Source organism: Lathamus discolor, chromosome 1, assembly GCF_037157495.1.
Source record: "Lathamus discolor isolate bLatDis1 chromosome 1, bLatDis1.hap1, whole genome shotgun sequence".
NCBI classification, from domain to species: Eukaryota; Metazoa; Chordata; class Aves; order Psittaciformes; family Psittacidae; genus Lathamus; species Lathamus discolor.
In genome coordinates, this window is record NC_088884.1 from 62,515,422 (window position 1) to 62,659,600 (window position 144,179).

Here is a 144,179-nt window from a genome sequence, read left to right on the forward strand (position 1 = left end):
GTGATCAAGCTCCTAATACTCTTCATGGGAATCAAGTCACTATTCCTGTAACATGTATTGTTTTCCTTTGAAAAAAGTCAGCATGAGCTCTCTCAGAAATCAATAGAAACTTTTCAAATAGGATGGACAACTCCTGCTCAGCTAATCTTGTTTTAATCTTTACTCAGGGAACAGCACTACTGCTCCTCCTTGCCTCCCTTCCTTGAAACACATCAGATTTACTCCTAAGCTCCTTGATAAGCCTTAGAATAAATGCATGAGTAAAACCTAACCATTTTTTTTTCTAAACCCCATTTTAGGTTCACATAAATATGCAAATACTTATCCATAGAAAATCTTTCTATGAAAAGGTGAATTTCAATTCCCTTTGTTATTTTGTGTGATTTGAAATCTAAGAAAAACATGCCAAAGAAATCTATTTCTAACAAAAGTACTTATCTATTCAAGTCTCCACATTGCCTCATACCTAAAATAAAATTGAATGAGCCTTAACAGAAAATTTCACCTACAAAACCTACATTTGAAAGAGAGTTATGGTGTTTAGACTGAAATCTGCTATAACGCAGCAATGTTTCTGATCCCAGATCTAGACCCCCTCTCTCAAAAAAAAAAAAAAAAAAGATAAAAACCCCCACCAATCATAAATTTGTTTAATTTTAAAAGCCATGATTTGGTAAGGAGGTGCATGATAATATCACTGGAGGAAAGAAACGAAGTTGCCTCTGTTAAGCAATTCGGTGATACATTTTGATTCCTTTTCACTTTGTACTTGACACCAAATATCCAACATCTGCAAATGTTTCTTTGGAGAAGAAAACTACAACCTAATATTTATATAAATATTCAATCATAAGAACAATTGGTTTTAATAAATTATTCCCTTACATAAGAATTTCAAAGGAGGGAAAACTTCAAAACCATTGACGTTCACTTTCCATTTTAGCAATTTGATCTGTGCATTTTAGTTCAATTTGGAGCAACTTTTCAATCCCCCAAGTAATGCAAAGAAGATTTCCAGACTGTTCCCTGGCCTTTAAGATTTCTAAATGTTGCACAGTTCTCCTATAACTGCCACATGCAACTTGATGCCAGCGAAAACAATAGCCGTATTTATGAAATACGTTATTGTAGTTTACAGCTACAATTCAGAGTCTTCATGGCTGGAATCTAAATTATGTGCCAGCATGCATTCAGTTGTTATTAATTCACAGTTTGAAATGCAAGCTAGTTTTTAGTATGATATATTCTTCTTTGTTAGCTGGTGAACTCTTTTAGTAGAGACAAGTTACCCTAATTTACCAATTCACCAATTTCCTTCGGCAAAAGAGTACTGATAAATTGTTTAGCCTTAAAGATTACTTCAGGTAAGTTTTTACCTGTCCGTGTGCATACTGGCCTCAGAAGTTCTTTTTTTCCTCTAACAATAAATCTCTCAGCAACATGTTGTCTTCCAAAATTTCCTCACCCTTACTAGGAAACAATTCTCAGCCTCTTGTCTTACAGGCTACAGCATTTCCTTCACTCACACACAGATTGCAGCTGTTTTCTGTTTAAAGATTATGATATAATTATACTGCTCAGTAAGCTGTCGTTTCTCTAGTGAGTGACAGCTTTCTGGCATGGGCTAGTACTATTCAGAAAGTGACACTTGCTCACTTAAAGTGGTGCTGACTGAACCCCACGACACAAACTGGGCAAAGAGAGCTTACAGGAACAGGAGAATGAGTATGAAGCCCCATCTCCAAGCAACCCTTCATCAGGTCAAAGACTTATAGAAATGCCACAGAATAATCTAGGCTGGAAGGGACTTCTGGAGGGGATTTGGTCAACCCTTCCTCTCTCATGTTTATGCAGCCAAAAAACCCCAGCCCAGGAGCATGATGTGTTGCTGCTGCCAGATGTGCTGACTCCTCAGATGTGCTTCTCAGGTGTCGTATGTGAGATACCTCAGGAGGAACAGCTTGAGAATATTCCAAGTTCAGAAGAGAAAAGCAAGGCTTGATGACATGAATAACCTGTTATCTTACCCCTCTGCTCCCAGTAAACCAGGCCATCCTGTGTCTTCTCTGCTGGTAAGGCCACCCAATCCTGAAAGGCTTCAGACCTGTTTCAAGACCCCAGACCCTTTCTCTGTGGGAACCATTGAAGTTAAGTGGTTCCTTCCAACCCAGCAATCACACACAGCCTAGCAAACATGAGGATGCTGATTTCTTGTCTGAAAAACCATTTCAGTAGTAACATCAACATACTTTGATGCCACTAGAAGAGGACCATCATTATACTCTTCACTATAAGGAGAACTGTCTAAGAAAAAGCCACTAAGTACTGCTTGTCTCTAAGATCTACCACACCAGTGGTTCACATCAAGAAAACCGAATTCCCTGAACATTGCTAATGACTGCTTTCTTTTTCCATCTCCTTATTATTATGGTACAAATCTCTGTAAGACAGCCTCAAGCTTGGTGAATGGAAAACTTAATTGGATATGCACTGCTGAATATTTCTATTTTTGATTGTCTAATTAGAGTGGCAAAAGACAAAACATTTTATATTCAGATGCCTTTATGGACTGTAGTGTTTTTCTTTTATTTCTCAAAATCATATGTGTCTATTTTAAGCTCTTTTTACTAAAATATTCTGTCCTGGAATCTGACAGAATCTTCCTGAAGAAAATGCATGAATGGTAATTGTAGAATTTGGGTCATTTATAAACAAGAATTCAAAGCAAGACACTGGAGACAGCTGAAACAATAGGCAGGAAAGAGTATTCCTGCTCAGATTTCAATTTCTGCATTCAAGATGGGTGTCCACAAATGTTGGTGGGCAGGAAATTTAGCACCTCCATCTCCGAGTCAAAATATACACACAGTATTCTCTTTTGCCAGTTGAAAACCAGATTTTCTCAACTAATCTGTGCATAAAGATAGCATCAGATAATTCTTGCTCTAGCATTTCCTGATGTGGGGCACAAAGATGCCACTTTAACATGTTAATGAAATCTTCATCCCATTATATGTAAACTGCAGGCAACAAGCAGATGCTGTCTTGCAATTTTTTGAGGTTATATCAGCCTACTGTAGTAGAAAATTTGACATGCTGCCTACTCCTTAAATGTGTGGATGTTTGCCATTTTTTGTTCCGGTAGGCCAAATACACACAGTGAATTTATTTTACTTCTTTCTTTCAACTAAGCTATAACTTTAAAAGTAAGCAGTTGTATTGTGAAAAGAGGAATTTGAGCCTGAAATTAATTTGTAATGAAATATCAAGAATAAGTTTTGAAAGAGTTTCTCCCAAAGAATCAAAAAAGAGTCTGTACGGGTTTTTTTAAGGAGTCATATCTCCTATAGAGCAAGAAAGACACCAATGGCTTTTGGAGTTTCTCTTTTTACATTGGATAACTAAAGATGAAATATTCATATTTTGAAAAAAAACAACATTAAAGAAAGAAAAAAAAAAAAAGACAAAGTAAATCCCCACCTTTGAATTTTTTACAAAAGTATTTGGAAGCATTTGTAGTTCTGACCAAAGCACTGCTAGAAGCTGAGCCCTCTGGCTGCAGTCAGGGCTTTCCTGCTCTCCCTTGGAGACTGAGGAGGGAAGCAGATATAGTCAGCTCCTGAGGGAACACAGCCAGCTCTGGTGCCTCCCTGGCATCCCTCTTTCAGGAGCTCCCATGCTTTCCTGAGGATGGAAGAAGGCAGAGGAGGTTTGGAGCCACCTTCAGAGGAGGAATTAGTGCCATCTCCATGCGAAAGCAATGCTAAAGGGGGAGCAGCTTAGAGTGTTTCAGCCCCAAAGGCCACCTGATCCTAATGAGCAATCCCAAACCTATTTGTTTTCTAGTGTTCCCTGTGCAGGCTAATTTGTCATTGCCCTTACTTACAAGCAGTCATTCGTATTTGCACAGGCAGCTCTGCCTCCATATGGCTGGTGGTCCTTTGAGAGGACAGGCTTGCATGCACAGCTACCAATGGCATATGAGAACATAGGAAGGAACGCAAATACAGCTTAGAGGAATACTATTTCTCTGCTAAGTCCTCACATCCCTGCTGGTGCCAGGATTTGGGCACAAAATACTGCATTTCCCCTGAGAAGCATCCTGATATCTCAGGCACTGAGAGCAAAGGCTGGATCTTTGTAACTCATGTGCCCATTGTGCTTCCAGCTGCTGCAGGAGGAACAAAGGATGAGGGAAGGTGAGATATTTGGGACCATGTTTTTGCCTTCCTCTGTTAAACTAATTGATACTTTAATACAACTGATGCTTCTTCAGATCTGATTTTAAGTTACTTGCTGTCGTGGTTTAAACCCAGTCAGCCACACAGTTTCTACTCCCCCCACCCTTTCTTTCCTCCACACACCCCCCCTGCCCCCCCACTCCTGGAGGGATGGGAAGGAGAATTGAAAGAATGTAGCTCCCATGGGCTGAGATAAGAACAGCCCAGCAACTAAGGTATAACACAAATCACTGCTGCTACCACCAATGATAATAATGATAAGGAAAACAACAAGGGAAGAGAATATGATACCACCTGCTGAAACGAGCCTGACCGAGCAGAGAGTGCCCTTCCGGGTAACTCCCAGTTACCTCCCTGGGCATGACGTGCTGTGGCATGGAATACCCCTTTGGCTAGTTTGGGTCAGGTGTCCTGTCTGTGCTTCCTCCTGGCTTCGCCTCCTCCCTGGCAGAGCATGAAGCTCACAAAGTCCTATGGCCAGTATAAACATTTGAGCAGTAACTAAAACCATCGGTGTTATCGGCGCTGTTCCCAGGCTGAAAGTCAAAAACACAGCACTGCACCAGCTACTGGGAAGGAGAAAAAATAACTGCTACTGCTGAACCCAGGACACTTGCCTATAGGGCGAGCTGCTTTAATAGATAAACAATGTAGGCCAACATGGATTCATTCATTTTTTATTTTGTGAAGCCCGTAGTCTCCGAAAAGCATTTTTGTATTTGAGCATCAATTCAGAGAAAATAAAAAGAATAACAAAAAACATTTGTCATATTTAATGAACCCCAAATTATTTTACGCCAGTAAAAGCATAAATTTGAGACACTGTTAAGAAAAATACTATCCTTGTCTGCCCCATTAATGGTTAGGTTTCCTTTGAAACATTCTGGGTGAAATTCTGTATTATCACACCCAGAGTGAGCCTGGAAAAGAACCAGGAATTTTTAAATGGCTGTAATAAAATATGATAGTATTCTTGGATGGGAAATTTTAGACAGATGGAAGGAATCCTGCTAATGCCCAACAATGCATCGAGCAATATAATTACATGCTGTAGCCAGGATCCAGTTACTAATGCTTTGCAAGGCCTAAAGGTATGTGGAATCAACTATTTTTACAGCTGCCATAAAATAGCATTCTTCTTAATATTCCTCTGCCTTTCTTGAGATGCTCTGTGCACTACAGCAAGTAAAAATTCTGGGTTGTGGCAAGGAAAAATCAGAAATTACAACAGGACAAAGCCTGTTTTAAACTCACAGCGCAACAGATTGCAATGTACTGGTGTGGTATGGTATAGACAGAATCCCCTGACCTAACCCAGTAAACTGTGTACTGCATAGACCTGAAACCACAGATATCTGTACATATCTATATGTAACCCTCTCTCTTTGTACTGCTTGTGTAAATAAAACTGGCATTTTCCAAAGAGGCTTTGCACTCCACTTGGATAAGGAATTCCAGCCTGCAGTCAGGCACTGCTGTCAAAGACCACGTGGGTCTTGCTGGCACACAGCAGCTCCAAACCAAGTCAGCCATTTACAGACACAATATTTGTCAGGAATAATACTTGATGCACACAGCCAGGAAAATTGAAACCAGATCTGGGGCTCATGTGCTAAAAAAAATAACTGTGATTACAGAAAGAATACTCTTACAGGCTACATCATTGACTTTGGATTATGGATAATGATTTGCTGTGCACAAAACTCCAGTGCTGGGATTGCTCAGTTATGGAAGTGAACTGAATAGTTGTACCTCCATATGCAAATACAAGCTTACTACAGCTGCATCTGTTTTACAAAGTGTACCGAATTACAGTTGTTCTACTTTTTTAATCTTTTAATATATCACATATAAAGAAATTACTTGAAAGAATATTTTCCCATGCAGTTCTCTTTTGCAGACCATTTTAATTTCATTAATTCACTTAGCAAAAGATCTGCCTCAGATATGAGGAGGCCAAGGAAGACATAAGAAGCTAAAGGCTTAGTACACTTTATTGCACGTGGTAGCATTATGTTCTGGAAGAGTTCACATTCTATTCTTAATAGTTTTTCCATTAATTTCAGTCTCGCTATGTCTAAGTTATAAACTGACACTTGCCAGAGTCTATCTTACTATCTATGGGAAGTATATAATGATTTATTATATAAATTTAACAAATCACTATGTATCTAATATACTATCAGCTTTTAAAATCATTGTAGCATTCCCATCTTTCAGTGTGCTGCTGTTCTAATTCGGCTCATAGTGATGTAAATGATACTGTCTAACAACTACCGCTAAGGAAATCATGGAACTTGCTCAAATAATTTTTCTTGGCTATGTAAATGAAAAACTTGAGTTCAGAGGTGAAAAAGACTCATTCCTAGCTTTGTTATTTTACATGTATTCTGGTTGGCATTGTCTTCCACCTTATTTACACAACAGTTTTCCTGATTCATGTTTTGCCTACATGTACTGCTAGAGTTTTTGTTTTGCGCGACCAAGAAGATACGATTGATGTGATTGTTATAGATGCTGTGATACTGAAAAGACACATCTGACTTTGTCAGGCTCCTCCTTGCACTGAACTCCAGCAATATTTTTATTAAATAATTTTCTAATAGAATCCATGAAGCATTTGTTCCTTTTTAAGAGAAGGGAAGATGGCAGCTAATTGTATGCTTCATACCAGGATGTGAGTGATTAGATAATGATATATTTTTAATAGCAGCCTCTTCTAGAGCAGTTGCTTCCTTGGGGGTACTTTATATGTTGTCCCTTTCTTTTCAGAGCTTTTGCTTGGTAGAAATATATCCTTGGGTTTTTCTTTCATAGCCTGCCTGAATATTGCTATTGAAGAGTTGTGCTCCACACATACCAAGGAGAAATTAAATACAAATAAAGCACTAAGAAGAAAGAATAGAAAAAGATGGCACATGATGATAAACCAGTGGCATTTTTGCATAGATAGTGCAAAGCACACCCTGAACTAATGCAAATGCCAAACAGAGTAATTTCTACAGTCCTTCAGGCATATTCATCACAGATTTTTTTGGACCCAGAATTAGCTTGGGGAGTAACAAAAATCAGAGGTTTTGAGTTGATTTTATTTGCAGAGATTAAAGCAAAAAAAAAAAAAAAAAAAAGAATAGTAAACGCTGCTTAAATTGAAGTTTGCGTATCAACATTGTCATTCTTGCAAACATTTCCAGTGCTATAAATCTTCCCACATTATGCTCAAAGATTTTTTTCTTTTTTTTTTTTTTTTTTGCAGTGGCTTGATGAAAGGTAGCAGCACTTTACAAATATTATACGTTGAGTAAAATAATTGCTAGCCTTGGGAGTTCTTTCTCTGAATTAGTTTTTAAATCTTTGAAATTTAATTTAAAATACATATATCATAATTGCTGTGCCTAATTTTCTCCAACACTTTGCTTTCACGTCTAAACCATCTCATTTTCTATTTTTCCTACACAATGGCTCTCTGCTGGCTGGCACAAACTATTATGTCTATGTCAAAAGTAGCTGGTACAATGTCAAAGCTTTTTCCCTCTGCTAAACCAAGTCACAAGCAGTTTAATGCAATACAACTGGGACCTCATAATCCCTAACACAGAGCACTGCAAGCATTAAGCTACTGACCAGAAGTCTCTTCAGAGATACTCAACTTGTATAATCCTGAAGATAGCTGAAACTTCATGGCTTTAAACCTATTTTCCTAGCACACTGGACATCCCTCTTGAAGCACGTCTATGAATGGTTTTTTTCCATCTGTTACTCATAACAATGTAGATCATATTTTAGAACCCCACAAGTGAAAATATTTTCTAAAAAAAACCGTGTTTTTGCACAAGCACATATCTACATTACAAGGATAAATGTGTTTTTGAGAAACCATGTGATATTAGCTCTTCTATTTTCCCATTCAGGGACTACTGTATGCAGAAATAGAGATTGTAATGTTGTTGAACAGCATAGACAAAATGCATCTGGATGTTCCACACCATAAATCCACATACTCCCTTGTTCTACACCCAGAAACCTTCCTAGCAGCAATAAATGTAACCCATTTTATTAGATTGCTATGAAATCTTTTGCTATGTTCCAGAATCTACGATAATCCTCACTGATATAACAAATCCATGGATGCAAAATAGGTGGAGAACACACTAATATCCTTTTCCTTGTATTGACTTGGTGAGAACATGGTCATTTCTTCTTACCTTAGCATCTGGACAAGATGATTTCAGTAGTACCATTAGTGCAGGGCAGCAACAGACCCACAGGTTTGCTGGTTTTGGCCTTTATACTTCTTTCCCAGCACAGGCGAGGGGAGGGAGTCTAGACCAGGATGCAGGAGGGTGTTTGCTCCTGGGTCCCTCAATGGTCACTGGGGCAATCTTGGGTATCTCACCTCCCTCCTCCGAACTTTGATTTTCCTCTCTGTAAAAGAAGAATCACAATACTGACCTCCTCTGTGGTTTGCGTTGAAATCCGTTGATGCAGCTATTGCTACCCTCAGAACCTCTTTAAAGCTGAAACTACTTTCTAATGTAGTTCATCTTTAAAAGACATTTTTTTTAATAAAATAATCTTTCCCTTTTATTTTTTAACAGTCCAATTAAATTCATATTTTATGAGTTCCTTTAGCTTAAATTGTCAGAGATATTGCTTCTCTTTTCTAGCAACTCTTGAAGTGGTAAAGATATAGGTTAAGTATTACAGAGTAACTAATTAGGCCTTCAATTACCATTAAAATTGTTTTTTTTAAACAGCTATCTACTGAAATGAGAAACTTTTGGCCCTGTGGTGGGGCATGAAGTACCTTACTGTTCAAAATACAAGATCAGTTTACTCTTACATTAAATGGCTCTATTTATATATAAACTACTTCTAACTAAACATTACAAAGGAGTCTGTATTATCACAAGCAATTATGTAAGAAATAATCAAAAGGCTTTTCCCCTTCTAAATGGAATTTGAGCCTAGCTATAATCAAAACACTTCCCAACTTTGTTTTTGTTACATTCGTAAAGACTTGTTCAGAAGCCACCTTCAATCAGATCTGTAAAATACCTTGTATATACTTAAAAGGAAGGTTATTTTCTTGAGGAAAAAAGCTCTGGGAGATGTCCTAATTAAGACTATCCTTTCTAAACTCAGCAAGGAGGACGAGGTCTTTTCTTTAAAAAGATACTGCTCTTAGTTGATTGCTGCTTCTTTCTTTTTTTTAAACCCAAATGGCTGCTTTAATTACAGTCTGCAGCAGCCTCTCCCCAAATTGAAGGTTATTGTCAAGCACTCTCTGCAAGACAATGCTAAAGCAAGCTGAAAGATATAAAAATACATCCTGAAGTTTAAGCAGTTGAGACCTGGAGGCAATAAGCCCAGTTTTATGGTGAAGAAAAAACAGCATCATTCTCATTAGCACTCATTGTGCCTGACACTTTCTGAATGGAGCCAGCAATTACCCAAGAGTCTGTATAATTAGTTGTAACCCTTTCTTTAATAAGACAAGGAATCAGAAGGATGTGAACTATCATCTCTAGGTCTTAGGCATGCAGGGAACCTCTAAATACACTCGAAAGAAGGACACATTTGTGTCCTTAATTAAATTACCATAACAAAGAATAGCAATGTCGTTAGCAGCCAGGTTCGTAGTGGTGGTGAAATGCTGGTCTCTCTGCACAAAGCTGGTGGTGAGCAACCCAGGCACACCAGCAGGGAGGAGGAAGCATGCCTTACCATTTCTGGGAGGCAGCACGGCAAACCCCCCGCTGCAGCTGGGGTTATGGAGCACCGCAGGCAGGTTTTCATTCCGCGGGCACTGGCAGCACTGAAGGACAATCTGCCCTGCCAGACAGGGACATGGAGCTGCTGCTTCTTCCCTTGGTTGCTTCCCTTGGTGTTGCAGAGCTGGCAGGAGCCAACTGCACTCCTGATCTCTCTGTTTCCAGCCTGTTCTTCTGGTTATTTTGTTGTATTTTTGGCCATAAGTCTGAAAAGACTCCAGCCAATAGCTCCTGCCTATGAGGAAGAGGGTCCCAGCTACAGTGGTAAAAGGTCATTAAAAAGACAGAAAAGAGAGGGAGCATTCCCTGCACCCTTCTTATTGCAGCTGTGCCGTGTGCAGAAAACGATTTCTCATCCATCTAGAGAGACCCTCAGGGAGAAGCATAACCATGTATCTGAGACCTGGATGCCTTTGCCTGCAGCAGTAGATGGATATTTTGAGGACTCCCATCCATACACAGATTTGGTGTGACTGTTTAACTTGTGAAATATGATCACAGCATAAGGTGATATGACTTAAGGCAGAGTCGTGGCTCTAAGTAAGAGAGAAAAATGATTGTACTACGGTAGATAACAGCACAAGAAGCTCTGTACAACATAACTTTCAGTCAGATTAAAGCTACGTCGGATTCCAGATTTGTATGATCTTCTATCAGTTACATTAACTGTTTGGAAGCTGCTGTGGATGGAGTCTTTAAGACAGAAGAATGTAACTCTTGAGTCACGTGTACTGAGATCATATACCAATTACTTATAGAATCATAGAATAGTTGGGGTTGGAAAGGACCTCAAGATCATCTACTTGGTCTCCTTCTGCAGTTAGCTCCAAATAGACTGCTGTTATTGTAAGAATGGATAATTATATTTATTTTAGAGGAACGAAGACATTATTTTCTGTTATCATAAATCAAGTCAGAAGAGCTCACTGTAACATTTTCCTAGAAATAGAGATTGCTTTTCTTTTCCTCACCCAATTATAAATGCTAATTCTAATCACTCATCAATCTAAAGTTAACTTCAATGAACTTAGTCCAGATGTACAGTAGTGTAATGGAAATCTGCTTATACTTGAGTACTCATACTGATGAGTTTTCTTGGCAATCTGAGATCTCCCCGTGTACTTCTGTCGCTAGACAAGGCGTCAGCCATTATACTCTCTCCCTGTTGGACATGCTGGGTTCCAGGTTTAGATATTTTTATGGCCATGAGTCTGTTTGCCCTCAGTTTGACCAAGAAAGATAGGAAATGCTCAAGTAAATATGAACTAATATATCCTGGGAAGATACATGTGCTGCAGTTTATTTATGCTGAGCAGAAGCTCTCCAACTTTATATATGAGCATGTATCATGCTCAGATTTTATATCTATAAGGTCCTTGGAATGATTAAATCAAGAGAAAAATATGCAAGAAGAGGAAATGTGTTTCCTCCCCACGCTCTTTGGTCCTGTCTCACTTGCTTCTGAAACCTCACCACTGCTTCCCATAAAGCCAAATTGTGGCTGTGCCTCTTTACTTCTCTGTAATGGACACCAGCCAAAGTCAGAGAGCAGAGCAATAAGGGGGTGGAATAAGCTTGTTCGTACTCCCCAGCAACCTGGACAAAAAAGCAAGCTAAAAGGAGGCAAGAATCTACACAGGAGAAAGCCTGGCACACCATCGATTGAGGAAGTCCATATGGGAAAAGACATGAAAATTAAAGTTGGGTGCAGATTAACCTTTTGGACTTTGAAGACTTTGGGATCAACATCTGAAAGCTATCCTGACCCAGAAATCTAGAGGAGGGAACTGCATCAGATCAGCTAAAAAATCCTGACCTCTTGTCTTAAGCTCTAGATTTTTATGCCTTTTACTTCTGGTTTTGCTATTAATTTTACTTTAGAAAAATGAAGTAACAAAACTAAAAAGTTCAATGATTTCAAATGTTTCAGGAAATTAAAACTGGATATCTCTCTGAATTTGTGCTTTCCACTGAACAGCTTCCATTTAGATGAATTACCGCTTCCAAGAGAACTGTGTAAACAAATCAGATCTTCCCTGGGTTTTCTAGGAACCCCAGTGTTTTTAGCAACAAAACCTCTCTGAGATATGCAGCTTTCCAAGACTTTCTGACTGAACTTGTATCAAGATAAAATTTAAGGAACTAATCGGTTTTACCCAGAGGCATCTGTTTAATTGTCAGGGTAACACTCTGTTACCTAAACGTAGTCTGTTGCTAGTCATAGTACTATTAAATAGACCAGGAGGAGAAATTACATCATTGCTGGTCCCAAATGCCTCCTCGGAGCAGTTAAGAAAGAAGCAATTTCTAGTTTGGAGGTAAGGATAGAGCAAAGGAAGCTTTACAGAGCTTTGCAGTGAGGCTGGTACCGCCTTTTGCAGCCAGCAGAGCAGAAGCAAGGACGGATTTGTACTGCAGAGCGTGCCAGGGACAGCACTGGATGCACACAGAGCTAATGGGGAACATGCTCAGAAATGAGCTTCCACCACAACAAAGAAATTAATCACAATTTGTTGGCATGAGTCTGAAAACAGTTTCTCTGGGTCTGTACTGACTTCGGTTATATTTGGCTCGAAGTCTCATCAGCATTTGTAGTTCTCGAAATACAGTAATATAAACATTATTTCATTGGGCCAATCTACTACTGGATTTAAGGTCTATGAGAAGAGAGCGTATTTGTCTTTGGAACAGAATCGAGATCAAAGCAGCAGCAGTTTGCCAGTGCAGGCTCCGAAGCTGTGTGGTGAAGAAAGCCTGCAAAGCTAGCAGAGCAAAACTAGCCTAAGAACAAGATGGAGCAAGGGCTCGGGGCTCTCTCTATAATCCCTCCTTGGGGTTGGGATACACCGCAGGTTTAGTGCTGTTCCGCAGCTGGGACTAACTAGTGATCACACTCTGAAAATACTTAACCTCTCAGGCACATGTATCGTTTCTTCTCATTGAACCCAGCTTGAGGACAGGATGGGCCAAACAGCACGAAAGGACAGCAGTGAGGGAGCCTGCAATCAGTTTTTCATCTGTCCCTTAGGATGAAAGAGGAATATATGAGTCATTTTCTTTTACAATGGAGAAGCCTGAATCCCACTGCATCTGGTTAATACCGAGGACTGTCCAAACAGTATTCCATTGTAATTTGTCACAGACTAAAATGCGACCATGAATGTTTCCTGGAGTACTTTTTTCATGGGTTTTGAACTCAGCAAGAAAATGCTGTTCTTTCAGTGGAATTTCAGTTACAGAACTCTTTTACTAATGCCTAGTAATAAACAAATTCCATCAATAAATGATAAATGATTGTCGTTGTTTCTGCACCTACACATTGAACAACAGAATACTGAAGCACAGTGAAACATGGGCTTGAGTTTATTGTTTTTTCTTCTTTTCAGAATCATGTTTTGCGTTTTTTTTACACTAATGTTTCATAAGCTGCTATTGTAGCAATAAAAACAAAGCAAGGGAAAACATTCAGGAGTTAAACCTGAGGTTTTACAAATGATACTGAATTGTTCTTTCTGAAATCTTTCTGAATCTCTTGTGAGACCTCACCTGGAGTATTGTGTGCACTTCTGGTGTCCTCAACATAAAAAGGACATGGAACTGCTGGAACAAGTCCGGAGGAGGGCCACGAGGATGATCAGGGGACTGGAGCACCTCCCATATGAAGACGGGCTGAGGAAGTTGGGGCTGTTCAGCCTGGAGAAGAGAAGGCTGCGTGGGGACCTCATAGCAGCCTTCCAGTATCTGAAGGGGGCCTATAGGGATGCTGGGGAGGGACTCTTTGTCAGGGACTGTAGTGACAGGACAAGGGGTAACGGGTTAAAACTTAAACAGGGGAAGTTTAGATTGGATATAAGGAGGAAATTCTTTCCTGTTAGGGTGGTGAGACACTGGAATGGGTTGCCCAGGGAGGTTGTGAGTGCTCCATCCCTGGCGGTGTTCAAGGCCAGGTTGGATGAAGCCTTGTGTGGGATGGTTTAGTGTGAGGTGTCCCTGCCCATGTCAGGGGGGTTGGAACTATGATTCTATGAAATGCATGCAGTCTCATGGGAGGGAAGGAGCTTTTTCTTTTTCCTTTTTTTGCTTTTCTTTCTTTTTTCCTTTTTTTTTTTCTTTCTTCTTTTCTTCCCTTTCTTTTTTCTTCCTTTTCTTTTAGTTTTTTTTTAAACCAATATGGAGATTCTTGCAGTGTGAAGCAGCTTTCCTTTTCAATCAGCCTGTTCCATGCTCATAAAGATCCTTTGCCCCCTGACAGCTGACGACTGGTTGGTGTATTAACCGTTAGCTAAGCAGTATTCCATCACATTCCATTTAGATTGCTTTAGAGTGATTCTCACTTCCAGTAAAAGTTAGTTTGAACAGATACCTGGGGATTCAAGTGTTGTGTAAAATGAGCAGATACGTTGCTCTGGCTTCTTCTGAACAACCTTATGATAGAGAGGAAGTTCTGCCAAGAAACTGGTAACTACCTACCTCAAAAAGAAAGTGGAAATGAGCGCCATGCTAAACATGGTACATACCTCCTGCTGGAAACTAATTTTATTTGTGAACCGCAAAAACATGGGTGGAACAGACAAAGAGACCCAGTGCAAAGCCTGCATGAGATGGTTCTTCGCCCTGCATCAGGCTACCAGTGTCTGAAGGGGCTCACCAGTGACTGGACCACCCTGGGCACCCCATGCTGCTCCACCTCCCTGAGATCAATGTAGCCAGGTCTCGCTGCTCAGACTCAGTCACATAAACCAGACTGGCAGGCATGGAGCTGGCACAGATGTGACCGGGCGTGTTGGCCCAGGCAAGGAGCTGCACCGACAGGTCTCCACTGCTTCAAAGGCCAGCTTGGGAGCATCGCCTGGCAGTTACTCCATCCAACAGCAGGCAGGATGTTTATCCATTTCAGGAGAGGGAGTGCAAGGGAGTGGCATAGAGAGAAGCGCCTGGGCTCCCATGGGCTCTTTAACCCTGGCCAGCTTGTGGCCTCATACTGCTGCCTCCCTACTTTCTCCACAGCACTTGTGGGAGATTCTTGGGTCTGGCGGGGGGGGGGGCGCTTCACTTGGTCCTCACAATGAGGATGCTGTGTAAGTTCAGGAGCACCTTTGGCCTCAGCTGCCTCCTCCTGCCTGCTTGGTGCCTGCACTAATCCACCCTGTAGGAGCCAGTGCAGGTCAGGAAAAGCTGGTGTTGCCTTGGGGTTAATAAACATGCTGACCTGTATGTTGATGTTCGCACACTGCATTCCCACACACATCCCACAGTATTAACGTCTGAGAGAGCATACCAGTAGAGTCATGGACTTTTATTAATCTTAACTAACAGGGAGCGAAGTGTGCCATAAGCTGGCTGCATTTCATATTTAGAAAGAGACTCAAGGTCTTAGAACAGCCCTGAATGACAGAACATATTCCCAGGAAGCCGACCCTTCCAGCAGCGGCGGTCCAGGCGGTGGGTACTTGCAGACATGCTGCCTACCTGGAAGGCTCCTGCCCTCCGGCAGCTGCCAGAACTCAACACAGTGACCAGGCTGCGGTCCCAGCCATGCTGCACACAACAAGCTATTGCTGGTCTTAACTGCACTACAGTTAGGCAAACATCCTCAAACAGAAGAACCCCACTTCAATAGCCTTATGTAATTTCAAACTAATGACACACAGATTAAAGTCCACATCCTAAGGGAGCGGTCACAATGTGCTGGCCTGGTTCCTACCTTAATTCTACCCTGATATATGCACAGTGTCCTCAGACCAGCCGTTTTGATATAGGTGGCATTTTTTCTAGTATGCCACCTTTCTCTGAATGTTAATAATTTCTCTGCCATATTAAAAATGAGCTATTTGTGTTTCTTTTTGAAGGCTTTATTCCCGCTCACACCTCTCATTTGTAATTAAAAGCTCAGCTCTCACTCTGGTCAGCCCGGGATGCCACTGCTGTGGCCCACCATGGACTGGGATGTTCACACAAGGCATTCTACAATCCCACCTGGACTATCCATGACAGGAATAAACACCCACACAAAGCCTCTCTCTTCCACATCCATTCTTAAAAACCTTTTGTACCTTGAAGCATTTGAAACTTCATCTGTTAGGAACAAAAATCAAACACAGTTATATCACTTCTGCTGCCTCCCTGTCTAGGCATGTTGCCTGAGGTTGGTACGTGCTGCTGCGGCAACAGGCAGCACACTGTTCTGTTGTCCACTCCACTCTCAGCAGCCCTTCACCCCCTAATTCAGATGCCTAAGTAAAGAACAAAGCAGGTTTAATTGAGATTGTGGTTTTGCTGTGTAAAGAATGGTGCTCACAACCTAGCGGTCCTGCTGTAATGGGAATGCAGGAGCCATGGAATACTTTGACCATGGTACTATCTAAATTTTGGTAACTTCCTTCCAAAGGAGTAGGTCTGGAGTGTGGGGAACATCAGGTTTAAAACAGCTTGACACTACTTGGCAACTTGGCTATTTCTAGTCATTGTCCATGTGACCTATGAAAGTCACAGAGTAAAACAAAACCAGCAGGGTAAGAGCTTGATCCTGGGAATAGAGGTTGGCAAACTGAGAGTTTAGGAAATGCAGGATTATTAAATCAGCAAGATTAATTTTCCTTTTCACTGTTGTGTTGCATGGCTGTCCTGAGACGTGTGATGGTAACACTCCCTTGCACCCTTGTTCCCCTCTGTGCACACTTTTAGTTTTGAAAACACTTGGTTTTCCGAATGCACATTCCTCGTTACTGACATTTGATGGCTTTGACTAATAGTTGAAGAGATGGGGAATCAATATTCAAGTTTGTTCATGTTGTTAACTGGTAATAAGGAAACAATAACTGTTAAAAATAATGTTTTCAAGTAATGGGATTGTCTTGTCTGTATGCAAAAAGATCTACTAGCTTCCCTATAAGGACCAGGGGCAGTGCATGTTTTTTCTTGCTTGTTGCAAAGCAGGTTTTTAGCAGATGTGAGGAAGTCCTTTTCTCTCAAGTAATATCTTTACTTTCTGCACTGTATATGTTAATATTAAGCGCTCCACATTTGTTCCATATAAAACAAGGAGATTTTGACGTACAGAGCTCTGGCATGGGGATTAAAATTTGTGTTCAGCAGCTGGTTGCTCCGTGGTCTTACACTAAAAGAACAATTATTAAATCATTTTTCAAAAATCACAATGTGCTTTTTCCATCTCAGCCACTTGTTCCTGGCTGATTTAGTTAATATTGACCAACATAAAAGATATTAAAGACAAAGACACCATCAAGGACTAGAACTCCTTGAACCACAAACTGCTGGAGAGCATTCAGAGGAAAAATCATCAAAAATTTATCCAGTTCTTATACTCTTCTATTCACATCTGATATTGGGTCATTGCTAATGACAGCTTGGGGGCTGGATGAATTTCTGATATGTCCTGAAATTGCTGTTCCTAAATTCATCATCCCATCACAGCAAAGGGGAAAGACTTACCCTTTTTAAAAGCAGGCTTCATGTGAACGAGCCATCAGCATGAGCCGAAAAGCATCATAATACCAACTTAGGAGCAGATTCTGCTGCCTTTCCTTCAAGCGAAGGGAACCGCAATCTTGAAGTACTGCTATGGAAATCAGTGTGACTACCCCAGGAGGGAGTCTCTGCCCCATGCAAATAAGAATGTCCCTGAATAATTTTGTTCATTAATTTCACATGTTGAAAAAGTAATTAACAAAATCATTTCAAGAACAACTTCATTCAGTCCCCTTGTGGGAAATCTCCAAAGACAAGCAGACTCAATTAACTATGGTGTTACCAGGGCAAACATTCCAACAGAGCCAGAAGGCACTTTTGCCTCCTCCCTGCTTTGCCATGAACACCTCCTGCAGCCAAATGAGGACCCTTGCTTTTAATTATGAACCCACCAATAACTTCAAGTTTTGTTCTACTGATAAAGTGTTTAGATGTGGCAATTAGGCATTAGGAAAAAACCTCACTATGAGGATGGTGAGGCCCTGGCACACGTTGCACAGAGAAGCTGTGGCTGCCCAATCTCTGGTAGTATTCAAGGCCAGGTTGGATGGGGCTGGGAGCAACTTGGTCTACTGGAAGGTGTCCCTGCCTGTGGAAAGGGGTTGGAACTGGATGAGCTTTAAGATCCCTTCCAAACAAAACCAGTCTGTGACTCTATGATCCTATGAATTCATGAATTGCACTTTGAAGACTTCCGAGATTACATGAACCTTTTCCCCCCCACTATGTTTTCTCTCACATAACCAAATCTTGTACATCAATGGTTGCAGAGCTTTTCTGCCTTTCAGAGAAGCATAACTGGAAAGATGCATATAGACAGCTTGATCATATCCAGCTTCTGAAAAATTTCTATGCTTTGAACAATGTGCCTGTAAAAACACCTCGTCTCTCAACACCATGCATACCATCAAATAAGCCTTCAGAAACAGACAGCCCCATTGTCAAAAACCTGACAGCTACCCAAGGCACAAGGAAGATGTTAAATGCTACCAGAGACAGAAGTATTCAAGTTGCTTTATCTTCCATTCAATTCAGAGTATTACATTCAGAGAAAATTGGCACCAGAACATGAAGGCATGCTCAGTATGGCTTCTCCCACAGTTTGAAAAACTTTGGAGTCTTTCCATAGCTGTCAGTCAGGTTCCTTGATAAGCCTATTTATCTATTTATTTATTTCAAGGGAAGCTTTTGAAAGAGCTGGTTGCAGTAGCAGCAATGAGCGTGACCAGCTCTCCCACATGCCTGGCCAGTAGAGCAGATGCAGGGCGCAGGGAGGTAGTCCTCTGCCCACCCATACAGACATCCTAGCCAAAGGGCCTCCAGAGTGGAGCAGACTCGTCTCCGCCAGCTCCAGCTTGAATAGCTGCCCATAGAGCTGGAGCTGGCGGCTCGCAGCTGCATGGATGGGCTCCAGCGAGGTCTGCTGCAAGTGCAGAAAGAGCAACTAAAAAAAGCAGTGGATGAGTTAATGCCAGACAACGGGTTATTCAAGGTGGGAGAATTGCCAAATGCTGGGAGAGACCCAGGGGCTTTTCCTGCCTTTGTTTTTGGCTTGTTAAGGCAAAACATTTATTTAACTCAATATTCCTCTTGTCTTTTCTGTGAAGAGGTTTTGTCGTTTTTTCAATTTTTTAAATTTATTTATTGGTAAAAAGTAATACCTCTGATAAGAGCAACATATAAACCAGAAATATAATTATTACATTACTATTATTATTGGCATTGCGTTTTGTCCACATATATTACTGAATAAGACTGGATTGTTTTGTACTTGGGGAAAATACAGTGGTAAACTGAATAGCCATTACAATGGAAGAAGACAGAATAGATCATAATAAAAGTCCAGTCCACCTTGTCATCCATGAATAAAGCTTTGAATTGTAAACAGTCTTCCTATGAGGTTACTTAATGCTTCCCAAGACATAGCAAGTACTCAGCAGCTGTGCTTACATCCTTAATTCATCGTGGGAAGAGAAGAATTCTATTACTTGCCTGATTTTAGTTTTTTAATAATTTATTTCCCTTTAGGAAATGCAGACTGAAAACAAGTTACATGAAATAAGTTAAACGGGAAAAAACCCAAACCCCGACCTGAAACCACAGCAGCTTATTCTGTTTTGCCCCCCCCAAACTCTCTTTAGAGTTTTGGTATTTTCAGAGTATCAGCTTCACCAAGAACTCTAATGTCATCAAGAACCAGGAGGCTCCTTTGCTGGCAACCTCCTTTATTAAAGGCACAAAACATCTTTCAAAAGGTTCTTAAAAAACTTCCTGCCCTCTCCGGCAGTTCCAAATAAAACAGACTGCCTTTCTGAGTACAGCTCTGGCAATGTACATTATCATCACCATCCCAGCAGTGAAAAATGGAAAATCTTTGACATGGTCAAACGAAATATTATGAATACCCACTTTAACTTCCCCTGGTTTGGCCTTTCCATTACACTCCTCGGCTGCTAATCTGACCACACTTTTCAGTGGACTTCCTTCTCTTTTGGGAATACTAGCTTTGCATGCAGAAAAAAACCCAACAACCAAATATACCAGCCTATGTAGAGGTGCTGTTCCCCAGCAAGAAGTGTTTATGATTTGCCCTTGGTCTGTAATGAACATCATTAGAACTGCAAGCATATTCTTAAATCACATTCCAACTGCTCAGCTTTGACTGGAGAAACTGCAATAGGTGCCTGGGACAGATTTCCATCCGTCTGCATTTTTATTTGCTCCCAAATCAACTTCTGAATCCAAAATCTCTAGCCTTAAACCCACTAAGTTATTTAGCTGAAACTTTGGAGTTGTGGGTTTTGGGGGTTTTGATTTGCAAATGCCTACGGCCCCCTTATGAATTCAAATTGTCTGATACTGGGTTTGCTTTTTTTTTGCCCCCCCTTTTTTTTTTTTGGTTAACTTTTTATGAAGCCATTAAAATTCGTTCATGAATCATGAGGGTTTTGCAGACCACAGCTGGAAAACCACTGTTACCGAAGGAGCAGCTTGACCACATTATGCGAGTCAGACTTCTCATCTTAACCCTGTGAAGGATCATCATTTAAAAAGACAAAAGAATAATAAAATTTAGGAATAGGAATCAGACTGGGATGAGGGTTTCTGGAACCTGGCCTATTTAACACAGGACAACAGCCAGTAAACCAGAAGTATTTCTGTAGCAGACTAACATGTAATAAGAACAACTCCAAACACGGCTGTAGACTTCGAAGTTAAAGATGCCACTCTCCCCAAACAGGCTAGGCAACTAGGCTGCACACTGCTTCTTCGTAAAACCATTTCCTTCAAAACGCTTCTCATGAAGAACTTATTTCTGCCCTCAGAAACAGCAGACTGTGTTCTGAATAAAGTCCTTCAAGCAAAGATTGACTCTTACTTGAAATGCACATCCGCGCGATACACCCAGAGGCACTGGATAGGGATACAGTGATTCAGACATAAATCCTGAATTAGTGCTTCAACTGAAAGAAACCGTTAAACCAGAGATGACTGCTTCAAACCTTCCAGATTGGAAGTGGCAGCAATTATTTTTCTGATTAGCTGTATCTGGCATGGCTGTCCCCTGAATCATCCTCCCAGTTCTTCAAGGATACACAAGAGCAATGGCAAAAAGCTACTGTAGCTCTGGCAGTCTCCTATGCAAACACTGGAGCATGCACCAAAAAGCAACTACAGACTGGGAAGTCCAAGATGAACTAATAAGGCACAGAGATGAAAAAGGTCCCAAACCAAACCACGAAATCCTTTACTGTGCTCTGAGTTCATCAGAAATGTTACAGGAAGCAAACTAAGTTCCTGCAGACACAAGATTTTGTCACAAGTCCATTACAAGTTACTTCTCTAGCTTAAAATCTACCTGTAATTGTAGTTCTGTGACTTGGCTGGTCTGCTACAAACTTGCAAGAATAGAATTGCAAACAGTAGGTCTTCCTGGGACACCAGCAAATTAGATTTTCGCTCTAAAGGTCAATTTGTTTATATGTTACCTATATATAAATTGGGAGACTTTAATAAAATGATCTGCCAAGTAGATTTTTCAGTCCCATACCCTTTTTCTGCGACTCTTTGTACCATAAAATGATTAGGATTTAGATCAATGCCAAATTCTCACTGCTGTCTCTCAAATGGCCTCCAACTGAAAAGTTTTAGTTCTCTGTGCCAACATTAGAAAATACATGTAATACACAAGCCAAATTGTTCTAAAGTTCCCACAGAAGATTTGAAGTGCTGTTCAACATGACTGTTTACATTCCATAGAATAAGAGATTAAAAACAGGTGCTGAATAATTTTATTTAAATATTATTACAGTGATTATCTGAAGAAAATGTATTTCTGGAATGTAATATAACTTACTCAAAGATTCAGTGAAAATGATTCTTTGCCTCAGTGAAAAGCAGCCACTGAACTAATGCATCACATACTCTGTTATTTCAGATATAAAGAACTTAACAAGAGGGTCAATAATTATAGTGAGAAACCACAGAAATACACAGAAAACAAGCCAAAAGGTACGAACAATTTGTCTTTCTGCTAATCTAGAAATCAGTTGATTAGTGAGCACCAACTGCTGGAAGCAGTGTGACCTGGACTATATGGAGGTAAACTTGAACTACGATGTGCAGAAGGGACAACCAAACTTTTCCTTCACACTCAACAACTCTGCAGAGAAATGACAATGGGTGTATCATCTAAAGCACAAGTGAAACAAGATCACAGAGGCAAATGGGATTATTGCAACAACTGGAAAACTTCTCTCTCCTTTTTTTAACAGCAAGTTCAAAGAAAATGAGCAGTTGCTATCAGTAAGTCAGCTTTTGTTTAAACTGGAAATACTATGGAGAAACACTGAAGAGGTAATTAACAAATATAATCCAAAAGGTAAAGAACTTAGCAGCAATTGAAATACTGAATTTATTTGCCCTCCTGGTATACACAGTATAAAAGGGTCATTTTAATCAAAAGAAGATGAAGTGAATTTTCTCTTGCAAATGTTCAGGATTGACTCAGATTACTATCAATAAGATCAGTTGACTAATAAGCAGGGTCATACAATCATAGAATCACAGAATGGTTTGGGTTGGCAAGAATCTTAAAGCTCATCCAGTTCCAACCCCCTGCCATGGGCAGGGACACCTTCCTGGTGTAGACCAGGTTGCTCCAAGCTCTGTTCAGCCTGGGTTATGTCAGGGTCTGAGGTTTGCTAGCGTAGACTGCCTACTGGATACATACATTGTGTTTCATTAAGTACTACACAAATGCTAATCAACCTTTAAGTTTAATAACCTTCTCCTGAGATGTCCCAGGAAACAAGGTAGTAAAATTAAAACAGCTAAGATGTCTGCTGAAAAGCAAATATATTTATTATGCACTTTCATATACACAGGGATTTTTGCTTAATATAATACAAGGAATAAAATAAAAATTTTACAATGTGAAATTCATTCAATGTACATTAAAGGCTATTTACAACCCACTCCAGGAAAAAACAGTCTATCTGCAAACCAAGTTAACAGAGGAGTTCAGATGGGGAATATTAAGCATAACAGACATTTGCATAGCAGAGTAACTGATGAGGGAAAACACCTTTTTATTTTTAAATAAATGGTAATGTTTTCAATACTGATCACAGAGAAGACAAAAATGCATCAATTGTGCCTCTGTACCTCTCAAAGCATTTCTCTTCTGAAGAGTTTTTCCATATGCATACTGTATTGGTACTGTTGTCCACAAACCAGTCCTTTTCCCTGCTTCTCCCATCAAGAATTTCAGATGTCTTGTGGAGATGACCTTGGAAGGGCCAGTGAAATGGGATGAAGAGAATCAGGATTTACATTTTAGTCAGGTATTTTAGGTTGTGAGAACTGTGACATTGCCAGAGGAAACCATGCTGAACCACGGCTATGCAATTCCATTTACCTCCCCTTGACTGTACAAATCTGAAAGAGCAGAACAGAGCAAACAGCTGGGGGAACAGCAAATTTCTTTGTATGCAACCCCCTCACAAATGATGATATCAAAAAATCACATGCAACAGCAATGTGGAATTACACAGACCTTCTGAGGAAGTAGGTGTTCTAAAGCAATTTATGCTCTGTTCCAATAGTCAAAAATCTCTAGGAATTGTCATTCTGAAAACATTTTCAACAGGTCTGATTTCTGCTGATTTGGACATGAGGTTTCTCCAACAAGTGTTTTAAATGTAAATATTATTCACACAAAACCCACCAGGCTATCTATAAGTTGCAGCCCCTTGTGAAACTGGACATACCTTTATGTCCTTTGTCCACAAGGTGCAATTACAATAAACACTATAAAATTAAATAAATATAACCTCAATGACAGTAAAGGTCAGTAGAAAAATGTCGGCATTCAGGGATCCCCTTCTACAGAACGAAACATATATCTAAAACTAAGAAAAGTTGTGTTCTTGCACCGCATTGCAAATGTACTAAAGGTTCAGAACAAGTTTGCTGAGAACAGTTTGGTACTTTCTCTTTACTGAGCCACCAACCCTCTCGAGGCCATTCTGACAGACTCCTGTTATGTTTGTTTGATAATTGTCCCACAGGGACAAGAAATTCAACACATGAAACATTCAGAATAATCAATATTGCCGTGTGTCAACCTTTAACATCTAATTTTGCTAGAGGCTGAATGCCTGACTATAAAAGATTTTTTTTTTTTTTTTTTTTTTTTTACATTTAGGAGCAAGGAAATAAGAATGGAGGCGCAAGACATCAAAAAGAAAAAATCTTCTGATGATTGATAATCGTAACAACATGACATGGAGCCCTTTAGTGCTTCAGAAGATGCAATGCATACACATCTGGGGCCACTTATTGATGTTTAGATTAGGATAGCCATACATCTAATTAATCCTCTATGAAAAATAACCTCAGTTTTTTATCATCTTATTTCTGGAATGATCAGAAATTTGAGTATGAAAAAGATGAAACCCAAGCCTTTAGAAGAAATACAAAAATAGGCTTATTTTCTAAAGAGCAAGGCTGAGTAATGGTGAATAGTATAATATACCTTGCATTTGTAGAAGAAAATAACCCACTTGTTTCATTTTACCACTCTGTGCAAGAGCTGTGCAAGTAAGATGTGCACATTCAAAGGAAAAATTCATACTGTTCACTTTCACAACAATGGCCTCGATTTTGCTGTCTTTCATATAAGCAAAATTCTGCTGTGAGAGTGGGAAACCAGCTTTCCATTATCCATATATGGACTATCCAGACTGCTGATCAACCATGCTCCAGGTACAGATACACTCACGCTGGCTCTACCTAAACCATCTGAAGCAGCAACAACATTCATACAAGTTTGTGCTTTAAAAGAGTTATTGTCTCAGGACAAGGCTAACTTAGTAATCTCTGTACTCCCCAGACAACACTATTACAAACCATTTGGCTCTTCCACTGTACTTTCACTGCATATTCTCTCAGCCTCAATAACAAAGTATTTGTATTCTCCATGGTTCATTTACTGACATTCTCAATACAATCCTTTACCTTGGAAAAAAGAAAGAGCTGTTTCTAATGTATAAAGATATAGATGAAAGCAGGATCAGACCTTTTACTTTAGCACCTAAAACATACCCATATTCGGTTACCTCACTACTGTAACAATAACAGAGGCTATTTAACATTAAGTGTCCAAGAGCAAATGTGCCTATTGCTTTCAGTGGTCACATCCATCCAGATTTGGAGCTGCAGTACCAGGTAGTGGATTTTGCCTCTTAAAAAATCACAAACATACTGCAGATGGTTGCAGTGTGACTCCTACCACTGAACAGCGATTACATAGACAGAACACACGAGTACAGTATTTATAAAATACTGTTACAAGAGTTGTATTTCTGGAGAGAACTTTTTGAAGAACACAGGGAACTGACCATACATTACAACAATGCAAATGTGACAAACTGTTTGCTTATTTTCTTTAGCCACAGGAAAATAAATACAAATAGCACTGCCTTTCCATACACAGTTCACTGTGGCACATGCACCTCTACTAAGCATTCTGGAATAGGAAATCAGAATTCCTTGTTCTTACCATTTTCAGCTGTTGTCAGAGAAACACAGCATATATCTTTCTGCAATTAAAAAAAAAAAAAAAGTGCTCATTCTGTGTATTAAATACAAAGTACACAAAATAAATTTTTGAAGCACAGAGGGTTATACTGAGAAGGCAGCCTGAAAATGTAGGCACGTTACAGTAATTAAGGTAACTGTACTGTATAATCACATTCTTGAATTTCTAGGTGGACTAAACAAGCATTGTATGCTTTCATCCCAGCCAGCTGATAAATCATTCGGAGCAGAAGCACTTCTGTTCGTAGCATCATGGAATTGGCCTGAAAGTACAAAATAAAAATACTAAGGTTTGAAAGACTTCATAATATGACCAGTGCTGTCAAAAAGACAGCTATATCATTTCCAATTGAAGTTAAAAGCACACAACAACACATCAATAACAAAAAGTATTTCCTGCCTAACTCAAATCCCGTGATTGATCCCCTGTGCTCTATCATCCAAAGTAGCTACAATGTCCCCACAGCAGGAGACCTTCCCGAATTGAGTTCGGAAGTGGCAGCCAAGGAAGGAAAGGCATTCCTGGAGTACTCCAGTGGAGTAGTTCCGATATGATTCTCCACAGGTGACTAATTTATTCACTGGTCAGGGAAATTACTGTTTTCGTGTTCGTGACTTGGCAATAAAGGAGGTAAATTATAGCCTGCACCAAGCAATTCATAATCCACACAAAACTGTTTTAAACTTCCATGTTTAAAATGAAGAGGTGAAAAATCATTAGAGAAAAAGCAGAAGGAACCATTTAGTTATCCATCACCTCATATGCTTAGCCACTTGCATAATCAAGTACTTGACAAAATTCAGTACTACTGAATTTTCAATAAAGCACTATTAGCTCTAGACACAGCAAAAGCCCAACTTGAGTTTTAAAATCATATGTGGAGTGTTCAAATTTTGTTTTTTCCTGCTTTGTTTATATTTTGAAACCAACAAAGATGGCAAATTCATTAAAACTAGTCTTTTGATGACAGGTCAGGTCAAAATCGATATATCCTAGGCCAGAACCATATGATTTATTTACAATACAGTGGAACATGAAAGCAAGCAATAAATATCAGGTACAGGTACATAAGAGTTAGGAAATAAAATTCTTGATTATGTGTTTTAATACGTTTTATGGAGCCAGGAAAAAAATACAAACAAATTTAAATCCTGTTTAGACATGATATAGAACTGTGGGAATCTGAAATCCTTTTGACTTTTATAAAAAGATTTAGGGCCCATGCTCTCTCACCTGCTCATTCCTTTCTGTGGCTGCTCCTGTTCTACTGCCTCTGCATTTTTGCCTGCCGCAGAGCTCATCTGACAACACCCCAATACTTGCATTTATTTTACTAATGCACAGGTTCTAGTATATAGTTTTTTAAAACATTGTATTGTTTCAAACATTTTAATTTAACCAAAATGCCAACACCAAGGAAACATCTTACAGTCCTGCACAATATTCTAACACTCTGCAGCTTGCAAGAGAACCCAGCTACATCTAGAGAAATGCAGTCCATTAAACTGAAAACAATTTCCAGGACATTTTGGGAAAAAAAAACTATGTGTTTTTACAGCTGAAAGCCTCCCATCTGTGGATTCTGCACCACCTGCAATTGTCCTAGAAACCTGCAGTCTGTGCTTACAGAACTGAGTCAGTTAGCAAGAACATTCCTGCTCTAAGGAGCAGCAATCTGAGCTGTCAAAAAAGCAGCATTTACACAAACAAAAAAATACGTTGTAAAAAAAAAAAAAAAAGCAAATAAGCAATAAGAGATGTGCATGCATTTCAAAGATGCTGCTTCTTTGAAATTCAAATAGAAAACATATTAATTAATACATTCCCAATACCCTCAAAAAGATAAACGTCAAAGACGGAGAAAATTAGTTCTATTTTAGCTGACTCACTGACACTTTACATCTGAAAAAGCTACACAAAATTCCCTTAAAATACAGTATGGGAGAGAAAGTATGAAATCTAAACGAACTCCAATGATTAAGAACTACAGAATGGTCAGGTAATTGGTACCATAACACAGATTCTAATCTTGCTCTGAAAAATGCCATCTCTCTTATAGGAAGGTTACCCTCACTGTTACAGAAACATAAATCCAAAGCTTTAGCTTAGTATTTTAACTTTTTAAATTTGTAGATAATTATGCTACTGAAATTTCACATTTAAAGTGAAAATCCACATAAGTGGTTGCTTGCAACTTACAAGAATCTTCAGAAGCTTCCTGAAAATCCATTTTTGTAAATTATATAATTACAGTATCTGAAAATTGCACGCGTTAAAATTCCCAGCTGTCAGTATGTTTGAAAATTCCAAATCAATGCTCTATGAAACTTGCTGGTTTATTCAGTCACGTATCAATGACAGGGGGGTATGATTAAAGCAATCAGAATGCAATAGAAAATACGATGGTGATCCAACTCCTCTACGGCTGATGCTTTTAAACAACAGCAAAACAAATATTTGCCAGGTTAAGATTTTAACATTCATGATTTTCATTAAGAAATCAAATATGATATAAGAGACAATGAAACGTGATTTTAGTGTATGTAAAATGCACATGATGAAATACATTTGCACATGATGAAAGCATTTGCTTCGTTTGTGCTTGGACAGGTTACCTTTTATAATGGTGTTTCTTTCTTGTAGTTGAAACTTGGATCACTACCTTCAATCTGAAGTTTTAAGGCTTGCTTAAGGCTGAGTTCTGTCTCTGCAGAAGGATAGCCTTCCAGAACTTCCTGATGCCCTCTATCCTGCACTGTTCGTGGGACAGAAACCCTACCGAGAAAAACCTGATTGCTCTGAAGATGGTAATTTGGATTTGTCATAATTCCATTTCTCTTCTTCTGCTCTCCACTGTGTTGGTGAATTAGGAACTGCTGCTGAGATCGACCAACTTCTTGCTGACCTGGAGGGACCAAAATTTTGCACTGTGTCTCTGTCGGCATTGATTTAAGCTGCACACTGGTCCCAGATTTGGCAATAGGTACTCGTTTATCAAACTGAGTCATTTCATACTCTAACACTTTTGGTTGGGAGGAACTACTTTGTTTTATTTTCTTTCCAGCTGACCCAGATTTACTGGAGTTGTCCGTTTTCCCCCCTCTGTTAGCTTTAGTTGATTTCAAACTAGGTTTTACTTGGCTCCATTCAAATTCACTACTTGGTGAGTTATGATTTTGGCTTAGGGAATGAGTTGTGGAAGAAGGAGAAACAATAGACTGCCTACTTCTGCTGCGTGGCAGGGAATGTTGTTGTATTTGCTCTGTAAATGACAGGCTGTGGAAACTATCGATGGGCACTGTCTGAGCAGTCGCAGTTGATGACGTGGTGCGGAGAGAAGAATTTTTGGAGCTTTTCAGGGAATTATTTGATAAAGATGACTTCTGACGGTCAACTGTAGAATCAGGTGACTCTGAAGGAGAACTGAAGGCATGAGCAGGTCCATTAGATAAGCCACGCATACTAGGCTGCATATCTCCACCAGTGCTCCCTGAACTATTTGACTTCATTGTTAAGGACTGCATTTTAGAAGAGACGGACTGTAAGGGTTTTTGCTCCATTGTGTGGACTGGAGATGGAGTGCAACCATTCAGAGTAGATGCACCATATTTTTCCAGTAATTTAATGATCTGAGAGTGTCCATTTTTAGCTGCAACACGCATTGCAGTGCGCCCAAATTGGTCAGCATGATTTGGATCAGCACCATGCTCCAGTAATATTTGTACAACATCAATGTGCCCTTCTTGGGCTGCAATGCAGAGTCCAGTAGCACCTTGATTACATGTATGGTCAACCAGAGCTCCATGCTCGATGAGAAGCTGCACTACCTTCACATGACCTTGCCATGCAGCAGACTGCAAAGCTGATCTCTTCTCATTATCTGCAGCATTCACATCTGCATGGTATGTTATCAGCACCTGTACCATCTCAAAATGGCCCTGCCAGCACGAAACATGGAGTGCTGTTCTTCCCTCAGCATCACTTGCTTCTACATTTGCACCATTTTCTAAAAAATACTCAGCCATTGTAAGCTGGTTTTCTAATGCTAAGATATAAAGTGTTGGCCGGCCATCAGCATCTTTGTAGTTTACATCTGCCCCATGGCTGAGCAGCAGTTCAACTATATCTCTGTGACCTTCTAAAGCAGCAACCCGGAGAGCATTTCTCCCATCATAGCCTCTCTGATCAATATTGGATTTATTTTCCAGTAATATCTGCACACAATCATAGTGGCCTTCTTGTGCAGCTAATATGAAAGGTATGCGTCCATCATTATCAATTTCATTTGTTCTAGCACCTTGTTCTATAAGAGCTTCACATATCAACCTGTGACCTTCAAAAGCTGCCATATGCAAAGGTGTCCAGCCTGCATCATCTCTGTGATTTTCATCTAGCCCCCTGTCCAGCAGAGTCCGAACTACTTCAACATTGCCTTGAGCAGATGCTATGCTCAGAACAGTTCTCCCTTCACTATCAATGCTATCAACAGCTGCACCCCAAAATAAGAGAGTATTTACAACTGACGCGTGGCCCATTGAGGCTGCTGCCAGAAGTGGTGTACGACCATTGTTGTCTGTGTGATCGACATCAGCTCCTCCTTCTAGAAGTAGATCGACAACATCTACATGTCCTTCATAAGCAGCTACTAGCAGTGGAGTCATGCCATCTTTATCACAATGATCAACTTCAGCACCGCGGTCAATTAGAAGGCTAACCACTGAGGCATGTCCTTTACTGGCTGGTACACAAAGGGCAGCAACAGACAATGCAGTCCTTCCGTCCACATCCTCGTGGTTTACCTCTGCACCATGATCCAGCAGGTGCTCCACGATCTCTTTATGGCCCATGTACGCGGCTGCAATCAAAGCTGTTCTGCCCTCATTATCAGCTTTATTAACTTCAGCACCATGTTGAAGCAGATTCAGCACAATATCTTCATGTCCTCCCCAGGCTGCTGCTCGCAGTGCTGTTCGGCTATCAGCATCTGCACAGTCCACTTTGACTCCAGCATAAAGGAGCGCAGAGACCACCTCTGTGTGCCCACCCCACGCTGCAGATCGCAGCGCTGTCCAGCCATCATGATCAGTGTGATTAACATTAGCCCCGCAACCAATCAAGCAATTGACAACCTTGGTATGTCCCTGCCGAGCAGCTAAGGTAAGTGCTGTTTGGCCATGAGTGTCTTCTATCTCTAAATCTGCTCCTCGTGAAACCAGTAAGTTAACGACATCGAGATTGCCGCTGTACGCTGCATTGGCCAAGAGCGTTCTCCCATTGGAATCACACTGGTTTACTGATGCTCCATTGTCTAACAAGGTGCGAATGGAATCTTCTCTCTCCAGAGCCTGCCGAACAATGCAAGATGTGCGGTCGTCTTCACTGTTGACGTGAGCACCAGCTTTCACCAGCAGCTGTAATACTTCTTGTTCTTTAGGAATTAGGGTTGACAGCGAGTCTTTGACAGGTGTGCCATTCCATATCATCCATAACGCCAGCTCTGAAGTCTCTAACTGTAAATTGGAATTGATTAAATGCAATGCAAACTCTTGAGCTTCTAACGGTGTTAAATCCTTTGCTCGGCAAGTGTAACTCATTGCCAGCATTCTGTGTCCCTCTGCTGCATTGCACAAATATTTTTGTGTACAGTGCTTTACGTCGAGCAACCATTCTGCAAAACTGTAATGAAACAAGATTTTTGTATTTCCAAGTCCGTCAACAAGGACTTTTGACAGGACATCCAATTTGCGTTGAAAGTCTTCCATGGTCAGCATCATATTTTTGGTCCACACTGCATGATACAGTTCCGTTGTGGTTAACGGTCTACAGGCTGCAAGAATGACGTTAAGAATAGGCTGGACCTTTGCAAATTGTTTTCTCACAAAAAGCCTCTGACAGAGCCAAAGATAGAGGCCATTTAACGTCCCTGGAATATCACGGATCTCTCGTAACATAATAAAATTCTCCACAACTCCATCTAGGACACGTTCCAGATACAAAAAGCAGCCGCTGCTTTTGATGTGAAGCTGATTCAGCATTTCTGCAGTTTCTTTCGTAAGATGTTGCCTCAGTGCTTCTTCCTGATCTAAACGATGAAGAATATATTGCTGCACATCTTTCACAATGTAAGCCTTTCGGAGATCATCCAGACTTATTTTTCGAAAGCCTATTAAAAAGGAAAGGATGTATTATTATTATTTCTAATCCAGTTTTGCTTAACTCAATGTTAAAATAAATAAATAAATGGCAGACATTTCTGAGTAGGGAACACCCACAATAATATATTTTGCGTGTACACATATTAAATGTAAATAAGAATAGCAAAGAACTTTGATTATAGATGCATTTTTATCATCATCTACTATATGAAGCAATACATGCTACTAATGAAGAAAATACGAAAAATCACATTGCACCTACTTTGGACAATATTAAATACATAGGCAAAACCACCAGAACTGCAACCAAAGTAAGTTTATTAAGTAGTATTATATCATTAAAGGACTAATCCCTTCTCCAATGTGGTTAACAATGGAATTCCAAATAATTTTCAGCTATTTAAATTTAGACAACTGTTTTATTTGTATTTTATAGAAAAAGTTATTCACACCTGGTGCATATGCATGATGCATGTGCTAAATGTGAATATGCTAAATATGCACATGTTAAAGTGATCTACATATATCAATCACTTTAACTTGATCACCTTAACTTCTCTTAAAAGACAGCTTTTACGATATAACAGAGGGACACCCTCAAAAGCAGCTTTTCAGTATGCACTGAAAATTACCTAGTTAAAGTAATAAGGGCTGAGTTTTAGATGAACACCCCAGTTCTTTGGTAAGTGACTCACTCTATAAGGAAATGGATTTTCTCACAGTCATGTGATCTCATTGTTCTTCCAACCTGTTTACACTTCATGGGAAACGGAGAAATTATTTCACACACACATACTGTGTACATCTCCTCCCTACCTGCGTGCATGTACATCTTCCCTGCACAAAGCAAAGGACACTGCTCTTAGCAGCAGATCCAAAGAAGTCCCTAGGCCAACCTCAGTGACCTTAAGGCTCTCAGGAATGAGGCAGAATGAAGATTTAGTTGTATGGTCTACACAGCTATTGCTGCCATTTAAAAGAATGCTTTGGTTGTGCCACGTTAAGCATTTGATGAAGAACTACCTTATTTGATTAATGACACATTGCACTGTCTGAACACTAGTTTTCTGGAAGCTATGGGAAAACCACAGAGGTCACAGGCACAGCAGTTTAAACTACTGTGGTTTAGGGCAGAACTGCACCTCACTTCTCCAGGAACAGGCTGTAATCTCTTTGCAGATTGCAAACATTTCCTTACAGTCAGCTCAGCTAGTCATAAAAACACCCAACTCTGCTTCTCAAACCAAAGCAGTTAGTAACCTCCAAACTATACTGGAGAAAATGCAACCATAGAGCAACACATTAAATTTTGGCCCCTTTACCATGGAACAAACAATTTTAAGCGAGACTCAGAAGAATGTTACTTTCAAATCTGTATTTTTCATTGTATTTAAACATTCAGCGGATCAAACTGCTTAGTTTGTGAGCTTGTTCTGACTGAAAATTACGCCTGGTAACAGACCTGTTTTGTTTGCTCCCGAGTGTCTTCAGCAGAGGTTCTGAATGTCACATTAAGCTCACTCTGTTAATTGTTTAGTCTACAGGAGTATTGTACAAACACAACAGATTAGAATTGAGAGATAAACTGTGGCATTACTAAAATATTTATTCTCCCCTTAATAATTATGGTAGCACTACAAATCTAGCAGGAGTGAATCAATAAAATACCTAAACCAAAATAGAATACCTAAACAAAAATCATGCTTTTCCCACAAATCAAATCACTTTTGTGCAGTCACTTCTCAGGCTAAGACTACACTGATAAGATTGTTTTCTTTAAGACTTGTGAATGAGAAGGCCATGAACTTTAAGTAATGTCCTAACCTGACCTGCAGAATGGCATAATTCATCAATTTACTATGTATTTGATTAAAATATTCTGCACATAACTTTGTAAAGCCCTAAATTCTTGCACATAAGCCAAATAAGAAACTTTACTGAATAAGAAGAGACAGCACCCTGTGATCCTGCAGATCCCAAGCTTCCACTTCAAGTGAATGTTTCTAGGTTAGGATCCTTCAGAAGATACAGAAGTGAAAACAGAGGCATTAAAACCAGGACATTGCTTGGTGCATGCCTTCACAGTTGTATACATACTCAGAACTGTAAACAGACACAAGTGTCCCTTTGGTTGTCTGGTGTGCAGGGAACAACTCTTTTGCTCAATTCACAGCAAATGCAACCACTGCATTCACTCACCTTCCAGCTCTCTGAACCTCTCTGTACCTGACACTTGGCTGAATGAGGACAGAGTGCTCTGCAAACTCCTCCTCAACGTGGTTAGTTGGAAGTGACTCTGCTCACAACATACACAATCTCTCCCATTAATCCCATGACCACATCCTTCCTTCCAATATATATATCTGTTTATGTAAGCTATTTTTATTTTAAAATTACTGGTTTGCTTTTTTTTTTTTTTTCTTTTCTTACAGGAATTAATTTCATTTCCCCACAAGAAAACTTCTGATTGACTCAAGGCAGCAATTCTGATATTTTTCAGCTAATGCTCAGTGTTGCCTGACAACTACACTTCATGTCCCTTAATACTCAGCCTTCATGTGAAAGCTTGTAGGGTGATAACTGTTTAAGCATCTTTGTCCCAGTATGTGTGCTTCAGAAGCAAAGAATCTCCTTATATTGTATGTTCTTTGAATACCAATTTTCATTTGCTTCCCAAAAAGTGAACAAAACTATTTTGGATGGGATACAAAAAAACTCCAAGCCCTCAAAAAAAAAAAAAAAAAAAAAAAAAAAAAAGTAAAAGGGTTAGTGTGTTTGGTTATTAAGTTCTTTCTTTTGGGGGGAGAGGGGGTTCCTTTATATGAGACTGTATCATTACTTTATTCTGTATTAGGGTTAAAATATTGCCCTACTCTCTACTTAAGATGTACCAAATGTCTAAGCACTTCAGCCAAACAAATAAATTTCAGAAGACTTCAGGACAGTGAGTACTCCAGAAGTCAGTAATTTAAACAATTTGACTGGCTCTATGTTCACAGCAGCTAAAAGTCAGTTTTTTTCTTTTGCAATATTTCCAAACATTCCTTGTTAATGAGATCCTCTATACTGAATCTGAAGACCAGTCTGTACAGCAAGCAGCACACTACACTCAGCTCTTCATACATCCCAGGCATGATCTGCTCTTTAAGGCCTAGGATTAACAAACTGCCATTGAAACAGACTTTTCAACAGAAATAGGTTAATTTTCACCACTGCACCATGCCATAATACAATAAACAAATAATTCAAAGAAGGCTTTACAGATAGAACTATTATTTAAAAAAATAATCTCAAATTCTTGTTGCTAGTTTGAAGGAAGAAAACAAAGCTGTTTTTTCCCCCCCAGCAAATGAGGTCATTTTACATTCTTAAACAAAGACCCTGCAAACTTGCTCTTCAACCCTACCAGATACAATAAGTCACTTTCATGAGCAAAAAGCACCAAAACATTAAGAGAAAGCTCATTTTGTTTCAGATGCGTTCCCATGAACTACTTAAGCTTAGCAGAACAGGAGACAGAAGTTGAAGTCCCACAACCCTGCTTTTTTGCATTGTTAAAATTCTTACAACACATCACGTTCAACCCAATGGGAGCTCCAATATGGATTTTCTTGATTTATTAAATTCCTGGCAGTTCTGTAAACAAATTAGTTCCAAATGTATTTCTTGGCAAGATCCAGGGTCATTCAAAGGGGGGGGGGGGGGGGAAAGTAGCATCATGGCTATATAAAGTTTTACAGTATGTCAGCCTTTTCAAAATTTAGTAATAAAAGTAAGCTATTACCTAGCAGGTTCCAAAAAACGCTTAAAATATCCTTCTACTTTCATATCTTTAAATACATCTACATAATTAAATTACAAAAGTTTTAAGTGCATTTTAATATATTTCATTTAACTACATTTTTAGCTTTAAAATAATCAAAATTATTAAAAACATGGCAATGGTTTGGAATTAATAGCTGACACTGCTAGTCTAAGCATATATTAAATTAGGTATTTCTATAACCATTTATGCACACCTGCTCAAATGAATAAGGTATCCAGCAGAGTAAGATGCACCTGAAAATTCAAGTAGAACACTTAGCTTTTAGTGCACTGGCACTATAGTATGCACAACAAATTTCACTGCATGTACCCCAGATGCTAAGAGACATCGACACTGAAATCTGCTGCTCTCACTGGTCCGTGTCATTGCACAGAAGTTTATTTCACTAGATTTACAGGTAACAGTCCATTCAAACCAGTCTAGTCTTCCCTCTTGAATTACAAAGCAAGTAAGTTCAAAATGTACACACAGCTTTTTATAAGGAAATATGAAATACCCTAGTATCATGTTTTCAAAGTGGCAAACAGACCACTTTGAAAAAGACCAAAAGTGGTAATGAGAAGAAAGGAAACAGTAATTAAAAGCTCACAGTTTCTTTCCCAAGCCTTCTAAATAATTTATTTTTTTCCTAAAACCCAAAGAACAGCAAATACACTTTTTCAAAGTTTTAATACTACAGAAGTAAATTTTACAACCACATAAATATATAAAAATGATCTTTTATAGTAAAAATCCAACTCCCATTAAAGACTTCAAAGTAACATGAAACCACCCAAATAAATTCCTACCTTCCAAAAATTAGACAACAATTTAGATTTTCTTTTCTGAAGCAGTCTCTCCTCAAGTGGTCTTATGCCATCTATTTTCTGGAATGGCAGCTAAGGTTCAATTCCAAACCAGGCCACTGATTTGATTTGGGGTTTCAGCAATATGACTAGCTGGGTAGCTTCAAATACCAAACAGTTTGAGTTTTCCAGGAAGCTGGACTGACTTTTACTCCATTTCTCTAAAGTTTTCACATTTTTAATTTTAGGAAAGGGTGCAACAAAAGAAATACTCCACATGTATTTAGACCAGAACCAGGAAATAGTAGACACATGAGAGAGACATGGTCCCAAGATTTCTAATCCAGAGTAAGTTTGGCTAAATATCAGCCTTAGTATCTGGCTGTCTGGAACTGAATGCCAGATGAAAGGAAGAGTGACAAATGAATGACAGATTGTCTACTTTTGCTTACGGGTAAGCGGGTGAACGAAGCTTAAGCTGCCTCTGAGGTTAAACCGAACCCTTTCATGTCCACTTTTGATTCTTCCTCTTGTAGTTTCCAGCATCTTTGTTATCTAACATTAATTTTATGAAAACTAGGGCTCCCTGAGGTGTGACATCTGTTGTACCACACCGGTGTACTCATGCATCTCACATTGGAAGGAATTCTTTGGATGACGAATGTCAGTGTGCAATTGAGGGGTATAATCAAGCCAGATGCCACAGATATTTGATTTATGTAGCAAAAGAAGAAATTAAGTAAATGCCTATTAAAAAAAAGCCTCTTTGAATCAATAAAAAGCACATTTGTACATATGAACTTTTCTCTATCAACATTTATGCTATTAAACAAATTAGCTGCTTTTCACTCAAACTTAGCTAAATAAAATAGCCTGATTCTAAATGCCGGAAGTTTTTAATTAATATGATGGATCTTTAAAAAAGGAATTTAGTTTTGTAAGAACAAGTGCTTTGCTTTCAAGATTTAGGGATGAAGTGGGAGATAATCTTGATAATTATGGGCACAAGACAGAGAACTGTTAAATTTAGGGAAAAAGTCTGAAAGAAAAACAAAGAGACATGATATGGCAGTTGGTGACAGTGCACATGAAGAGGAGGCAGGAGGACACCAGTATCTGTTCCCCTCCTTTTTTACTCAATTGGCTGGCTTCTTCTCACTGTGGAGGGTGACTGCAGGCTCACGCAGGAATCATTTTGCATTTGGTTCATATTTTTGAGGTTGTTTCCGCAGCCACAAAAGGCAAAACCTTTTTTTAATTTTTTTTTTTTTTCTAATTAATGAAAGCTGAGAATCTGAGTAAGGGAAAAGATCTGTAGCACAATGTGCTACTACAGAATCTGGGAATACAGAAGGGCCCAGAACACAAGCTGCAGCAGAGGCAGACATGCAGGAACAACTATTTAACTTTCTTAAGTAAATTGTCCACAAAAGAGACAGAGCAAAGAGGATCAGAACAAACACCCCTCCTTCTTTTCTCATTCTTAGAGAAGTAGAGATGATGAATTCACCACTGGCAGTGGCAAGATGCCACTGGATGAGAAAGACAGGACTCTTTTTCCATGTCACCACTATTTTGGCTAGGGAGATGCCTGCAGAGGCTTGTCTATACCGGACACCCAAAAAACATTGTCAGGACCAGGCCACTGCAGTAATCCTGCTCCTGTTCACTGATAAGACTTGCTGACAAATAGGTTTAGCTCTCATTTCAGCAGATACCTGGAGGAAGTTTTCACTGCATGAAAATTTAAAGTAAAAACTGACTGTAACCAAATTAATATTGGTTAACATATACTTCATATTGTACTCCAAAATTTTTTGCAGAAAAAACTACAGATGGGACATATTTTCCTAAAATAATCCTGAAAGGATTCCAATCTTCCTAAGTAAGAGTGAAACTGAGGGGTTTTTTGCTCCAAATTAAAGAAACAAATTTAATGAAAATTTACAGTGATTACATTATTATTATGGTTGCAAACATTTATTTTCTGTGAAATTGGAAGTACTAGAAATTCATTACAATAGCATTCCATTATATACCACTTATTTCTTCAGTCATGAGGGCAAAAAATACTTATCGCTGATCTTGAATTCTGTGTGTCCACCAATTAAATAGCTTTATAAACTGGCTCAGCTAAAAGTAAGCATTCGAATACCATAAAGGAGAAGAAAAATTCTCCCTAGTACAAGCTTTAGTGACAGTCTATCCTTGTCAAGCTAGAACGAGAAAAGAATCAACATTATCTCAAGTTTTGCAACACAAACTTGCAATGTGTCTGGATTTAACAAAAGCTTCAGCCATGCTCCTCACATTCTCACTATACCTTTCACAAACTTGAATACTGTCTGTAAACAGGAAAATCATCCAACAATGTATTAAGCAGGCAATGGTCACATTGGCTGTAATGTCACAATTTTCCTTAATAGCGGATAAAACTAATTCCTCCAAACAGACCCTAAAATTTCTTCTCAGTTTCTATCCAATTTGAGATTCACTCTTTTCCTGCTGTACCTTTTCCACAGTGAAGATGTGATTTTAATATTGTAAATCAACTTTATGTTATTCATCAAGTCATTCTCTGTGGAAAGGAGAAACTAACTCATTCAAATTACATTTATTTTAAAGGCATATCCATTAGTTCGGCTGATTTTTCCCATCAGGAATTCCATCTGGAAACACACTTAGAAGACAACAGCAATTTTTTAGGACTCGTCTAAAACATTATATGATTCAATGGAAAGGAAATGGAACTGCTCTGAAGGAAGTTTTGTCTGTTACTTTGGCAATGACAATTTATCTAATCAGCCAAGCTTTGACAAAACTATTCCCGTATGAACATCCAAAGGAGCCCTGTGAATCTTTCCCAACATTTCCTTTAGTTCTCACATGCTCCCAAATACCAGTCTTCATGTCTGCCACTGATTAATACAGTGCTTCATTCCAAAATGCAATTATCTCATTGACCTTTTGCCACTGTGGAAAAGAGCAAGCCTATGGGTCTATGCTCTATAATCACATTTTTGTCCTAATTGTGGCCTTAATACACACAGGCTTTATACATAGGCCTGGAATCCAGTCTAGATATTGCCCTTTATTAAATTTCAGAGAACTTCCAATAACAATGTCATTATAGTGAAGAAATATTCTCATGACACAGTAAAGCCTGGATGAAGAAGCTGTAAAGAATTTTTTACTGTGTAACCTTTGCCAAAAGTATACTCCAAGAATCCCCATCTACATTGTTCCGCTTTCAACTTCCATCTTCAAAGATTATTCCCTGCTTTCTGAAAATGAGTGGAGAGATTTTAATGGCAGATGAAAAAAAATATTCTTTTGAGGTTGTAAGGAATGGGTGTACACAGCCAACACACTTCCACATCACCACATTATTTCAAAGCTTTTTGAAACTAGCAAAGCACGAGGAAAAGTTAAAGCAGAAGCAGCATATTCTTTGCAGAAGTACTGAAAAGATGTAACTTACCTCTAAAGTGTTTGGCTGATTTAAGCTTTCTATAGTTCTTAGTGAATTGGAATGTGGTTTTTAGAATTGTTATTGTTATGATTGCCATTTTTTAGAACTAAGCATGCATCAGTATTTTCAGCAATGAGCAGGGGGCTTGTGAATACCACGTTCTAGTTACAGGCACAGGTAGCTAACATTTCATATGCTCTGTACTCACCCGTAAACATTTTTGTAACAGCTTTACTTTGCTTGCGGGCAGAACACAGGAGAAGCAGCCAGGGAGGGAAGAACTCAAAGTGACCAGCTAAAAGTTCTGCTATTGTTCCAGATAAACTCGTAGAAGTCTGTTCACCCTCAGAAACATTACAGCCCTCATCGACAGAATCCACAAGCATGAAGAGGCTCTGCTGAGGGGGCTTCATTCCCAAGAGAGGGAGCAGAATACACCTGCAAGGAATGTGAATCAAATCGGTATTTTAAATAAATTTAACAACACATTGACTATCATACAGTCATTCAAGTCGAAGTTATGATCAACTTAAAATGCAAAGTTACCTTTTTAAACAGTCTAAGGAGCTTTTTAAATAGTTACCACAGAAAATACCGAGGTGGACTGAACTAATAGAAAGAGAAATAGTTTGAACGGTCAGTGATGCAATTCTTGCCTAGACAATATTACTTTTTAATGAACTTATAACACTTTAAAATGATGTGATAGTGTTCAAGGCTGATTAGAAGACTTGCAAATGTGATGCTTCACTAAGAAAGAAGCCACTTGGCTTAAAGTTTAAGAACTTTAATTACAGCTGTCTCTGACAAAACTGTTGATATTGCTTATCAGAAACTAATAGCAAACAATAGTTGGTTGTAAAACAAAAGTCGAAATAAAAGACACAAAGTTCAAAGTGGAAGTCTGAATGAGTAACAGTCTTACAAAGAACAGAATTACTGCCACACCTTCACAAATGAAATGCAAATTAATTTACTAGCAGACTGAGTAGTTATTTTGATGTACTTATTTTGAAGGTGCCAAGTTCCTATTACCAGAAAAGGATTCTCTGCATCCTCAGGATTCTAGCATCTATACCAGTGCATCTGATCATGTAGCTAAAAGTCTCACATGGGCGTGTATGGTTGCCACCCTTAACGATACTCCTTAAAAATGTATTTAATTTTGCATTTATGTATCTTTACATAGCTACTATACAATGGCCATGTGTCTATCCAGTATTTCCAGGCTACAATACTGTTATATTTGGGAAACTTCATAATGATTTACGCCCATAAGTTTCACTTTGAACATATTTCACAAGCAAACTTTGACATTATAGTAAAAAGATTCAGAAAATTAAAGGAGGTGAGAAAAAAAAAAAGTGTGTAACAGTTTACTCTTTTTTTAAGATTTGTTTTTTGCATGTGTCCAGAAGGCATGCACACCAGAAATACTTTTTTCATTTACTCAAGACCATAATAATTTTTTAAGTTTTACTGAACAAATTTATCTTCAGAAGACTTTGGTTGACACATTTTTATGTACTAAGCATTCAAACTGAAATATAGACAAGTCTAGCCTGTTAATGGAATAACACTACTCATTTTAGAAAGGATTCATAAGCCCTGTTAGTAGAAGGTTTTTTCCTTGTTTTCTGACTGAGAAAAGTCAAAATGAAACAAGAGTAGTGCAACTTTCAACGTCTGACAGCAACACAGTAGAATCTAGCACAGGTAATCTATTACACTTGGAGAAACTTCCCCAAAGGTATAAACCAAAGCACAAAAGACCTGTGTTCTGAATGTATACAGTATTAGATGGATTTTAAATCCCTAGTACTGTCTCTTGTCCCTCCCCCTCTTTTGTTTCTGGTTTTTTTTTCAGATGCACAACACTACTAAGAACTTTTTGGTACTTCCACAGCTAGTTACTCTTTCAGAAGATGCCTGAAGTACAACTAAAATCACTGTTCACTAAGCTAGGAAGTTAAGCAGCTACCAATTTACAGAACAGGAAATTAAAGTAGCCATAAGGTTAAAATTACTTTCCTAAGTGATGCCAATCCCACAATGAAAGGAGGCAGTTGGAAATGATCACATTTTCCAGCCCTTCCCTCACCGGAATGGTGCCTTGCCCCCTCAGCTATATATCATGGCATTTTCCCTGCACTATTTCTTCTTCTATCAAAACCAATTTTCTTTTCACATAGTTCTTGATATGAAATTACTTTTCAAGTATTAATGTTACTGTGAGATATGAAGAAAGAGTAATGGTAGCTTAACTTAAAATTTCATTTAAAATCTGAGTGACTCTAAGAGAATGCCTATAGAATGCCTATCATAAAGGCATCTGACAGCATTTTTGCTTTGGTATTTACCTGTTGGGAACACACCAAGGAAGCTAACTGTCACATCTGCGAAATGTGAGCACTGGTCACGCACTAAACTGTATTTTCCCCAGAACTCTCAGGGACTGCAGCAAACAGTGCTCCTTGGACTTTCTGGACCAGAAATTTGGTCTTTGCATTTAACATCCCTTAACTGAGCATGCTTCCACAGGTTTGTACAAAATCTTCTACGAACTGATTTAAGTCTCTGCATCCACAACATTCTGTGGCAAGGCCTTCTGTAGCTTAGTTACACGCTGCATTTTAAAATTCTTCCTTTTCATAGTTTAAAATCTAATATGTCCTTGTTTCCTTTGATACCCTTCAGCTTTTGTACTGGATAGTGAGCAATTATGTCATATTCACCTTTTCTGTGCCATTTTTACCTTCTGACTTGTACCACAGCCCAGTGGTACTCCCAGTTTATAGCAATATTGCTATCATCATCAAGACTTAGATAAGGCTTTCTTCTAAAGTGCCTTTAGAAAGGTTTGATACATGTTTGATCTTCCTAGACATTTTGTATCTCTTGGGTTCAGAGTAGATACCAAGTAACATAACAGTGAAACTACCAGAGACTAGAAACTACTAGAGACAGTGCTATCTTGTGAGAAGCGTTGTCAGGTTAACCACCATACACGACTTAGTAATTCCACTCCCCTACAATTTCTTGCTTGCATAGGAAAATTACATAAATAATACAGAATTAGCAATGTCATGAAGTACTTCTGTAAATGGTGATTTATGTACAGATTGTTGTAACAGATTGCTTAATCTGCCAAGTGCCTCTCAGAAGATTAAGAGTTTTCTTTACCTTCTGAAAAGGTAACAGATTTGTATCTTTTCTACTCAATACAGACATAAAAGTGGTCATCATGACAGAAAATTTCTGAAATAGAAATAATGATTTGAAACAGCAGAATTAACTAGTCAGTAAAAATACAAAATCTCTCTAGAAAACAGCACAATTAAGTATTTTAAATGATGGCATTCATCTTAATGGCAGTGTAATGACTTATTTATGAAGAGCAAAGATGTTTTACATGCTCACTAGCAAATAAGGAGTTCTCAGAATGATGAACCATCCCACAGAATTCTTCAGGATTGCTACTGAGTTGACTTAACCCACGCAAACATGAATTTCCACATATGGAAGGAATATATACAGGCTTTGCTGAAGTTCTGCTTATGATTATCCTTGAGATATCCACAAACATACCAAGACAAAACAGAACAAAGTAGAAAGACAGTGGTGTTGTACACAAAGGCTGAAAAGAAAGGTACAGTGAAATGCACATACTTGCTAAAAAAAAAAGAAAAAAAAAAAAAAAAATAAAAAAAGGCAAACACACCCACCCCACAAATAATAACTGAGTGGTTCTAGGAGCAAAAGAAGTTATTAATCATAGTTTCCTACATGCTCCCCATATTTGATTGTCTCTGGTGTACAGGAAATTCAGTTACTTCCCCATTTAAATTGTTAGATATTACAGCATGAACATAACTTATCCATAAAAGGGGTCCTTTTTCCATGTCCAGCTGCTAGCATTCACGACTGACAACCACACAGAACAAGTGTATAAAACTCATCTCCTAAGCAAGCCAGAAGCAAGAAAATTAAACAATATCCAACACTTTAAATTTCATGATAGCAATGACTGATTTGGAAATGTACTTAACTACTGCTACAACTTAACTACTATTACAAAAAGTAGGTAGTATTTACTACTACAGCTACTACTACTACTACAATTCTTATGTCTCTTTTTTTACATCAGTACGACAATTCTTCAAACTGCCTTTTGAGTCACCTTCTCAACAATAGCTTATAGCTTAAGTCTTGTATTCAGTTACAGCTGCTGATCCCATTTGGAACCATCCCAGAGGCCTGCACTAGGAATTTACAAACTCTGTTCTTTTCAAAGCAAGATTGTAAAAAAACCAGAGAATATAATTATCCCACACATAGCCTTCTTTGTTTTTCTCCTCCTGCTTTTTTCCAAATGCTTTTACATCAGATTCCTTGAGCAAATTCACCAGCTATTTGTCATAGTCCTAGTCTCTGCATATTAAATTAGCCTTTCCCCACCCTGCTTCTTATTACTGAGAGATTAACTCTTCCTCCTAATTTTAAACTATTAGATGCCTCCAAACATTTTTCTTCAGAGGAAACATCTCTGTAAACTAGAGTTAGAGAGCCAGCTTAAGTTTTAATTCTGAAAGTGGGCACACACCCTGCCCTCTCACAAAGGTGGAATGAGAAACTGATTTTGCATCCACAGACCAAACCAGTAACATTTTCAACAGGGCTATGGAGTGAAGCCTACTGTCCTCTTCCAACCTTCACAGCTACTTTCACCAAGCCCACACTGAACCTCCAAAATGGTGTAAAGTTTTTCTTCTGTATCAAGAGAACAGCACTGCGCTGTGTGCTTGTCTTGTCTGGAGCATGAGCAATGTTACCACTCTGATTGTGGCTGGATCCACTGTTTGGGTTGTAATTTTTCACTGCTGCATGTTGTCAGATTGGAAAGAACAGTATCTCATTGCCAGTGCCGCAAGGTAAAACCACCATTACAGGACATAAGTACCAGGAAAGAAAGGCAAGCATCCCAAACTGATTTTTAAAAATGGTGCATTTAGCACCTGAGTGATGTTTTTGATGTCAGGTAAGGTTGTCCGTACCCTCTACTTCATCTCATCTGTCTGTCTCTGGTTTGGGGAGTTTTTAGGAAGTTGGCATTCTCCTGCTTGAGCTCACCAATACCTCCCTGACAAGATCCCCACAGAATACCTTCTTCCCTAAAGGCTATTTACATTTCAAAAAGCAAAACAATATTCATTGCTCGTGAAACAGTTCATATGTAATATTTACAACTAAGTTAATATTAATGCCCTATTCTGAGTCACAAGAAACAGTAGTAGGCAATCACATGGAATAACAGAAAGTAGCTGCAAACTCCAAAAGAACTGTAGCTCCTTAGAATTGGAGTAATTATTGAGGATAATAAACACATGCTGAAAAAACATATTCACAATACTTTGGATGAATAGCTTCAGCCATTACTAACAACATGATAGAGGTGATCAACAGCTATCAGCAACCAAGGTTATGCTGAACTTTACCTGAATTTATTATTTTATTGGCAAAAATTTGCAACAGTACTTTATGAAAAATTCACCTTACATAAAGAGGCAAAACAGAGCTGTCCCCTGTAAGAGATCTTGTAGAGGTTCTAAGGAAACTGCCCACTTGCACATTTGATCGAAAAAATTATTGAAGATTAAAGTAACAGAGGAATATGCCTATATATATTGGATAGATATTTGTGCATGTATATAGTATAGCAATAAATAGCGTATAACAAAATAGACAACTCTTCAAATATTAACCTCAATGTTCAGAAAAGCAAACAAGCATCTTCCTTCTTATGGGTGGTTTATAACATGATGTTTCTCAGAAGTTTACCCTGTGACTTTTAAGACACTCATTTCCATTTATGTTGTATCAGAAAATACAGAAAATGAAGTATATAGTGAAACTGTAAATAATCCAACTATATTTACATAATGTTGTATTAATTTTTGCCAGCAACATAGGAAGTTGTGGGATTTTTGCCTAATAATCACACACAGACCTAGCAAAAACCTTCACAATTCCTGCTGCTCAGGTGATGAACTATTACCCTCCTTCTGAGAAGACTCTTGGCAGCTGTATTCACACCAAAAGAAAAAACAGAGCATCTTTACAAATTACTTGCAATACTGTTTGTAGATTAGTGAGTTTTACTTTCTCCTGTCACAAGGCCTTTATGTCTTATGGATGACTGACAGTAAACAGTATATTTACCTGCCTTCTAATGCATTCTGGCTAATGATTAAAAGGGAAATTCTAATGGCCAAGTCCAATAGCTGCTTTCGGTATCATCACCCCAATTCTTGGCACTATATACACACATGATGCAGGCCTTTGCTTCTTACTTATCGCTTGTAGAAACATCCTGAAAAACATATACACAGGACCTTTAACTAATGGTGAAATAGGTGAATAGGCTGGGAAGCCTAGAACAGCTCTACACTTAAAAACCTGTAAGATAAAGCATACGGCTAAGAAGGTGAAGTGACCCAATTTGATGCCTGCACACCTGTGTATGCGCCAATGGCAGGTTATTGAGTATCCATTTTGTGATTTGTCAACATGATAAAGTATACTGCAACTGATTATGACTTTCTGACGAAGTGCAATACCGGAATTACACTCATGGACTGTAGTATAATATAGATTATTGTTTCTAGTAAATTATTTATTTACAGGCTGGACAGAAAGACAAACTGGCAAAAAGAAAAAAGGAGAGAAGGAAAAAATAACCCCAAACAATTTAAAGCCCTGAGAATCACCTATTGGGAAAGCTCGAGATACAGCACAGTGTTGTAAATCTAGGGTCTGGTCTTTTCAATGGCAGTGAATCAGAAACAGCAGGCAAGTCTTGTGCAATACAGTACCTGATTTTGCAATGTCTTGTAGCAACCTGACTTTGATCTGTAGACCTCCAGCCCCACAAGGAGGGCACAAAAGCAAGCTCTAGGGCATCAGGCCAGACAAAAGAAGAGTTTATCCTAGAACCAGCACCATCAGTCACATGCAAACAGAGCGTGCTGGACACTTGTGTATTGATTAGAGACCTCTTGCTGTCTCATACAAATATACAGGTGATTTTTGTCTATAAAAATTGTCAGCAGATCTACTAGTCTACTAGAAACCTTAAGAGCAAATATTTTGATGTAGTAGTTGGACTGACTAGAACAGTTTGCAAACAACTCAGCTGTTAAAAGGACAGACAACTGTATCTGAAACCCATTCACACCTGCTACCATGAGCAGGTTGACTCTGACTATGTATTTTTAAATGGAATGTATTTGTCATAGTGCTAACATACACAATATGTCCTAAACACTTAGTCTGACATTAAAAAAAAAAAAAAAAATTAAAAAAATCTGAGTCCCTATGTAAGGCAAAGAGTAGGAGAGTACAGGAAACAATGCAAATGTTTTCCTGAACATGCAATGTAAAGTAGTATTTTTTTCTACACACACTTTCCTAGTTCTGTTTTTTTAGTGAAGACATCATCTAGTCCACTTCCCTGCCTACAGCCAAACCAGTTCTACATCTGTCATCCCAGAGATACACTAGCACAGGCATTCCTAAAGACTTCTACTGATCAATACTCTGCCCAAGCAATGTATTCCAGGGCTTCAATACTCTCATAACTGGGAAGTCTTCCCCTTTCCCTATGTGCCTAACCTTACTTAACCTGTTTCCTAGCAAATTAAACTTCTTGTGTCACATGGATAACACAAGGGTCATAACAAGGAAGACAGCAGTATCCAAAATTTATAACCATTTGCCTCCATTCAAGTCAGCCAGACCCCTAAAAAAACACACTAAAAAGAAGCAGGGGCAAGACATACCTCTAAGAAACCCAGTGTACTATGTCAGTTTGAAAATGAACTACTGATAATTACTCTCCAAGTACAGTTAGTCAACCCTATCTGCACGTAGCCAAATATAGTTTACCTTGCACATTGTCTGTCTGCATGAGTCTCATGTAAGCATCAAAGCCTTCCTGGAGTCAAAATGACATTTATGATTATTCCCTATCCACTATTGCTCTGTCTCTTACAAAAACAAGTTGGAATAGATTTGTCAAAACCAAGCCATGACACGCCATGTTAGCTGTTTTTCAACTCTGTTACCTTCCAGCGGCTTGCAAATATTTTGTCTAATTATTTGTTCTGGCATTTTTTATTTCATTTGACACACTTCTAATTCCCCACACCTTTCTGTCCTTTTTTAAAGCAAAGCACTAAATATACATCTTTTTCTTTCAAGTCTGAATTTTCACCCATCCTGATAAAGCTAACCTGTTCTTTCAAGACAGTAACAGTTCATAGGCTGAACATTTTGAAAACATCTCATATACTCTATGTTGCTTGTTTTTCTGTTGGTTTTGTTTTGGTTTTGCTTGGGTGTTTTTTTGGGTTTTTTTTTGGCTAGGCTATGGCTTTCTGTAATCCTACATCTTCGTTGCTAGTTTTAATTTTGTTAGCTGACTGCAAAATGACTATTTTTAAGGGCAAATAATCAAGCATTACACGTTTTAGCTTTGCCAGTGCTATGAGTTTTTCCTCCCCAGTGACCAGCAGACCAACAGTTGGTGGATATTGTCTTCCTTCTGCTAATGTACATATGAAATTATTACCAAACATGAAAAATGCATCTTAACTTTCGGTTTGACCTTATTCACACATCACTCTTTCACTTTCACATTCAGTAGCTGATCTACTTTTTTTCTGCAGCCTTTCTCCTAGTGCTTAATACAAGCATGATGAATAGCTCAGTTTCACTATATTGGACATTTCATATATTGCTTTGAGACATCAGTGTTCTTTCCAGCTAATGTCATTATACTTGTCTTCATAAGATCTCAGCCACAAATAATCTGAGGTCACCAGTATCTCCAAAACCACTGCTTTTATTTTGCCCTTCTTTCTCCTCCTCTTCTGAACCTCAAGTATTTAAAATCATTTCACAGTCACTGTCCCCAAAAGTTGTCTTCGATTTTCTCAGCTGGTTCTTTCCAATTGGATTGAAGCAAATTCATGTCCTCCCACTAGCTATTTTGTTCTCTGATATTAGAAATAAAGTCATTGACAGAGTCTCACTTATATCATGCTTTCCCAGCTGATATTCATTTCCTGTTTGTTTTGTTCCAATTTTTCAGCTACATAGACATTATCATTCAAATTCAATGCTTTGAATAATTCCATTTGATATTTTAAAGAAGTTCAGCTTACTTGATCATGCTTGTTTGGTAGAGTAAAACACGTGTATTTAGGAAAGACACAGTTTAAAGGTATGGGAATCTCTCTTAGTTACCGACAACTACTATGCCAAAGCAGGTAAACTTTTACATAAACGTATGGTCTAATTAAGGTAGTCAGGAGGTAGTCTTACCTACAGTCCATAAAAGGTAACATTTTTAGCAACTTGCCTTTAGCAACAAGCCTTTAAATAGGTCCCACGTGTGGTGTATATCTTTAATTCACAGATTTTTCAATGGCTTTAACTTCTTTATTCTAGAACTACAAGCAGACAAAGCTACTCCCAACCAACCTGCTTTTTTTTTGGTTTTTTTTAGACATACCAGTTTTACAAGTTATCCTGACAGATCTTTTAGAGCATTTAAGTCAATCTTGACTCTGTACTAATATTTCCAGTTCTGCTTGCTTACCCCATACCTTTTTTTCCATTAGTAGAAAGATACCTAAGGCATTTGATTAGTACCTCACTTATCCTCCTCCTTGTCCATCCCATGACCCTATGTGAATAACCTTACTTCCTCTCCTCCTCCACCACCATTTTTTTTAAGCTGGTCTCTAAGTTGCTGTTATTTATATTAACTCCTGGAATCTATCAGCCACCAACTGTAGTTTAAAAGCTCTCTTTTATTAGGAAAAAAAAATAAATAAATCAAAACACTGCTTTTCTTTGTATTAAGAATCTATGAAATTCTTGTTGTTTCCATAACTCAATTTCTTTTTTAAGAAAAACAAAAGATCAAGTTAGGGGGTGCCAAAGAAAGTCCACTTCACATCAAAAGCATGAGATGAAAGCATCAAATCAGACCCACTGAAAACTATTACTAGATGAAATGAGAGAATTACCTATACTGCACCATATTCTCTATGCCTGTAAAGTTAACAACTTATTTTGTAAATATTCAGCAGTCTGTGGTTGAAATGCAACATGTAGGAGTGGAGTAAGACAATACGAAAACTAACAAGTTTATATACGCAACAGAGTATATCAAAGTTAGTTTTAAATAATTTACAGAACCAAAGTTACAGCAAGTGAAATACATAGTCTTTTCTGCTTTCCTTATTAACTACCTGGTTCCTCAGCCATATGAAAATTATTTGTTAGACAAAAATGTATCTTCTTCTACGAGCACTGTTCTCTGTACACACCAGTGTACACCTGAATTAAAATTCCTGTAGCTTTTACAGGCATTTGAATTCATTGGTACTATTTCACGTTCTGAAGATAGGCAAAACCCATTCCTTCTGCCTCCATTTATGAAGAGCATAAATATAACTGAAGTAACAGATACTGCTTTCTATGTATACAATTATATTGTTGACATGAGAAAAATGTTAGCCACAAAAACAAAACAAAAAATACCCCAAACGGATGAGACTGGTAGAAAACTGCACTGAATACATTTCATAATGTGTTTTTTGTCAGGGTATATTCCAGCCTACTGTCCAGCCAGTCCAATGTTCTATTATTCCATGACTGTGTAACAAAAGACAATAGCATAATGCACATGGTACAGTCACCGTTATTACTCAGTTCAGTCAATTCCCAAAATAATTAAATTTGTTGTATGCGTTTGATTCCAAAAGAAAAAAAAGAAACAAGAAAAAACAGCCAGAACTCAGCAAAAATCCAAGCACAAAGCACAAAGAAGAGCTGCTGCAGTGGTTATTTCAGCAGTAAGCCGTTTCTTTAGGAAACCAAGATAAACACTATACCTTTTGAAGTCTTGATCATACCCTAATCTAGTTATTCTCTATCTGCCTTTCTCATTTCTTGCACATCATCACAAAGCACTCCACACTTCAACTGTTGAACTAATTGCAGGATTATACTGTCCAACCTCATGTTTAGAAAATCCTCTGCACAAATAACAGAGGAAAAGCTGTTAAGATTCTACCTTACTAGTCAAGCACGTAAGATAGCTTTCCTCCTATGTTTGCATTGCCATGTATCTTTTTCAATCTTATTTTCTTGAGTAAAAGGGACTCTCCTAACCTTTCATTGCACTATCTTAGCTGAAGAGGCAACAGATGGAGCATCTTTCATGTGTCCCATTCAAAATTATTCTCCCAAACTCCCCAAAGAAGAATTCACAGCATATGTTCCTCATGCGTCACTCTTGGTCTGTATTAGTTACCTTCTGGTTTGTGGATTATTTTCCTCCCCCAGCCCCAAGCAGATACAGTTGCTCTTAATTTGACTGTAAATCTCCTGTTGATCCTTTCTGTATCTTCACTGTAATTTACTTTAAAACATTGTTAGGCTAGCACCACGTGAACCTATTCTATTATCTTACAGTAGTGGTGTGTTTCGCTTTGGAACGGATTCTATAGCTTTATATTTAGTAAGATTTATTTTTAGACATAACTACAACGGAAGAAGTAACAGAAGCTTCCTCCTCTCCCCCCAACATTTTACATATAATATGTTTATTGCAGATGGCAACTTTATCATAATTTAAAACAGAATGAGGTACCAAGGAAAACAAATATACCCGAAGTCATAAAAATCAAACTTATTGTGAACGTACAGTACCTGCTACAACCTTTTGGGGAAAAAAAAAATGGGTTTTTATTTCATTTTCTAAGAAAAAGTAACTAAATGAGACTGAAGCAAAGGAAGTGGCAACGCTCCAATACAGAATAAAGCAACTGGAACCAAACTGGTGCATGCATCTGTCAATGGAGTGAGAAAAAGTTTAGAAAGTTCACCAAAGTGTTTCTAGACTAATCAAAATTAATGTGTCGTGGTACCACTACCATCACATACACCACTGCAACAGCAAGGGAATACCAGAGAAGAGCTGGTAACATTCTTCCTACTTAAACTCACTTCATTATTGACTACTTAAGTTTCCACCTGTTAGAGAAGGCAGAGTTGATACTTCTTTGCTAATTTAGGGTAATTCAAATCATATATGATACAATTTTTCCTATAATGGATTAGACACACTTTACCTATAGGGCTTTTTTCCAATGTCCTGCTGAACTCTGCTTCATGCAAAGAAAGGACAGATAGCTCAGTGACTGTATCACGCTCACCATTGCCGCAGGAGAGCTAGTGTAGTTAAACCAAGACTTATTAATTAACTGCTTTAAGATATAAATCATGCTGTAATCCAATTCTTAATAGATTTTCCTCCTGAGGTTCAGAGTTGTCCATTACTGTTATCTCTATAATGCTGGGATTTTCCTTAACCAGCCTAGAGCTTCTGACCACTTTTCTGTTTCTTCCAGCCTATTCTTCAAATGACCTTAAATAGGATGCTGCCAGGCCCCCTTCCTCTTAATCTCTTTCACTGTGGTATCTACAAGATATCACAGATCTTTAGCATCCAAGCTTGCACCTGTGCAGACAGATGCTTCTCTCTCCTTTGCACAAGCACCAGTATTACTAACTCTTATAAGTACATAACAAAAAAAAAAAAAACCACCCCCCCCAAAAAAGCCCCCCCCAAAATCCAAAAACAAACTCACAAAAGGAAAAAAAAAATCCACAAAACAACAACAAACTACCCCCCCCCCCCCAAGAAAAAGAAAAAAAAGAGACACTGTTAATGGGCCATGAACTGTAAGACCACTCACGTATGATCCTTTGTTCCCATTCTTCCTCCCACTCCTGCCAATTTAATCAACAGCATCATCTTCTATCAACAACAAAGACTGCTTGGTCCTTGCTTTGTGTGAAGGTGTCTGCAAACGTGCAACATGACAAAGGACTTTGGTTGCAATTGTTTTGATCCTTTCACTTCATCAGCTACATAAATTTTCCCATTTACCTTCCCTTATTGATCTCATTATCAGTTCTTCTTTCATGCTATCCTATCACATTTTGATGTCATCAAGTGTACTAGGAACCTACGCACCTACTCATTCTTTGCAGCACCTCCTCTGCAATACCTTCGAATACCTATCTATGACTCAACCCTTACCTCAACATAATTAAGTGGGTTTTTGTCATCACAATTGCCTTTTTTCCAAATTGTTTCTTTTTGAGCAGCAATTCTTCTAGGACCAGTAAATGCTGCTCCTAGACAAAGACGGAAGATTTCTCACCATTCCTAGTGTATTGTACACATCATTAAGCAGAAGAAACTGAAACCTCTTCAATGCTTTGCTTCACTAACACTTTCATCAGGCAATATTTCAATCCTATCTTTCCCCACTATATTAGACACACTAAGTCCTTTCTACTTCACAATCCTCCAAATCCTTTTCATTTTTTTCATTAAAAAGGAAGAAAAGAAAAGAAACTTAAACCCTTACACAAGCTATGAACATGTGCATAGAAAACTGGAGGGAAGGGAAATAATTAACAAGTGAGAGTTGCCATGAAGCTACATCTAACTAAACAGCTTATAGGAAAACCTATAAGGTTTAAGACTGAGCCACATAGATTAAAGGCAAAATGTTAATGCCTATAGAAGTAGAAGACAAAAAGGTCTATGTAAGTTGACATTATTAAAATGCCTTAGGGAAACTTTCTTATGGTAATTTAAACTGAAAAGGTTAAAACCTTAAATGGTATTATGTTCAGTCTATATGCAGTGCTTCCATACAATGAAAGAAGAACATACAACTTGCTCTCGCAGAAACACTAACTGTTGCTATGTGACCCGTTAACTCTATAGATTTAAAGGAAAAGCCTAAAGAAAAACATACCACAAAGTACTTAAGCTTCAGGCAATGCTCAACTTTCTAATAATCTAGAGAGCACCAGAACATAATGTCCTCTATGAAACCTAACATCAGTTAAAAGTTTAAAGCATCAGTTACACATTACACATACATACTAGGAACCAGAAGCCCCATCAGAATCAAGATGCTCTCACGACAGCGAGTTTACGAAACACTAGTTTACATCCTGCAACTTCACTTTCACTGAGCTGGAAATACAAACTGAAGTGGCAGATTCTTTTTAATCTCTTGTACAAAACAAACACAGTTTCTCATCTCACTCATGAATTGGTCTGATTTTCAGTCAGGGTTCTGGCTCTACCACTTTTGAGTATAAAATAAATCATGTTACTGAATAATTAAAATGTAGACAAATGTATTTACTAGAAGTCTCTAGTATACATGAAAAATACATAAATACTTATAAATTAACAAACTCATATCACACAAAAGTGAAAGTCAGCACAGAAACAGTATTTATAATTACTTGAGCTGTGGTAACGAGTAAGCTACACTGAAGACAAGTAGCATTTTACCACACATTTAGCATCAACACACTTAGAATCATAGAATAGTTAGGGTTGGAAAGGACCTCAGGATCATCTAGTTCCAACCCCCCTGCCATGGACAGGGACTCCTCACACTAAACCATCCCACACAAGGCCTCATCCAACCTGGCCTTGAACACCGCCAGGGATGGAGCACTCACAACTTCCCTGGGCAACCCATTCCAGTGCCTCACCACCCTGACAGGAAAGAATTTCCTCCTTATATCCAATCTAAACTTCACCTGTTTAAGTTTTAACCCGTTACCCCTTGTCCTGTCACTACAGTCCCTGATGAAGAGTCCCTCCCCAGCATCCCTACAGGCCCTTCAGGTACTGGAAGGCTGCTATGAGGTCTCCACGCAGCCTTCTCTTCTCCAGGCTGAACAGCCCCAACTTCCTCAGCCCGTCTTCATATGGGAGGTGCTCCAGTCCCCTGATCATCCTCATGGCCCTCCTCTGGACTTGTTCCAGCAGTTCCATGTCCTTTTTATGTTGAGGACACCAGAACTGCACACAATACTCCAGGTGAGGTCTCACAAGAGCAAAGTAGAGGGGCGGGATCACCTCCTTCGACCTGCTGGTCACGCTCCTTTTGATGCAGCCCAGGGTACGGTTGGCTTTCTGGGCTGCAAGCGCACACTTGTAGTAGCACACATCATCACAGTACACTGCTTCAAGGGAAACAGTATTGGCATTCAACACAATATTTTTTCATTTTTTATGTTTACTGTTCTTGCTTCTTTCCTGCAGCCTGGCTTGGTCACCACTTTTCTTCATTAAATCTCAAGAGATCTTGTCATCTTGCAGCTATCAGATTACATGGAGCTTCTTCTTATAGAGCTGTAAAAGGCTTTGTGATGTATAGCCTGTCTGGTATTTTTAATATTTTATATCTCTCAATACACAACCACTAAGTGTAAGACTCCATGTGGGAGGATTAGTCTACAAGGGAGCTAAAGCCTGTAAAACTGGATGGAATCTGTAGGAATAGATTTTTTAAATTAAAAAATACCTCAGCCACTTCATGTTGAACGTACACATTATTTGACACAAACTTTCATCGCCAGAAATATGATACTAAAATCAAATTGTAATTATTCCATTATGATTGACTGCATAGTACCGACAGTGAAAAGAGAGGCATGTGCTCCTTATGTTTTGGCATGACTATGTTTGACAGCCTCAAGTTTTTCAAAAAGCAGAAAAATGTAAATCTTTTCATGAATCTAGCATTAAATCATGCAGAATCGAGAGCTTGTCATTCCAACACCCAATGTCAATCCAACACCCAATCTCGAAGTGAGCGCAGAAACAGGCAGAAGACTACATGGGAGAGACCATGGAGAACCTCCCTCACTAGAGCACTGCTTGCACTTCTCCTTTGGCATGCTGTAGTTGCTGAGATCTTGAACAACCCATCAATGCACCCCAGGAAGTCACCAAAAAAGCACCTAACATACACCAGCTTGCTGTTAGCTTAAATGAGCTTGGTTTTAGCTGAAAATGGCTGTGGTTCCTACTAAAAGCAAAATTCAGTCTTGTACCAGATCAAGCTCCTCTGGGCTAGGATCCAACTAGCTTCAGGATTCTAGTCAAGCATAAGTGAAAGATGTAGGAATGTACAAAATCCGGGGAAACTACAGAAGTACAATGTTGTATATTTACACATCTGAAGCGTTGCTAGGAAAAATTCCTTTTAGATTCAGAAAACTGTATTTAGCTAAAAGACTTTTTTAATGTCACATCTTAGGTGCAACCTCTGAGGAAAGTCTAGTAAGTCAGATTTAAAGATGAGACAAAAGAGAATAAAGCATTATTCAAATAAGTAAAAGGCTTTATCCAAAAGGAAAGCAAGCATCTAATCTCCAAGTCTCTGTAGTAACAAGCTTAAATTACAGCAAGAAAATAAACTTCAGGTTAGACATACGGAATTTTTTTTCCGATAAGAATTGTGAAGCATAAGAGGATGAAGCAAGCATCTCTAATCAACAGACTTGGCTTCTTCTGCGTGGTAAAGGTGATGGTGGACTTGATTTTCTGAGGTCCCCTTCCAATCTTCTCTTTCGAGGTCAAAATCAGTCACTTGCACATTTGAACTTATTATGTGGTAAATGAATAAACACACTGAAAATTTAAGAACTTTCTTCTTTAAAGGGTCTTGGAAATTAATTATTATGCATTCAGATCTTTCTTCACATGAAACAGGATACAGTTAGTCCTTGGCTTAGTTTCTGCCAACTGTAGCTCTATGAAATTATGGTGTCTGACAAGATCTATGTTCACATCCTCCTTGTTACCGTTGCAAAGCTACAGCTACCAAGACTGTAGTGGAACTGCAGAAGCAGGGGGAGATGCAGCCCTTTACAGAAGAAAGGAGATGTAGATAACTTCCAGACACTTCAGACTTGGATGAGAAAATTCAAGGTATTTCTTTTCTATGAAAAGGATTAATGCTTAATTACTAGTGTCATAAATTGAGAGAAATCCCAGCAGCTTACAAAGATTCCAGTAGTCCAAGCTCAGGCATCCATAAACGTTGCCCATGCATTGCCTCTCAGTGTATCTTTTATTTCAATTCCTCCTAAACTCATGGTAAACCCAGACTTATACTAAATGCATTTCATTAAAAAAAAAACCAAAAACCCACCAAGAAAGAAACAAAACAAAACAACAAAAACAAAAAACCCCAAACAAACAAACAAACAAAAAAACCCAAAAACCAAAACCCAACAAACCAGTAGCAGAAGTATGTACTGTGGCTAATTCACTAGCAAGGAAAACTCAAAGCTTGTAGTGTAAAGTATCAAAGGCTAAACATATGAAGTTAGGATACTCTAATTAATCTCTGGCCTCTAACTAGATCTCTTACCTCAGCCATTAAAGTTCATTTGAAACTTTGTTAGCTAAAGACGATGCAGTAAACAGTTAAAAGAGGGAAATAATAAAAAGAGAAAGGCATAAACTAAAGAGAACCTGGCCTTCAACGTCTCAGAATTACTTCAAAACTTACTTAAGTTATTGTGATTAAGAATGAACTATTCTGAAACAGTGAAAAGCTCACTAATTTATTGTTCAATGAAGCCTACACAATCTATGATAATTTTAATTATATTACTGGCTTCAAAGATCATACAAGGAGTTGTAAAAAGAACAGCTTCTTCACACTTCATCTGTTATTGCATACAACTCAATTTCTAAACCTGTTCCTTCATCTATGTTAACTAAATGGCAAGAAAAATGGCATTTCAGTACTGCAGACAACAGTCACAGAATATTTGCTAAACAAACTTGCATTTTTCTACATTGTCAGACAAACAATTCAAACTTGAAATAAGACTCGTTGCCCCCTACCATTTATGTAAGGGTAAAAGCTCTCTCAATCACCTAGTCTGCAACTTTCTGATGATACACTACTCTTTTTAGAAAAAGGGAAGAAGAAAAAAATCAGTTGCATGGAAAGCAAATACAGCTGAAGGGCTGGCCTGGGAATGGGGCAGTGAGGAGAGGAAATGCTTGTTAGCAGTGGTGGACAATCCTAGGTTTTTTTTTGCACTGAATTGTGGTGTTACTGAGATTTCTATCATACTGCCAAACACAAAACACTAGAGGCTCAATCCTTTGGAGCTTTCCTCCAAACAGGTAGCAGTATCATTACGCAGATAACAGCTATTGGCACAAGATCTGTTGTACTTTAACGCTGTCCAAATGAATGACTCATAGAAGGCAGCTTTCAATTCTAATCAACATGAACCCCTGCTTCAAACTCACAGTCAGCATAAAACTCTATATGACCTCTCACACTTTTTACATCAAGCCTACAGATATCTGCATATTCTAGAGAACTACAAAACTGCTTTACTTTATCTATCACTTAACATCATTGGTCACATTCCATTACAACGCAAATCTGTTCTGCACACAGACACACAGGAACTATATCACAGATACTTAGTACAGCCTTACAGAGCACTACCTGCAGAAGGAACAACACTGAATTCAGCACCAGTGCTCACAGAAAAAGAAATAAATCTGGTGTCCTTTTTGTACTTGGGTATCCTTTCTGTCAGGGTCATAGTTTCCTCTATATTCATCTTTGGTAGAGAAGATGCAACATCAGCTTGAGAGAAATTCTATGAAGTTCTATGCTGAAATTTGTTCAGCAGGTTTATTTTTTTAAATTGTTCTTTTTTTTGGCTCCCTACCAACCAGGGATGGCTACGTGCATAAAGATCCAATTTCAGCAATGCAAGTGGAAATCTGAATTCGTAACATCATTTTCTCCCCAGTAAAAGTCTCTTTGATCAGACCATCTTACATTAAAGTAATTGTATTAGAAATACTTAAGTAATAAAGTTCTAGGACACTTTGCAAGTAAATCACACTTGAACATCACTGACCCAAACGTGAGAAATAAGTATGTGAGAAGTCTTACAAGCTTTGAAGTTTCTTGAAAAGACATGCAGAAGACAGCAGGAAATTTCAGTTGTGACAGTAAACAGTTTCACTTGCATCAACCTGGGAGATGTGAAAATATATCATTTTGGGGGGATTTAAGTTTGTACAAGACCAATGAAAGCTAAAGGTGTTTAGTGTAAGCTGAAAAACATAATATTATTTAACAGACATGTTCTATCTCTGAATTCTCTGAAACTGGCTCAGGAGCTCTAGTTGTGAATGCCTTTGAAACTCAGAGTTGACTTCTTTCACAGCCATTAATCTGCAGGGTAAACTCAGGTCTACCCTTCCTCTAAAATCCACTTTCTGGGCTGTGAATTTACAAGCTCTGCCTTCTACCACTAATTCTAACTGCAGCACAACAGGAATTATGTGCCTTTCTCTGCTGTCTGAAGGTGTTTAATGGCATCTCCTTTGTCTGAAAAAGGTAAACCACAATCGTAAGGGTAAATGTCTTTTTACAGACTAGTTTGCACAAATTTCTTGTTTTATACCAGAGTTCCTCTATGTCCTCATGGCCTTGGATAACTAATAGCTGCCTGTACTTCTACTAACTGCTGGAGGTATAAACTTGCTGCAGCAAAACCAGTATCAACCCCATTCACAACCCTAGCAACAGTACTGCAAAATTTGGGTTATTTGGATTTTGACTCTTCTATTTAAATAGGGAAGAATAGCCTAATAAACCATTTTAATACAATTCTTCCAGTTTAACACATTTTTTTCTTACTTTTGGAGTTTGTAACACTGCAATTTCCTCAATGCTTTCTGCTTCACTTTCACCTAAAATTTGAATGTGAGGCTTCAGCATTCTCCCTTACATTTAAGATTGCTTTCTGCTCCAGTAATGCACATGTGAGAAGAAAAGTGCCTCAGAAGCCATGCTGGAAGTATTAGCTCTCCCTCTCAGCTGTCAAAGCAGCAACAAATGCTTGTTAAATCTGTTTGCACAGATCACCCCTTGCAGCTCTTCAAATCTGTAAGACCTGCCCCTGAAAGAATTTTTAGGGCATGTTAAGATTAAAAGTACAAAAGAAATTTTTAAGTGAAGACATCCAAACAGGAGAAAAGTCTTAACTCTACAGGTCATCACCTGCACATGTATCACCATGACTATCAGTTGCTGAAAGCTTGTTTAAAAAGCATTCTTCAGAAAAAGATTCACTAGTGAATTTTATGTTGTTTATAAGCTGGCATGTTACATGGCATTTGCAAGTTTTTCTTTCTGACTATTTCTAGGACAATTAGCACAAAAATAGAATGGTGTAATCTTGTTCAGCACTTTTGAAGAGAAGTCTTTCCATTTTAGGCCATGAATACAAGCTGGGCCCAGAGCAGTTGTGCAAAGCAGAGCAAAAATTTGACAGTGTCCTTAAAGAAAGATCTTTCCCTTCTACTGAGTAAGTTAAAATAAGGTAAAAATCAATGGAGCATTGAGATGAGAACTTTATGCTGTTTCAGTGCCTTTACACAATGTGAAAGGCAATCAGCTGACTGTTAAGTCTTCCTAGAACTCATTTCACATTACAACAGCTCTCACTGAACAGAAAGCATATATAAACACACCAGACAAGAATAGTGAAGCATTCAGCTCTAAGTCTTTGAAATCATGAAAAAATATTAAGTTGTATTTTTGTTAAACATTTCTCACATGCATTATATATGTTAAAAAAAAGTTCAATTAACACATGATAGAGGTTTTTGATGGTGGGAAGGGATTTCCTAAGTTCCTCTGGTTCGTGGACAGTGATTGTATCATACAGGCAGCAGAACAAGCCCACAGAACTGCTGTCGACAGCCACCTGGTCCCCTGCCACAGTGCTGAAAACTCATATTCCCAGTATAGCACCTTGTCTCTAACACCTCACCTCCCTCAAATCTGAAATGTGAGAATGAACACAATCTACCACAGCTGCTTTTGAGAGCAGGAGATCAGGGTAGGTGGGCAGCAAGGGAATACATGAAGAACCAAAAATAAAGAAAAATCTTCACTGAAGCTGTTGTGCTACAATGTAAGTAGTTTTAGCATAATAAGAGTTCACAGTCACTGCTGCAAAGTTTGAGAACGTAAAGACTAGCACCAGATGTTGTGTCATATTTTATTTTTCCAGTAGAAAAATCAAGAAAGCTGTATATTGACCCAAATACTCAACCAACCCATGATTAAACCCCGTGTTCATAAGAAATACTCAAAGGTTGACTGACTCCCAAATATCTTTCATATTTCTATATTGCATTTTGGTCTAAAGACATTTACCTAACTCCTGTTCATCACAGTAAGGAAATCACATTTAGGACAGAGAAAGGATTCCAGCTCTTGGAGAGAACCTGCCTGTACCAAATTAGTAAGATTTCCTTCTAATGGACTTTTAAACATAAACAGGCTCTTACCAGATTAATCCACTTCCATGATTTTCAAAGACTGCCTACAGCTAGATGGCCAGGCTCCTACTCAATTTATAGACCCTTAATTTCACCCAGTTTTAAGTCATTAGAAATTGAGAGGGTTTAATACTTCTGAAATTAGGACCTATATAGCTGCTACATGTTGCATCTCCACTTAGCAACAAACAAAAAACCTCCAGAATTAGCCTTGGTTTAGACTTTGTTTTAAGACACTACACTGAGAACAATGTAGACACACATCCTGTTTATTCAGTGAGCAAGGACATAACAGCCATCAGACCCAGAAGGCTCTTTACACCACCATGGCAATGTAATCAAGCACTACAGCTCAACCTCAGTAGTTGTTTACACACTGTTAGTAGTCAGGAAAAAAAAAAAAGTCAGGATATTTTTTATACTGCAAACACCACCCAGTAAACCCTTAAGTACTGCAAAAAGTTGTATCTCTACACAAAACTAAAGAACTTTAGTTTAACTAACATTGCAGTGAAATTGTATACTGGCAACACAATCAGTTGAAGCTCTGTTGCTAGAGACAAGCCTTCTCCTTTCTGAATTTTCCTCCATTGTGACCCAAAGGAATAAAGACCAAATAAGACACATGCTTGCAAAAGCTGCACTCAAGACAGCACACTGTTCTGAGCCATCTAGGGATATACATTCTTACAGACATATTAGTATCCTTACAGAAATGAAAATTCCCAGTGACACACTCAAGAGACTTTGGTTTGTTAGGGAACACCAATTAAAAAAAAAAAAAAAAAAGAAAAATTCATTCATCTTAGATAGCTGACAAACCTTCCAAGGGACAGGGTGAGCCCTCTTGATAAATGTCTGATCCTCTCAACACTTTGGGGTATTTATAAAATAAGTAGCAAGGCAGATTTGATGTAATCTGTGCATACTGAGAGAAGTAACACAAGGAGTTAATTGACAGTTTCCTACCACATATTTTTAGACAAGCATAAAACTGATGTGTTGGATCAGACCCAGAGATCAATTAGTCCAGTTTCCTCTTAGACAGAGCATGATGTTCGAAGCTTTTGCAAGGGCCCTGTAAGGTCTGTTTCAGGTCTAAGAAGAACAATTGGCCCACCTTTCGGCATGTGAAGACTACTAACTAGGTATCTTCCACTCTGAGGTCAACTACTTTAAAGTCTTTCTAAAACAACAATTGCAATTGAGGTTATTAATATAACACTTTAAATAAATTCACCCTTAATAATACCTTTTGCTTATAAAGCAAATATTTTGTCAGCTATAAGGACAAACTTAGTTTTTTCCATGGTAGGTCTGCAAGCTCTGACAGAGATAACAAACCATGAAACAAGTATGTTTTAAACCATCTGAACCACAGACTCTTTGGGTGGAAGACTTAAACAGAAGCCAGCATTTTTTTTACTTTGGGTTTTATTTTCAATAAGGGTTTTTTAAAATTTATTTAGTTTTTACCTTTTAAATGCTTCACCAGGGTTCCTCTCACATTCCCCAGGTTGCAAGAGACTTTGAATAGCAGGATCTCTTAGTTTGTCCTCATATCCCTGGATCAGTCCACTGCGGCAGATCTGTGTAACTAAGCCTCTAATAAAACCTCCAACACACAGTGTGTCAGAGTCTTGGGCCCTGCAGAAATGGAAGGCTAGAGCCTGACGATGTAAGCCTCTTTGTAGGTTTGCAGCTGAACTTGGCCAGAGTAACTCAGTACAGAGGGCCGTCTTCCCACTCCCGGGCCCTCCTACCAGCAATACACCCCAGGCAGCTCCTTTCCCAGAGAGAACACCAGTATTATTCCCAGAATTCGCTACAAGAGATGGCTTGTTGGCAACACTACTGCTGCAGTTAGCTTTCTCCTGGAGACAGTGCTGAAGCTTGTGGAAAACCCACTCCCTACAGTAAAAATGCTTTCCCTGCAGCAAGCTGGTTTGAGCCATTTTACAAAGCTTCTTCTCTTTGGTTTGTCATAAGCAGCAGTAGTACACCTTCAACATCTCAGAGCAGGGAGACACTCATCTGTCTTGCACAAAGAAGTCTTCTGCACACAACTTGACAGAGGTTCGGGTAATCAGTTCTCACAAAACTTAACAGCCTCTTCTCAGGATGGGGGTCACTCCATTTGTATGCTTCATTACAGTCAACATAACACCATCACAGCTCAGCTGACATCGTGAAGCAGCGTCTGATACCAACACTCAGCAATGCTTCTCACATGGCTCAGAAGTTCACACAGCTCCATGGCTGCATCTGTAGTTCACGCAGTTGTGTTTGTTCCCAGTATACAGGGGAGACAATACATCTGGAAAAATTGAGGGAAAGCCAACTTTTCAGTGTATACTAATGTCTTTCAGTTCTGGGCATTAATCTCTCTGCATATACATCCAGAAAAACCTGTCCATAACAAAATGTTCCTTCTGGGAATTTTATAGAGAACGCAATTTTTCTTCAGAGTACTATATACATCTCACAAATACGGATAAGTACCACTTACTAAAAAAGGGTCAGTCTGGACAGCAAGCTTTGCAGACTTCATACGTCTGGGTGAGGTTCCTTACACAGTACAGAGAACCGGAAAAAAAAGACGTTTACAGTTTCTCATTTCAATACATTCGTAATAGTCTTCTCCAGGAACTTGGATTCTTACTGAACCTGTTCTCAGGTATCTTAATCGCAAGATGTCAGAAGAGACAACATCTTCCCCTAGAGCTCTGAAATAAAGAAGACAGCACTTTTAACCGTGTATGCAAGTCATAATTCAGTCAATTTCAGATGCAGACAACAAAGCGTGAAACAAGGACTCATAATTTTTGCTACTAAATGAATCTAAAAAGCTGTTTTAAAGACAATTGTTGTGACAAGTTACGATGAGCCGCACATAAAAAACCCATAGCAATAAACAGCTATGACAGTGGATTCCAAACCACAGGAATCTTGCATTTTCTCCTGAGAAGAAGTGAATACACCCCTTCATCTCAGAAGCATTCTTCCTAACGAAGCTTCACCACCGAATTCTCTCTTCCCCTTATTTTTCTGCTGCCGGCTGACGGGTATTTTTGAAGTTTATTTTACAGGGGATCGCTGCCGCCGGCTCTTCGCACACTTCTTTGTTCCGGGCTCGCCGGCAGCAGGGCGCCCGGCAGCCCCAGGGTCGCGATTTAACACCCGCGCCGCCGGCACCTCCCTCCCCTGTCACCGCTCCGCTTCCCCCGGCCGAGCTCCGACCCCCAAAATCAACCCTTTTACCCAGGCTGGCCTTCACCCCCGAGCTCGGGCTCCTCTCAGCGAGGCACAGACACACACACCCGGCTCACAAGTCACTTCGGCAGCGCCCCGGCTGCCCCACTGCCTCCCCCTGAATCCCCTTCCCGAGCCAGGCGAGCAGCTGCGGGCTCCCCGCCCGCCCTTCCCCTGCTTCCCGTGCCCCCGGCGCGGAGCACACACGCCCTGTCCTCGCTCCCCACCCCCAGCGCACACACACGCCGGGCTCCACACAAAGATCCCGGGAACCGCACCCGCCGCCCCGCTACCAACGCCCCGCACCAGTGTCAGCCCCATGCTCACCTCAGCCGGCAGGTACAGCCCGCCCCACCCAAACGCCGGCCCCACCAGGCATGACCCGTGGCCAGGCGAGGGGCCTCTCCGCCGCTGCTCGCTCGCTCACCTCCGGCGTCGCCCCGGCGGCTGCTGCTCCTTGCGGGCTCTCCCCGCGGCGGCTCAAGCACGCTCCTCCTCTTCCTCTGGGCGCCCAGCGCCGCCGTTCCAGGCCCACAACCACCCCTCTACTCCTCCACCACCACCACCACCGCTCAGCCGCACCGGTGCTTTCCCCGGCGCCTCCCTGACCCCCCTCCGCCCGGCCTGGCCCCGCCCCGGCCCCTCCCCGGCCCCGCCCCCTTTCCTCTCCAGCGCGTGCGGCGGCGGATGAGCCAGATGCCGCCCAACATCTGGGGCGAAGTAGTCCGAGGCGGAGGGAGATGGGCGGCGGCAGCTGCACCATCCCCAGTCGCTTCACCGCCGTGGGCTTTGTCCCGGCCTCCGCGGGCCGTCCCGCCTCCGTCTGCCCCGCTTCAGCGCCCGCGGCGGCGGGGCCGTCCCGGCGCGGTCCTGAAGAGGGCGGTAGCGCGGCTCCGGCCGCCGACGGCAGGGTTGGTCACGCCCGCCTTGTGCTGTGGTGAGACTGCCCTGGCCCCGGTCGGGAGCGGCGGAACTTGGAAGAGGGAGGTTGCGGCTGGAGGAGCCCGGGCGTTAAACCAGCCGCGGGCCGCCTCGCCTCCCGGCCCAGCTGTGGTGTGGACACGGCAGCCCTTTTAAGGGCCGTGTTTCCTTTAAGCCAGCGCAGGCCTCGGCTTTTCTGCCCTTCCGCCGCACCAGCGCCTTTCCTCATTTAATCGTGAACCGTGCCGTATCAGGCAGAATTTCATGCTGCCGACAGCAGAAGCGTAGCCTCACTAAATACATGAGCAGTTTTGAACGGGGTTCACCCCCCTCATTGCTCCTGGCAATACACACTAGCAAAAATAAAACATCTCCACATTTTTCCACAGCACCAGGGCTCCACTACAGCCAATAGCGACGCTCAGGCTTTAAAAGTTGTAGATCCCTACAGACCCTTGGAAATGCAGACCTAATGTGATAAAAATGAGGGCAGAAGCTGCCTCTGCCCACCCATGACAAGGGATGAAGAGCTGTCCATTTTAGCTACGTGACAGCGAGCAAAGGAAAGGGTTTTCATTAAAATCTGCTCCCCTCAGAGCTGACTGCATTATTCACCATAAGGCACTTTGCCATTAACTGTTGGCTCAAGGTCTTTATGATTGCTAAACAGTACCTTCGTTTTAGCACCGCTCTGTATGGTTTCGTATACCCGTAATTAAAGTATTGTTGAGCACACACTGAATACACCCATAGGATACAACGGGATGATTTAGGGCCCTTCAAGGAGCATCCCGAGATTCTTTGTAGGAGCAAAGTGAAAAATTGCATTAAATTCAATTGGTATACTGAAGAGCTTAGGAAAACAAGTCTGCCTGCTTCTGAAAACCAGTAGAACAAGTTTGAAGAACCTTTGGAAGCAGTGAATTACGAACTTTGCAAAGCAATCGGGAGTGGGGGAAGAACAGAAATAAGATCAGTAGTAAGAAAAAGTTGTGTGGTTGTTTTGTTTTGGGGTTTTTTAACCATGCAGCTTAGGCAAATAGTCATCTCTAGGCTTTTTTTCTCCTTCTCCAGCTGCATCATCCGTCCATTTTGAAATACTGTGGAAACTCAAGACTATCAAAACTTATGCTAATGCAAGTTCTGAGAAACTCTAAACTGTAAAATCTATTCTTATTTTAACAATAAACAAATAAAGATACATAACATTTAGTGTGACAGATTGCTGGTCTGGTCAGCTGAGTTGGTTAGAGACAAAACAGAGGTTGACAGAGGGAAAGAAATTGTACAACACCCACAAGGAATAATTGTAGATTCAACACCTTAAGAGACAGATCTTGGGCCACAAACGTTAGACTGGTGGATGATTGAAGGGGGAGAAAAAAAATAGATTAAATAGGACAATGGTGAGGAAAGTACAGCTTCTGCTTTTTTATGACCAAGATGCAAATGAAAACCCAATGTACATGAAAAGGTGTTGTCAGATTTCACAAGATCCAATATAAATATGCTGCAGCAGGAGGAATAATAGCACAGTTTGCTAAAATCAGAAATATTTAAAGGTAATCACAATGGAGTTCTAGATAATAATTGTAAAAACACTAATCTTTCCACACCAATACACAATAAATTCTACAACCAAACTGATGGCAACATTTAAGTTTAGCATGGGACAGAGGACACAAAATAACTACCCCCAGAAAAGCTTCCCTTCAGGGTATCACTACTACACCTAGCAGGAGGAGCATTAAGTGCTTGTGGAAATGATGAGGGTAAGGAGAGGGAGGACGGGAATAGAAGTAGGAAAAAAGTAATGCAGCAGGCCCACAATGTAATTGCAGCCTTATTACTGATATGATTTGTAGTCTTCCATTCAAAAGAAGGCAAAATATTGCAAGATCTGAAGTGACCTGCACAGTTCTTCCCAAAAGAATGTATGTACAATCTAAAGGTGAAGGTTGGTAGTCGCCTTGTATTGACCCTCTGAATTACTATTAGGAATCAAAAGCACATACTTTTGATGATTAATCCTATTTATAAATAAAAATAAATAAAAAAATAAATCCTAGAATTTCAAAGGGTTTAAAAGAATGAGATTGTCATGAAGAGGCTCAGTCACTTAGGCTGGGATCTTTCATCTGTACACAAAAAACTAAGTCCCTGAAGTCAACCTTCAAAAGCAAGGAAGGCATTTTGTTATCAAGTTTATTTGCATAGCAGCTCCTATACATAATGTGACAGATGACATCATCCTAGTGAAGTATTATAGCTGAGGGTCAGATATTGCTGATACAATTGTGCAATGTTGTAGTTAATGAAACCGTATCAGGGTAAGAACCAAACTTTTTTTTGTGGTTTTGTGTAACTTAGTTTGACATCGCTAGCAATCCAATCATGATATAATTGGCTGCAACCTTGCAGGCTACAAGACTGACAGATAAGACCTAAAAGAGACATGAAGAAGATGAAACAGATCAAAATTTTCTATCAAAAAAATCCACTTCTCTTTCAGCTTCAGTGGTCTGAAGTTGTAGTAACCTTCTTAACCTGCCTGAGTTGCAGCACCTGGTTTTAAAATATGATGGGGGGTTTATGTCATACATGGGTTTAGGTACAGTTTTATACTTAAATATTAGTTAAGGTGAAGAAAATAAGAAACTTGTAGTAAAAAGATTGCACAAAAAGCTATAGCATTACAAAGTCTGTGCTGGCACTGAAAAACCTGAAGGGGTGGATTAAACAAGAATCTGTTACACTTTCTAAATGATTTGCTGCATCTTTTCCAGGCTATTAGAAAAGACTAGGACATGTTTTTCAATTATTTTAAAGTTTCCATACAATGTTATTTGGGTATGAAAGTAGTTAATCCTAACAGGCAAGAGAATGTAATTGATTACAATGAGAAAGGCAGCATGAGGCTGATCACGTCATCTAAATCTCAGCCTGCATATGTGAACTGTGAGTTGCTTTGTATATAGTTTGGAGCACTATTACCAGTTTGTCTCTTCTCTTTCATGCAAGACACTGTGTGTCCCAGGGTTCAGGAGCATGCCCATTCCAGCCAGTTGGGAGCTGGCTCTGCACGCAACGGGAGTTGAGCTTCAAATCCTTGTAAGCTTGAAATGTCTTTTGTAAAGCTTTTGGTAGGCAGTGATTCACATCCAAAAATAGAAGTTTTGCAAGGATGGGCCTGAGGCATGATTATCTACTTAAACATGTAGTAGTCATTTCAACTACTTTTCTAACTTTTAAGTTACTGGTTTTCATGCATCATTATGTATTTATTCAGATACTTTTACTCTATGACAGATAAAATTAGAGAAGTTGATGGTAAATAAAGATAGTTTAGACTTAGTATAATATAAGAACATTAATATTTTATAATATCCCTAGCAAATTCTGGAAGTCTTATCACATGAAATATTTAGGCAAAGGCATTTCTCCGATACTGATGTCTCAGTCCCAAAATCTGTCTAGGGTGAGGTGTGCTTTCATCTTGAACCTCTCAGAATAAGGTGTTTCAACAAAATCATCTGGAGGTCCTGTACTAGGGCAGCCCATGTTCATCCTGTCATACACCTCAGTGTTTGTGATCGCTTTTGTCCGAGCTGGTGCTCCACTGGTTGCTTTGCAGCCTTTGGAGATGTCTGGGCATGCTCTGTACCACAAACAGAGCTCTGCATCTCTCCTTATTGAACTTCATGAGGTTGCTACTGGTCCAGTTTTGAAACCCAGGAAGCTGCCTCTGGACTCAAGCTTGCTGTGTGCCATGGCAGCAATTTCTCCTGTGTACCACAATGCTCTCCACAAGTTGCGCTCCATGTCATCATCCAGGCTAGCAATGAATATGCTGGAAAACATCAGTCCCTGGCATTGATCTTAGAGTCCCTCGCTAGTCAGTGAGTGCCATGTGGATGTTGCACTGCTGGTTGCCATTCTCTGAAGCAATTCTCTGTGCACCAGTTTCCAACACACCAGTTGGAACCCATCCAGTCCTCCAGGCATAATTCCTCAGCTCCTGAATGAAAACACTGCATAATCTGGCAAGGGTCTGGTCAGATCACATTCACTATTTGCTGATCGGGTACAGAATCAGTCAGTCACTTGTGCTGGTAAAGCACAGTTTGCCTGGCTGCTTTGTCACACACATGGGAATGGACTCCAGGAGTCACTTTATGAGCTCCTCAGAAGCTCAGTCGAAGCTGACCACCCATAATGCTTGTTTTTCCTTTCCTCTCCCCCAGTCATCATGATTTTTATTAGATGAAGGCAATAGCATTCTTTTACATAAGAATATAGCCAGAAAGTGTAAAAGTTGCTTTCAGCTCCTTCCTCAAGCCTGCCTCATTACCCAGTAATCTGGGTAGGAGTACTATCTGTCTAGTGAAACTGGATCTCAGTGAACAAAGGATGCAAGAATGATTGAGCTGAAGCAAAGCTTATCAAAAGGTCCTGGATAGGATCATGCAGTGGCTGGAACATTTGACCAGGAGAGGAGGGAGCTGCGTTCTCATTCCCCCTGAAAAGGAAATTGCTCCCATTTCCAGGCTGACAGCATTAATTTCCAGGTCATTACAGAACTGCAACCACAACATATTCAAGTTGTACTTTGGTAGAAAAAAGGCTATTGTGCTTTGGGTTAGAAAAGTCAATTATCAGCTCCTTGATAAACAAGGGCAAGAATCTGTGCCCTCTTTCAAATAACAGTATCTGTTCTGTAGCCACAGAAGGGAGAGGGGAGGTGGTTTGTATCCACATATCCTCATCCTTTGTGCAAATACATATGTATATTGAATATCCCAGCAATGGCAGATGGTCATTTATGTAGCTTAAAATGTCCCATTCCCGGAAGTGTTCAAGGCCGGGTTGGACGGGACTTAGAGCAACCTGGTGTAGTGGAAGGTGTCCATGTCTGTGACAGGGTGGTTGGAAATAGATAATCTTTAAGGTCCCTTCCAACCCAAACCAGTCTGTGATTCTATGATCCTGAAAGCACAATTAAGACAAATTCAAGAGACGTGCTGCCCATGCCTGGAAAAGATCATGGGTGGGAAGAGAAAGCAGGCATGGGAGAGGCACCCATACCACCTGGCTGAAGGCTCTCACCAGCCAGCAGTTTAGTCTCCTGGGCAGCTCAGGCATAAAGAGGCAGGGTAGGTAGGTTTACCCAGGCTGGAGTATCAGCAAGTGATGAATCAAAGTACAGCCAAGCTGAGCTGCCAAGAACAGAGCAAAACACAGCAGCAACATTGCAGATACCATAATTATATGAATGCCTGATAGCTTGGATATCTTTTGTATCACATGTAGTTATAACTGATTATATCTACTACTATGTAATACTATCATTGTAGTAGTAGAATAGCTTATCACCGTTACACTGTCAAGAAAAATGCTTCTCCAGATGGCTATTAAAAAAACGGCCTGGTTTAAGTGCTTAGAATTGCTTTAGGAGTAGCCTTTTTCTTCCTTTCTGTTGACAGGAGAGCACCATCCTCCCAGTGTAGACACTAGGATTGCACACTAACTTTAGCCAGTTTAGCCTCTTGGGCAAAACCCTGGGCCTTGGCTTTCAAGATATGCTGCAGCATCGTTTTTTCCTTCCATACGTATATACAAAAATTTGCATCCTCACAGAACTAGAAAGATACTCAACCTCTGATACTCATTGGGCATGGGTTTAGCTGGGTGTCTGGAAGATGTGTTGCAGTTTTTAGGCAGCTAAACAAAACAAAAACAAAAACAAAAACAATAATAAAAAAAGAATCCCAAACCAACCGCTTTTAGCATCTATGAGTCACGTGTTGATGTAGTGCCCTGGAGTGCTATAGTCTGTCCAGCCTGTGTCAACCTAACCTTGAATGTTGCTGTGTATACAGGAACTACAGGAATATGGATATACTTCACCTTCCTCCTACCTTGAAGTAATAACATTTGACAATGCACAAGGCCAGACAAAATTAATAGTAAAATATGATATTCTAGAAAACAGGTGCTGCAGTAGATAACTAATTTTGTTGTATGAAAACATGTGAGGAACAGGAAAGAATTTAAATGTCATTAAATGATGGCATGAAAATGTGTATGGATTGGAAATAAAAAACCTGTAGCAGTAAGCCATAAAAAAAACCACCCAAAACCAAACCCTAAATCAAAGTGACTTTTTATGTGAGTTGGATATTCAGTATCATTCACAGACTGGGCATGAAAACAATGATCAGTTGCCTAAGAATACAATACTTACATGAATAATCAGAATCACTACAATAACTGAAGACTAAGGTAGCACAAGATTATGTGTAAGCTGTGATATCTAACAACCTGATTAATGTGAGCAATGAGTAAGCTGTAAACTGTGGGAAATTTTGTGTACGAATAGCTGAAATACATAGTATATATTCCTAATGTAATCTCATTGTTCTCATCAGCTTGCATTACAGTGTCTGAATGCTTGCCCTGACCTGCTCTGTGATCTTGAGCAAGTTGTATCACCTTACCTGCTTCTATTTCCCCATCAGTACAATAAAAATAGTAAATCTTTCCTATCTCCTGTCTTATGCCTGGTCAAACAGCAAGTCAAAGCCAGATTTGCCAAAATATTTTGTACCACACTTCAGTAGCTCAAGGTAGCCATAAACTTGCTCTTACTGGCTAAGTTTGACTGACATGTCATTTGATCAGCATAAATTATCTAGGATAAACCATAAGTAATAAATAACCAAAATACTTTCTGCATCTGCTTTTACAAACTTCTTCCCTAAGCCTATAAAAGCTTATAAGCTTTTATGCAAAAAGGCATGGTGATGTACTACAAAGAGTCAATTTAACTCATTTTCTGTCCATGCAGTTTACCCTGTCTCAACAGTTTCTTGTTATTTTTGAATTTATGCATTTTAAACAGTTGCATTGCAATCCCTACATAGGCAGGCCGCCCATTTGACAGAATCCCCTGGGTCAGTAAGCGCTTACTGTTGCATTTTTGCTGTTTTTCTGAATTTGTGGGTGATCTGTAAACCTTCTTTGGAAGTGAGAAAATGGCAGGATTTTATTTGGCCTGTCTTTTTAAACAAATTTCACCTTAGCAGGAAGGAGCCTGTTCCATCTGTAGCTGGGGAGGCATTCCACCATTCATTGCACTAGTTGCAAGACTACTACTTCTATCAAATGCAAGTTTGCTTTTATCTGTCAGCTAAACTCTCAGATTTATCAGCATTTTAGAAAATAATATGGAATGCAGTCGTGCCCATCTTTATTCCTTAAGATAAGGCACGCTTAAAATAACAAATACAGATCTTTTCTTACCAGATGTCTGAAGTTACACAAAGCACATACAACTTAGGGCTTGATGGGGCTTTGAGCAACCTGGTCTAGTGGAAGTTATCACTGCCTATGGCAGGGAGTTGGAACTGGATGATGCTTGAGGTCCCTTCCAACCCAAACCATTCCATGATTCTAGGAACAGCTCAGTGAGAGCACTGGAGGAGCCATAAAAGAGCAAGCTTGGAGCTGTCTTGGTGGCCCTTGCAGACAGCATCCGTTGGAGGGGTCACAGGGCTACTCTGGCTTTTGCACTCCAAAGGCTAAGGCAGGGTAAAGCACTGCTTCAGCATCTTCTGTTGCTGCATTGAATTCTACTTGAAAAGTCATACCCATCACTTGTAGAATTATCTTTATGCTTATAAAGTTAGTAAGTACAAATAATCAACATAATCCTAAAAATTTGTAATATAAACTATATTTTTTACAAGCTGGGGCCACTAAAATGTTATAGACATTCAAAATTAAATTAGTCATGACAAACTGTAATCAACAGGGAAACAGATAAAAGATTTTGTAATCTGTTTCACTGCATTTATGAAATCACTGATTAGTCCTTTTCTAACACATTTCTAAACAGAAAACACATGGTGAGAGGATGAATTTTTAGGGCATATTTTGCTTAGATTAATTGCAGATTGTCTGAATCTAGGAGAGGAAGCTAAAATACATTCCTATAAATGTCCTGTTAGACTTTGAAAGCAAAATGAAAAAGAAAAATTAATGTTGATTGAAAAACAGCATTTGCATTTTGTATGGAAATGAATTTACATTGATCATTGGTGTCATTTGGTAACCAGAATTATACTCAGTTCCCCTAAATTGTCTGTTATTTTCCAGATTATCTATTCTAACAGATTTTAAAGAACCCCAAATAATTCCTTCTGTAAAGTGAATATGCAACACAATAAAATAATTTAAAATTTTAAGCACATATTGGAAGAGAAGACTCATTTCAAAGCAACTAACTCACATTTGTGATTTTCCAGCATGAAAAAAATTGGTGGTTTATGGGCTAAAATTCAGTTCATCATATCACAGTATAGATTTTTTGGTACTTACAAAACACAGAAGTCACATTTTTTAGTTTTACTTTACAAGCTGAGGTAGCTTTGGAGAGTTTCAGAAAGTACAGAAAGCTGATCCTGGACAGATACTAAATTTGGGTATTAAAGAGTATTTGTAGAAATTCACAAAACCCAATCTTCTTCATAGGGCAACAGAGTGGGTCTTCACTGCCCTACAGAGAAGAGTGGGGTTTGTGCATTTCTACTTTATATGTATAGATGCATATAAAGTTGCACTAAACACTGCAGAATGAAATAGAAAATGCAGGTAACTGTCCTCCACAGAAACAGCAGAATATCCTTTCTGTATCTGGGACGCATGCAGTAAGCCACAGCAACCTGTATGGTAGTAGTGATACTGATAACAGCTTCCATAAATACCCTCTTTTACAGTAATTGGCAAAACCTTATCCTAATTTAAAGAAATAGACTTTTACAGAATAGCTTGGATTTCAGCAGCATTTGGTTTGGACCTGTTGGTGCACTGGGAACCTGGAAAAAGAATGTGATGATGGCTTTGAAACAGCTCTTCATCATACTCAATGCTGCTGATACATTGCTGAATATCTTGTTGATTAAGATTAACCATCTCCTGTTCAACTTGCATTACACCAAGTACCCTTTGTTTTCTGCATTGATTTAGCACACTGTAGAAGTTCAAATTGGAGTTAAAATCCAGGCCACATCTTTAGAGCTCTAAGGGTTTGAGTACAGGTTGTCTCCATGAGTGCCTCATCTTCGTAACATCCTGTTAACACTCTTACAAAGCAGACAATAAAATTGAAACCTGTGAGAAGAGGTGAAGATCTGGCTTATACAGCAGATGATTTATGACAGTGGTTTATGACTATATTTAGATGTAGAACAAGACTCGTTATTTTAGTTTCTCCTTTAAAGCAAGTCTCAAAAAAGTCCAAAAAACAAGAGTTGACATTAGAAGAGAAAAAAACATTAATTTGATGATACAATTCCTCTAAAAAAACTCCGAACAAACAAGTATGTGTTGAAAATGGCAAATAAAACTTAGCAGATTACCAGTCTCACCTATTCACCTCCTTATTGATGTGATCCTGAAACTACAGGAAGACTGGGAAAAAGCACAAAGTCCATTTTGTTACATAGGCTTAAGCAGCAGAAAAGGGGCAAAAAATAAGTTATCTTCAGTGGCTCTACTGAATCTTAGCAAGAACATTCCAGTACCTTAGTGTTGGATATACTTAGAAACATTAAGAGGTAGCACATAGGACCTTGAACCTGGGGATTTAGCAGAAGAAAAAAGAAGGATTTAAATGGCTTAAGTGATGGGACAGAGGCAGAAAGAAAGAGAGATAACTTTACCTGTCTAATAAATGAGAAAAGGGAGAGATGATAAACGGAGTCCTAAAGCTTCCACAGATTAAGTTATCTGGGTGAGTGGAAGGTGTGAATTACTGGGGAAGTGCAGGGACTAAAGGGATTTTTGTATTTGCTGGTGTGAAGTAAATTCTTCATGTCATGCATTCACAGTAGTGGAAGCGCTTGGAACTGGGTCCATCCATAAATATGTTAACTAAGGCCTTGGGGATAACTCTCAGCCTGAGAATGAACCTTCAGTGTCTTGCAAAGACTCTGTGAAGGGCAGAAGGGCAACAAAAGATCAATTTTGACATATGTCATTAGTCACCATGGCAAACACTATCTTATAATGGGGAGGACTGAAAGTAGTCTGGAAAAAACTGGGGAAGCTGCCTATGCAGAGGATTGATATGCTGCAAACGTTGCTAGAAATCAGTCACATACCCATGACAGCGACAGGTTTGCAATCTCATTGGCAAGAGTCTCATTTTAAAATACTTTTGCTACAGTTTTCAGATCAATCTGTATTTCTCAAGTGGTAAGAATCTGTTTGGTGGCCCCAAATCTGTTATCTCCCACAGTTTACTACAGTTTTTGGCCTATATTTATTTTCTCCTGTTTTGACCACTGATTGAAAGGGTCTGTTACCCTTACAATAAATCAAAATGAACAGATTAAAGACAGGTTTATCAGAAGTTATCAAGTTTTGTCAGAAAAGTAGAAATCAATTCAATGTCTTTCTAATTAAGAATGATAAATTATGTCCCTATATTAAGCAACTATATTAACTCCTCATGTTAAGCCACTATTTTGTGTCAGTGCCATAATAAAAAAGTACTTATTTTCCTCCTTTGACAAGTATTCTGTATTTTCAGAAATCACTGAAAGTCAGGTAGACGCTTGCTACTTTGCAACAGCTTTTAAGGAAAGTGAATAGTTAAGTGTCTGTTTTCAAGGAGTTTTAGACTCATCATGTTTTCTCTTGCCCTATATTCACAGCAATAAATTCATTGAAAGAGGACTGTTTTACTGCTAATTCAGTCTTTTTACTGGAGGCAGTAACATTCGTGTGTATCAACTGCTCTATAACCCTATTTACATAAACCAAAAATTCAGATGTGAATAGTACACAAGTACAGTGGTGACCACAGCAGTTGTCCCAGCTTTATCATTTTATAGCAAGACTCTATGCTCTCATTTAGTAGAATTTTTTTCCCCCATCATTTCATACTTACATTTTCTTCTCAAGCCATGCGCTTTAACCACGTGCATAGGCTGGTTATGTTGTTTAGCGTAAAGACTGCTTTCTCAGAGGGTTACAGCCATTAGATCCCCTACTAGCTTGTTAAGTAGCTAGCTTGATTTTCCTAAATGCTCCTTAAGATCCACCCACACCACAAAGAATAATTCCCTTCAAATGAAATCAAATTATATTTAATCAGGACATTTAATTATGCCATGGCAATAGGTATTTTTTGAATGCCACAGATGAGATGGATTAATCAGATGTTCAGGAGGTAGGCGGTTGATATTAATAAGGCAAAATTTGTTTGCACTGTATGTAACAGACAATTCTGAAACTGCCAGCCAGATAAGAAAAGAAGGATTTGTACTGGTACTTTTAATGAGAAGTAGATCAGGAGAAGTTGTGCAGTTGAAACAAAACCTAAAACAATCACTATTTTAAGCCATACAGAAGAGTGCAAAAACAGTTTAAGTTCTTAATTAATACAGAATCACTAGATGCTGACTGACAGCTTCAATATTATCTCACTACAAATGTATCATTAGTTGGGTAATTCAGTTTTCTGAGGAACATTATTAACTATATTAGAATTGCAATGAAGTCGGGAAATCAGATTCCTAAATACACTGAAACCAGTGCCTGTTTTATACACAGTGTCTGGGAGGGAAAAGGGTTAATGAGCACAGCTGCACTTAGGTCAATGCAACACAAATATTTTATGAACCTAGATCAGGATTTTCCTTGGCTTACATCTCAGCTGGAACTGTTTCCAGCTCCACGACAGGGTAAGACCCCAGTATAAAAGCAGTCCCTGCCCTGGAAGCAGCATGCAGCCAGAGCAGGGCAATGGCCTGAGATGCTGCAGGGAGAGTGCAGCAGCATCAGCAGCACTCATGGGTCAAGAGTGTGTGTGTATATAATTATATTCATGTTCTGATTATATAGCCAGATGACTCAAGCACATGTTACTGCTGCTCCTAGGAGCATAGAAAATTTGGACCACACCAGTCAACACAGAAGAAGTAAGTAATGGCTGTCATCACACTGGCTTGTAAGCAAGACACATTGTCACCTTTATGAAAATCTACTTCATTAAGAAGAGCATTAGCGTGACATTTTCATTTAATCCTAATGACTGCATAATTATTAATTACAGTAGCTACAGAAGCAAAATCCCAGGATAGTTGGAATGTCAGTCATGTCATATTCTTCACAGTTGCCAGGTACTTTTGGATTCGTTTACCCAGGAAAAAAGCTAGCCATTATTTTTTAGAAATGGTTATCATGAACGTAGGAGAGTCTTCAGTGACCAGCAGAATTCCTCTGTCAGACTTAAAAGAATCATAAACAACATTTATTTTAAAAAATTTTATAATTAAGATTAGGTATGAGGAAGGAATTCTTTATTGTGTGGTGAGGCACTGGCACAGGTTGCCCAGGGAATCTGTGGCTGCCTCATCCCTGGCAGTGCTCCAGACCAGGCTGAACAGGGAGCAACCAGGTCTAGTGGAAGGTGTCCCTGCCTGTGGCAGGGGTTGGAACTGAATGAGCTTTAGGATCCCTTCCAACACAAAACATTCTGTGATAAAAACCAAAGAAGTCAGAAAAAACAGAGAAGGGGAAAGTTAAGAAGCCTTGATAGGGAAATGTGAAGTCTATAATAAAGGATGAGTGGATTTACAAAGGTTTGTTGTAAAGGTGAGAAAACATGGTTAATAGTAAGAAGCGGGATCCTAGAATGGGGAAATTTAATTACAACACCAATTATACACTCTTTACGGAGTTCTAGAACATGGAAGACGGTATAGCAAAAAGAAGGACAGTGTATGCTTCAATTAAACACAGAATGTAGAATTGGCCCTCTAAATCCATCATTATTTCTAGGAGGAAAGGACAAGTGCAGAGCTGTGCAAATATGCGAACAGAATTTTGGGTGAATGCCCTGCAGATTTGTCTGAGGGTAATATTTTGACAGATGCTGAGTGGGACGACTTCTCCTTATGTTGAACCCAAAGGCAACAACAAAAAAATTAAATAAATTACTTTATGGCATCCAAGAACAATCTAAAAGAAATCTTGATCTGTAGGGCTAGGGGTTATTTTCTCCCTGGTCTGGAGTGAAATATTGGAAAGAACACAGATTAATAATCTGTTTCAGATAAAATTCAGACACTACTTTAGGCAATTCAGGGCAATTCCTTCCAGTGCAAAGACTTAATTCTTTTGCTCTTGTTAGATACTTAACTGCAATGAAAGCATTGATACAACTCTTCATGCAGTTCAAAAGTGCCTACATCTATAAATATGAGCAGGAATATGCTTAGCCTAGCCAAGGATCTGTCCACTGCTTTTAGTGATAAGTGCTCTGAAACGGCGGTCTGCCAGAAGATCAGAAAGTATTCTGTCTCTATGCAAAAACCACCTGAACAGACATCTTGGTGATAAACTATCTCTGAGTCTTTTCAGGTGACTTGAGAAAAACAGGTTTTTGGTGATGACATTTGAAAATGTCTATCACTTAAAGGGTGGGAAAGGAAACATGATAAGGGTTTGTTATTTGCTAGTCAACGCTTGACATCTCACTGTCTTGGAGTAATATTGCTATTCAGTATTTTTCATGAACCTTGTGTAATGTGATAACACCACAATCAGTTGCCAGCAGTCCATGGCTTAAGGACGCTAACCATGACAGGAGCAGAACAGGGAAACATATGAGACTGAGACAAGACTAAGCAGTTCTGGTGGTCACAGCAGAAGACTGGGCAGATCTCATGAGATACACACATCAGAGTAATGAGAAGAACACTGACTATCAGTGAAAGAAAAAACAAACTTGGACAAAAATATGCACAAGATTTCCTCAAGTCCACTGTGACTGGAACACAGTAATCTTTATACCTCTTTCTAGGTCTGCTCTGGAGCAAAACCACTCTTGCATGGTGTCAATGATAGTGCTGCCTAGAACAAAAATACTTATGAAATAAATAGATAATAAAATACTTGTGAAAGAACAGTTCCACCTCTGAACACATCCAGCATAATTTTTTTAAGAGAGTTGTCCTTGAACTTCTAGGATGCAATGAAAGTTGTTTGGCACTTCCTGAATAGATTGTAGGGGGTCAGAAGAATAAAACTATTTACACATGCACATTTCAGTGTGGAAAGCTTGTAAATATGTGCACATTTAAAGCTTTGCTAACTCTGTGTAAATTTAGGGTCAGTTATGAATAAAGTGCTTAGTCACATTCTCAAAAATATAGCTATTTGTAGTAAAACAAACCTTCTGTTTCTCATTGACTTGAGTTCTGTCCATTGCAAATGGCTGTGTCCAGGAAAAAGAGTAATCTCCATTTATATACATGTAGTTGAGAAGGTAACCTCTGTTTAAGGCTTTATATGTAGTATCTAACGTAAGACAGAAGCATGGCAATATTTGCTCACAACTTTGTTCACTCAAATATCTGTCTGCCCAATGTTGAAGTGTGTGTTTAATTCTTGGAAAGAAGGAATTATTTGAGACTGGGCATAGATTTAGGGTTAGAAGTCATCATGCTTTCCAAGAAAGCATTCTATAACCTATTTGACTGTAGAAAGAAATAATTGGGAAACCAGTCAAGTACTAAAAATCAACTGCTAGAAAGTCTTCTTTTAAGCCTCGTTAGGTATTACTAGTTACTAGGGGCAAAGGCTTTGAATCAAACACCTGGAAGCAAATCAGTCACAATATTCTTGCAGCCTTTGAAGCAAAATGCATAGTCAGAGTGGAAGGCAGGAGGCAAAAATGAACCCTCAGGGAATGAGTTACCTTCTTCCAGTCATCAAAACCTCATAAATTTAGTTCATCCTGGGTGTGCTGGTCTGTACATAGAGTAAGTAAAACACACTGCAGAATCCCCCCACAACTGATCACTACAGATATGATATAGTATTTATGCCATCTCAATTGTAATTTTTTATTTTTCAGATCTTTATTTCTACTCATCTGATGCCACAAATGTTCTTAAACCTGCCATCTCCCGCAGACATTTTTCATTCCCTTTAAAAGAAAGGACTTTCAAGGCTTTTTTTCACTGTAGGGGACAGAGCTGGAATGCAAAGCTTTCTCCTCTGGTAAGAGCAACAGCTAGCATGCACTGGGTTACTCTGAAGTGGCAGACACTTATGTCCTTTAGTAAATATGGAGTTTAATGTTTTAATCAAGAAGCATCTGAAGGAAAAAACATGCTTTTAGTATTTTTCTATTTCCATGGCTTTTCTTTCTAATAAAATGCAATAATCAAAGGTTTCCCATTCGCTAGATATTCAAGTTTCTCCCATGTGAACAGCACAGACACTAGCACTTCAGGTTGCTACTTCCACAGAACCTGCAAGAACTTTGCATTTTTAGGGCTATTCCTATTCTTTCAGATCTGACATAAAGCAGCAAATGGATTCACGAGTGATGAGGTGGGGACAGGCAGACATACATACATGAAGACTGCCCAATTTCATAGGACATACTTATTTTAAGAAGCCTCATGCTTTCATAAATACAGTTCCTCTTTTCAAGTCAAGCAGGAAAACATACTCCCCAATTCCAATGTAAATAAAGTATCTGAAGCTAAGGCTAAAGAAACATCTAATTACATGATATCAAACAACCAACTAGACACCTAACTTACAGCCATTGATAGAAGACTGATAGAAGCATTTGAAAGATCATTAGTTTAAAAACTAGTTAGTTTTCTCCATTTGAAAATTAAAATGTAAGGTAACTCATTTGCCCTGAAATATTAAATGAGGCATACTGGTTTCTCAAGGCTTCCTAAGATAAATATCCTTAGATCTTTACATTTCCAGGATTTGAATATGATACTTAAATCTTTCCATTACCTTTTCCCTGAAGAACTGAGTCCGCTTGTTATTGTGCAGCATGTGAATTAAGCCTCTATTATAACTATTAGATTTCTAACACCATTATTAGACATGCCATCTGTTTGTGAAATAATAACCAATCATATAATGGCATTACGTGAAATGAAATAACGAAATGAGCTTGCTAAATCATTTTATATATGGTAGCTGTTATAAGTCAGGTTTCACTAGTACATTTATACACAGCAGTTTTTAAGGGGTAAAGAATACTTTCTGCAAGGAAAAACCCTTTAATCCTAAGGAAACCCCCTGTACAGCTAAATGAGTAGGAATCCATAAAAATACACTTTCCTGCCTTGCATAACATAGGACAAAGTATTTCAGACAGAATATTTACAGCAATTTTGTTACCTTTAACTGAGTAATTTAACAAGAAATCTTTTCAATGTATTTTACTGTCTACAATCTCCATTACTAATAGCCAGGGTTTTATGAATTTACTCACAGGAGCAGGTGATTTAATGCTATTATATGGTGCAAATCCTTTTTCCAGGATGAAAAGCATGGCCAGGGAATAACAAAATTCCCTTCCTTCTTTCCATTTGTCCTGTCTTGTTCCTGCGGCAATATTAAGTTTCACTTTTCTAAAGTATGTTTGAATACCTCTGGTAACATAAGAAATTAATTAAGATTACATACTTATATATGCTTTAGGAATGATATATTTCCAGTACTTGAACTCTTTTATATTTTCCTGGGGCACACTGGAAAGTCCACTGGAAAAGTAATCCAGAAAGCATGTTGTGATTCAGATACCAGAGAAAGATTTTCTTCTCTATCTACAGAAGCAAGTCTTCAACATGACTAAGACATTTAAAGTTTGATTCTAATAATCTTTCTGGCAGTGAACTGCATTATATTCTACAGGTGATTCCATTGAAGTGAAGTATTACATACTCTGCGTCATAAGAAAGGCTGCTGGGCCTTACCCCTAACTCAAATTTAGAGTAACTTAAGAAAGAGCATGTTAAATATGAGACTTCGAAAAATCACAATAGAGTGCAAGCTAATCAGTTTGGCTTTTTCACTTACAGCATAAGTAATTAGGATAACAGATTTTCAGATGTAACCTTCTGAATGATTTCCAGCTTTAGAGATTATACTGAATGGCTCACATGAAAGGACCATATTAAACATCTGTTACAATATAGATTGGTCAGTCAATGTCAAACAAAATATTGCTCAAGTTTCAAAATGTGGAATTGAAAAAAAAAAAAGTACTGGAATAAACGTTGGAATTTTGCCATAGGTAATAATGTTTCAAGCAGTGCTTGAACATTACGTAGGTAACTGTTTCAAACAGTGTTGAGGTAGTTTGCGGGAACACATTAAAAGCAATGAAGACACTTGAATCTTTCTTTTCAAAGAACATTAAAAAGTTGCAAAATGTAAATAAAAATATTTCTAGAAAGATCTAAATAGTTTGCATTCCTGCATCCTATTGAGAAACTGCATGACAAATCACATTCTCAACCCATTTTCATATAATCAGTAGAAGGGTTAACTCATGAAAGTCATATCCTGTACATTATGTAAGCCAGGTGTAGGTATATTACTGGCTTATTTCAAAAGGAGAATTGGGGTTTTCATATTATCTAAAATTTCCTAAATATCATGTGATATTTAAAAGGTACAAGTGAATCCAAACTGGAACCAGTAAGATTTCTCCTGCTTGTCAGTTACGTGCTTGCTCTGCAGTTTTTGTGAATCCCATTGGACACTTGTTTAAACGTTCAGGTTCTCAAATTCTCTTACAAATGGGCTCTTTCATTTTCAGAACTGCCTGTCTGGAATATCAATTCCAGTTCTTTTTAAGTGAGCATTTGCTCTTTAACAAAATTACTGTATTCAGAAGACAGAAGTTATCCCTCAGTATGAAATTACTACCTTTTGATTAAAAAAATTGCTGATGTATCTCAAAAAACCACCCATCTCCACACAGTCACATTACTTTTTCAGAAGTTCTGTCTGGCAGGTTGAAGAGGACAGATTGTCATATGATATTGCTTCTGAATCTATCCCATGTAATCAGAAAATTATCAAGAATTACTATAATTACACCTCAGAGGTCAGCAGGAGGCATGATGTGCTCCTCTGAGCCTACTTGCAAGGGCTGTAGCAGAAGCAAGGCGATGTGCAAGGAGGCAAAGCACTCGTTTTTATCTCTTCTGTGCAATAACATATCTTGGGAAGGATGAGCCCTTGGGTTGCTGTAGCTCAGAGTAGCATAAAGAAGTCAATCCTTCCCTGGCAGTCACCAAAGGCATCAGTTCATCTCTTTCCTAATAGAAATATGCCAGGCAGGAAGAATACAATTAACTGAAGACAGGCTGGTTTAGTAGGTCCTCCAGGTTCAGACAGAGATGAGCATCTCAGTAGTCATTCCCTAAACTCCTGCTGTAGCCTCCCCCAACCCATGGTTTCCCCCTGCACTGGCTGCCTTGCAGCGTTTTATCTGGTGATAGCATGGCTGGTGCCTTTCCAGTCCTGCTGCAGAGGGGTGGCTCTCAACAGCATTTGAGTGGCTGAGTGCTGGTGGGAGGCACAGCTGGCTCCATATCTGCATCACAGGAGTCATCAGCCTGTACTGCCTGCTTCCAGCTTCCTTTGATTTCGTTACCTCAGACTCAAAAGTAGAACCAGTTTTCCATATGCTGACATTCCACATGGGGAACAAGATCTTCAAGGGGAAGGACTGGTGGCAAAGGCAAAGTGCAATCATAGTACACAAAACATGTGAAGAATGAAGTAATATGGGCTATTCCTCCCACTCCTTGCAAGCTTTCATCAGAACTGCAGCCAGATGAAGGCATTGATCTCAGGCTGCAGTCTTCTTGGAAGCTAGTCCAAAGAACAGGGTATTCATTTACAGAAGAATTAAAGCCTGTTTCAAACCTCAGCACTCTCCAGTCCAAATACTTTTTACTTTTTTTGGCAGCCTTTGCTTCCTAGAGCCACACAACTGAAATAAGCCCAGATATTTTTCGCTGATGATGATGCAGAGGGAGACACTCATTGCAGATATTATCATGCAGTTTTACCATCTACTGAAATATAATTTACCACAGGTATGGGTGTACAAGGAAGCGAATAAAATGGACATCCACTGGTTAACCACATAATGAATGAGGAAAGGATGAAGCCATGACTGAAAGTGCTACAGCAAAAAAGCACTATTTTACCCTTCCACTTAATAGAAAATTCAGTCAATGACAACTAATCATTCAGCATCATGCTTTATTGTTTACAACTGTGAACACAGGAGCTTTCAAAGTACTATCCTAAATATCAAGCATCCCCTATATGCCTTTTAGTCCATCTAACATTATAGAATCATAGAATGGTATGGGTTGGAAGGGACCTTAAAGCTTATTCCTTTCCACCCCACTGCCATGAGCAGGGACACCTTCCACTAGACCAGGTTGCTCCAAGCCCTGTTTCACCTGGCCTTGAGCACTGCCAGGAATGGGGCAGCCACAGCTTCTCTGGACAGTGCCAGCCAGCACCTCAACACCATCACAGGGAAGATCTTCCTAATGCCTAATCTAAATCTCCCTTCTGTCAGTTTAAAGCCATTCCCTTTGTCCTGTCACCACATGCCCTTGTCAAAAGCCTCTCTCCAGCTTTTTTGTCAGCCCCTTTAGGTACTCATGGCTCTTTTAAGGTCTCCCCTGAGCCTTCTTTCTCTTCTGTAGGCTAAACAATCCCACGCCTTTCAGCCTGTCCTCATACAGGAGGTGTTCCAGTACTCAAACACCTTCATGGCCATTTTCTGAACCTGCTCCAACAGGTCCATGATGTCTGACAACTACTTTTCAGTTATCCAATTTCAAAGGACAAGCATCACATAGATAGTTAAATGGGTGCATTCTTGTAAGTGTAACATCAAAAAATGCAGAATGTACAGCAACAAGATTGCTGCAGCAGTAAATAGGCAGCACAGCTATCTAGACTCCAACATTCTTTTTGATCCACCCCCCTCTTACTCTTACACAACATTGAGTCAGCTCTACTGAATGAAAGAGTTCACTTACTATTTATAGAAAGAACATCCCAAAATTTTATGAGTTTCAGGTTTAATATTCAGGTTTTAAAAACCACAAAATATTTTAATTCCTAAATCTCTAGGACTAACTCTCCTAAATCTTCACAAAGTGTTCCTGATGATATCCCATTTATAGTATTTTCTGTTACTAACATCTTGAAAGAGAACAATATTTGCAATACACTTTCTGCATGTTTTTGTCTTTGTACTACTCAACCATCTGCATTCGCAATCTAGATATTTTATCTCTCAAATTCTTTTATCATGTCTTATGGTTTATTCAGATGGGCAAATGATGACATTTCATCTCAGAAGCTCAGTTCTGTTTCGTGAGACCTAGCAAAGCATTGTACCTACATATAGTTTTAAATAATTATTAGAAAGATTCACCAGTTCATGGCATCGTTAGATCATTACTTCTTAAAGCAACTTATGGCAATAAGATGTTCCACATTAGCAAATGCAAGTCAAAAGAAAACAAAACACAGAATGAGAAAGAGCTTAAAGCTACATATTTCCCAGACTGAAGATTGGAAGATCTCCAATAGAATCTTGATTTAATTCAAGTGTGAGAGACTGCACAACTTGGGTTACTATTTCTTTCACAGAAAGTAAAGCCTTCAGCCTGACCTTGGAAAAAATATCTGAAGAGGCTTTTGTCCTCTAGAATATAAATAAGGTCTTAAGAGTTGTGATTATTTTTCTTATTAGTCAGTCCCGCATTTAACAACAATCAACAAAGCCGTAACTTTCCCTTTGATGCTTTGGAGTGAGAAGAGTAATGATACCAACAATAATTTGATCTTGTACTTGTCAACATTTGTCTTTGTGTGGTTTGAATTTGCCTTCAGCACACTCTAAGATGAGATCCAAAGAGTCACTGCTAGCAGCTGTAGAATTCAAACAATGTATGGATTTCTGAAAGCTCTTCCTCGTGCCAGTAAGTAAGTATTTTTTTCAAAGAAGCATACAGCTATTCACTTGGAATATCTGCCAGATTTCAAGGGGAGAAATTGGACTGTAGGTTTTAATACCTTGAACATCAGGAAAGATTATAAATAAGTGTCCATCAGAGCTAAAGTCTTTTTTAAGAAGCCACCCTAATTTAATAAGCCAGACATTAGTTTCTCAAAAAAGACTTCACAAAATAAGTTGTAATGGCACACTTCAAGCTAGAATTGTCTACAGTAAGGCCATATAAAAAAACATTCAAAAACAGTAATTTACCCACTGTCAGCATGTATGAGTCCTCCACAGCTTGATTAGCATTTGCCTTTACTATGTCTTCAACTGTCTTTGCTGAAGTCCTTATCCTGCAAAGTCTTGCAAGCCAATCTCATTCAAAGAGAAGAAATACAAAGAAATACTGGGTGCTTCAGATGTGTTGCCCTTTTAAGCCTGAAAGGCCTCTCAGTATCACACTGAGGCTGCATCAGGACCCAGAGCTTACCACTTGCTTTGAAAGAATAGCACATCTTAGGTTCAAACATTAAGTGCCTCCAGTTCCTCTAGCAATTTCAATTCCTAGGTCTTATCCACATAAGGGACAGCAATAGCAACAGGTTCCTTGTTTCCTGAAGGAGCTGAGAACAAACAGTGCACCACTCTTGTATCCAAAGGGCAAACCCAGGAGCTTCCAGAGATGAGATACTGAGCATGCTGCTCCAGGAGCACCAAGCAGCAGTTTAAGAAAAGCCCTGGAGACAGACAGCCCTGTGGTACCACTTAAACTTAGGGGAGGGCCAGGGCTGGGCTGAAATACCTCCAGGGGCAGGGGTGTGAATGGGGGTTCCAGCTGGGGATGCTTGGCCTATTAGTGATCTCAGGATCTGCACTTGGTGCTAAAGCCTCATAGGATGAGGAAGGTACACTTTTAATTCCATGTACTGCATAAGCTTGATGAAGTGATTTGTTCTATTTTAGTTTTTTTTAAGTTTTGGATCATTCTTTACAGTGCTTCACAGTGTGGTCTTTCCTGTGTCCTTTGGGTCTCCTCTGGCCCATTCAGGAGTCAACCACAATAGATAAACTATATTTCCCCTGGGTTGCTCATCAGCCTTAAGTGTGTAGAAGCTACAGCAAGAAGAGTGAAATACAAAGTGCACCTGTAAGGTGAATTTGGTGTCCTAGCCCTCATTCTGCCAGGCAAGCAGTGTCTCACCAAGGCTTCAAGGCAATCCCATGCATTCGTTTTTGCCCCTTCCAAGATTTTTCGGGACTTTTCTGACCATTCTCTTCTGGAAAGTGGTTTGACCCCTACATAGCAGAGCCACTGTGGAGTCTTGATAGGTGTAAGGCAGTTCAAAATAGAAGATACTACTTTAGTTGTTGTTACTTCTTAATTTATCATTAGTCTTTAGAAAAACTTCATGCTCCTGTGGATTAAGTAGAAGCATTCTTTGCTTTTGGCAAAATGTACAAGGAAATTCCCTTCCAAACTTTCCACAGGTCTAAGTGTCCCTCTTAAAACTGTCAGTAACTGAATTTTATTGCACAGCAGTAATGCTCTTAATCTCCCTCAATTTATAGCATTGTAATTAAACTTCGTGAAAGATCCCAAAACATGGCAAATGTGAACTTCTTGAATTTAAGTGGAATAAATGATGGATATATTTACATAAAACCTCTAAACTTCTGAATTATCTGAAGTAAGACGCTTTCTGTCTGTATAATCTTTGGGGTTTTTTTTGCTTCTTTTTTGGTAGTGGCTGTTTGTGTAGCAGTGTTAACTGAGACTTGATCATTCTTCTGATTTTAATTACTCTTGACATATTTTGTTTAAAATTCCACAGTGCTGTTGTAAGACAGTTTTACTGTAGACACTGCTTAGTGATATTTTTCCCTGATGGAAACATCACAGTTAGGGGTCTATTGAGGTCAAATATTTCCTGCTGCAGTTCTAGAAGTTCAGGAACTTCCCACCACATTTATTAGTATTTTGTTTTCAGATAGACTTCCCACACAAAAAAGAAAGTACAGTCCTTAAAAATTAACTCATGATATGTCATCGAACAAATCTTGAGGGATAATTTAAAGAGGAAAACTGGCAGTTTCATTTTACTTTTCTTCCTTGTTAGCAGAAGGCGTAATCGTTTTAGGTTAGTTTATTTCCATACTCCAGTTTCCTCTCCAGCTTCAGAGGTCTGTAGAGTAAATTAGCATGCAGCTGGAAGAGGTGATGTGAGTTACTGAATCAAGTATCATATTACAAATAATCCCATCATATATCTTGCATCCACTTTTACGTGGTGAGGTGTATTTAAGTGCGGATGCAAGAGTGCACAGAGGGATAGTTTTGTGTAGGCTTTGCAATATGAAATCTTTCAAGTTTCTCAGTATTTTCAACAGTCTTAAGAGCACCTGGGATCATTCATTTCATCTTGAGGTCCTATGAGGATACTTTATAGTATTTATAATACAGAAAGAACTTTGACTTTTGTTAAAGGAGCTCTTTGCTCCTCTGCTTTCCAAAGCAATTCTACTTTCATTACATTGGACATTCTGCATTTATATATATCTCACCACAGCCATGAAAGCCATTATCATAGCGCCTTGATAATGTTCCTAGATTTGGTTTAGTTTAGCTTTCCAACAAAAATATAAAAAGTAGAGTCAAAAGAAATACAGTAGCTTTTAAGAGTTGTATGTCTACTGTCTTATCTATTCAGCGCATATCTGTACCACTCATTGATGGTAAGGATCTGAAACAAACAACAGAAAAGACTGAAGATGTCCTAATAACTGTAAGAAACATTAAAAATATTTTTGTATTCCTGCCATGCAGAGATTACATTTTTTTTTCCTATTTGTTTGCTGTTGTGTGTGTGGGGTTTTTTTGTTTGGTTGGTTTTGTTGTTCTTTTCTTTCTTTTTTCCAAGTTTCTCTTTTTTTTGCATATTACTTACCTAGTTTGTGCAAAAATATTTGATCTGGTCATGTTGGATTTATCATATTTATGTTTGGTTTACTTTTGATTTCTTTGTTCTTATGGTTTCGTGGAGAGACTCAGGAGTGTGCCACTCCAGTTCTATGAGCACAGCTGTTTTTTTTCCATGAACTTTCCTCTGGACAGAACATCATTTAAGTGGGTAAAGCTCTGATTGCCAGAAAAGTGATTTTATTGCTAATAATGTAATTTTTTATAATTGAACAAGTAGTCTTGAACTGAAAATAGTGCACTAGTGAGATCACATCAGTGTTGTTTCCTGAGGAGTTTATAGACTGAGTGGGAGAATTCTTGTTTTAATCCTGTTCTTTCTTCCTTCTTTAGGCACATTGCAAAATAGTTTAGTGATGTAAACAGATTTTCTGCTATCGTGACCTAAAGCCTAGTTAAGTCAGTATTTGGATTTATTTCAATGGGTTTGGGATCAGGCTATGGTAAAGAAACCTCTGACAGATTGAGGATTATTTCTGCCATGTTTATATTGTTTACCATGTAGCATAATCCTCTGGGCTACACAGCAAGAGAAAATAGGAAGTATAATACATGTTTGCATTTACCATCTGCACTAGCTTTGTGACTTACTTAAAATTTGTTTACTGGGAAGTTGTACAGATTGGAAGTGTCTTTCCTTCTGCAGACTGCGATGACAGTATCTATTTTATCCTACTGCTGCATTATGTATTTGGTTTATGTATTCATATATTGAAGCAAAGGATGCTCAGAATCAAGTGCATTTTATGCTGTTAATTTTATGCACAGGACTACTCAGAGCTAAGTGCAGGATAAAAGCATCTACATTGCAAGTTCCCTTGTTTTGGAAGTGGAAAAGAACCTAACTTTCTCATTCTCATTCCATAAGAAATACTGCAGTATCAGAATTGGAAATCAAAGGGTATAAAGTCTGTAGATGTCAATTGAAAAAAGTATATGTTACTTATTTAAAGACTTATGTATGCTACTGTTCTATGTTTAGGTAAGCAACTGTTTACCTTTAAAAAATCAGGTAAGTACTCTGTCAAAGACTAAAGGAAAATTACCAAAGGCATTATTTTTAGAGTTTATTTTGACTTTTAATTTTGCCACCTTTCTTCTTTTTTTTTTTTTTTTTTTTCCCCTTTAATGTGCACAAGTGTGTCTGGAATGTTATATTTCTTTGCAGGTAGTTTTGCAAGTAGCTAACCAGGTATACTTTTCAATATTGTTTCATATTTATATGCTGTCTGCCCTCCCAAAAGATCCCAGACCTGTTTTGCAAACAGCAAAAGTGAACTGCATTGTCCCAGTATAAAATTGGCAGAGATAAAGCAGAAAGTGTAGTGCACAGCTGGGAAAGGAAGTAACAATTAATGCCATTTAGAAAAACACTGAGTCTTATAAAATGTTCTGCTGGATTGGAGACATTCTGCAGGTAGTCAAGAGACGGCAAAAACAGTTGCCAGATCCAGTCTTGTGTTATTTAATAAAGTACATAACTAGTCTCAAAAGCAGGTTTGAGGATGCACTGGAGGACTTGGGGATGGCAACTGGGAGCCTTGCTGCAGGAGGAAAGGTGTTAGGTTACTGGTTCCTGGGTTCAGAATACAGAGTGATGTGCTAAATTCTCTGTGTAATAACATATAGTGAGTCCTGCACAGTATACACAACAGCCTCGGTATCTCACAGAGAGAAAGTTGAACCAGTTTGATAGAAAATGCTGGAAAAAGAGGATAGCTAAAACCTCTCCTCATCTTGGGTATTTACCCGTAATTCTAACTTACACGCCTTTGGGAATTCTAGTTACAGTATAAAACAGCTTCATATCAGGAGTCACCTCTCTGGACTCTGAGAACTAACTCACTGTTTTCTTTGGAAAGGCTCTGGTGAGGTAGGGTCCACCTCCCACCCCACAGGAGAGTGCCATAGTGAGATGCAGCTTAGATTGTCTTGCAGGAGATGGGGAGCATTCTTTGTCCTTCAGCTTGAAAGTAGAAGACACTAGCTTCAGATTTGTGGGATAGAAGATGAAGGGAACCGTGGCTAAAGGCACACATCTGGAGGAGGAAAAGGACAGAGTCTGCTCTTTGCTTCCAAGATTATTTTATGCCTTTTTCAGTAGAAAAAAAAAGAAAGACCTCAGCTATAGGGATCCATATTTCTGGGTAGATAGATAGATCCTATCTCATAATTTTTTCATTTTATAGTCTGTCACTGAGAATGATATTCTTTTCCCTGTATCTTCATCCAGTTGAAAGGCAAGTCCCTCAGCCAAGCTGGTCATTTAGGATCTGTCTAAAACTGTTTGAGCTCCCTCAGTAAAGAGAAATGCCCAGGAGAGCTGTATTTCACTTACCTTAGGCAAAAAAAATCTCTGCATGCCCTTCTGTTACCTCTACAAAGGAGACATCTGTCAGGACCCCTGTGCCAGCTGATGGATCCCCTCTCTGGACAGCAGAGGAATCTCAGCTAATTCTCTGTGCTTTCATTTTACAAGTTATCTTTTTAGTTTTCTGCTTTTCAGAATGTATTACAAAACAATTTCCTAGCAGCATGACGTCTTTGTGGGACGTACGGTGATCTTCAGCAGTTTCCTTCCGCATTCAAAAGAGGCTGATGTGTAGCTGCTGGATCTGAAACTAGACCTAGGTAATGGTATTCTGTATAAAAGTCTGTTTTCTTATGGCTCATTTGTCTGTTCACATTTGGGTAAGCAAGTTTTATTTTCAGCTTAGGTTATGCAAAAATATTGTGATGAGAAATGCAATTTTGAAACAAAGACTTCACACCAGCAGCATTTCGACATTAGAAGTCCTCTTTGAATCTCATTTTTCCTTAAGTATACTCAAGTGATTTGAATAATTAAAACGCTTAGCTTAACTGAAATTCTACATACAAGAAGTCTTGAAGAAATTCGGTCAATCCAGTTGGTGAATAGAAACAACATCTTGTAAGTGACTTAGCCTATCTTATGGTGAAAATTATAATTTGGATAAATATACTAACCCATTATTTAAGTTAAACTGCATCCTTTGGATAATCATTGATCAATATAAAAATCACAGCTTTCTGCCGAAACAAAAAGGTTGATTTCGTCAGACAGTTACAATTGGACAACATGATCAGCTTTGAAAAGCTACATCTGCATGCTCTGTTAAATATGTTGTTATGTCTAAACTCCTTACTGACTGACTGCAATATTTGGCTGCACTTCTAAACATAGCACTATATAGCCAATATGTTTCTACTGCCCTGGAAAATTCTTCTAAAAGAAGGCAGTTGCTAAAAGTGAAAATAAAAAAAAATAATAAAAAAATCTCTGAACAACAAATCAATGACACTATAACTGTTAGTGTTAACAGTGAAAGGATTACAAAAGAGAGTTTAGTGTAATAATAATAATATGAACTGCAGTAGTAAGAGATTGCTATTTGCTTATGCAATTCCAATACTTATGTTTGCATACAATACTTTAACAATGTAAAATTCTCTGAGACGAGATGACAATTTAGTGATGATTTATCTGGTTCCTGGATACACAGTTATCAATAGACAGTTGTAAAAGCTTAACTAGTATATGTTTAAACAGAAGTCACAATAGTATCCTCAATTACATTTTATGAGTTCTAAATCATACTAACATTTTTCAGAAGACTGAGAATTTTAAGTTGATTTACTATGACAAGAAGAAGTTGGGTAAATATTTAATTTAGTGGATATAAACCTAATTGGCCTTCCTCTGATGGACAAGGTAGCCTCTGGGATGCCTTTCACTCCTAAAATGGTGTTCTATGGGAATTACATGTAGCTACTTTCTATCTGTAATGTTTAGCTCCATATGTGAATCCAGACCTGGAGGTAATCCAGTGGTTTAAAGATTTTCAGATATGTTAGGCAAAGTACCATCTCTGATAAAGACAGGTTGTTCCATGTTACAGACTGAATTTAAGTAGCTCTGATTTGGCCTTCCCATCAGTAGACTTAGTTTCAGTATTAAAAAAGAAAATGTGTATTAAGTTGGTTAAAATTGGCTTGAATTAGCTTACATTTGAAGTTCTCTGTTTTACTTACTATAATGAACTGATCAAAGGTACATATTGCTTTGAATTGTACCCATGAAATATGAGTCTCCATCTGGAAAGTTTAGAATCAGCCAAAATATGTGTGGTTGCATGCATCTTTGACTTCAGTTCAAAGCAAAAAGGCCTTTAAGAAAAGGCTGGGTGATTTCTGACATGAATTGGTAAGCTTCAGCTATAAAATGTACTGTAAAGAAATCTAGGTCTCAAAGCCATCATTCAACCGCTAGGTCCACTGAATTGAGTAAAAGTAGTTGTATGGAGAGTGCTTGCAGAGAGTAAGGATGGCAGAATGACGATCCCCAGCCTCATGTATTCATTTATTGGATATAAAACCGCACACTGCATGCATATGATAAATGAGTTGGAACTAATTAACAGGTGCCTAAATCTTCATCCAGGCATTGTGTCCATGTATCTATTCCAGAGAGACCAGTTACCCAACTAGCTAACCTCGAGATTGCTAAAACACCTTACTTGTTAGAAAGTAAGATTTGGGGTAATTTTTTAATTAATAAACTCAAAAGGCTACAGCACAGGTAAGTATTACCATAAGACATGCTGTAATTATCTTTCAAAGGAGAGTGGTAACTTATTTGAAGTAAACTGAGCAGAATGTCAGAGTGTTGTGGAAGCAGCAGCCGTCCATGGGTTGAATGGATTCCCAGAACAACTATGATTCCAGCACATCAGCCTGAGATTTAACTGGAGGTGGTTAGCCGGCCCACCACAATCCCTAACTGAGCTCATTGACCTCTTGGCACCTTGCCTAATTATGCTTTTGGTAACAAGCTGTAGATATAATTAGAAGTGTTAAGTGTAATCTAAAGAGATAGTAGGTTTGTTTCACATCCTCTAATAAATGTGAAAATAATCAGATTCAGGATGCTGTCGTGTACCATGCTGTGTGGCTGATTTCAAAAGCACTGCATCACAGGAAAGTTGTATTGTCTGACTGACTCTGGAAAACTCTATTCAGTCCCCAGGCGCTTGGAAATATAATTTCCTTTTTTTGTATGAGAAATTTTAGCAATAACTGTGGTGAATTTTCACCCATTTGGGGAATTATACCATTTTTACTTGGTGAAGAAATATGGGTGCCTTAGTATCTTAGAGGAAAATAATAGTAGGCTACAAAGAATGTGAGCAGCTTTAAGCATTCTGATGTTATGAAAAAGGGAGTCTAATCAATTAATATTTATTGATTCTTCAAACATGTCACACCAACTATCTGTCTAAGTCCTTATGGACTCACCCTTGGTTTTGCTATTGCACGTGACCAGTTTGAGACAGTGCTACGCTTCATTACTAAGCTGGGCAGCTTTGATATTCAAACAAATCTGCAGCTTAGGCACTTATTACTTACATGTACAGAGTGGGTATGAGCTGCCACTTCTCCTGGGGGAAGGAGAGTGGCAAGAGAAACTGCACTTTTAGTTTTTACAAAGCTAGCATGTTTAGATCTGCTCATGATAGCTTCTGAGATCTTTTTGTCTCCTTGATTATAGTGGGTCTGACTATGAAAATATCTGTGAAATTGCCCCCTGAAATTTGAAGTTAATGATTGTTTTTGGAGCAGGGGCTGGGAGGGGTCCTGTAATTTAAAAAAAAAAAGGGTTAAAAAAAAGAGGAAGAATGAAAAATTTACTAAAATCAAATATCCGCAGCCATTAATACCCTACTCCTAAAGTCAGAGTGACTTGTCCAGGGACTGTGACAATTTGCAGTTAGAGTATCCAGCCCCTGATCAGCTGAATTACACTGATAGAAACTGCCTAGATACCAATATGTAATAAGCCTTTTCAGCATAGAGATGGAGCCAGAAATGACAGCTTTCAAATGCTTATAGCATCATTATCTGTGCCAAGAAATAATCCTGGGAAAAAAAGCACATGAATGCCTACCAGAGGAATTTGAAAGCTAAAGAATTGAAAAGCAATTTTTGCATTGCTAAATTCTACAGAAAGATGCTTTACCATGCATTCTGCAACTATGTATGACCTGCACACATTGCATATGCAGTAGATACACTGGTCACAAGCAAATCTCCTCACTATCATGTTTTCTGCTGTATCAATAAAAAAAGATGTGAAGAACAGACAGGCTACTATAAACAAGTATTCTCCCGTGGAGTGTAAGAATGAATTATTTGGTGGAAAATTACAATAGGATCTATCCTCTAATATAAATTACTACCTAAATATATGTTTGTCCTGTTTAGGTCATTTAGTCCCATTCCATTTTTATATGTTTTAATAGTCTCTGAGTGTCTCTAACAGAAAGTGATTGCATGGCATGATAAAATTAAGGACAGCAAACCTGCTGTGCCTTGTAGCATCTTACATATGATATTACGGAATCCATCCACCTCAGAAATGAATTATTTATGATCATTTGCACTTCCTGTCTTTGTCACAATATTCAAAAAGATTCATAAACCAGACAGATGTGTCAGGGTGCCTTCATTATTTTTGGTACTGAACAGCAATAGAGCCCAGCTGTCAGAAAGCCTGCACCTTTCTTCTTGAACTGTCCCATCAAACTAGAAGCTTACTACGGTGTGCCTCTGCATCATAACAGAGCCCAGGTGTTTATCAGCCAGAGCTCAATATCAGGGAAAGACTTAGTGGTGTGGGATGGTGGTCCAATACCAAGGCACATGGCAGGGAGAGAGCCTTTGTATCCACAATACCAGTGGCATTTCTCTGTCTGGAAGAGCTTTGGGCTGGTTTTAATTGTTTGAAGTCATGGTATGGTGAGGTGGGGGGTCAAGAAGGGGAGTAATAAGTGCCTTGATGGTAGGCTGCAGCCCTGGCCTCATGTGTGGGACCTGCCACAGGCATACAGGTTGCTGCAGTTGGCCCCAGGGATCCTTGATATTCAACAACACTGGATTTCTGGTGTAGCGCTGAAGGCAGAGCCATACCACTATGATCACATGCAAAGTTTTGCACATGCAAAATTGCTCCCACATCTGTTGGAGCTCTTTCTGGGACTGTACAGGGATGGATCCTGCAGCAGTGGCAATATCGATGGCAGTGGGAAAATGAGAACTTGCAGTAGCAAAGAATATGCAAAACCACTCTGAAATCAATAACCATGCATTAGCTCTTCTAATGATATTTTCAGCTTGCATGGTCTTGCAATTTCTTATTTTCTCAGGACATCCGCATTATTACTCTTATCTCCAGAGAGGGGGTTAGCTAGCAAACTTCTACAATTTAAACCTTGCACTCAGCAAATCTTTAAGATCATTTTGATGGTGAATTATGTGCACAGGTTCCCTTTTATTTTTGAGTTGCTGGCTTCTGTGGGAATGCACAGCATTTTATTAAGAGATTAATGTCTTGGGACACTGTGTATGAGAACTCAAACTGGCAGATATTTAAATAAGTTAAGAGAAAAATAGGTTCAAAAATGCTGTGATAAAATACCCCTGCATTGCATATATTGATTTTATTTTGTTGGACTTTTTCTGGCCTGAATTCCAGAAGAATTCTGCTCCTCAAGTTACATTAGCCCTCCAGAGCTCCATGCTGTGGACCTCCATGTATACTTTTCCATTCACAGATCTCTTGTGATGGTGATCCAAAGAGCAATCACGAAACCAGTGGTTTGCTGAGATCACCCATCCCAGTTCTAGAAATCCTAACAGAGCTAAATATAGGATGAGCATTCATGCAAGAAAACCAAACCAGCAATATTTCCTGCTCTCCCTATCAATTATGCTATGAATTTCTGGATGCCTCCCACAGACATTTTGTAGTGACTCCCAATTTCTTATTCTTACCCAAATAAGACTCCCAAAGTCTTATTCTTACCTGGCAGAGCCAAGAAATAAATGCCCATAAATAGATAATATATATATTTATAAAAGGGTCTTTATCAAGATTAAGGAGCTGGTTGAGTGTATTAGAAGTTGCCTCACCATATCACTTCAGTAAAGCTGATGTCATTCTATTTTAATACTTGGGCTGAAATCTGACACTTGCTGTCTTGGAAGGGAAGATTTATTTTGTTTGCTTTTGTTACTGATGGCAATAGGTAATTTGGAAGCAGAGAGACTGCCATTCAGAATCAGCATATCAACCTACAGACAGATAGATGATAACATGTAGAAAACATCTCAGAGAGACTATGAGTGACTGGGATGCTCTCAGTCATTCTGCTATATGGAGGTTGCCATAAACTTTTAAGGACTTGTGCTTTTTCCAAGGCTTTAAAACCCCCAAATCTCTGCTATCAAAATTTCCAACATTTGTTTAACCTATGTCACTATCAGTTCCCCTTGCTAGGTTCAACTTTGCAATATACTCTTTTATGAAGTTTGAATTTCCTGCTTTCCATTTTCATCGTCATAAATTTTATAATCACAGGAAAAGTAGAAGTTTCTCACATACTTCTTTACCTACGACCCCTTACTTGAACTATTTCTATTATTGTGCGCCAGCATTGTTAGACTTCTTTAAGAGAAACAATCCCAAATGTTTTAGAGTCATTAAAGGTTTTTTCCGTGCTGTTGACCACTCTTCTCTCAACATCTTACATGTTTAATCTGCAACATCTGTTCTAAAATGACCTGGTGATTATTCTACTAATCTTTTTTAGCTGAAGCCTCACTCTGAATGCTGATATTATTTTTTCCCAGTGTAATTCATAATCTGATCTACTTGCTAAATTACTTCACATTTGAAGTGATATGTTCATATATATGTAAGAAAAGGCTTCTTCTGTGTCATTAACCACAGCAGCATAATTATTATCAGGTCCCTTTCTGAACCTGGACCTTAAGCAAATAAATATTTCCCTCTGGCACTGAACTTTGTTGCTTCTCATGTAATAACCTGCCATCACCAGCAAGTAGTCTTACTTCACTGCTCACCTTCCACTCAGATTATTAGTAAATATATTAAGGATTTAATCTAATGCAGAGCCTTGTAGTGCTTTTAAGTAAACCTAAACATAAGCCGCTACTCAATTTCCTACCAGGCTTCTGATTCATCACAGTGCTGTGTTCTGTATACCTCAAGGCTACCTGGATGGGTTTTAAAGCTCCCAGGGGACACTGAATGATATCAGGAGCCCAGAAGACCTGAGAGAGGATATTCAGAAGGCAACCCTGCGAAGAGTCTTGCTACTGGAGCTCTTATTTAAAATAAATAAAAAATAAGCAAGCATAGCATGTGAATGGCAAAAATGGAGAAAAATAATTCAAGAATGCAGAATTGTGCCTAAGATATACACTGTGCAAGGCAGTTCAAAAATTAAAAGCAACACCTAATTTAGTGGACCACAATTTTCTATCAGTACCTTTTTTTCCAGCAGAAAAACGATATAGTAATTTTCATTATTTCTGTTAAACGATAATTATTATTTTTTCTCAAAAATTATGCCAGGGAGAGCCTAGATATCCCCTTTGAGTAGGTCAGCATTAAACTGAAGAGATCATTGTTTCAGCTGCCTCCTGTTTTGGAGCAAACAAAATGTCAAAATATTAAAATTTCCTGAGGCTCCAAGTTTTAATTTCACTCTTTTCTTACAGGAAGCAGCTATATGCAGTCAAACAGATGTCTGCAGGCATCTGTGGTATGATCCCGTGGTGATTAGAAGGTCACATTTTTCTCATGTTTCCAAGGCAGAATATCCAAGTCTTTCATACGTCCGCACAGCTCCAAGAGCTCCTGGTTTAACCTGTAGATTATTTTGTGTCTACTATTCCATTTGGAAGAATGGATAATTCATTGCACTGCTTATATGTGAAGGAACTTTTTGGCCAAGCATCTGCACTTGAGGAGGAAACAGTCTTTTCATAGAATCATAGAATGGTTAGGGTTGGAAAGGACCTCAAGATCATCTAGTTCCAACCCCCTGCCATAGGCAGGGACACCTCTCATTAAACCATCCCACACAAGGCTTCATCCAACCTGGCCTTGAACACCGCCAGGGATGGAGCACTCACAACCTCCCTGGGCAACCCATTCCAGTGTCTCACCACCCTAACAGGAAAGAATTTCCTCCTTATATCCAATTTAAACTTCCCCTGTTTAAGTTTTAACCCGTTACCCCTTGTCCTGTCACTATATGTAGGGGATACGTTCAGGGGATGCATTGGAAAGATACAGTACAGCACACAGTGAGGAGCAGGCTGCGGCCTTGAGGATTTGGTGCCAAAAATATTGCAGTTTGTACAACAAGGTCAGTTCAAGGCTGAATTTAAGTGCTTTCTAAATGGAGACCATTTAAACAAAGCTGCTATGAAGCCCCACATTTCAGAACAGAAACAAAAAATTAGTAGATGAAGACCATTAGGTTTTCAACGCTTTGCAGTAAAGCTTGTGGGCTTTTTAGATAGAATACTTTACCAAATTTTAAGAGACTGGACCATACATAACGCGTTAAATTGAAATGGACAGGGAGATCTGCTGTCTTTACCTCCTCTGAATTAGAACTAATATTAATGATTGCAATAAATTACCTCTCAGTAAGTAGCTTTATTTCTGTTACCCTATGAACTGAAAAGCCAGACTCTTTTCTTGAGTAACCACAGAGCTTGTTTGTGCGTTTGCTGAGGGAATGGCAGGTCAGGGTGAAGCGCTGCATGACCTATTTCCCATCTAGCCCTGAAGTCTGTGATGAAAAGTTGAAAATCTTCAGAGAAATACTATTTCTTTTAGACAGCAGTTTATGAGGCCAAGGCTTAGCTAGGAGCCAGCAGCTACCCACACATCTAGCGATGGTGCTTTTCTTCCTAGTGCTGGTGTTGCTATATGACACTGACTGTGAGAGGCAGGAGCCCATTCCCATCCTGAGAAAACTCTGCAGTGAGCAGAGTATGGAAAATGCCTTCTTCTCCTGCATCTGGCTTCCTAACCTGAACTTCTTGCGGAGTGCTCCAGGGACTGAGCTACAAGGACTGTGCTTCACTGGGGTTGGGGCTGATGATGCCCTGTAGGGGTGATTTTCCTTCTTGCAAACTCAAGCTAGTAAAGAAGGGGTTAAGTCCATGTTTTATTTTGTTTTCTTAAAATGTAGCATATTTCAGCTTACCAGATTTCAATTTTTGATAGTGAAGTGCTTTTTCGAAATGCTTACTGTGGTGGCCTCCTGTCCTGCAGGAGAATGTGGCAGAAATGTAAACACTGAAGTATCTGATAATCTTCTGTCAGGGAATGTGTATTCTCTGGGACTCCATTGGCTTGGGTGGGATGGAGTTGACTGTGCCCACATGCTGTTCTGCCTGCAGCCCAAGCCGTAGCAGCAACAGTAAGCTTAAGGAAGGGAATCTGAGGAAAGCCACAGCAAGAAGTTTTCTAAGGCGTTCCAATTGTTTTCCTTATGCCAACTATCCCATACCCAAATTGGATGCAGATGTACAGTGTTTTCCAATATAAGGAGCTGAAAAAGGTGCATATCAAAATGGTCTTGATACTGAGATACTTGTACTTCAGTAAGGTTGCAACTCCTTCAGATGGGATTTCGAGAGCTTGATAGCAAGCACTATATACAGTCATGTTAAATGGGATTTTCAGCTAAGCAGACAAAAATAAAACTAAAAGAAAGATAAAAAATCAGGAAAAGAATATGCCTAGATTTTCAGAAAGCCTGTAGGAATGTGAGGGGGAAACCTGGGCTGCCCAGACTGGAGACAAAGGGACCTTATTTGGGGGGATGCTGATTTTCAACGTTTCCCAGAAAATCAAGGTCTGTTAAATGGTCTCAAATTGGGCAACCCCATCTGGAGGAAGCTGAAATCATTTGTTACTTCTGACAGCCTTGCCCTAAGTAATTTTTCTCATGGAAATACAAAACCCATTGCAATATTCAGGAACCGAACTTTAATCCTCTGAGTGTGCAGCCAGTTTCTTAACCACGGGCTATCCTTCATCCCTGCCATAAAGCAGTTCAGTGCAGGAAATCAAACAAAGTCTAGTTAATTTTTTTCCTTTAATTCCTGAGTGCCGAAAGTGTTGCTGTACAGCTGCATAAAACTAAAATTTGATCCTTGGCTGCCTTTTTCCTGTAACCACAGAACCACAAGATTGAAGACTTGCTCCTGAAGTCAGCCACAACATGGCTAGCTACCAAAGGAAACTAAAGAGTGTGAAAATATAACAATGCTTTAAATAGATTGTGCTTGCATTTTCAGGTTGGCACTCTATAATTGTCCTGGTAAGAAGTCATACTATCCTGGAGCACCACTGCTTTCTGCTTGTCTTGCCTGTGATGCCTTGAGACCTACAAAGTTTCAGTTTTAAAATTAAATGGTGCTTAAAGTGACTTGAAAAGAGATGAGTCATGAAAGCCGGATGCATTCATAAGAAAAAAAGTCTTTCCAGGGTATTTAACCATTTCTGTCATCTGGTTTCCCAGTATCCATTGGACTGGGGAGTTCTGCTAGAGGAAGGTGACAAAAATCTGTTTATGACTTCTGCAAGAATATTGTGGCACTAGACTGCACAAACAAGTCACAGGGAGTAAGCTTAGACCCCATGTGCAGCAAGGTGATGGTCTCATTTCAGAGTTTGCATCTCCTCAGGATTACTCCATTGCTGCCATTTGAGAGCAAGTAAGGGAATACAGAAAGGTCCTGGTTGTAGGATCTCATCCCTAGAGTTTACCATAGAAAATGACAACAGTGATTTTAATTGTGTTTTTTTGACTTCATCTTTGATTTTTGCTGAGCTATATGCACAAGCTTGGATTATCATTGTGTGTTATCATTGTGAGGGCTGTTTCTGTTTTGTTTGCATGCTTGTTCAATGTAGGTTGTAGTCTGTAGCAGTTAACAAGCCTATCAAAGGTGCCTTGGAGAACAAAGTTACCAGGCATTTCTATGGCGTTATGAATGCACTCAGTGTCTGAACAGGCTCCTTGGCTTCTGCATAATAAATCTGAACAAAAAGAAAAGCTCTGTCTTACTATACTAACTGATATTGATACATACTGGGTAGGTAGTTTCCTTTAGGAATGACAGATGCAGGACAGTGGCAGCTTAGCCTTGGTCATGCTGTCTGATTATGCATATGCCATACTGTATGTTTCTGTCAGCAGTACTTCACATTCAAAAAAAAAAAAAACAACAAACATATTTTAGGGCAATATGTCTGGTTTCTGGTTTTGTGGGGTTTTTTGGTTGGTAGTTTTTTTTGGGGGGGGTGTTGGGGAGGGGAGGTTTGCTTTTTTTTTTTTTGAGTTAACATAAGTCAAAGTGCTATTTAGAAAAGAAAACTAAGTGCAGTTTAGATTTACCCATGGTAACTAAAGCCAGCATATATATGTCTATTTTTAAACCTTAATGCTAAGCAGCCCTGCAACATATGCTTATCTGGTTAGACTCTGTAATAGCCATCTATGTGTTGCAACTGCCCTTTCACTCCTCCCTAGCCAAATGACATATGTGGTGTCATAATGTTTGCCCATGTGGCTGTGTAAATGAGAGGGACTGCAGGAGTGGGAGCTGGACCAACTCCAGCGATTATAGAATCATAGAACGGTTTGGGCTGGAAGAAATCTTAAAGCTCATCTAGCTCCGTCCGTCATGGGATGGGACCAAGTAACAACTGACACTGAATTGTGAAAAACATGTTTAACTACAAGAGCATCCTACTGTGGAAGGAGTCAAGGTTGAAGTGAAGGGAGGTCTCTAGAAACATGGAAATGAAGAAGCCCACTAACTTAGCTAGTATAGTTAGTGCTGCAGATTGTGTCAAAATAATCAGCTGTAATTAATGGAGGTTACAATATTCAGCAACATTAGGTACGAGTTGTTTGTTGCTTCCAGCTAACCTCTGGTTCATGCCATTGTTTCCCACAGTTACAGCACCCTTTTTCGATGTAAGGATGCTGAACAGAGAGCAAATACCTTTACTGAAAGTGAGCAGAAAACAGAAGTGTTTGGCTTTTATGAATGAAGCCCATGGATAAGCTGCGCTTCATTTGGGTTCTTGGCGTCCTTTATTTTAAAATTATATTTGAGAAATAAAAGTGAAAGGGAGTTCAGAGAGAAAACCACAACAGAAGGAACAGGTAAATAAATAAGAGCCTTGCTTAATTTAAGGCCCTGACTTTGTAATAGCATGACATCACATACCCCAGTATCCCACATCAGAGAACTTTCTTATGTATGTTTTTGGGGTACCTGTTTCAGTGTATATAACATGGAGCCAAGATAAGATTTTAAACAGCAATTTGTGTGTGTGTGTGTTTTATTTTGAGATTTTCTTGTATTTTAACATAGCTTTCCTATTTAGACTTTTTTCTAATTTGTTTTTCCATCAACTAGCATGAGATACCTTCTTGTCACAGTAAAGACATTCCAGGTATTTTCTTTTCTAAGCATAAAAAAGAAAGCAACAATTAGAATTTAATTATAATCAAGCAACATCCTTTTAAACTAGTATGTTAGGGCATAATGCAGATATTATTTTAGGTAATTAAAATTCCTGACATTTACAATGTCAGATTCAATTAAACTCACAGGAACACCAAAGTACAAGTTTGTTATACTGTATCAAAGACATTTGCATTACAAATTTTGCTATATACTTAAGCATGCATGATGAAAATTATTACTGTTGCTTACTTATGCTATGAAAAACAGTAATCCTTTCTCAAACACTTCTGAATTGTTTCTCCCCTTAGAAGAATACAATGAAGTCTTAGTGCTCTGTACTTAAGAAAGCTGATGCAAAATAAAACCTTGTTCTTATAAATGCATGAATGTTTAACATCATCCACATGAATGTACCCACAGGGTCTTAAGAAACTACTCATAAGTGTAAAACTGACCAGGGATAGATGAGTTTATAGGACAGGTTCTTGCCATTGAGATAAATTCAGTAATAAAAAAGATTGGTCAAAGAAGTTATTGTTAAAATCTCCTTAATCTGAAGCAGAAAAATGATAATGAAATTAAAAATAGATTATATTTTTAAAGAAGACTAAATAATTGGCTGTTATGAAAATATATGTGAGTGCATGCATACATATAAAAATACATATGTTTCTAGTGTAAGTCAAATAAATGGCTAGAAGGGTAAAAAGCATAATTCTAAAGAACGTTCAGAATTAATATTGACTGCATAACTCCTACCAAAGCTATAAACATAAGTAGAATGAATTCTGTCTGCACAGTTAATAGTTAAGGAGGAAAAATATAGTTTGTCTTCCTAGATGCTGAACTAGCAGTCTGTTTTCTATACCAATGCAAAGAAAATTGATAGGAGGAAGGGGAAGCACATTGCTTTTATATCACAATAATTTTTAATAATTGTTGTAATTTTCTGGCTGCCTTGCAAATGCCAACTGAAATCTGTACAGCACATGAAATGTAATGGAAGATAATTTAAAATGCAATGAGTGTCATAATCATTGTTGAAGTACGCAGTTAAAAAAACTACATGGGCAAGTATATATTTCATTGTAGCCTGTAATCTATCAAATGGAAGACAAGCTGTATAATAGAGGTGACTGCAGTTCTTTTCAAGAAATTGTTAAATACCTGAATGTTTTTCTACGGCAGCAATACCCAGTGTCTGAAGGGCTACACACATTGCGGAATACTTGCTAAGGAGTTTGAATTCCAGAGAGCATGATATAGTGCTGAACATCCTTGATGAGGAGCTTTAAATGTGCCTCATATCCAAGTGTTACATGTACGTAAGCCCCTACTTGAGCAAACTTCCAAAAGTTTGACTTTTCTGAACCAGGCAATGTACTACACTTACTCATCACTTCAGTGTGGCCAATGGCATTTCCCCTTTGCTTAAATGGCTCACTGGCCTGAATACGATAAGCTTTGCCATGCTCACTGTTTGATGTCAAATCCTCTGTAGAATGGAGGTGTCAAATAATACTTTATTGTTAAGTAACTATGAAATGTCGTATAGTAAGGGCAGTAGCCTGCACATAATGTGGAAACGCAGGGTATGAATGTCCATCAGGAGACTGCAGCTTTTGGCAGTGGCTGCTATTTTAGATGCTTGTATCAAAATTAAGATGACGAATAAGACAAAATTCCCATAATCACATGCAAAAATATTCAGCTGTGTTACACAAATTGTCATTATTCAAGCCATTACCAAACACTGTGCTTGTCAAAAATTCTTGTCAGGAGGTTTGGAGTTTCTATGCAGTAGTTGTTACTAAGAAAATGAGAATTTTTAATACTGAAAAGAGCAGAATTTGCTAAGTCATTTTCTCTAAAAGGGTTAGTTGTTACAAACTGTCATTTTTGGCAGTCTGTTTTTGCTCCAGACATAGTGATTGCCTGAAATGGAGTGCAAGAAGCTGATGGGAGAGTCTCAAGACAGAAATAATCAGTTCAAGTGTTCCTGCACCAATAAAACTTGCTGATTGTGTTTGAATTACTGAAAACAATATAAATTCTTTTTTGTTAGTGAATCAATGGTGCTATTAACTGTTGTATTGTTAAATGAACAAGTGCATTCCTGCAATAATTACTGCACTTTCTTCCCATGTAAAATAGTTTAAACCAGGTTGGCTTGAGGTACGCTCACCAGTACCATTGTGCTTACTTCTGGTGGTGTATCTGGTGATGTTTGAAGTCTCCATAATTTCATTAGTTTCTCAAAATGATAATACAAATGACAAGTATATCTCCAGCACACCAAACTCCGTAAGCGATTAGCAGAGAACAAATATTACTATAATTCTTTGTCTTTTCATATTTTAGAAGTTAAAACCCCTCCTTGACTGTAAAACCAAATAATTGTCATTATTGTACGAGCTTATGGTGCAGAGGTCTGAAGTCACCATAAGCTTTAAGTTACTAGTTGTTGTATTAAGCTTTTTTTATTGTGCTTTGAAACAGATTTAAAAACTAGATGGCAATTCCTCATATTCACTGGATGATGTATGTGACATCTGTTGCTCAGGGTCAAGAGATAATCTGTTAGCTGGTATGTTTGACTCTGATCTTTCAACAAAAATTAACTTCAGAAAATGCTCTCAGAAAAAAGGATTTCTAGTCCAATGCACCTTTGAATAAAATATCGATACAATGGCAATGTGGTGACCAGATACGCTGTATGCTTACACCAGAATTCCTCAGGTAGTAACAGAATCAAGCAGAAAGAAGTTTCTAAAATGCTAAAATTTAAATTGAGTTTTCTGTAATTTCTTAGCCAAAGAGAACAGCAGCCTGAAATGAAGACTGTCCTTACCAACATGTTGGATCCTGTTTATATCAAGCAAAAAGAAGAGTATCTTTCTGCCAGCACCCCTGTAGCAGTTTCCTCACATGTACTGGATCAATGTCTGATGGTCACTTTGCTGTCAGACATCCTGAAATGTCTCCTAAAACAAAACTGTGCAAGGCAATTCCCAAGCTATCAAGGTGGAGAGATTAATTCAGCCTCATAGAACCATCTCTTGCTTGAGCATATGTCTATCCAGGGGGACTGTGAATTGCCGGGTCTTGCCTCTTCCATATGAAGAGGGACCAGGTCACATGAGTCACTGCCACAGTCCTTGATGACCCCAGTGGGGTTTATAACCATGTTGCTACAGTGATTGGGCATCACCATCTCTAATGACAAAACACAAGCTGTCTATTCATTTCAGCTAAGGACAAAAGATATATTAATTTTAAATATCTCCATTTAATACAAAGACTGTAGTTGGCACCTTATCAGACTGAGTGGTATCTATAAAATAGCTTTCTCCTATTGACTGGCAGTAGATAAACCTGCATAAACCAATCGTTAAGTATAATCTTACTCAGCATGATGCTCTGAGGATTCTTAAAGCAGCAGGCAGCAATTAATTCTACTTACAAAGATGCAGACATTTGGAAAAATAATGCATGAAAAGGCTTGTTTAATCATAAGCTTCTCTAAAGACGCAGAGGCAAAGGTCTTTGGTTGGAGAGCTATAGCTCTTTCAGTAGATTGGAACATCATTAAAATCCACTGGTATATATAATCTTTGTGAAAGGTGTCAGGCTGGTAAAATTTTATCTCTATGACTTCATAGAAAAATTAGTACAGACTAAGCAATTGCTTCAGCACTGCGCCTCATCCCTGAACCAAGCAGTCAAGGTTAGTGCCTCCCCTTTATTTCTCCCCTGGAAAAGTTCATGACCAACTTTTTCCCAGTTTCTGGGTGGTTTTGTTTTTATTATGGCATTGTGGATACATAAGGACACCTTTGCTGGTTTCGTAACAACAGCCAGCTACACCAAATGGAACATATGAGAGCAGAATGTCATTGCTTGTGATAAAGCAGTGGCACATAACCATTTTGCAGACAGCATTAAAATTTCAGTCATGTCCTGTGAGTGAAAGAAGAGAGAAGAATTTTAAACAGATCCAAGAATGAGCATGATTAAAGACACAGGGGTCTTGTATGTTAGAAGTAATTTAAAACATTAATATTAATTACATTTGGAGAGGAGGAGAGGTATAAACTAAAGGGTGATATCAAAAAAGTGAGTAATGAACTTCTGTTTTGTTTAATAGGAAGCTATTAAATTTAAGCAATTAATTTTGAGGGGAAATGGGAAATATTTCTTTACGTAGCACATCACATCGCAATGTATCACTCTAATGTATGTAAACTGGGCAAACATCTTAGCAGAGCCAAATGAATTATCACTGATTTAATTAAGAATGAATATCGGTTTTACATTAGCTGGTTAAAACAATATCACCCAAGCCACCAATCACTGCATTTCACAAATAGAGATTGGTTTCCAAAGTAAAAATCCCAACCAAACAAAAAGCAAACCAAAAAAATCCCCAAAGCAAGCAAACAAAAAAATTTGTAACCCCATTCTCACCAAGTTCTTCTATTTTTATAGCTTGGGTTAACACTGAGAGTTGATCTCCCACATACCTTCATACTGCAGGCTGATGAGAAAACGCCATATATTTGTATTAGTACTTTAACCTTGCAGTGAAACCTATCTCCTAGGGGACCAATTCTGTCCAGGCTGATATGAAAGGGAGTTTTCCGTTTACATGAGAGAATGGGAGTAGGATCCAGTTAGGTATTGGGTGGAAACTGCAAAATAATAATCATATATTCCCTCTTGTTGGCAGCTGCCAGCTAAGGTTGTGGGGAAAACAAGAGTAGGTGAATGGGTGATGCTGACAGTTTCCTTTTTGGTCAGTTGGACAGTTGAGTTAGAAAAGACATTGGCATGTCAGTTGTAGGAATCTAGTTTAACCATATGTGCCCAAGATTTTCTTTCACTTGGATTTAGAATCAAATGCAGAAACTGAATATAATTTGTCAGAATGTCTCTGAGTAACATCTCCCGAACTGCATAACAGGGCATGCAGAAGTCTTGAGTGTGGGATACTCCAGATAATGCAACAGAATATATTTATGGATAACAAACTGAATTTTACCAAAATTGACCACGCAGAAAGGAGGATTTCCTACTGAGAAACTTTAATTGGTCATAGGTACACTTGCAAGAGAAGTGTTGGATGTCACTGAACCTAGGAGTCACTCAAAATGGTCACGAACTAAAAAAAGGCACTAAAAAAGCAGCATACACATCCTTCCATCGCTGGGGCACAGAGTATGATCCAGCAGTTCTGCTTTGCCTCTCATTGCTGTGATTCTGCAATGGCTTTCTGTTGGCAACACCTGTGCTGAGCTTCATTTTCATCATCTGTCTTCTCTGATAGTAATTATTGACTACATGCTACAATGGACTAATTTTGAGCTAAAATTTTGGGGGTTGGTTTTTTTTAGGGGACTTTTAGTGTCTAGCCCAGCTTCATGGCATTTTGAAACTACCAACTTGCTTACCAGTCTGAATCCTCTCCTTGTCATTCCTTTCTTTGACTCTCATTCATTTCAGCATCTTTTATAACTTCTTTATATTTCAATGTGCATTAAATCCAGCTCCCGTGTAAGAGAAAGAATTTGAAAAGAGAAGCCACCCTTGAATATATCTGCGTAAAGAAATTCTAATACTACATGAAGACAGAATGTTATTTAGATATCAGTGCTCTATTGATTGCTTTGGTGTTATTTATAGCCTTGTTATGAATCAGAGTTTTAAATAAAAATGTAGCTATGGTTTATTTTCACTTTAGTGTCTCCTGTCTACAGGATCATTAATTCAGAATTTAGTATAATTACATAGGAATAATTAATCTCTAGCTGAGACTTGTTAAGCATGAGTGAAAAGGAAAAGATGTCTGACTGCTAGCTTTTTGCTTCCCTCATCTCAGGAGTATCTGGAGTTTAGGGTGGCCTCTGGAATAATTACACACTGCCTTCAGGCTGTTGTAAATTGGGCTTACCTGCCTGCATCCTCAGGGACTGTGTGCACAGTGAGAAGCTGCGAAGGATAAATAGAGGTTGAGCTATAGCCTCTTCTGTCTGGCTGACACCCCTGCTAGAGCCAAGCTGAGATAATGTAGGTAGATGTCAGCTGTCCAGAGAATTCCCCCATGTTGGGCAGATCCTTAGAAAATGGGAGTATGCTGGAGTTTCAAGTCTACAGGGCTATGGAAAGGCTATTCCTACAAGTTAAAAGTCTGAGGTCTTAGCAACGATGAAGGTACCTACCTTCAAAGCACGTAGAATGATGCTGTTGAGGAGATGGAAGTAGGATGCCAGCACCTGGGTGAAATTAAGACAATCCTTAAAATCCATGTTGAAAGCAACTACTCTTTGTTTGTCTTGTCACGTTAATTTCAAACCAGACCAGTTTGCTGATCCAGCTGAGTGGCCACCACAAATATTTATGCTAATAACTCCTAATTCATGTCACAAATGACAGCCTTGAGGAGGGATGACTTCATTCAGAAGCAGTTGTTTTCCTATCCTTTTAAAAGTGCTGTATTTATTCTTTATTACAATTTTCATGCTGTGCATAGTACATCATCAGCTGATAAAAGTTTCTTGAAATTAGCAAGTTGACTGTAAAACTACTTTGTTAGTGCAAACACAGATGACTAGAGATGAACAAATAATCAGAGATAAACATTTTTAATTAGTCTTGTCTTTTCACTCACAGATAGCCTGTGAATTAATACTCACAGTTGTCTATCATGATCTTTTAATCAACAGATTGTTCATGAAACAGTTCTTTACAGCCAAACGGATACTTGATAATGTAATAGAGATTATCAAATAGGGTGCTGCATTTTTCCTGTGCTCTAGTGATATTAATTAAATGTTTTATCACAAGTGATTGGGGAAAAGAAAAAGTATTGAGAGTGTAATCTCTCAGGATAGGTAGCAGGAAAGAAAGGAATATCAGATGCTTCTGTGATCAAAAGTTGTTTTATGATAGAAAGATATACAGATCAATCAATTCATCAATCTTGGAGAAATACACAGCTTCTAGTGGAAGTCCAGCTCCTTTTATAAAATGCTTACCTCACCAGTGAATCCAGTTACCTTGTGGAGTCTGCTTTATTCTAGTCATTCCAACAAGTTGTTATGTTACATCATAGAAAGTGCAAAAAGAAGGGAAGAGGACACCATTGACATGTTAAATTTCTGAGTTTCTCTTGTAATACTAATGGCAGTTAAAAATAACTAGTTGTGTTTTATCTGTTTCCTCGGCATTGCCTCTTGTGTATGCTGGCTGCATTTTTATTTGTGTCTGTGGCAGACTGTATAAGTCTCCTATAGCGACGAATTCACTGACTGAATTTTCTGCTGGTTCACATAAAGACCTCAGTTGTTCACTGTCGAGTGTGTGATGGAGATTTTTTTTTTTCATTATTTATGAAAACAATCACACTGATGCCTTCCACTTTCTTCTCTCTGGTAAAAAGAATGAAAGAATATTTTTGTTCTTACAGGCCAAGAATAAGCTTTAATAAATTGAGGTTTGGTTTAAGTAGAACTGAGTCTCATTTGCTTTGTTGGGAATTCTGGGCAGTGGAGCTTTTCTAATGCCAAGGTTGCCAGAGAACGGTGTCCCAGATTGTCTACACAAATGTTCTAGACCTCAGACTAGACCTGGGATGTGATGTTTGTGCTCCTGTCCAGCTTGGGATCCGGATCACCTGTCATCTCCTATCATCTTATGGGTCAGGGACCATGTGAAATTTCACAGCCACGGGCATCTCACGAGCAGTCAGATCTCAGATGAGGTTGTTGGAGATACGTGTTTCTTGGTATTGCCTTGAGAAACACTTCTACAAGTGTCAGAGTGCCATTTAGTGACATATAAATAGACTGACAGCAAGACTCCTTTAGCCTTCCAAATCTTAGCGTTCACAGAAAATACAAGTCACCCGAAAGGTTGTATGAAATTACATGCAAAGGAGTGATTTTGAAAAAGTAATTTTGGTAACATATTTCTGCATGCAGAATTGAAATGGTAAAATAAATGTTCTAAGCCTAGCTATAGTATGACTCTAATCAGTTTTGGGAAGGAGGACATACACCATCTGTGAACAGAGGTGTGTTGTGCCAGGACCAGTGCAGTTTATCAGTTTTCTTTGTGTTAGGGCTGCTTTAATGCCAGAGCAGCTTGAATAATAGCCAGAGGATGTGCTATTCTGAATTGCACAATACCCTTACAGTCTTTCTGCAGTTCTTGTTTCAAAAAAGTCATGACTATTTTGGGGGTATGCATTACTGTTGAAAGATAATGTATCTAGAAACAATGTCTACTTTATTTTACTATATCAGCCAGAAGCATACCAAATTGCCTCAGTGGGCATCTCTAATCTACAACTATAGATGTCTGAAAAATGACTTGAATATTTCATCTTGCTTTTTTCAGACTAAAGCCTGAAGTCATACATTCCCCTCTTTTATCTTTCCTTTCCTCTCTCAAAATATTATTCCTATAATTTTTCTAGAAGAGAATGTTTTTAATCTGCTAGAGTTTTTTGCCTCACGCTGTAGCAAAGGAAGCCCTTAGTGGCATATGTAGTTCATTAAGCCCTTTAATTCTGTCTGCTATCATGCTGCATGCAGCTTCACGTTGCCATTTGTGGAATAATCAGCACTGAAGCAAGCTAGAAGAGAAGGGGGAAGGGCAAGCAATAGTCTGACACCAGTGAGAGAAGACAAGATCAAATATAAATAGATGTGAATCACCACTGTGGCAACACTGTAGGAGCAGCATGTCATTTTTGTTGCAGAAGACACCTCAGCTGCACACAGGGGGGAATTCATGGCAAACACAAATCCCTTCTTGGACAGAAAAAAAGGAGGAAAAAATTGTTTCTCCATGGTCCAGCTGTCCAGTCTTTCTGTTATTTATAATTAATGTGAACATTACATACATACGTATATGTGTATATATATGTATATATAAATGCAAACATATATAAACTTATACACACAAACATATATATAAACTACTTAATATATATAAGCTCCTTAATCACATTTACTACAGAAAACGTCTATCATTTGGAAATGGAAACAACAAAATCATTTTGGTGACACAGACTAAAGCTGAAAAAGAACACGCTGCAATTAAAATGAGGGTGGTCTCAGCAAAGAAAATTGTATTTGTCTTCCGCAGAGACTGAATGTATAAACATTAGGCAGAGACGGGAAAAATGCTCTGCATGCCGAAGTAACTTGGGTTTATATGAGAAATTTTAATTAGAGAGCAAATGCAATGTTTCAGTAGGCTGCAATTGCAATTTTAGGATTTTCTTGCTTCAGCAATTCTAAATATAGCCCTCAAGACATCCAGATTCTCTATAATAAGCCAGTGTTAAAGTTAACAACGAATACATATAGTAAAGCCACAGAGAACCTAGGAATAGAGCCTAATAGCATTTCAGCAAGTCACTCCCAATCCCTCTTTCCCTCTCTTCAGCTTTCTCTGTCTCCATGGGATAGCTGGGGCGGTTGGGTCTGACGGGAGAGGCTCGAAGCCATCAGTTCCCGAATAAGTGATGTTTTGTAAGGGGAAAATGGGCTGTTAAGGGGGATGGGATGGTATCTGGGAGGTGACTGAACAGTGCTGCCTGCGCAGCAAGGTAGTGCCCACAGCTGGTTTTACTCTAGCAAGGAGGTGGGCAGACAGTTATCTTGGTGGTGATATTACTGAGCTGCTGAAAGCTTCCCTGGCATGGTGTGTTACAGAGTTGAGAGATCTTTAGTAAGGGCAGATCTACTCTCAGTGTTTTAACATTTATGTTTTAATACACTGCTTATAGATTCTTATGTGCCTAGAACATCAGAATAATCCCTGTTACCATGCACTTAAAATCAAACCCTAGCATTCACATGGTCACAAAGTGATTTTTCTACTGAAAGCAAATGGTCAGGTCTGCATGAGCACACCTCAGCAGCACCGAGCCCCAGCAGGAGCTCTCCAAGGGCCACTAAGCCCCTCTCTTTGAAAAGGGGATGAATCCATGGTAGGCTTTGAGCCAGCCTCTGCTCAATCCTCCCTTATGCATGGAAAGGTGCAGACAGTAAAACAGAAGTAGATTAAGCTTCTGTGCAGCCACATAAATGTCAGTCATTTTTTTTTTTTGTCTCTGGTAACTGGTGGTTTTGACATAATTTAAGGCAACCTAGCTATAGTTTGAAAGCCAACAAAGCGCAAAGCTAGCTTACAGCCTGCTCCTATCTCTACATCCTGCTTGGGCAGTGAAGGTGCTGGGGGGAACAAACAACAGGGTGGGGGGAAATGTTCTCCTTCCCAGTTTTCCCAAAAGGTCTGTTGAAAAAAAGCAGTGTATTTGCCATAAGATGGTTTATGCAAAATTGGCAATATGGTTTGCACTTTGCACAGTGAAGTTGCTATTAGGAAAGCTAATGTAGTTAATGGCTCATTTTCATAAGAGGTAATTTGCAGCAGAGAGGTGGTGTTATATCAAAGCTCTTGAAGAGTTCATTTCTGTGCCTTTCATAGAACTTCAGCACTTTAGCTGACCCCCTTTTCAAAAGCAGGGGACAAGTGCCGTGGTTTAAAACCAGTGAGCCATGCAGCCCTCTCTCCCTCCCCAACCTTTCCTTCCCCCCGCTCCTGGAGGGATGGGGAGGAGAATCGAAAGAATGTAACTCCCACAGGTTGAGATAAGAACAGTCCAGTAACTAAGGTATAACACAAACACTACCTCTACCACCAGTAATAATAATGGTAAGGGAAATAACAAGGGAAGAGAATACAACCACTCACCACCCACTGGCTGATACCCAGCCCGACTGAGCAGTGCGCTAGCCCTTCCGAGTAACTGCCCCCAGTTCTACATCCTGGGCATGACATGCTGTGGTATGGAATACCTCTTTGGCTAGTTTGGGTCATGTGTCCTGTCTCTGCTTCCTCCCGGCTTCCCCTCCTCCCTGGCAGAGCATGAGACTCACAAAGTCCTTGGTCAGACCAAACATTTGAGCAGTAACTAAAACCATCGGTGTTATCAGCGCTGTTCCCAGGCTGAAAGTCAAAAACACAGCACTGCACCAGCTACTAAGAAGGAGAAAAATGACTGCTACTGCTGAACCCAGGACAACAAGTGAGCACTCAATTTTGCAGCAAAGCTTATGTTTCAATGCTTTGCTTTTTGTTTTTTTTTTTTTGTTTGTTTGTTTTTTGTTTGTTTTTTTTGTCGTGTCCTCTCCCCCCCCCCCCCCCCCCCCCAGGAAGTATTACTCCTTCAGTCTGCGTTTTCTGTGGACAGGACCACCTAGTTTGACTCCCTGGCTACCTGGGGGAAAGCCTCTTGTCCCTCCAGTTGCAGACTAGGCACTGCAACTCCAGTGCGGGGACTGGCAAAGCAAATTGGACTAGACATGGTAAAGGATGAGAGAGACAGGAGAAGAAAAAGGAGAGATAGTGTGTTACCTCAAGTCTGCTAGAAGCTGGTACCGTCTGTCTAGAATAGTGCTGTAAGCTCTGCCTGGTGTCTGATCCCAGATTTCATTAATGGGTACAGTTTCCCAAGCAGATGCTGTGGAGCAACTGTATAGGAAGGTCATGGGAGCTAGTCCCTGCCAACCTGAATTATTTAATAGTTCTGGTATCTCAACCACTGTGAGGCCACACGTCTTACTTCTGCCAGGGTCATGTCCAGTTGTCTGCGCTAGAGGGAATAACATTGCTACACACCCACTTCTATCAGGTGGTGGAAAGAACAGTGTACCAAAGAGAGAATATGTTTTGTGAAGCTGTCAAACTTGCATGCTATAGCACCTTTCTGCCTCATTTCAGGAGCAATAAATGTTGTTACAAAAGTAATCTGGCTTTTTCCTTATCCCCAGCCAGCATGTCAACACCGTATTTAATTTACATTGCTCTGATTACAGCGTTTAATCTTAATGAGTTCTTTTCCATCCTATCTTCCTTTATACTTTATGGGAAAAATTGTTTTGCACCATTCTCATTTTCTCTCTGACTGCTGGCCGTCGGTGTTTGTTGTAGCTTAAATGGTGTGGGACAAGGTAAATTTAAATCCAACCCAGCAAACAGCTGTCATCAACACATTACAGCCTCAAAGTCATTTAGAGGATTCAGAACAGGAAAACAACAAGCGATGTTTAGAATGGGAATCAGGAAGAAACCAAGCTAAAAACAGCATGTGTTTTATGAAGCCACTAAATGTGACCATACGTAGGTCATCCCATTTTCACGTGCACCAGCTCTGCTAACAGAGGAGAGGGATTTTCAATGTATGGTCGACCGGGATGCTGCATACCTGTTGCTGCACATTGGCTGTCACTTTCGAAACTGTATGATCGTATTGCATACTGATTGCTTTTTGCATGGACTGTGATAGGCTCTGTGGGGTTATTTCTTATTTAAACCTGTAGGAGAAGACCAGGAGAATCCAGCAATTTATTGGCTCATGCATTTTTTGGGGGGGAGAAGGCCGCTACTTGCATGGTTCATCTGCACAGCCCAGACACAACATTATATGCTGTTGTTCTGCTGTGCTGGGCAGGACTAGGAAAGGCTAATGCAGCGCTGTAAATGTGTAACAAGGAAATCATTTTGACGTTTAAGTTTCATTGACTGAGAAAGAAGGGAGAGTTCTTGTTAAACAAGGTTGCATTTTAATCTGGGTGGTACGCAGTGTCCAACATAGTTTGAAACAATTTAATTGTGGCTTCCCCCTCTCCAGATCAAAGCACACCCAAAATACAATTTAAAAAACAAAGAAATACAAAAAGCTGAATGAAGTTTAAAAGCTAATTATCTCTGTCAGGGGCTTCCTGAGTGCTCATCTTCTCCCATGTGTATGAGTTAAAGTACTAATGTTTTTGTAACCTTGCCTCTGGTTACCGAACCTCCGGCACAGCTTTTCACCATCGCTTTAAATTCATTACAGTGAGATGAATGTACTTACATGAGATGTAAACCATCAATAATACCCAGCCAGGTCAGCAGGGCACTGACACGTTACATTCAGTGTTACTTTGGGGACCCTCCAGGAGAGGTTTTGAACTGAAGCAGTATATGTCTGGGGAAGGAATTGCTAGGGCAGAGAAAAAGGGCTTGGCTCTACCTCTGGATAATGGTGCAGTTCAGCTCTGCAGAGCTAACCAAAAGCATGCTATTTGGGCATGCATTTCTTAGCCCATTGCGGTGCACATATGCAAGATGTACAGGCATGGACATGCTCTGGGACTCTCCTAAATTTAGAGTTTGGCAGCTTTTAATGTTCTCTTCTGCATGCTGAACTATATTTAGAAGCTGTGCTTCCAATAACAACTCATTTTCCCTCTATTCCTTGCTTTTATATCTTTTGAGACACATTTATACTTTGGACCATACTACCTATTGACTAAACATGTGGAGATACACTGCTTTAATTGCATTTTTGTTTAGCACATTAATCTAAAGATATGAAAGTAAAATTGCTGTTGCAGGAGCATAAACATATCACCGAGGTCTTCTGTCGGTGTTTGGGCCACTGAAGAGACTAAGTGGTCTTTGAAAAAAACAGATTTTGACTTTGAATTTCCAGTTAATGAACCTTAGGTAGGACCCTTCTGCATGTGCAGGTTGTTTGTCTCAATACTGGTCCTCATGTACTAATTGAAGAAAAGGTGTCACAGCCAGTTAAAGTCCATCCCTGATCCATGCTTCCTCTGAGTGCCATATTAGTATATGTTTAGGCCACTGAGAAGTCAGTGGGGGAAGCACCTTTGAGTCATTTCCCAGGACAGATTCTGGTGCCTTTTGTTGCTCCTCTCACATCACACATTCCCCTTCCTGTCACTTGGGCTGTTTCCTGCTCAAATGTGAAAGTACTGATGCTTTGACAGGTTTTGACTAGAAATATTGCCATTTACAGATATGTTTTGCAGCTATATTAAATAGTGTTTTGTTTAGTTTAATTCTTTTAACTGAGTTGGAGGCCCATCTTTACATCTTGAACCTCATTTAAAGGCTGTCAGGGAAACTTGGCTCACAAACTCTTAGAGCACCCTGGAGCTCCTTACAGCATCTGTTTTTCTTAGGAAGACAGGTAACAACCACTGGGAATGTCTATGCATGCCAGTGGAGAGTGCCAGGCATGTTTACAAGGAGGTGCTCCCCTGCATGCTGGGAAAAGTGCATGCTGTGCCCCCAGATCCCCCTGAAAACCAGCGTGCCAGAGGAGCCTGCACAGCCAGACTCCTGTTCTTTTCATAAGCTCGAGGAGACTGAGCTGGGGTGGTTCTGCAGCGAGGTGTCTGTCTGGTATGGCCAAAAAAATTCTCCTTCTTCCTTTCTTCTCTCTGGGATTATCTCATCAGAGAATAATAAAGATAAGGGTGCCAGCAGGCTGTTACACGGTTTGGGCACGTTGCTTAGCCTTGTGCCTTAGGTACCTCCAAAGGGTGCCATACCCTTACTAATGCTGATCTCAGATTAGCCACTGTTGGCACGAAATAGCTGATTAAAGTTGTCTCATTCCTTGCTCATTCAACATTTCCTTTCCTGAAGAAAAGAGCCTGCATTATATACGAATCATTAGGGAAAGCTACTATTCTTTTCCTGAGGCATCTTAAATTATTTAGTTAATTTTTCTTCTCTCATTTTTCTTCTCCTTCAAACTCCCAAGCTGTATGGAGCTCTAAAACACGTGACTTTTATCTGCTTCCATGGGGATATACCAGTACTCTTTAAACAGTGGTTGGAGTATTAACAACTCACAGCAGAGCAGAGGAGGGCAATTTAACAGACCAAACAGATCAGGCTGGAAACCTGTGAAAAGCTACCTTGTGTTTTTTGTTTCTGCTGCCACTAGTCTGTCTTTGCGCCTGCCTTACTCTCACTCACAAAAAGATGGCCATATAGGATGTGCCCATTTTGGAGGGTGATATGGGAAAGTTCTGGAGGAAAAATACCAGGGAGAGATGTAATCATAAAGCAAGGTTGTTGTTTTGGTTTGGGTTTTTTTTTTTTAACTTCAAATACAGCCCTAGTCCTTCGCACAGGAGAAGCAGCATCTGTAAGCTTTATCAGAGCAGCTTTCACTGGAATCAGACGACGTGAGCAGAAGTGGATGTTACTGTCCCCGGGTTGGCATTTCCTCCTACCCAGGAGCACTCAGGGGTCCCACTGGGTCTTGATCATGGTTTTTAATGCACAGCCTGGGAAACACAAATAAACCTACACATTTTCAGGCTGGGTCACGGTGAGAAGTTCCCTTGATTGCAGCTGATAAAGGAAATGGAATGCCTTCTTTTCTCACGTCCTTGTACAAGGAGGAAAGGCTTGCAAGGAGGGCTGTTAGTAATTCTATCGAGGCTTGTTTTGAGAGAGCTAAGAGCTCCTCCCACCCTGTGCCATGGCTCTCCCACCAGTACTGCTGAGGCAGGAGGTAGGACACTCAGTGTCTAGTAGGCTTCTCAGCTATTCTCGGTCTAAGCAACGCCAGCAAACTACTTCAGCTGCCACCCTCCTTGCTTTTGATGAGATGACCTTGATGGGACAGAGGAAGCACAGGCTCCATGCTTGCTACCGAAAAGCCGTGGCAGAGGGTGGTCCAGGGGGCATGCCGCACATGTTTCAGGGAGAGAATGAAGGATTTATTTTCTTCTGTCTCTAGCCCAGAAGTTTCACAAGTAATAAATTAGATGAATACTTCCAAAAATGAAAAATAAAAATCTCTGGCTCACAGAGCTCTGAAAAAGAATCACATAATCTTTCAAAAGTTTTTTTTATAGTCATTTATTCAGATAGCACCCTATAAAAACGCAAAGCTGGATTGTTTTGCGTGGTGGGAAAAGTTTTAGTTTAGAATAACATTAAACAATCAAAACACAGTAAAAGATAAATACCTGGAGTGCAATTCCATTTTGCCAAATGCAGACATTGTCATATATATATATATATATATATATATATATATGTGTATATAGCACCTAAGCAGTTTGGAATTGTATGATCCTGTAATATTTCCCAAATACTTAAATACAGCTCAGATTTGTGCACTACACAGCAAAACTGGACCTAATTGCTGCTCTTGCAGTCCTAGATATTATGTGCGACTGAAAAATCATAATGGTCAATGAAAGACGAAGAAAAAGTCAAGAGAATGACAAATTAAGTTGGCACTTAAGTGGTCATCTTTAAAGTTTTCCTCATTAAATAAAGGAGATGAGGAAAAGAAAAATAGGTAGGATAGTTTATACCTTTCAGATTAACATTTTCAGATTGTCTTCAAATTCAGAGGGAAAAAAAAATCCCAAACTCTGCATGGATCTTTCAGTTCTTCAAAGACCTAAGCCCTGATACCACAAAACTCATAGTCCTGGATATGCACTCTGCCTATATCCGGAACCTGATATTCAGAAAACTCCTTATCATCTGGGAAAGGGAATGTCTCTGGACATTAGAGGATAGTTTATCCATTCAGTCTGTTACACTCTATCTGAATTGCCCTTTGAGTGAGGACTACATTTCAGGTCTTCCCATTTTATCCCCTATGTAAGAGCTCTAATGAGTTGGTTACAGAGTCATGCTTACTCTGTGAAGAATAAGGAGCAAAGACAAGAAACAATGTACTTAAATTACAGTAAGAGCTATTAAACATTAGCAAACTTCTTTCAATATAAGGCTGGTAAAGCAGTGGAGTAGATTGCCTCAGGAAGTTGGGAGGTCTGACATGAACAGATTTTCAGTGCTGGAAACACTGTTGGTATATTTGGTCCTGCCCCAGGGTGGGCAGTGAGAAGGTGTGGAGAAGGTAGCTTGGTAAATCAATAAAAGTTGTCTTGAAGAAATGGTCTCTGTAAAGTTTGTTGTGTGCCTTTTTACTGCTGTCTGTAGAGTCCTTATCGTGCAGTCTTTGTGTTACCCAGGTTTGAAGAAAATAGCTTGAAACAATGGATTGTACTCTCAGATTGTTATAAAATCACTTCTCCTGTCTTAAGTGTCATATCAATATGTTTATATCTGTATGTTATATATTAAGAGTTTGCACCTCTAAATACAATCAAATGTTACTCCTGAAATGCACATTCATTTCCCCACAAAGTGGTTATCATCCAAAGTGCAATTTTTTACAATTATTTCCACAAAGTGGCTATTTTCCATACAGAAGTTTGATGCAAGCTGCTAACTTGGTTGACAAATTACTAACAAATGTTTAGTTACTACTGAGCTGTAATGAATTAGATGCTGTGAGCTGCAGGTAAAAGCTCTAATTCCCTCTGTCTTCCAGAAGACAGGCAAAAAGCACAGAGTGCTTCAGTTAAAAATATTTCTCAGGAAATGTGGAGATGACACTGTCATTTCTGTAAGAACACACCTTATCCTGTAAGAACACATCTTAGCCTGACATTTCCTACAACTTTTCCATAAAGCTGCTGCTAGGAAAGTGGAGATGAATGAAAGTGAGGAGTAAGGAAACTGTTGACAGACGAGGTCATTAACTATAAAGCAAAGATATACAAGCTTTGCTGTACTGGCTTGTGGAAAGAGAAGGAATTTGTCTCTCTTTCTTCTTTTTAGCCTGTAGATATTTACCACTCTTCGGTCAGATTTCAATACTCCACCTAGTAGGGTGGAACTTCATTGGCTTCGGTTAAGTTATTACTGGTTTAGATATTATTATGCTGTTGGTGGCCCTCCAAGCTCAGTTTAAAGCACTGAATTTTACATGGCTTCTACTCAAAACCATTAATTGGCATCTGTTCAGTTGAACCTTGGTCAAACCTTGACATCACCTTAGCATACATTTGTGAATTTGCAAAATATGAGTGTTGGGTGATACATGTCCTCATCCTTTCCATTACTTCCTAATGGTAGGTGAATAACAAGCCAAATCTTCCATCTATAAGTCAAAATAAATCTATTAAATCAAATTATAATTGATGCTGTACCTATAAATTTCAGGCTATGCTCTTGGTGCTCATGCATTTTAGGATGCAGGAGCGTTCTGTCTATGTCCTGAGAGTGCTTATTGACCAAATGCAGGTCAATAGATGCTCAGAAAGCAGCTTTTGTCTTTTGTAATTTTTCTGTAGTCTGGTTTGAAAAGCTATGGAATACATCAGCCCTGTTTGAAGGGGAGGATTATCAGAAGGATTTCCCCGAAACACTCCAGTTCTCTACATGGTGCTAATAATCCTTCCACAACATGCAAACTTGTGAAGTATCTCAGAAGTGCATGTCATTAGTATAGTAAAGTTAGCAAATCTGCAAAGAAATATTTTCTTTTCCATTTTTCTTTTTTTTTTTTTTTTCAAACTCTAGCTTAAAAGATAGGTCAAGAATTTTGCAGGTGCAGTTATAAATTTAATGTGAAGCTTTAATGTGTAACATATGGAAATATCTTTTTAATATGTGTGCACGGAGATTGTTTTTATCAGAGGAAATGTTCCTTGTCCTGGGTTCTTTATTTGTTGCTTTGCCTGAAGAAAATGAGGCTGTTAATTTTGAAAGCATTAAATGACAGCCTAAATCAAGCCTAACTTGATGAGGAAAAACTTTGTGCTGCTGCTAATCATTTTCCCACAGAATTTAATAATACAAATAATTACAGGAGTAATGCAAAATGCAAGTACGCAGCATCATCTTTGTCAGCTGTTTTTATAAAGAAGCCAGAAAGATTTCAAAGAACACTGGGAGATGGTCCTGCTCTGTACGAGGCAAGGGATTTAAGTCTTGCTTTTCATCAGTTCGTGCCATCAGCTTGTTTTGCCTCTAAAAGCCAAAAAAAAAAACCAAGTTGGTGTCATGCACCTAATTTCTAGCTATCTGGAGCCTTTAATGGAAGCCTTGTCCCTTTTGTGGAAGCTATGATGCTTTGAAAAGTATAACTTAAGCCATGTCTAATGCTGCTCTGCTTTTATATTAAACTAAATAAAGATAATCTGTTTTAACAGTCACTTTCCTTCTGCTTAGTGGCTTGCACCCAATATCAAAACCCTTTAGTTTTGTGCAACTCTGTTTCCCTGCACGTGTGAAGGGAATGGCTTTTACACGCTTTGTTTTACTAACAGGATACGGCTGTAGGTGATTTACTCAGTATATTCTAAGTTCAAATCCATTGCTTTTTTTCCTCATGCCTAGCCAAATTTTTGGCTGCATCAAAGCTTGGCTTGTGGGCTGACGAGTATGTGCCTGGCATGCTGGGGAGTGCTGGGGGAAGGGGGGACAGCTGAGAAACATATGACTTCAAACCACCTTTTTGCTTTCCTTATCTTCAAGAATTGCAGGGTCTGTAAGTTTAGAGCATCTCCCCAGGGCTTCTTTAAATTGCATCCAGCTGCAGTGGCCTCTAACGGGAATTGTCCATCATAGTGGTCAGCAGCATCAACACCGCTCCCAGCCGCAGTTCCAAAACACGTAGGCTGTTGGCTGGATTATGGCCAACCCCAGTGGCTGTAGGTATTATTATTTATCCAAACATATTGCTGACTGTTGTGCTGTTGTAATAAAAATATTAAGAGAGAGTACTACAAGCTCCCCATATTAGTGAACCCTGGAAGGTGACAAAAAAAGACAAACTAGACCGTAATCACAACATTGTAAAGGGATCTCACTTCACAAAGGGACTTTAACAGTGTTTACAGTGCACTCCATAATACATTCTTAATGGGATTAAGGTCACCCAAGTCATATGTGTATGACAGAAAGCAACAAGCAAATCTATTGCATAGTGTGCCAATAGCAATTCAATAACATGGGTATTATTCAATCATTTTCAAGAACAAGTTAGTAATCAGTGAGCAGTCACTCATTAAACCACTTACAGACTCTAAATAACAACAGCTTCTTAGCCTATTGTAAACATGGAATATTTTTAACTTCTTTTTTTTTTAGCTGACCTGTTGTAAAACATGAATAGTAACATGCGCATTATGTGATAACGCAGGAAAGACGTAATAAATGTTAACTTAAACTGAAAGGAGCAAATTAGAAAGATTTGGATTGCTGAACCACCATCATATAAATCTAGCACAGGATCTGAATTAAAGATATTACATCATGAAAGGTCAAAATCATTCAACAGCTACTTAAGAAACTTGTTCTTTATGGAACATGAATTCTCTTATGGGATCTTGGAACCTCTTTCCCTCTGTCACCTCCACCCCCAAATCCTAGGGATATTAAGAAATGCACAAACCAAATGATCTATGTAGAAAGAAAAATGAAGCTATTATAAAGAGATGATGGTCTGTGGATGGACAACAGGCATCCTTATTGTTGCTTCCCCCTGACTGCAAAATCTAGGAATAGAATCATGATCCCAATTGTCAAAGTGAATGTAGCCAAAGAAATCACAGGTCAGGATTTTCATCACTGACCTCTGTATGCTAAAACTTGAGAATATATCTTGACAAACCCAAATAGGTCTATATGCTTTTATTATTCCAAGGCTTGCTGAAGTCCCCATAGGTCATGTATTTCTCTTCACCATCCACATTTTTGAAGGCATCTGTCTACAACAGCCCCATGGCCTGCCCCTAGAATCCTGTCACCTGCTTTCCACAGAGTGCCTGTTGAAGAGCACGGCAAGCATACCCTGAAGTAACAAGGGCGGGTTAAGTCCCCATCTTTTTCCCACCTCACTTCCCTCAAACCCAGTCTCATTTTAAACAGTTCTTCCCCCAAAATTCATTACTGATCTCACCAGACCTCTGGCTTGCAGGATATTTTCTGCCTCCCAAGGTCCTGGCTGGAAGCTATTTCAGAAGGCATCTGGACTAGTACAAAGGCAATTAAGGATTCATCTCTGTAATAAATTATTTCACATGAGTAGGCCTGACAGATACACTTTTTCTGACTACTGCTGATATGAAATTCATTTGAAAAGTACTTTTGATCATGCAAGAGTTTAAAGCAGCCCAACAATGCACTGTTTATATACAGAACAATTAAAACAGAAATACAGTAATATAATCAATAGTCCCTGAATGAGTGTTGCCTTTAAGTGTTATACGTGGCCCTTTTGTAGGATTCAGGATGCAGAAAGAAACTCCAAGGCTGCAATATAGGCAGACTTCACAAGACTGCTTCTGCAGAAAATGGCTGAGTTTGTACTGGAGCTTCAGCCTCCCTGTGAAGAATTATGTCTCTTTTATTTAATCCGGGAGTGCCCCACTGAAAGACAGCACCATGTCATTTTGACAGCAGTGGAAGAGGCGCAGAAATGATCAGCACATGGGAGTAAAAATCTGATAAGCAACCTTTGGAAGTTATCCCTGATTCCCCCAGATAGCTTTCCACCTAAGTTTTGTCTGGTTTGTAAGATGGACTACAGTACTTTAGAAAAATTCCTGCCTTAATTACCAGCCGACTTGCTTACTGGCTTTCCAGGTCTCTCCTATTTTTTAACAAGATGCTTTTCGAATGTAAAATAAAACAATATGCAAAACTATGAAAGAAAAAAAAGAAGTTTCCTGCCCAATACTCATGGATGAGAGCATGCAGCTGATGGGAAATAGCTGAATAAATGTACCTTCTTTGATCTGCATATTTCTGTGCCCTTTCTGTGTTTGTGCTTCTTCAGAAAATGGGGCTGAAATACTCTGCTTAATTTTTTTGTTGTTGTTTTAATATTTACACTGCAAACACAACATGAAAGTTTGAGGCTATACTCATTCCAGGAATACCAAATTCATCTTGGTTCACTTAAATTGTAGGCTTTGAGCCCAACGAGTGAGACCAGCTCAGATTCGAATCTCCAGTGTAGTCTTCAGTGATAAATAGAAGTGAGAGCAGACTTCAACAGTGTTTTCTGAAATTGCTTATGATTTGAAAAACTCATCAAGAAGTAGTGCAAAGTTTTGCTTTTGCTGATGAGCCTCATTTGATGTTTTCCTTAATGTAATTAAATTTAAAAAATACGTATATGTACAAATGTCCAGCTCACAGTATCACAAGGGTCAACCATAGTCTGATTAAAGGTTAGTTATGCCATTTTCCTTTCCTTACCTTGGTTTAAACTTTGTTCTAGGCAATGCACAGGTTTGTGAGACATGGATTCCTGAACCTCTTCTGACAACATTTCAGGGCTCAGGTCTGACCAGCCTTTCCATATCTTCCTTCAGTTGCTCTGGCACCACACTCAGTGCTGTTGAACCCTAAGGTTTTGTCTGTGCCTGGAAAATCTGACTTCTGAAATATTAACTCATGAAAAGTCAGGGGTCTGCCAAATTCATGATGATTCCAGACTTCCAGCTGAAGTCAAGAGCTGAGAATCAGTCTCCCCAAACCTGAATGGCTGTCAAAGCTCAGGCCAGGACCTGCGTGCACTTGTATATTTTCACCCAGCTGAGGGATTTCATAATTGAAATACTGGAGAGTGGGAAGTCACAGTGATGCTATGGGTGAAAGAACCATAGCAGGCTCATAAACGGGGTGGTTACCTAGGCAAGCAGATGGACACCTACAGTCTATCCACATTGAAACAATTTTCCTATTTAAACCCACAGTACAGCTACTAAAGGGTAAAGCAATAAAAGTGAAGACCTAGAATGAGACTCTGATGACCTCGGTAGTGGGTGTGAAGGGGACAGTGTGTGGAGGCAATTGCAGAAATGAAAAATCACAGAAGGACCGGAGTTTGGATTCACTCTAGAGAAGATATCCTACTCACTGAAAAGATGCTCCAAAAATGAAAGTTATTATTAAACACACTCAGAGATGGACATGAGGGAAAAGCAAAATTGTGTGTTCCCTGAAATGGAGCAAGTCATTGGCTGCCTTGACGAGGCTTCACAGGGAAGAGCAGGCGGAGGAAATCAAAGAGGAAATGCTATTTTAATGTCCCCAGTTCATCTTTATACACAGGACAAGAATCAGTCACATTGTTAAATGCACTAAAAAAGACTCAGCTGCTTTTTCTTTACAAAGGTGATTCATGGAGTCTGTGGTGCCAAGACAAATTCTTATTCTCCTCCATCAAGTATTTCTCTTTTCCTGCGGTGTACCCTGCAGGAAAACCAACTGCCAGGATTTCTCTGTTAGGATAAATCTCTCTATTACTTTCTGTAACCTTTAATTGTTACTCGCTTTGCTCTGTTACTTAAATAATACAAGCTACAGAAAGGAGAGCACAATACTATGATCCAAAAAGGAAAAAAGGATATTTTTTGCACATGCTCTGTAGGAAATAGCAGCCACAGCAGCTCTTAGTTGCTGAGAGGCATATAGTGTTTTCCTGACTGCAGCATCTGCCTGTGATAAAAGGTCCACATATAGAACAAAACACATCTTCCTGGCTGTAAGTGATCAAATTGTAAGCTGTCTCAAATTATTTACTGCTGTGCACCAAGAAATACACACAGAGTGAACCTAGAATATTACTATATAGTGTCAAATTAGAAAATGCTGTAAAACAAGTTTTCAAATCAATGAAATATTTGTACAGAATTTGCAGTTTCACATTAGAGTGTCAGCTAAGTTTTCTGAATCAACAGACATTTTTTCTTTATCCATTTAAAGATATAGCAAAGAAAGGATGAAGTGGCATAAGTTATAATGATAAACAGGCTACTTCACATAGTAATGTGACGTGCCAAGATCATCATCTCTAATGCATAACTAGCCATTTCCTGAGGATTATGAACCCAGACTACTATTTAACTAATGTCCTGATTTCTGTGAAAAGAGCAACAGGAGTAATGAAATTTATCTCTCCTAGTTAAGCAAGACAAATGTTCTCTAGAGAAAGACTGAGCTTTCTGAGGACAGGTATGCTTGTGGGTGTATGTATATCTGTGTTTTCTGTATGATGCCATGGTTGGTAGTTAGATTGCCTCCTGCAGAAGGATCCTCATGCAAGAGGATAAAAACACTGGTGCAAAATACAGCTGGGCTTGTACACTATGTTGGTATTAGAAATAAGAATATTTTACAGAATGGATTATGAATCTTCACATCCAAATCATTGACTCTCATAGTCCAAGCCAGGATCAGTGGTCTGTTTTATAGATGATTAGATATTTCTCAGGTTAAAAAGAACAGGCTCTTTTCTGCTATACTAGATGAGTGCTCTAATTGCCAGCCTTCAGGGCCAGTCACTTGCTTTCCATCTCGGGGCTTTGTAAGAATAGTTAAATGTTTGATAGGTGAAACACAGACAGCCCATAGACTGAGTAAGGTAGCTGTCAGAGAGCCGGGGAAGAGGTCAAGAAGGTTAAGGAAGTGAGCTTGAGTTTTCCACTGACTTTTTGTAGACATATGAATTTTGACAGATAACTGGGTCCAGCCCAGGATGGAATTCTTCCCAAAGCAAAAGCATGAGTCACCCCAGAAAAGCCCCCTATTTCACTACCAATCAAATGAGCACCCAAGGCACTTCCCTGCCTGATTTAGGACAGCCTGCAGGTTTTAGTAGCTACCTGGCTTGTTTTGCTATTTTCTTTGTACAGAAATTCCCCGATGGACCTGAGAAATCTGTCATTACATGTCTGTTTCTGCCAAATTAATTGAAATTGCTGTTGGCCACCTTCTCTGAAGATGTACAGAACATCTGCAATTAAACTTTGCAAATTATTTACTATTATTTTCTTAGAATATAAATATTTGGGGGAGTGGAACTGAATTTCTGTTTTCATTTTTATAAAGAATACATTATACTAATACACCTGTGCATAGGACGATGAATTGAGCTGCATGTTTTCAGGCTTATAAATATCTGTATATTGGCATGTATATTGCATGTCCTTCTCCACGTTATGTTTTGTTCCACATTACTCATCGCTATCTAGTGTCTCTAAGCAAATAATATGTAGCAATAAACACCTTGCCATCTATTTATAATAGATGCTAGGAACAAGCTGGCTTAGAACAAGAAGCCTTAGTTATTTTGCTCAGGATTTCACTCTCAGCAGTGGCTTTCACAATTTCTGCTCATATCTCATCTGCTATCTGACTTCTAGCTAATATTTTGCTTGTCCTAATCAGACTAATATGCATTTAAAATTTTTCAATAGACTTTTCTATGCTTATGTTGTGTACAAATGCCATTCTCATTTTATTATTACATTGAAAAAAGAAGAATTTATACCTGAGATCTTTAGGTCCAGGCATCTGCAGCTGTAGAACTAATTTGTAGAAGTATATTTTTTTTCAAATCACCTGCCCAATAATGCCATTTTCACACCAATAGTAAACTACTGGAGATGCTGGCATCAAGATCTGGTTTGTAAATAGGTTAAGGTCAACCAAGAAGCTCCCACACTGTTTCAGCCTCTTTCCTGACCACTAAAGGAACACTGCTGCTGCTGCTAATGCCTATGTGATGTTACCTCTGGAAACCCTCTTGAGAGCTGTCTGCAGAAGCAGTAGAGGAGGAAAACCAGAATATTGTTATTCTTGACTCTGGGTTTGGGTTTTCAGATTAGCAAATGCTTAACCTAGCCACATTCCGCAGCTAATGAGGGATAGCATTTATAATTAGCATTTCATTCTGTACGAAGTGATGAGCTACATGCTCAGTATTCCTGGATTGCAGAGGAGCTTTACATTTCAACCTGGCAAGTCCATATCTCCAACAGATTAAGAAAAGCATACCAGCTGGCAATTAGGCTTTGAGCCCTGGTCACAGCAACATCTGCTTTCCTTATCGTCTGCTTCAGTTCTCATGTAATCATACGCAGTGTTCTCTCAGTTCAGAAATCGTTCAAGCATATAATAAATAGAAATTAGGGTATTGGAACCTCCTGCATAAGGTGATGTTTTCTTAAGAAGTTGTTGAGTCACTTCAAGTTACTGAAGATTTCTTTCTTGACAACAGCCCTGACAGTAACTCAAGTACACATAGCATCTTCTCAATTGCATATCCTTAGTAGTGATAAGTAGAACAGAACGTAAGCAGGGGTGAGGCAAGCATGTGCTTTGTCTGCTCTTCACTGGTTCATGCATCCTGTTGCTATTTTTATTGTTGGTATGAGTGAGCTGTTGTTCTTGCTGGATTTGTTTTTTTTAGTTTATTTTGTTTTGTCTTTGTCTTTACACTGCACCTTGCTCTTCTTGTAACAGGTGTAAGATCCAGGAGAAAACAGTGCTTTAGATGCTGTAGGTGTGGATAAAATTACAGCTGATCAAAGCACTAATACCCTTTTTCATTTTAATTTAAAATGTTATTAACTGAAAAGGCAAAGACTATAAACCTAAGGGAAAAAAATAAAAGTAGGTTTTTTAAATGAAAAATAGAGATTAAAAAATTATTGCCGAGTTCTAGAGTAAAACTGTAGTGTAGGACTTCTGATTCTGTCCCCAGTCACAACCCAGCTGTTTTCCTCCTACTGAGGACGCTTGCTTTTTTGAGCAAAAGACATTCGGAAATACAAGCTACAAAGAGAACAAGAACATTTAGGCAGTTTCTTGATCAGGATGTTTGAAGACCCAGACCATAGAAGTACCTAATGTAACTAATGACCCTTGTAACCCACATATAGCCTTTGTAACCTACATATACATGGCAAGCCTTAAAAAACTGTTTCAACCCTGGTTTTAACCACATCAATCTCCCACTGGTTGCCCCTTCTCTTCCGCCACAGACAGTCCAGAATTATTTTGCTTCTTTCACAGTTTTTTTCAGCAGTTTCATTATTAGTGTAGGAATAACCTAAAATGAGTAAAACCGTGGAAACAGGCTGCTCTTAACTGTTTTGTCACGTCACATAGCCTTCCATCTCCTGGAAAGGAATGAGAAACTCGTTAAATATAGAGTTAGAAAATCTGACCTAAAGTATTTAAAGAAAAAGGTTTATTATTATCATTAATACAGGCAGTAATTACAATTGTTCATCATTTACACAACGCTAGTGAAATCACTCCTAGTGCTTTTAGGGCAACACTTAGACCAAGCGTAAGATGTGGGATAAGGATGCGGATAACAATGGAATTTCAAGGGAGATTTAAACAAATCCTCTAAATCAGCTTACAGTTGCATGGCCTTCAAGGAATTTACCTTTTGCTGACCTTAAACTCATCATCCTTGACTCACTCATGACTCACACAGCCAGTCAGTCATTCACAGTCTAGGAGGTTCCTCGAGTGCATTGATGATAATTTCTTAATGCAAATGGTGGACGTACCAACTAGGGGAGCAGCGCTGCTAGATTTAGTACTCGCCAACAAGGAGGGTTTGGTCGAAGTGGTGACGGTCAATGGCAGCCTTGGCTGCAGTGACCATGAGATGGTGGAGTTTAGGATCCTGTGTGGGAGGAATAGAATACCTAGCAAAGCCACAGTTCTGGATTTCCGAAGGGCCAACTTTGGCCTCTTCAGTCAACTGCTAAGGGAAGTCTCATGGGAAAGTGTACTAGGTGGTAAAGGGGCTCAAGATAGTTGGTTAGCATTCAAGGACCGCTTCTTCCAAGCTCAGGATCGGAGCGTCCCAATGAGTAGGAAGTCAAGTAAGGGATCTAGGAGACCGGCGTGGTTAAACAAGGAGCTGCTGGGCAAACTCAAGTGGAAAAGGAGAATCTATGGATTATGGAAGGAGGGGCTGGCCACTTGGGAGGAATATCGGACAGTTGTTAGAGGATGTAGGGAGGCAATTAGGACAGCTAAGGCCTCCTTGGAACTCAATCTTGCTAGTCGGGTTAAAGACAATAGAAAGGGCTTCTTCAAACACATAGCAAATAAAACTAAAACAAGAGGCAATATAGGCCCACTGCTAAATGAAGTGGGTACCCTGGAGACAGAGGATATAAAGAAGGCAGAGGTGCTAAATGCCTTCTTTGCCTCTGTCTTTACTCCTGCAGACTCTCCCCGAGGGCCCCGGATTTCTATAGCCCCAGAAGGAGTCAGGACAAAGGAGGAGTTTGCTTTGGTAGATGAGGATTGGGTTAGGGATCAGCTATGCAAACTGGACATCTGTAAATCGATGGGTCCGGATGGAATGCACCCACGGGTGCTGAGGGAGCTGGCGGAGGTCATTGCTAGGCCACTTTCCATCATCTTTGGTAAGTCGTGGGAAACGGGCGAGGTGCCTGAGGATTGGCGGATGGCAAAGGTCACACCAATCTATAAGAAGGGCAAGAAGGAGGACCCGGGTAATTATAGACCGGTCAGCCTTACCTCCATCCCTGGAAAGATGATGGAACAACTTATTCTTGACTCCATCACTAGGCATATCAAGGATGAGGGGGTCATTAAGAACAGCCAACATGGTTTTATGAGGGGGAAGTCATGTATGACCAACCTTATAGCCTTCTATGAGGAAGTGACTAGGTGGAGGGATGATGGTAGAGCGGTAGATGTAGTTTTTCTTGATTTCAGTAAGGCATTTGATACTGTCTCCCACAGCATCCTCATAGATAAGCTAAGGAAGTGTGGGCTTGACGATCAAGTAGTGAGGTGGATCGAGAACTGGTTGAAAGGAAGAAGGCAGAGAGTTGTGGTCAATGGCGCAGAATCTAGCTGGAGGTCTGTGACTAGTGGAGTCCCTCAGGGGTCGGTGCTGGGACCGGTGCTGTTTAATATTTTCATCAATGACCTGGATGAGGGAACTGAGTGCACCCTCAGCAAGTTTGCTGATGACACAAAACTGGGAGGAGTGGCTGACACACCAGAGGACTGTGCTGCCATTCAGCGAGACCTGGACAGGCTGGAGAGTTGGGCGGGGAGAAACTTGATGAAATTTAACAAGGGCAAGTGTAGAGTCTTGCATCTGGGGAAGAACAACCCCATGTACCAGTACAGGTTGGGGGTTGACCTGCTGGAAAGTAGTGAAGGGGAAAGGGACCTGGGGGTCCTGGTGGATAGGAGGATGACCATGAGCCAGCAATGTGCTCTTGTGGCCAAGAAGGCAAATGGCATCTTAGGGTGCATTAGAAAGGGAGTGGTTAGTAGGTCAAGAGAGGTTCTCCTCCCCCTCTACTCAGCCTTGGTGAGGCCACATCTGGAATATTGCGTCCAGTTCTGGGCCCCTCTGTTCAAGAAGGACAGGGAATTGCTTGAAGGAGTCCAGCGCAGAGCCACAAAGATGATTAAGGGAGTGGAACATCTCCCTTATGAGGAGAGGCTGAGGGAGCTGGGTCTCTTTAGCTTGCAAAAGAGGAGACTGAGGGGTGACCTCATCAATGTTTACAAATATGTAAAGGGTAGGTGTCAGGATGATGGAGCTAGGCTTTTTTCAGTGATATCCAGTGATAGGACAAGGGGCAATGGGTGTAAACTGGAACATAGGAAGTTCCACGTTAACATCAGGAAGAACTTCTTTACTGTAAGAGTGACAGAGCACTGGAACAGGTTGCCCAGGGGGGTTGTGGAGTCTCCTACACTGGAGATATTCAAGGCCCGCCTGGACAAGTTCCTGTGTGATGTACTGTAGGTTACCCTGCTCTTGCAGGGGGGTTGGACTAGATGATCTTTTGAGGTCCCTTCCAACCCTTGGGATTCTGTGATTCTGTGATCCTTAAACAGGTAACCACAGAGATATCAGGACACTAGCATATCTAGTGGCATCAGGTAGAGTCGTTACTAGCCACCGAGGAATTAAGTAATCCAGTCAACTCATTCAACCTTGTCCTTGATTTCTATTTGTAATGGATTCGAGTTTTATGGCAATAAATCTCTGACAACATCAAAAAGTATAAGTTTGTAGTAATGTTTTAAAGCAATACAGAGAAAAGAGAAAGAAAACAAAATCCTTGGAACTGCAATGGTTTCATATGACTTTAAAATCAAAACACATTGAAAAAAATGGTGAATAATTCTGGATCCAGAGAAGCATTTTAGATTTTAGCATTTTTCTTAAAAAAAAAACCCCACACAACCTAATGCAACCTTACCAGCTTTGTTTAAAGTAACAATCAGCCTAACCTAGCCTGCTAGCTCATAACTGAAGATATGTGCATAGCGCTAAATTATTCCCTGCTCTTTCACCATAAAACATCCCTGAATTCATGCTGCTAGGAAAATGGTGCTCACCCAACACAGGGGTGAATGTGATTGATACAGATGAAAGGCTAGACTAAGACAGATAGAGAAAATACTCCTTGCTGGCGGGCTAGGCAGCGAATGGAATTAGAAACACCTATATGTCACATACATAATTACATCTCGCCTTGGATTGTTGCTCTGATAGAAACTGTTTGTATTTGAGATGGGGTGTGGGTAAAGCTAAAACAATGTTCACAAAAACATTCCAAAAGGATCTTAATGTGGTTTTTCCTTTTCCTCAGGAAAGGCAAGATATGGCTTCTCCAGACGCATTACATCAGTGGTGCTAAATGTGACACACTAGTGAGTCAGATATGGCAACCTTTCCCTGATCATCCATGTAGACATTAAACATACACCTCTTGCATCCATTGGCTTTGGTTCCCTAATTAGTTTAGGGTGCATGAAAGTGTCAGAGATTTGAGCCATAGCCAAAACATGTTAGTCAACGAGCATCCAGTTTTTAAGGTGCTCCCCCAAAACCATGCCAGTATATTACATGGAAATGGTACGTACAGATTCTGTACCTGTACTCTTATAAAAGCAGAGAAACTGCAGAAACACAGTGAATATAAATATGTTCACATCCTTTTGCGGTCAGCTTTCCTTCGTGAGGGCAAAACTTCACGGAGCAAATGGTATGAAGATGGTTTCTTTTTTTTATATGATGTTACTTGATCATATGGGCCACCATACCCATCTATGCTGATCATCAGGATAACTACTAGAATCGCATTCTGGCATTCCTGCTGCTGAGCATGTTGTGTAGAGAGATATTCAGCTTTACTCTATCTGCCCACTTGAGGTTAAGAGTCTAAGAAAGATACCTGAGGAAGTGGCTAAGATTTCTGAACTAATGCAAAACTCACATACTGGATTTAAAGTCTATATGTTGTGATCCTTGACTGTCTTTCACATGTCTTCACTTTCCCAGGGATAAAGCCACTGTATAGAGCTCTCAGCAAAACTGCTGAAAAATGTGTGTGAACAAAGAACTGAGCATGAGTTATATTGTATAATGTCATACAATTTCTCCATATTTATTTTAATCATTAAGACACACTTGAAAAAAATGGAAGATATTTCATCATACTGTAGATAGAAATTGGTTTGACTTTCCATTGCAGAATCTGAAAGTTGTGCTGTAAACGGTGGGTTTGCAGATTTTTTTTTAAATAGGGAGGGACTACCTTGAGCTATAGACTGAAGATACTGAACAAAATACCGGACTGAAAAATGCGCAGTCTTCACTTTTTTGAAGTGAAGACGTAAACAATCGGTGTCACAACTGTGTGATATGAACTCTCTCTTCTAGAACAGATCTGAAAGCACAAAACTTCATGACCAGAAGCAGGGAAAAGTGATTTGTGTGCATGTGTTCCACATGCTTGTCCCACAATTAAGTTAATAAAGGAAATAGAAATAGCATCAAACAAGTAGAGAAATGCTAAGAATGTCTTTAGTACCATACTGCACTCTTGACTGTCTTCAAGATGGCAGAATTCTCATTAATTCTCATTATGTGAGATGAGTTACTGTAATTTAAAGTAATGTTGCTGTGATACCCTAAAGATATATCAAGGCAGTTTGAAAGGAGAGGTCAGAGAGACTTTTGAGTGAAGCAGTACAGCTGCAGGAAACAGTCAAGCTTTCTGGCAAACAAATCCTTTCTCAGGCCTAAAGAGAAACATCAACAAAATTGAACCATTTTTTTTTTAACCTCCTGTGCCAGAAGCACATCTGGTTTTTCACCTATTTTAGCTGGCCTAATCAAAGTTGTTATGTCTCTCTACAAGCTTTACCAGGCTTACTACACCCAGGCACTGAATGTGGATATTACTGATACCAACCACAGGAAGAAGAAACATATTTCTTGCTCTGAAATCTTCACTGCCAGGTATGGGCTACATCATAACTCCCACCTTACTGAAGAGAAGGTTTCTATCTGCAAAAGCCCACTCATTCAGATGATACTGTAGGAGAGGTAGCAAATTCTTCACTGTAAAAACATTTCCAAATAGCAGATTACCTTTTCTGCCTGGCTCTCCTCAGGGATGTGCATTGCTTATCACCTGCCCAGCTGAGAGAGCCTGAAGTGAAAAACAGTTTATACATTATTCAAGCTTAGTTGACTGATAGAGTAGATTGACCTTGTCTTCTGTGAACAGAAGCACCTTTTTCTTTGTGGTGGCTTGCAGAAGAATAATGGCTGTGACGATAATGAATAGCTTATTCATATTTCAGATGTGAAATACCAACAGCATGCTAATTAGAGAAGGTCAGAACACATGGGAATACAACGTGAACCTCTTAACCTTGAAGGATGATTAAGGAACTTTCATCTTTTGTTAAGAAATTCTAATCAGTCTTGGAGTGGGATGCTTGATGCTGTCCTCTACACACCATCCCCCAAATCCTTTTCTAGGTCACAGATACTTCTCTGCCTTGCTGGAGTACAGTTAGACCTGAGGGCCATGTGTGCTCTCAGGTGGCACTAGAGCCCCTCAGACAGCTTAAATATTTGTGAAAATGAATCAGAAGAAGGAATATCTCAATGCCCCTGGGAAGAGAGAGAATAGAAAGACTAAAGAAAGGAGTCACAGTCCTGGTGCCGTGTGTGTCACCTCTGCCATTCCTAGCACCCCTTTCATTCTGTGTGGGGTACAGCTATTTATGTGGGAAAGCCCACACGAAGCTGTAGCCCCTTCCCAGGCCAGGGAGGATAAGATAATGACTTATCACTAGCAACAAACTTTCCTGTACTGAGGGTGATGGAGCAGGGCTGAACTGGTTCCCTCCAGGACATAGCTCTGACTTGCTATCATCAGGGCAGAAATTTTGTTGTCCATTCAGAAGAAAGCCCAAAAGCCATCCAGCTCATGACAGATATGAGCAGTGATAGTTTCTAATTTCCAGTGTCACCTGCTTTAACTTGTTTATTAACTATGCTCCCCAAAAAGTTCCTTTCCCTGAAATTCTCTAGGAGGTATTATACTTAGTGATTTCTTTAGCTATTTCCATTGAAAGGTAAGCAAAGTTTTGAGGAGGTCTTTTATTCAGGTATCAGAGTTCCATCTGTGACTATCTACATCATAATTACATATTTTCAAGTCTAGGGCTGTATCATTTGCATCAGCTGAAGCAAATCTGCTGGTTTAGCATCTGAGCATGAAAATTGCAATTTTTACACTCCAGAATGTCTGACCAAACTTCCACTAAATTTGGCTGGAAAACTCCCATCGATTTTTGTGGAAGTTGGACTCCCACTAAAATGTCCCTGATACCTTTCTGTATTTTGATGCTTCAAAAGCAGCATGGATTTACATTTCAGAGATGGCAAATGATTTATAGCAGTTAGGAATGTAAAGGGGCCAGTCTGGAAATGATTAGCATTCAAAACCAGAGCTACAAGCTTGTGACAGAGAAGTAACTAAGGTTTTTTCATCTTTCCTAGGCTATTAAAAAGTCTGAAGCAGGGAACTGCTCCATACTGGAGATGGGAGATGGCATGAGGAGAAGCAGGCATCCCATCCCTGGAAGATTGGGTGGAAAGAGGGAGGTGCACATTTCCTAACCTCTTTATGTCTCCTATCTCTAAATCAGGTATGGGGGGGAGTGGATTATGATGGGAAGGAGAACTGGTTAATTCTGTCAATACATGAAATAAGTTACTTGTTAGTTGCAGTAGGTGCAGAGGTTAATTAAAATTGTAATTGCTGTAGCCTTAGCAGACAGATCACAGCTTTCTATCAGCTGCGTGACTGCGGAATGATTGTTTATGCCCCTGCTGTTGGCTTGTGTGAAGAGCATATAGAAACGCCTGTCCCATTAGATAGGCTCCTGTATAGAGACAACCTGACTGCTTAAAGCAAGAATTGAAGAAAACTGTTTTCTGACCCAATTGCAGTGGAGAGTGGGGCAAGAGGCAAAGATGGAGATGTCAGAAACAGTGCTCCCTAGATGTTTCTCCCTTAACAGGGGGCTCTGTAGCTGTGAGTGAGTTAAGATTGCCTTAAAAAGACTTAATTTTCATAGGATCCATTGGTTCCCTCTCCTCACACTTTTTCTGTCCACAAAGATTTTGCTTTTTGATACATGTGGAAAGAAAAAAAAGGATCCACATATACGACATGATTTTCACTTGAAGGGTGCAAGGCAATGCACAAAGGTTTGGTGATAAAGGAGTAAATGTCCATCATCTAGCTGCACAAATAATAGTAGCAAACCACCAAGTTTTGGTGTGAGGGTATAGGTAAGAAAAAAGAAGGAAGCAGTTTGTAAAACTGAAGTTTGGAAGCAAGTGGGAAAACACATAGTAACCCGTGGGATCGGTGTAAGCTGGAGTGTGGTTTTGATTAAATTCTGATTTATGTTAAAAAAATAAATTACTCCTCTACTGCTATAAACAAAAGACTTCCAATAAAACAGTACTTACTATTTATTGCACCTCCATAAAAATTACTATTATCCAGTGGTGAAATTCGATAACAGCTTCAACCTTTGTTACCAGCATACTATAATTATGTTTTTGTTATAATTCGTTTGCTGACCAGCTGGCAATGAGAGATGTTATTTCTAGCAAAATTAAAAGCTCTTTGATTGAACGGAATGGTTTGGAATAAAACGTTCTTCCCACAAAAGGTCATGAGCCATCCCAATGGTCAAGGTCTAATCACAGCAAACAGTTGTTTAGACACTCAAGGGCATAAAGTATAATCATGGGATCCAGTTTCTCCTTGTGAAAGATCCTTGCTCTCTACAGCATCCTAAGGAGGAGGGGGGAAACTGGAGAAAGGCATGCACAGCCTATGTTTGCCATGCAGATGTTGTGGTATTAATAGGTCATTACAGCCCCCAAGTGAATGTCAGAGCTTTTGTTTGCATGCAGTGAGCACTCGACATCAGTGGAGCTGCCAAAGCCAATCTGTAAGGACCTAGGAACATCACTGACACCCAGTACAATGTGGAACCCAGGATCAATGCCCACACAGCAGCTTTCGTGGCTCTGCTCTTGCATTAGAGCCTCCTTCTGTGACATCCCTTGGCTGTAAACAGCAGTAAAAAAAAGCATATTGTTTTTGCAAGTCATATCACAAAACCTCTCTCCTTGGAGTAACAAATGAGTCAATCAATACGCTGCTTTTCCCCTGCCTGGTGGTGAATGTTCACTCTTCAATATTTAATAGGCTCCTGGCAGTTGCGCATCTGGTGTCCTCAGCCAGGCAACCCTGACCACCAGAATCCTTTCTCTCATGTCATGAGGAGGCATCCACAAACATTTCCTTTCTGATAAACCTCTCTTTTGCTGCCTGCTTTGAGTTCACCCATGCCTCTTATTTTCCTCAAACCCTGGATGCTGTTCAGATGTGACCTTTCCTTGCCGCATCACACAGAGGTTTCAATAACTTTCACAAGGCTGTAACTCCAGCCGTGGTTCTCCTATGCCAGCTTCAGCAGCCAAGCCCCTTATATGGAATTGCTCCAAAGCCACAGGTATTTGCCTGTAACTGATGGGGTCATGAGCTGAAATGTGAAGATGGGAACAAATAGAAAGAAAAAAGAGATTTGGACCAGAGGAAATTCTTGGGCCAGTGTCTTACACAACCTCTATACTGACAGTCAGTGGAAAAATCCTATTGACATAACTGGCTACAGATCAGGTCTTACATATTTGAAGGAAACAAAGTACATTTTATGTGATCTTAGTAAACTCCTTAAGTACCTAGGGTGAGTTGTTCCTGTAATATTTCACTAATAAAACTTCTGTACATATTTCTAAGAAAAAATTAATAGCAATGCTGACACATATACCAATTAGTTGTGAAGTTTGTTCTCCATATATACATGTTTATGAGAAAGATTTATGACATGCTTAGGAATTCTCTTAAAGAAATTGTGTGCAAAACTCCCACATTACTCTCAAGTGAAATGCATAAAAGCTACAGAATGTGTATATAAGCTCCAGACAAATTTAATTTTACTGAAATCAATGGAGTAACTGTGGATTTGTGGCAGTGTAACTTAACAAAATTCCACGCATGTAGCTTATAAATTCTGTGAAATTTTCTGGAATGCTTCAGAACAAAAGCTGTTGAATTATCTCCGCTATATGGAGAACTTGTGCTTGAAAACAAACTACCTTTCCACTTGGAACTAGATGCTAACCTGAGAGCCATCAGTTGTCATAACCCTCCACTCAGCAACAAGACTGGATGTGTATGAGGATGGATTTATTGTCACTGATGAGATCTCAGCCAGAACATCATCAGAGTTCAGGCTGCTTTGACAACCATAAGAACATATGGTTCTCAAAGGAACCTTCCTCAAGAAAACAGTATATATAAGTAAATAGTGCCTATGTGTGTATATATGTTTATTCACACACACAGAGATATACATACATCTCATGTAGTCTTGCTCTTTTTTATCACTTATGAGCCTCTGAATTTTAAATAAACTGTGGATTCATGGTTTGATGGATAAACCATATCTATGCAACTGCAATAAAATGTTGCCTTTTTCTTGTATCCAAGAGGATCTGATACAGCAACTTTTTTCATCAGTTTTCCCCTTATTTGCCTACCTTTCTAGTGGAAAAGAGAAGCTGGTTTTGACCTGTATAACTTTGGATGTTTTTTGTGGTCTTTTATGGCTACACCATACTTCCACACTGATACACTTGGGCTTCTCCATGCCTATTTTTCTCTAACCTCAATGACAACAGCCTCTGCTGGTCTCTGCCACTTCTGTCTGGAATAGTTTCCCCAGAAATGCTCCAGATCTGAAGCGCTGACACCAGACTGCTTTAAAAATATAAACTCCCACCTCTATGCTCTGTACTATTACCTGTAACGCCATTCATCCTGAGTGATGGCTGCCTTAAGTCTCATGCAACTATTTAATATATTTCCCCCATAGCTTACAAAAGCAATTCCATGCTTTAGCATGTGCCCATACTATGCTGACGTTATCTTTGGATAAAAGCTCTATTTTTAAACCAATGGCTTTTAAAACCATTAAAATGGCATTAAAATGGCATTCATGTCATATGCTGGCTCTTCAGCTCTTTGAATGTTGTTGTGTCTGGTCTAGAATTGCTCTGGCCAGCCTTCACTTCTCCCCTAGACTGAGTGCTTTTGCTGAACTTCCCTGCCTGAACTTTCTGGTATTCACCATACACTCATTTTAGCAGGGGGAATACTTTCAATCATGTGCAATACTCAGTAGAAAACAGGTAGCAGGAGAATTGTGAAGTTACAAATTAAGCTTTCTTCAAGGCTTGCTTTCTTAGTTGCAGGCTTGTTTTGCAAACCTTGAAACTTTTTCATCCTTTTGTTGCCCCTACAGCGCATTACAAATACAGTTTACAGTCGAGTGCTTGCTCCCAAAGACGTTATCTCTGCTGAATAACCCCATCCATATCAGACGAACTGCAATCTTGTGGTATGTAGAGCTGCTGTCTACTCTGTCCCCTCTAGCTCTCAGCTATGGTAAAGCTGATAAACATCATTTCAGCTGAAACCGCACAGCTGCTGGGGAAAGATTACGAGATTCATAATACCATGCTGAACAAATGCTCACTGTGTATTCTTTGCATAACTTGTATGCTGCCCTGGCATTACTTTGCAGCATAAATGGGTTGAAGTAGGCAGAGGAGTTCACAAATGCCTGTGCAAGATAGTGCGTAGCCCCAGACTGCATGTCCATGTGCAGTGAGTCACAGCAGTGATCACTGCTCCCTACATTGCTCATGAACAGCATCCAAGAGTTAAGATTAAATTGTTACTCCATTATTTGGTTCTGGACCACTGTTTCTGGAATGAGAGCAGGCTGTAAGGAATAACATGATTGCTGGGTTTTAGATGTAAATGAAACTGACGGATGGGTGGTTTAACAGCAGAAAAGGAAGCTTCTACATAATTTTCTTACTACCGGAGAGCAGGTGAGCTGTTTTGGTCTCTGTAGGGCTGTCCATTTAAATGAATGTGGTGGGTTTGGTGTTGTCTGCCTGGTGAGGTATACTGCGGGTAGTTTAACATTCAAAAAATTTGATTTCCTATTTTCTGGTTGGTTTTTTTGTTTGTTTGGTTTTGTTTTTTATTACATATTAATTCTCATAACCAGACAGCCTACCTAAGTCACACCAAAAAGCTCGTTTCTTCAACAGAAAAGCTGCCCAAGACCAGCGTGAACTGTCCCTGTCTGACCAGTCCGCAAAGAGCCTGACACCAAGAGCAAATAGGGGTGAGAGTAGTGGGTGTAGGCATTTATTCAGGATGTATTTTACTTCAATAATATCTCAGTATAAATGAGATAAGAACACTTTGTACTTGTTGGTACCTTGTCTCTGGTAGGAGAAGGAGAGAGAGATGTGATGAGGTGTCAATGGTATTTAGGTTTATTTTCCAGTCAACAGGGAATATATATACAGGTTTGCAGAAAAGACACTGAAACAAGTCTTTCTGGGGAACTGATACAACATATTAAAACAGTGATTTGAAACTTTTAATGGGGAAAAAAAGTTGCACGTAATTGTCATTTGATAGAGAAAAGTATAAAAGAAGTTTCAAACTATTACAGAAGTAGTGCTGCATTTTCTTTTCCCATCTATTTCCATCTGCACTGTCCCAGCCTCACGGTAAATCAAAATCAAAACTTGATCCTATGGAAAAAGGATGGGATGGTATGTGAGGCAAATAAAAGGCTTTCCTTCCTTTCCCCGATGTTGTGCATGGTCTGGTTGGCACAGTGTGGCTGAGCGGTGGGGATGGACACGCTGACATCCAAGCAGCCCTCTTTGTTACATTACAGGGTGGACCATAGATGGTCAAGGGAGCATCTTGGCCTGAGACCTTGGGGAAGATCTGGCATTCTCATTGGCTCTGACTCACTTGAGGTCAGGTAAGACTGGTTCTGGGGTCTGCACAATTCTCCTTGTGGGATCAGACAAGTAACAATTAAAAAATTGTATTATTTAATTTTGGCCGTAACTCAGACCTCTGGGCTGTTTGTATTATCTCTCTATGCTGTCAAAACTCAATTAATCTTACCCCCATAGTCTCAAGGCTATATTTTCCAACCTCTTTTTAAGCCTACTTGTACTCTCTGCTGCATTTATTCTCCTGTAAAAATGAATGATCTGTATGTTAAAAGCAGTTGAGCAACCATTTACTTCTTGCTTTTTGAAGCCATCTACTATAACAGCTGGGACTGTTCTTAGCTCTGTTACCTCAACAGAGGTATGAATAAGACTACAAAGCTGAGCTATAGGTATTCCTCTGCTTAGCTTGATGCATATATGGCTTCATCATACATAGTACATCCTATCTCTCACATATGGTAGGTTGTTTGTACCCACACCATAGCTCTGTGCACGTCACAGATTTCTGCATTTCTCTCATCACCGATATTGGGTGGTGCAAATGGAAAATGAAGAATTAGCAGAAGTAATAAGATGGTGTTTCTGTAAAATACAGAATTTCCCACAAGAATCACTTTATAATGGCCAGGGAGCTGTCACTTAGGAGATTCAGTTGCCAATTTGCAACTGTCTTTGTTATATTAGTATTTATGGAGCCTGATCAGTTTGTCTTTTTGGCACTTTCTTGACGGTATGGAAAGAATCTTCACTGTGCAAGGAGAGACGGCACAGGTGGTGACACACAGGAAATATCTTTTTGTAATCTTGGTATCTACGGTTCACTAAAGGCTTTGGTGCTGAGGCTGCAATGACTGGGAAATGTAAAACTGGGTTTATAATTAAAAATCGCTTTTTATTTTCAGCTAGCATCACACATCAAGCACTGAATAATCACTATAGTACAATAATCTTTTGGGGGTATTGTTTCTATTAGAAAGAGAATCTCTCCTGAGTAATCAGCACTTGCTATCACCTCTTCCTCTCTGTGAGACTGTGAGCCTGGGTTTGTGCTACTGATGTCACTCCAGCAGGAGTGAATGGTGTGCACAAGTTGACTGCTAGTGTTTTCTAAAGTCTGTTAGAAAGAGAGGAAGTGTCACACTTTACATATCTGTGTCAAGCTCTCAAAAGCATCAGCAGGCTATAGAAAGAAAATCAGAACCAATATCAGAAGGGAAAAAAGCATAATACAGAGAGTTTAATATCTAATATCTTATCCTTGCGTCATTTGAAGTAATGATTTTTGTAAGCTCAGAGAGTGAATTCTGACCTTTGCTATGTTGTGGTCTTCTTTCACTGCAAGGAAATTCTTCCTGCATCATTTTATCTTCAGGTTCAAATATTTTTCTCATAAGATAAACATATAACCCATTCTGCTGTGAACACATGGATAACAATGTGACCGGCATTCCTTCAAGTCCATCCAAAAGCTGCTCTCAGCCTGGCAAAATATCCTTGAAAGCTCTGGGTGCTTATTGACTTAGAGGGAAAGGATTTGGCCCTATGATGATCCTCGGGTGGACATTTTCTGTCCACATGGCAGAGCACTGTAGTGCTTTTGATGGGTTAGAAGAGAGATTTCCCACAGAGTGAATATTCCAAGGTCTGCCTCTCTTGGCAAACAACATATTTATTAACAAAATACTGGGTTTAGGATAACATCCAGCACTTCAAGCTTTCCCCCTCTCTCTTATACAGCAATTTTTCATCTCCTTTTCTTCTTGCTAAGCTGAAGATATTTTCAT

The 144,179-nt window shown here is 39.3% G+C and overlaps 1 protein-coding gene across 3 annotated transcripts; it reads right to left on the bottom strand.

Moving 5' to 3' along the window:
* Window positions 1–22,844: 22,844 nt before the first annotated feature.
* ANKRD50 (ankyrin repeat domain containing 50) lies at window positions 22,845–64,984 on the bottom strand. Of its 3 annotated transcripts, XM_065674315.1 has the most exons (6): window positions 64,835–64,984; window positions 63,665–63,881; window positions 62,632–63,472; window positions 40,054–40,283; window positions 28,223–31,770; window positions 22,845–25,869 (listed from the first exon to the last, which is right to left on the bottom strand). In XM_065674315.1, exons 3-5 carry the CDS (start codon window positions 63,108–63,110, stop codon window positions 28,226–28,228), a joined length of 4,254 nt encoding a protein of 1,417 aa, XP_065530387.1. In that variant the 5' UTR covers window positions 63,111–63,472; window positions 63,665–63,881; window positions 64,835–64,984; the 3' UTR covers window positions 22,845–25,869; window positions 28,223–28,225. The 3 variants fall into 3 exon arrangements, with proteins under 3 accessions (XP_065530387.1, XP_065530368.1, XP_065530377.1); XM_065674296.1 differs by having other exon boundaries at window positions 62,632–63,881; XM_065674305.1 differs by having other exon boundaries at window positions 62,632–63,881; window positions 64,735–64,984.
* Between the last annotated feature and the right edge of the window lie 79,195 nt (window positions 64,985–144,179).

Coding starts and splice junctions, on each gene's coding strand:
- ANKRD50 (XM_065674315.1), bottom strand. CDS start 63,110: ATGGCTCAAACCAGCTTGCTGCAGGGAAAGCATTTTTACTGTAGGGAG. Junction 40,284..62,631: donor CCTGGTGAAGCATTTAAAAG/GTAAAAACTAAA, acceptor CATTCCTTGCAG/GTGTATTCTGCTCCCTCTCT. Junction 31,771..40,053: donor TGTTACAAAAATGTTTACGG/GTGAGTACAGAG, acceptor CCTTTTTAATAG/GCTTTCGAAAAATAAGTCTG.